The following is a 101,036-nucleotide window of genomic DNA, read 5'->3' on the forward strand; positions in this document are numbered from 1 at the left end:
CTTATAAGTTAAAAAGATGTGTTTTGTGTACAGAGCCTTGAAACGAAAAAAAATTGTTTACTTACAGTATTCACAAAACAGAATATATTGAGTATGATTTTTTCAATCAAAATATTTGTAAACTTTGTTCATTATTATGAGGATAGTATTTTGTTTTTCTCTCACTCTTCCTGTGATGAGCCTGGAGGGAAATCAATAATCAAGTCAGTAAGTTGGAGATCATGTTTATTGACATCTTCCCGAGGCAAGAGAGTTAACTGACTATAAAAGTCCAGTTCCTACCCTTGCCGAACTAGGCTGGTATTATGGAGTTACATTTTGGCCGGATGAATGAGTCTATGCATAGTCCAATCAAAATCACGCAACGAAATTGAAATCTGGTGCATAAACTTTTCGTGCAGATTTCCGTCGATTGCAGGATTTGCAAAGCATTTGCACCACCAACTCGTCAACAGATATTTTCCAAATCTTTTCATGCTTTTAATCAAGGTGCTCACATGTTTTGATACATTTTGCGATGTAAGACCTGTTTTATCACAATACAGATATTGATAATCGATCAGATCATCCTGACCCGGGCACCACCATTTTGCTTGAAGCAAATGCAAGTGATGCTGGAGGATGAATCTGATTGGTCCATAGGAGAGGCTTAGAAGGGACATAACTAGTAATAGACACTGGTGGCGCTACAATCGAGCCCAGTAATTCCAGCCTAGTTTGGTAAGGGTGGAAACTGTACTTTTACAGTCAGTTAAGTCTTTTGCCTGGGGAAGATAGTTTATTGAGTAAGCACAGGTAGACTTAACTGTAAGTAACGTCTATAAGAAGCGCTCAACTCATTCCCGAGGTAATCAAACTATTCCTTTAACTGTATCGACTTACAGCATCGGTCAAATGGTGGATGCTTCTGTCGATCAAGTGAGCTGAACGAGCAGGGCTAGTCTAAATACATCATTGTGAGATTTTGTCAGGATTTTAGAAGATGAATTGAATCTACCATTTGACTTGTTCAGCGCAGTTGGTTCTCATGCTTTGACTTTGTGTGGGATTATGTACCCTTGTCCTTGTAGGGTGAATAAGCTCATTGATGTACAGCACTTGACATTTATAACATAAAACGATAAGAACCACTTCAATGCATATTGTTGCCTCCCTTAGACATGCTAGGATCCGCCGAATGAGGTTTGAATCCCTGATGTTCCCTGATTATGATCCTTGGTGTGTCAGGCCATGCCCTTGTGACCTGCATCACCTAGTGCTCTGATCTAACATGAAACTGACACGCACTGAAAGGAGTGAAAAATCGTTCAAGCAGGGTAAAACTCACTCACTCACTCACTCACTCACACGGATATTATCAGAGCCTGAGAACCAACAGTCTTCTTTTCGCCTTGAAGATCTTATTCCAACCTCTACCTTGTTATTTGTGGCGTGCCCATGTCCATTCACCATTGAACATCTGGATTGTGAACCAAGCCTACTGATTGTTCTAGCTGATAAGACTGGCCTCTTTTTCAAATGAAGATTTTCTCTACTGTAAAGTGTCTCAGCCCACTAATGTACAGTGAACTTGTAAACTCCAACTCCTTTGACTTGTCATGATTGTGTAACCTGTCTGACCTGTCATTCCTTTCATTCTGGTATGGGCAGTCGGGTAGCCTAGTGGTTAAAGCGTTCGCTCGTCACGCCAAAGACCCGGGTTCGATTCCCGACATGGGTACAATGTGTGAAGCCCATTTCTGGTGTCCCCCGCCGTGATATTGCTGGGATATTGCTAAAAGCGGCGTAAAACCATACTCAGTCAGTCAGTCATTCTGAACTTCAGAAAACGGTTATTATGGCCCTGGGTTTTTTGAGTTATCAGGATTTTGCTTTATTTCTTTCCAGTAACTCTGTCCCTCAAAAAAGGCAAATTGATTGTTTTTTCTCAAGATATTGAAGACATGGGGAACAACTAAATAAATATTATTTTTGGAAAGGCCACAATGTGACAATTGTTTTTGAAGTCTGAAGATTTTGATATGTATCCATGGCAGATTTAAATTTCTCATAAACTGACTGAAGACAAATAATGAGATATTTTGATGTAAAATAGACTTGTATGTACAAATTATTAATTTGGTGTGGCCTGATTGGGTACAGCAGCATTAAGCTTTGACCGGGCATTCTTGTGTGCCCATGCCAGGCTTTATTGCTTGCTGTAGTCCATTCAGATAGCCATGTCAAATGTATTACCAAACGGGCTTTAACGCTTGATCCCTCACTCGCATGAATAAAAATCTTCATTTGGAAACGTGTGAGAATGTGGACAGGTGTTTCGGTGATCCACATCATTATAACATTGTGTATACCGTATTCGATGTAATAAACGCCCAGGGCGCTCTCAAAATTAGAAATAGGGGGTTCTTATTAGAATATTATTTTGGTGGAAAAAAAACAGAGTTGAAAGATAAATTTCGTGGTTTATGCTGACAGCCTGAAATGTTTATGTACGACAGATATATGTTTCCAGAATTTAATTGCCAATAATAAAATATTCGCGTATTATACGCGAATAGGGGAAGGAAGCGGTGCGTATTATATGCTAATAGGGGTCAGAAGGGGTGCTAATGTGGGATTGTTCACTAGCTAATATATCAGGAAATCTCGCCATGGGCGCTTATTAGAGCGGGGCGCTTGTTACGTAGAATACGGTACATCTGGTTTGTTTTGTTACGATTGTAGAAAGGTTTGACTAGGATTAACCGTTGTATTGATCCTACTAACTAGATTGTAACACCCTGCTGTTTGATTGACCTGTGTGTACACCAGCCACTTGTTACATGGTCTGGTCAAATGTTTGACAAGTTGTGGCATGACCAGGTTCTGTGTTTGACATTAATAAGTGAAGTATGATCAAATGTTTGACAAATTGTGTCATGCACAATTCCAAATGTTTGACAGTTGTAATTGAAGTATGATCAGATGTTTGACAAATTGTGTCATGAATAGTTGTGAATGTTTGACAAACTATGTAATGCACAATTCTGAATGTAAAATTGTTTGATAATTGTATGACTAATTGTGTCATTACTAGGTCCAAAATGTTTGACAGTATTAACTTTTGAATGATAAATTGTTTGACAAGGAGTGTGATAGGCAACAACTCAGATATTTATGTAATGTTTGAGGATGCTGAAACGTTTGATGGAATATGACAAGGAGTGTGATAGGCAACAACTCAGATATTTATGTAATGTTTGAGGGTGCTGAAACGTTTGATGGAATATGACAAGGAGTGTGATAGGCAACAACTCAGATACTTATGTAATGTTTGAGGGTGCTGAAACGTTTGATGGAATATGACAAGGAGTGTGATAGGCAACAACTCAGATACTTATGTAATGTTTGAGGGTGCTGAAACGTTTGATGGAATATGACAAGGAGTGTGATAGGCAACAACTCAGATATTTATGTAATGTTTGAGGGTGCTGAAACGTTTGATGGAATATGAAAAGGAGTGTGATAGGCAACAACTCAGATATTTATGTAATGTTTGAGGGTGCTGAAACATTTGATGGAATATGACAAGGAGTGTGATAGGCAACAACTCAGATACTTATGTAATGTTTGAGGGTGCTGAAACGTTTGATGGAATATGACAAGGAGTGTGATAGGCAACAACTCAGATACTTATGTAATGTTTGAGGGTGCTGAAACGTTTGATGGAATATGACAAGGAGTGTGATAGGCAACAACTCAGATACTTATGTAATGTTTGAGGGTGCTGAAACGTTTGATGGAATATGACAAGGAGTGTGATAGGCAACAACTCAGATACTTATGTAATGTTTGAGGGTGCTGAAATGTTTGATGGAATATGACAAGGAGTGTGATAGGCAACAACTCAGATATTTATGTAATGTTTGAGGGTGCTGAAACGTTTGATGGAATATGACAAGGAGTGTGATAGGCAACAACTCAGATATTTATGTAATGTTTGAGGATGCTGAAACGTTTGATGGAATATGACAAGGAGTGTGATAGGCAACAACTCAGATATTTATGTAATGTTTGAGGGTGCTGAAACATTTGATGGAATATGACATGGAGTGTGATAGGCAACAACTCAGATATTTATGTAATGTTTGAGGGTGCTGAAACATTTGATGGAATATGACAAGGAGTGTGATAGGCAACAACTCAGATATTTATGTAATGTTTGAGGATGCTGAAACGTTTGATGGAATATGACAAGGAGTGTGATAGGCAACAACTCAGATATTTATGTAATGTTTGAGGGTGCTGAAACGTTTGATGGAATATGACAAGGAGTGTGATAGGCAACAACTCAGATACTTATGTAATGTTTGAGGGTGCTGAAACATTTGATGGAATATGACAAGGAGTGTGATAGGCAACAACTCAGATATTTATGTAATGTTTGAGGATGCTGAAACATTTGATGGAATATGACAAGGAGTGTGATAGGCAGCAACTCAGATATTTATGTAATGTTTGAGGTTGCTGTAATGTTTGATGGAATATGACATGGAGACATAGTTTGCAGCTTGGGTAAGTAGAACTAATAAATAGTCAAAAATGTCTTAAGATGTGATAGAAACATTGTTTTAAATGATTAGAGGACACCCTATTTGAATTTTCTTTTTATTTGATGGCTACTGTTATGCAGGATGCAGAGCCATATCATTCTAATGTCAAGCATTTGCTTGAATTCTTGCAACCTGTTTGAAATAAGGACAATGGGGGTGGGGTGGGGCTTCAAGTTGACTAAAACCGTACTTGTAGCTTGGGATCCCGTAAATATGTAACATAGGGTTATGACAGCGCCAAGAGGGTTCAGACACTGGCGAAGTTTTCTTCATGTCCTTGTGCATTATATTATTCAATGAAGTATGTTACTATGAAACTTTTTTATTTGAACACGATATAGAAGAATGTAAATGTGGAAAGCATGATTTGGGTGGATGATGTTTCAGATGAGCCCAGTTTAAAAAAGTGGACACAATTTTTCAAACATTTGACATACATTTAACTTATCATTCGCTGCTGTGAAACCTCATGCGTTCAAGACTTGGAAACTTTTGGCCAAGGCTATCAGTGAGGTCGTGCATTATTTGACCTGATATTGAAATGGCCAAGTTTGAAGTTTTTAGATGCCTGATGTAAAGGTGCAGCCAAATCAGTGTGATGGTCTGTCCAGACAGGATATATATTTATTCGCTGACATTAAACATACAGAGAAGCCTGGTAATGATATGCTGGTACATTTTGTGGACCTCACCGGGATGGCTTGTTGCAATAAAATGAATTAATGAATGACCGATGACTTTGTTTCACTTATCTCCACTCATGCTTGCCGTAAAAGGCGCTATGCTTGTCGTAAGAGGTGACTAACGGGATCAGGTGGTCGGGCTTGCTGACTTGGTTGATGCATGGCATCGTATCCCAATTGCGTGGATCGATGCTTATAATGTCAATCACTGGATTGTCTTGTCCAGACTCGATTATTTACAGTCCGCCATCAGGTAGCTGGAATATTGTTGAGTGCGGTGTTAAACAACAAACAAAACCTTTACTCCATCACCACATGGGGAGTTTGAGTCAAGTAGGTCCCCGGCAACCAGTGCTGGTCGTAAGTGGGGAGTCTGGGTCGAGTAGGTCCGGCAACCAGTGCTGGTCGTAAGTGGGGAGTCTGGGTCAAGTAGGTCCCCGGCAACCAGTTCTGGTCGTAAGTGGGTAGTCTGGGTCGAGTAGGTCCCCGGCAACCAGTGCTGGTCGTAAGTGGGTAGTCTGGGTCGAGTAGGTCCCCGGCAACCAGTGCTGGTCGTAAGTGGGGAGTCTGGGTCAAGTAGGTCCCCGGCAACCAGTGCTGGTCGTAAGTGGGTAGTCTGGGTCGAGTAGGTCCCCGGCAACCAGTGCTGCTCGTAAGTGGGGAGTCTGGGTCGAGTAGGTCCCCAGCAACCTGTGCTGGTCGTAAGTGGGGAGTCTGGGTCGAGTAGGTCCCCGGCAACCAGTGCTGGTCGTAAGTGGGGAGTCTGGGTCGAGTAGGTCCCGGCAACCAGTGCTGGTCGTAAGTGGGGAGTCTGGGTCGAGTAGGTCCCCAGCAACCTGTGCTGGGTTGCCTTGTGGTTAAAGCGTTCGCTCGTCAAGCCAAAGAACCGTGTTTGATTCCCGTCATGGGTACAATGTGTGAAGCCCATTTCTGGTGTCCCCCGGCGTGATATTGCTGGAATATTGCTAAAAGTGGCGTAAAACCATACTCACTCACTCGGCCCCAGGGCATGGGGGTGATAGGGTTATAGCGAAAAACGGCACCGATCACTGATAAATCTCATTAAAATCAATTCTTTTATGCTGATGCAATACCTCTCTTCATCCTTTGAGTGCCATATTTGAACAGTCTAATTTTATGGAGACTTAGCCGCTCGTCTGCCTGTCTAAGCCTCAAATGGAGTATAAATGGGCGGAATATTGCCCTAGATGTTGCCTAAGACCACAAGCAACATCACACATACCTTATCTGTTGATTCCGGGAAGAAATCAGTGAGGGGCTGTTGATTCCACTTCCAGATTCACCACCTCCGTGGCCCAGTGGTAGAGTTTCCGCCCAGAGGGCGGAAGGTCCAGAGTTCGATCCCGCATGTTTTTAAGAGACTTGCTACACTCTACACTTTGTGTTCAAAAAAGCAAGTTATGCAACCATTACGCCTGTCATCTATGCAATGCTGGTGATTGTTGAAAGTTTATCAAATGACATCATTTACGAAGTGTTTGCAATTTATTAAACTGAAAAATAAAATTAACAAGAATATATCTGATGACAAGCCACTCAGTGTTTAGTGCCAGGTATCAATAATGACTCTTACAATCACAATCTCTTGAGACACGTTTTTTCTCAAGTATTTTCTATAAACAACAAAATTAAATGCAGATTCAATAAATCAAGTGATTTCTCTCACTCAAACCATGTTATGGTTGATGTCTAATTTCTCTATTATTTTGAGGGGGCAGAGTTGCGTCCCTTGGGCTAGCCAGAAACCTATGATCGTGGGTTCGAATCCCGGCTCGCCCCGATTATGTTTCTAGGTTTGTCAGCACCATACCCGTGCTCGTAAGTTTCACCGAAGTAGTAAACGTCTGAGACCTGCATCACTTCGGGCTTTCCTCCCACATTAAGCAGACAGTCCGGAACTGTAATACTGTTAAAAGCGGCGTTGAACCTAACTCACTCACTCACATTATTCTGAAAAAGCACAACGGAGCGTTATAATAGAAAGAAACGTACGTAAAATGTCAGAAAACTTGCATTGAAGACTGTCAGACTCACGTTTTGGACAACTTCGTAACATGTTTGAACTGGAGACACCAGCGGTGATTTACTTTCATATATAATTGTGTGTCAATTGACAGGATTGTGGGAATATATTAAGATTTATAACATGTTATTGATATGCAGGCGGATTACGTAAAGGAGTGAAACTAGGTTTGTATAGACCTGCACATGTATGTTGGTCCACTGACTTACCCGGGCAAGAAGCAGCCCTGAAAAGGCGAAGCAAACAAAGAAGCATCTTCCCGAGGCAAGAGAGTTAACTGACTGTAAAAGTCCAGTTTCCACCCTTGCCGAACTGGGCTAGTATTCATGGGCTCGATCGTAGCGCCACCAGTGGTTATTACGAGTTACGTCCCTTCTTAGCCTCTCCAATGGACCAATCCGATTCAATCACTTGCATTTGTTTCAAACACAATGGCGGCGCCCAGTCAAGACGCTCTGATCGATAATCAAGATCTATATTGTGGTGAAACGGGTCTTACATCGCGAAGTGCACCAAATCACGCGAACACCTTGATAAAAAAAATGAAAAGATAAGGAAAATATCTGTTGACAACGAGTTTGCGGTGCACATGCTTTGCAAATCCTGCAATCGACCGAAATCTGCACGACAATTTACGAACCTGATTTCGATTTCGTTGCGCATTTTGGTTGGACTATGCATAGTCTCGTTAGTCCAGCCAAAATGTAACTCCATAATACCATCCTCGTTCGGCAAGGGTGGAAACATGACTTTTATAGTCAGTTAACGCTCTTGCCTCGGGAAGATGACAAAGAAGTTGTTACCCAAATTATGATTTCATCTAACTTGAACAGAAAACTACATATGCCAGTCAAATCGGTGGTTGACGAATCATCCCAAGCCGAATGTTCAACACTCAGCTGGGTCCCGCGTTGTAGGCATCCCGATCACCATTCTGACCAGCTTGTTTAACACCGCAGTCAGCAATATTCCAGCTAAAGAAAGTACACACTTAAAAACTGGAATTTACAACAAAATTACGAAAGATATCAAAACGTTACTAGACTGAAAACGGTCGTCGAAACACTGCAAACTTAAAGGGGTGGTCGGGTAGCCTAGTGGTTAAAGCGTTCGCTCGTCACGCCGAAGACCCGGGTTCGATTCCCGACATGGGTACAATGTGTGAAGCCTATTTCTGGTGTCCTCCGCCGTGATATTGCTGAATAATTGCTAAAAGCGGCGAAAAACCATACTCACTGACACTGCAAACTTAAGGTCCTGAACACAACCATGACATCCGTATGAAATACCCGTACACCACCAGCGAACAAGCATTCCTCTTTGTTCCATTTTTAGCCATCATCCAACATAGGTGTATACTTTCTTTTGCCTTTCAGTTTATATGGCGTTGATTTTTAAAACCCCAGAATAAACACGGGAACGGCAGTTATACTGTCAACTACGCCTTTGTATACGACGTGTCTCTCTGCGACCTAACTCGTCAAGTGTAAATGAGTGAGTTGGGTTTAACGTCGCTTTAAACAGTATTTCTGTTATATCACTACCCGTGAAGATGCGGGGTAGAATAGGTCTTTAGCAACCCATGCTTGTCGTAAAAGGCGACTATGCTTGTCGTAAGAGGCGACTAACAGGATCGGGTTGTAAGGCTCGCTGACTTGGTTCATGCATGTCATCGTATCCCAATTTCATGGATTCGTTATTCGCTGTACTGAGTTGCACGCCAGAAACCTATGATCGTGGGTTCGAATCCCAGTTCGGGCTTTCCTCCCACATTAAGCTGACACGCCGTGATACAACTGGAATACTGTTAAAAGCGGCGTTACACCCAACTCACTCACTCATGTCCTTCCCAGATGGCGATTGTATTTAACGATGACAAGCATGCGGCACAATCGTCTTGAAATAGAATTACTATTTCAGAAGAGGGCTGCATGTGTGCTAATATATATACAGCCGATAAGGTATATTACTTACGGAAATTACAAAAAATGCAAAGTAAGCTTTTCAAGTGATCTTCCTGGCGATAAACACAACAACTGAGCTTTGATCACGTGGTTACAATCGGGTGAGGATCGGGAATCCGGTAACTGTTGGGCTGTCCCAGCGGTAATACCCCGCAAAGGCTTGTTTTCACTTTATAAGTATTAGCACACGTGCACCTATCATCGTTAATCAATAATCGAGGTATTTCGTGATTCCATTTCAAGGGCGAGGACAAAAGCAATTAAACAAGTCTAAAGAAATAGAATCGGGAAGATTATCGACCTCAATACAGGTTACGTCAGCTTATATTGGCAGGTCTGCCAATCCGTTTTCACCAAGATAAATCAGATGTGCTAAAGCAATATATTGTTTGTCAGCAGTTAATATAGCACACGTGAGGACCGTGTAGTAAGATATAAAATGTCTATCATTAATCTCAGAAAAATCCAGTTGCCATATAAGATCCGTTTTTTGTCCCATTTCGTGTTTTCATGTACGTTTTAATCAAAGTGGGATTGAGATCGCACTATGAGTAGTAATCGGCGAAATAATGTGATCTAGTAGGTTCGGAGAAAAGATCGATTGTTCCAATATGGCTAAACATCCTCCATTTCCCAGTGTATAACATCTCCATTGTATTTATTATTAATACCCTAGATCCATTCCCTGGAACTCGTTCCTGGGTCCGATTCGAAGTACGCGACGTCAAAATTGCCGTCCAATCAAACTGCGTTCATTTGTAAGATATTGGTGGGGTCAAATGGGGTTTAACGTCGCGTCCAAGATTATTGCACTTATTAAGCAACGTGCGTGCACGTGTATGTGTGTGTGGCTGCTTGTACTAGTCCGGATTTTATAGAACTTGTCTACTGAGATACCATGTCGCAGTTTAACATGAATACCCCACTCAGACACAGTATACTGACTCCGAGCCGACCAGACCTTGTTTTAGCCCCTTAATGCCGAGCGCCAGACAGGGTAACAACAAGTACCATCTTTTAACGTCTTTTAATATCACGCGGCCGGGGATCGAACCCCGAACCTTGCGTTCCCCGGGAAGACGCTCTGCCACTAGACCACGGAGGCGGTCTTGTAAGATGTAGAACGGATGTATATGGGACAGATGGGGGAGGTGACGTCACTTCTTATTGTTCTCTCATTGTTCAGATATTTTACCAGAGGCATACCTCGGCGGTGGCGAACTGAAAGTATCGGGATTCGAACCTAGGTCTTCCGCATACCGTTTAAAACGTGTAATGCTGCTGTACGTCATAGTCAGAAATATTCCAGCAACCGTATTGCCTCTACTAGACGCTGGACCACCAAGACACGCAGACCTCTAATTTGACGCCGAGTCATCCTATCTTTCCAAATTAATTAGTCTTGGCCTGTATTAGACGCCGGGAATATCCCTTGTTACATTAATCTCATATCAGCGCATCACATTGCGATAAGTTACGTCAGGCAATGATTACTCATCTCACTTAATTATGACCGTTTCCTGCAAATGAATCCTTGGTATGTCTGTGGAATTATGGATTCTGTAAGGCACTGAGTTGCCACTGTACCAGCGGTAAACAACACACGCCGGTCAAAAGACGCCGGGTCAGCCGCTTGCGCGTAAAATATAGTGAGTGAGTGAGTATGGTTTTACGCCGCTTTTAGCAATATTCCAGCAATATCACGGCGGGGGACACCAGAAATGGGTTTCACACATTGTACCCATGTCGGGAATCGAACCCGGGTCTTCGGCGTGACGAGCGAACGCTTTAACCACTAGGCTACCCGACCGACCCGTAAAATATAGACTTCCGTACGTCTAAGACAGGAAAGACGGTATATCACAGGGCAGGGGAGGTGAAACGGGGTTTAACGTCGCGTCCGAGATTATTGCACTTATGTAGCGACGTGCATGCACGTGTGTGTGTGTGTGGCTTCTTATACTAGTCCGGACTGATGCTGATTTTATAGCCCTAGACCACTGAGATACCATGACGCAGTTTATCATGAATACCCCACTCAGACACAGTTTACTGACTCCTATCTGACCAGTCCTTGTTTAGCCCCTTAATGCCGAGCGCCAGACAGGGTAACAACTTGTTTAGCCCCTTAATGCCGAGCGCCAGACAGGGTAACAACAAGTACTATCTTTTAACGTTTTTTGGTATGACGCGGCCGGGGATCGAATCCCGGACCTTCCTTTCTCCGGTCGGACGCTCTACCACAAGACCGATCCGTGAAGATCCGGGGTATAGAATAGGTCTTCAGCAACCAATGTTTGTCGTAAGAGGCGACTAACGGGATCGGGTGGTCAGGTTTGCTGACTTGGTTGATGCATGTCATCGTTTCCTAATTGCATGTATCGATGCTCATGATATCAATCACTGGATTGTCTGGTCCAGACTCGATTATTTACAGACCACCATCATATAACTGAAATATTGCTGAGTGTGACGATAACCAATCAACAAGCACATACTAACTGGTGAGAAACACGAAGTTTTTGGGTGGTGTTAACGACTGTTTTGTATGATTGTAAGGCATCAGTGATATGAAAACGAAAGAATAATCCTCCAGACAGTGCATTAACGCGACCAGAATTGACAAATGCTTTTACACAAACTGCTCAGTATATTCACGTTTAAATGACAATTTCCCGTGGTGCCAATGGCTATTAATGCTAGTATCATCATCGAAAATCGATGCCAATCTATTTAATTGCAACACTGTCCATTCCTTTTTCTGATGCATCAATTCACGGCTGACTTCCAACCGCCATAGCTGCGACCAACCATATCAACTTATGAAACATCTGTACGGTTGTAACACATCGTCATGGCAACAAATTTCATACCGTAAATTTTGACCAATCAGAACGTTCGCCTAATTCCGACCGCATCTCCGGAAGCAATCTCCGCCAACCTTGATCGTGCCGACTGATATTGACAATAAAAGGTAGACAACGATATGACAGCAAACGGGACTTTACCTTTTCGGAAACAAAGAGGTACGTAATACTAGATAATACAATTAAACATTAACGAGATAAGCAATTATTTTCCTTTCAGAAAGCTCGTACTTTGTGTCGTTGACCCCTCACAACATTTTTGTGATCTTTTTTCGAACATATGCCGTTGAGAGGATTGTCACAGTTAGAGAGTGAGCGCCGACTCGCAGCGAGAATTTACCGTGACAATTGTAAATCACAATATATGTACCAAGCGTTGTGACATAAGTACACAGTTGTTGGAATCCATGCTGGGCGTCATATTTCTGTGAAAACTTTATCTTGCTTCCTACGAAAGTTTTCGTGGTGTCACTGTAATTTTGGTGACAATATTTCAAGATTTTTACTTTCAATGGAAAGTTGTTTATTTCTTCGCGTATATTTCTGTCTGTGAGATGATGGATGGAGGTGATAATATGTCGAATACAAGTCACGAATTTTGTTTAGAATACGTACACCCTTTATTTTATTTATGGTTTGTGCATTTGAGTATATTTTATTTTTAAATTTACTTTGAATCAGAAGAAATGATATCATCTATTTAAGTTTGTAGGTATGTAGAAAGGATATGTTTATAGATCTAGTATGACAGTGCGTTGTCAGTAGAAGCAGGAGATATGTAGTTTATCACATCTTTCTTTTGAAAATGTGTGTATTTTAACATTGTCATACAATTTATTTCATTGTTTAACAAACTTAATAATCTTTTTGATAGTAATGTTGGGTACAGTGGTGTAAATAATATATTTTTTGGTTCAAATTACACCCCATCTTCTGCAGAAATGGGGTGTATTAACTTTCTTGAAAAGTACTTCTTACAGTACTTGTTTTACAAACTTTAATGATTGTTAATAAATTTATAAGTCTACATGTGGAAGTAATTTTTATTAATATAGACATAATCAAATGAGGAGCCCCGCTACTTGTATTAAGTGTTTGATGGTTGATAATGAGAGTATTCTAAGCACCCTATAAATTCAAGTCCACTCGGCCATGTAGGCCACACATTTTCTATTTTCATTTCATGGGCCCACCACCCCCACTGGAAATAAATTGAACAGAAAAATATTGATGTTTATTATGTCTCCCACAAGTCATATAGACCATCTTATACAATAGGACGTTATAAATATATTCCATGTCTACATCACGATCAGATTCAAGAAGGCAGCTGCAGCTTTATTTCCACTGCATCAGAGCTCAAGATAAGCTGCGTATCTGCGTGAAATACGCATCAGAAATGCAGAAATACGCAGTAAAATATAATCCAAGCGTATCAAATACGCAACGAACATTACAGATACGCTACAAAATTTTTTTTTGTGCATATCATCAAAATATTGTGAAGTAACTCCGCGTATTCGATTAGCAAATCAGCAACTTATTTTGAAATTATAAACGGGCATTCCGTCAACCTTACCAAACTCCATGATGACAGTCACATCATGATCATTTGCCATCACACTTTCGTGTGGAAGTATCGTGGTATTTTTGAGTCCTATAAAGCTCTCAAACCCACACGACACCAGTTTGCAGGGACTAGATGAATAGTGTTTTTAAATATTTAACTTAAATACCCACATGTGTAAAAACTAGTGGGTAACAGAAATTTGAATACACAGATAGAATTACTGATACCCAATGATTTTAAAATGCATGGGTAATATACCCACAACACCAAAAGCTTATCTGGAGCTCTGCTGCATGTTTCTGTATAGGTCCTTATACCACTGTCAAGCATGATCTATACTGAAACGTCGCCTTAACAGTAATTAAAGAAGTCATCCATAAATGTGTCTACTTTGTCATCCTTTTACGTCTAAGTAATGCCTATCAAACAGTTGTGTGGAAAAGCTGGAATAAGTCTGTGAAACCTAAAATTAATAAAGCGTGACCCTTGTATAAATGCATTGATTGAAGTGCTAATTGAGGGCTGTAATTCCCAGCCAGTTCCCAATGTTTCAATTTTGCTGCATATTGGAACTGAGTGAGTTTTACACCAGGAATGTGCTTCACACATTGTACCCATGTTGGAAATCGAATCCGGGTCTTTGGCATGACGAGCGAACGCTTTAAGCACTAGGCTACCCGACCGCCCAAATTAGAATTGAATAAAACTGAGAAAATGTAAACATGGTAAACTTTGTTGTCTCTTCCACACAGACTACATACTATTGACTGGGCATGCATAAAAGTAATGTCATTGTTGATGACTTGTAATCTCAGCTTCATTTTCAGAGCTGAGTTAGTTTAAGAAGTAATATTTTTTTATCACATATTGTATGTGTACAGTAAATAATGTTTATAATGAGCATGCTGATAACGAACTGACAGATTTAACACACTATTTCTTCTGTCCCGGCCATTGGCTTTATATTTTATCATATAAAATTAATGGCTATAACGAGCACGCTTATAACAGATATAGAGAACCCATTTTGTGGTCCGAAATGTACTCTGTCAACAGGGAATAATATATTGAATACTCCCAAGAAAACTATCAATACCCAACAGGAGTGAATAATATATTGAATACTCCAAGAAAACTATCAATACCCAACAGGAGTGAATAGTATATTGAATACTTCAAGAAAACTATCAATACCCAACAGGAGTGAATAGTATATTGAATACTTCAAGAAAACTATCAATACCCAACAGGAGTGAATAATATATTGAATACTTCAAGAAAACTATCAATACCCAACAGGAGTGAATAATATATTGAATACTCCAAGAAAACTATCAATACCCAACAGGAGTGAATAATATATTGAATACTTCAAGAAAACTATCAATACCCAACAGGAGTGAATAGTATATTGAATACTTCAAGAAAACTATCAATACCCAACAAGAGTGAATAATATATTGAATACTCCAAGAAAACTATCAATACCCAACACGAGTGAATAATATATTGAATACTCCAAAAAAACTATCAATACCCAACAGGAGTGAATAATATATTGAATACTCCAAGAAAACTATCAATACCCAACAGGAGTGAATAATATATTGAATACTCCAAGAAAACTATCAATACCCAACAGGAGTGAATAATATATTGAATACTCCAAGAAAACTATCAATACCCAACAGGAGTGAATAATATATTGAATACTCCAAGAAAACTATCAAAATCCCAACAGGAGTGAATAATATATTGAATACTCCAAGAAAACTATCAAAATCCCAACAGGAGTGAATAATATATTGAATACTCCAAGAAAACTATCAATACCCAACAGGAGTGAATAATATATTGAATACTCCAAGAAAACTATCAATACCCAACAGGAGTGAATAATATATTGAATACTCCAAGAAAACTATCAATACCCAACAGGAGTGAATAATATATTGAATACTCCAAGAAAACTATCAATACCCAACAGGAGTGAATAATATATTGAATACTCCAAGAAAACTATCAATACCCAACAGGAGTGAAAAAATGTATTCAATACTCCAAGAAAACTATCAAAATCCCAACAGGAGTGAATAATATATTGAATACTCCAAGAAAACTATCAATACCCAACAGGAGTGAATAATATATTGAATACTCCAAGAAAACTATCAATACCCAACAGGAGTTAAAAAATGTATTGAATACTCCAAGAAAACTATCAGTGCCTAACAGACTGGATCATATGGCCCGAAGGAGTAAAAGTATAGTGAATACTCCAAGAAAACTTTCAATACCCAATTTGAATGACGGCTTGAGGAAATATCTGTCACTCATGAGTGAGTGCTGTAATTCATTCGCCAAAGGCTACTTCACCAGGGGACATGATCCGTAATGCCTTCATTGCCTGGGTATTTTCTACGTATTGTACTGACCACATCTCACATAATACATGTTGTATCCCTGATATGTGATATTTAAACATACAGACACGAGGCTGATAATCTCTGCTAATGTTCACAGCACAGTGGCCATCCCTGGATCCCTGTAATTAGTGTCTGAATGACATTGTTTATATACTTGTTACAAGTGCTGCTCATTTAACAGTGATTTGGAATACATAGTTGTTTGTTTCCAGCGTATGTCTAAGTTGGTATTTCTGCTATCCAAATGTCTTATTGTTGATATGAATGCGATGTTTAATAATGCGAGCCCAGACCACTCGCATTTTTCGCATTTAATTCACGCTCGCATTAATTTCAAGATTTACAGTAGCTGGAATATTGCTGAGTGTTGCATTAAACAACAAACAAACAAATAATATTGTGGAGAAAAGTTGGATGGGAAAAATAAGTAGACGTAGAGAGTTGTTTGGTGGGTGACAGCTTCTCCTGAGGGTTGCAGGGGTTCGGTCCTGCCCCACACTGAAGCATGTGGTGTCTCCTTAGGCAAGGGGGGCGGACGGGTAGCCTTGTGGTTAAAGCGTTCGCTCGTCACGCCGAAGACCCGGGTTCGATTCCCGACATGGGTACAATGTGTGAAGCCCATTTCTGGTGTCCCCCGCCGTGATATTGCTGGAATATTGCTAAAAGCGGCGTAAAACCAAACTCACTCACTCACTCCTTAGGCAAGTGAATTGTTCCAAGTATGTCTCCATTCACCCATGAATGGGTACCCGGTAGGATGATATGGTAATGTACCTGTTAACCTGGTAGCACCAAGGTATTCAGAGGAGGGTCATCAATAAATATAACAGTCATTTGGGGACGGTTATGAAAAAAGTGGTGCAAGGACATGGAGAGGGTCATACTAACATATGGCAAGCATTAGGCAGGTAGAGGGAAAATATTTTATATACACTGGTGCGTCAAAAACATTTGGACACCACCCCCTTAGACGTCTGAACTGTCACAGTCCCTGCTGGTATAGGTACCATGGTTACATGACGTTATGTCTTCCTGAAGCAGGTGTTGTGTATCGTTAGTCAGATTAATGAGAGATTTGTCAATACAATGCTTTATGGAAATGTTATGTGTCAGCTAAATGCTTTATTGAAATGTTTCTTGGTAAACTTATTGCTTTATTATGTTTATAGAAATGTTTCTTGGTAAACTAATTGCTTAACAGAAATGTTTCTTGGTTAACTAATTGCATTGTGGAAATGCTTCTTGGTTAACTAATTGCTTTGTGGAAATGTTTCTTGGTTAAATAATTGCTTTGTGGAAATGTTTCTTGATTAACTAATTGCATTGTGGAAATGCTTCTTCGTTAACTAATTGCTTTGTAGAAATGTTGGTTAACTGATTGCTTTGTGGAAATGCTTTTTTGTTAACTAATTGCATTGTGGAAATGCTTCTTGGTTAAATAATTGCTTTGTGGAAATGTTTCTTGGTTAAATAATTGCTTTGTGGAAATGTTTCTTGGTTAAATAATTGCTTTGTGGAAATGTTTCTTGATTAACTAATTGCATTGTGGAAATGCTTCTTGGTTAACTAATTGCTTTGTAGAAATGTTGGTTAACTGATTGCTTTGTGGAAATGCTTTTTTGTTAACTAATTGCATTGTGGAAATGCTTCTTGGTTAAATAATTGCTTTGTGGAAATGTTTCTTGGTTAAATAATTGCTTTGTGGAAATGTTTCTTTCCCAATTGTGTGGATCGATGCTCATGATGTCAATCACTGGATTGTCTTGTCCAGACTCGATTTCTAAAAGACCAGGAATATTGATCAGATTGTCTTGACTTAGCACCGCCATTTTGTTTGAAGCAAATGCATGTTATGCGAGAGGTGGAATCTGATTGGTCCATAGGAGAGGCTTAGAAGGGATGTAACTCGTAATAGCCACTGGTGGTGCTACGATAGAGCCCATGAATTCCAGCCCAGTTCGGCAAGGGTGGAAACTGGACTTTTAAAGTCAGTTAACCCTCTTGCCTAGGGGAGATGAATTTACTGTGTCTCTGCTGGTGTCTGCTTGTTTAGACAAGTTTGTAAAGCAGGAACAATACATGACACTTTATTTTATAGATAGCAACTTCTTTTATCATGTTTTTTCTTTGTACCACATTTCAGAGCTACTTCCTGCTCCTTCATCAGGTAGATACTTAGTAAGAGTTTATATATATATAACATGATGTTCACACCACACAACATAATGACAGGGCCGATGGGATAGGATTAATGTACTGGGATAACAACATAATGTCGGGGCCGATGGGATAGGATTAATGTATAGGATTAATGTACTGGGATAACAACATAATGACGGGGCCGATGGGATAGGATTAATGTATAGGATTAATGTACTGGGATAACAACATAATGTCGGGGCCGATGGGATAGGATTAATGTACTGGGATAACAACATAATGACGGGGCCGATGGGATAGGATTAATGTACTGGGATAACAACATAATGTCGAGGCCGATGGGATAGGATTAATGTACTGGGATAACAACATAATGTCGAGGCCGATGGGATAGGATTAATGTACTGAGATAACAACATAATGTCGAGGCCGATGGGATAGGATTAATGTACTGGGATAACAACATAATGTCGTGGCCGATGGGATAGGATTAATGTACTGGGATAACATCATAATGTCGAGGCCGATGGGATAGGATTAATGTACTGGGATAACAACATAATGACGAGGCCGATGGGATAGGATTAATGTACTGTGATAACAACATAATGACGAGGTCGATGGGATAGGATTAATGTACTGGGATAACAACATAATGACGAGGCCGATGGGATAGGATTAATGTACTGGGATAACAACATAATGACAGGGCCGATGGGATAGGATTAATGTACTGGGATAACAACATAATGTCGGGCCGATGGGATAGGATTAATGTACTGGGATAACAACATAATGACGGGGCCGATGGGATAGGATTAATGTATAGGATTAATGTACTGGGATAACAACATAATGACGGGGCCGATGGGATAGGATTAATGTACTGGGATAACAACATAATGACAGGGCCGATGGGATAGGATTAATGTATAGGATTAATGTACTGGGATAACAACATAATGTTGAGGCCGATGGGATAGGATTAATGTATAGGATTAATGTACTGGGATAACAACATAATGACGGGGCCGATGGGATAGGATTAATGTACTGGGATAACAACATAATGACGGGGCCGATGGGATAGGATTAATGTACTGGGATAACAACATAATGTTGAGGCCGATGGGATAGGATTAATGTATAGGATTAATGTACTGGGATAACAACATAATGACAGGGCCGATGGGATAGGATTAATGTACTGGGATAACAACATAATGACGAGGCCGATGGGATAGGATTAATGTACAATGATAATAAAATGACTAGGCAGATGGGATAGGATTAACCTGCAATGTTAACAACATAATGGCATGACAGTTGAAATCTGCATGACAGTTTACAAACCTGATTTCGATTTCGTTGCATGATTTTGATTGGACTATGTATAGACTCATAGTCCAGCCAAAATAAAACTCATAACTTTAATACCGGCCTAGTTCTGCAAGGGTGGAAACTGGACTTTTAGAGTCAGTTAGCTCCCTTGCCTTGGGATATGGCATCTATAGGGAGCAGTAGTGTGGCCTAGTGGTTAAGGCAGTTGCTTGTGTTGCCAAAGGTCTGGGTTTGATTCCCAACATGGTCCAATGTGGGAATCCCGACCTTGGTGTAACAATGAGATGTGAGAGAAAGGCTATTGGTGATGCAGGTCTTAGGTGTTACCATGGTTACCACTGTGGTAACACCCACAAGGACACGGATAGTTCTGACCAACATGGAAACATTATCAGGTTGAACAGTTCCCCAAACCCCACACTCACTGGATTCTGGAACAAGTAACATGACCAAGGGATGCCCTGTTAACAATGAAAGATTGTTACATTGTCGTTTTACACATTTGAAAATAAGTTGTCAATTTTGAAGGTGACCATTGCTGGTATTCTGCTATTGTAACATTGTGAAGTAGTCTTCACCTAATGGGAGGAGTAGTGTGGCCTAGTGGAGGGTCCTGATGGGTTTTAATGCTTAACGGAAAACACACTTCAAACACTATCGTAAACGTAAAATTCATCTTTTTTATCGTAAATGCTTATCGTAAAATACCAAAAAATAACTGCTTAACGTAAATAAATAATTTACTGCTTATCATAAAACGATTAAAATGGTCAAAAACAGTCCGTCTTCAACATGTTCAAGACCCAAATGCTTCGCCACAGAAAGTAGGCTGCGCAACTGACGCAGGGGACCAGTCTAGAATGTTTAGCGACTTGAGATTTTACCCGGTATTAAAAATATGAATTGTCAGGATGAAACAAAAGCAGAATTAAAAGTCCCATGTCCCTCCATGGGCGATTTTGGAATTATTCGTGATGATTTTATTGAAAAAGAAGAAAAATTACTGCTTAACGAAAAAAGTACCCTACATTTTACTGCTTACTGCTTATGGGACCCCTACATCAGGACCCTCCTAGTGGCTAGGGCATTTGCTTGTGTTGCCAAAGGTCTGGGTTTGATTCCCAACATGGTCCCATGTGAGAAGTCCATCCTTGGTGTCACATCGATAGAAGATTGCTGCACTCACTCACTAACTCTTTGCCCGGCCCAAGTAGGACGAAATATTAAGACAATTTAAGAAAATACAAACATAGTATTTAAATAAGCATCGTAAACTTTTGTCATGTACATTGATATTAAGGCCACTCTTTTAAGAAATATACCTCTGAGAAAGTGTAAAAGAAACAAATCAGAATTTTTAACTTTCTCAAAAAAACTTCTCATATTTTCTACACGAAAATCTTGTTTTGTTTGTTTATCAAACATTGATGCAATATAAATAATAGTGGGTCCTTGTTTAGAAAGTATTTTTTGTGTGAAATATGCTATCATGATCGGCTTATTGGCAGGATAAAAAGAGGGGCAAATTCAGATTGTACACTCTGCAGATCCGTTCCGTAATGCAGGTGCAAGAACAGTGTGGCCTAATCATGATTTGGAAGATTGGTAGTAGAATATAATGGACTCAGGGGGCACAGGCTGCCCAGTCGTCTAAGGCGCCATGATTCGCTGTGCAGAGTTGTGTCCCTTGGGCACGCCAGAAACCTATGATTGTCGGTTTGAATCCCGGTTTCCCCCGATTATGTTTCTAGGTTTGTCAGCACCATCCCTGTGCTCGTGGGTTTCATCGAAGTTGTAAACATCTGAGACCTGCATCACTTCAGGCTTTCCTCACATATTAAGCTGACAGGTTGGATATAACTGGAATACTGTTGAAAGCAGTGTTAAAGCCAACTCACTCACTCTTTATTTTTTAGATTGGATATTGACATAGACACTCATTCACACTCACATTCACACTTACATTCACACTCACATTCACACTTACATTCACACTCACATTCACATTCAAACACATTCACACTCACATTAACACTTCCCTTCACACTCACATTCACACTCACATTCACACTCACATTCACACTCACATTAACACTTCCCTTCACACTCACATTCACACTCACATTCACACTTACATTCACATTCACATTCACACTCACATACACATTCAAACACATTCACACTCACATTCACACTTACATTCACATTCACATTCACACTCACATACACATTCACACTCACATTCACACTTACATTCACACTCACATTCACATTCAAACACATTCACACTCACATTAACACTTCCCTTCACACTCACATTCACACTCACATTCACACTTACATTCAAATTCACATTCACACTCACATACACATTCAAACACATTCACACTCACATTCACACTTACATTCACACTCACATTCACATTCAAACACATTCACACTCACATTAACACTTCCCTTCACACTCACATTCACACTCACATTCACACTTACATTCACATTCACACTTGCACTCACATTCACACTCACATTCAACTGGGCTGAGGATGTCCACATGGATACAACTGGGCTGAGGATGTCCTCATGGATACAGCTCGGCTGAGGATGTCCTCATAGATAAGACTGGGATGAGGATGTCCTCATGGATGAGACTGGGCTGAGAATGTCCTCATGGATGAGACTGGGCTGAGGATGTCCTCATGGATGAGACTGGGATGAGGATGTCCTCATGGATGAGACTGGGCTGAGGATGTCCTCATGGATGAGACTGGGATGAGGATGTCCTCATGGATGAGACTGGGATGAGGATGTCCTCATGGATGAGACTGGGACGAGGATGTCCTTATGGATGAAACTGGGCTGAGAATGTCCTCATGGATGAGACTGGGCTGAGGATGTCCTCATGGATACAACTTGGCTGAGGATGTCCTCATTGATAAGACTGGGCTGAGAATGTCCTCATGGATGAGACTGGGCTGAGAATGTCCTCATGGATGAGACTGGGACGAGGATGTCCTCATGGATGAGACTGGGCTGAGAATGTCCTCATGGATGAGACTGGGCTGAGGATGTCCTCATGGATAAGACTGGGCTGAGGATGTCCTCATGGATAAGACTGGGATGAGGATGTCCTCATGGATGAGACTGGGATGACGATTTCCTCATGGATACAACTTGGCTGAGGATGTCCTCATGGATAAGACTGGGATGAGGATGTCCTCATGGATACAACTGGGATGAGGATGTCCTCATGGATGAGACTGGGATGAGGATGTCCTCATGGATACAACTGGGATGAGGATGTCCTCATGGATGAGACGGGGATGAGGATGTCCTCATGGATACAACTGGGATGAGGATGTCCTCATGGATGAGACGGGGATGAGGATGTCCTCATGGATACAACTGGGCTGAGGATGTCCTCATGGATAAGACTGGGATGAGGATGTCCTCATGGATAAGACTGGGATGAGGATGTCCTCATGGATGAGACGGGGATGAGGATGTCCTCATGGATACAACGGGGATGAGGATGCTGCTATGTGTGTTAGTGTTATGTGATTACAGCGATCACATGGAGATCTGCACCAGCTGGTGTGTATTGATGACATTGAGTAGTTTGCTGTGTTCATATACCACAGTGCTGTGTGTCATCCCGCCGTGATTGATGGGTATTTACACACCGTGTGGCAGTATGTATATTACATATGTCACTGTCTCGTGTCTCGTCAGCAGTGAGTGCACACATTAAAGGTGTTGGGTTAAAATCAGTGATGCTTATGTAACACTGCACAGATTTATCTAGACATGCTCAGAGGCAAGTCTGCAGCAAATTGAAAAATATCCAAAATTGAAAATTGGTGTTGCTGGGGACCTATTTTCTTACCCAGAACTCCACGGGGAGACAAGCATAGGTCTCACTCACTCACTCACTCACTCACTCACTCACTCACTCACTCACTCACTGATTCTGTGACACTCACTCACTCACTCACTCACTCACTCACTGATTCTGTGACAGACCTGTTCCGTGTGAACAGGTGAGGCAGGCTGTGGTCGCCAGTGGCAACACTGCTTCGTGGATACAGTGGAGGTGAATAGCATTGTTGCAGATATTGATCATGTTGATTTGTGGAAGTGCACGCTGCAGTGACAAGATGGACACCATGTACAGGACACAGAATGGGGGGGTCGGGGGTCGATACGAGCAAGGTCCCCACCACACCAACACAAGGTGTGTGTTAGCTAATGGGTTTGCGGGGGTGGTGAGCAGGTTTGTTGGGTAATATGGTGAGAAGACAGTTTTGGTCACTCCAGCTTGATAATGGTGCAAGAATCGGCATCAAATCATTGCTGTATGCAATAAATCAGAAGTTGTTATCAATAAAGTTGTATGTGTTTCTTATTTACTCACCAACTAGAATGCTAATCAAACAGATGATGTGGTGTTTGGTTACTACTCGGTAAGGGGCTGTCGGGTAGCCAAGTGGTTTCAGCGTTTGCTCGTCATGCCGAAGACCCAGGTTCTATTCCCGACATGGGTACAATGTGTGCAGACCATTTCTGGTGTCCCTTGCCATGATGTTGCTGGAATATTGCTAAAAGCGGCGTAATCACACTCACTCACTCACTCACTCACTCACTCACTCACTCACTCACTCACTCACTCACTCACTCACTCCAGAGTGAAAAAGTGACACAACAGCTCCTGTGATATGAGAGAGGCATGGTCTTGCCCCTTGTCTAGAACGTTCCCTACCATGCTGGATTAGTCGAGCGGTTCTAGAAGATTCCAGGTTGCACTGGACTCCAAAAGCATCTAGATATTTTAACTTCCACACCACTGCTTACAATAGATGGTGATATATTCCTGACCACTAATTATTGTTTAAACACAATGCTATGAACTCCTACTGAATCTCAGCAGAAACAGTGGTATACAGTTACCATGGTTACAACATTGTTTAACAATAAATCTCACTGCCCTATAACAACATACAGTTTCAGGTTGTATTCAGGCCCTAGGCGCCACATGGTACTAGTGTTCGGTACTTCTAGGTACATGCAATGTGCCCCTTGAGAATGTCAAGCGTCGGACATGTGTCCTGTTGCTACAGCTTTCCACACTGACCTCATATATTTAGTCTCGTAAAACAGACGTTAAGACTATGACGGGTTCTATTTTAGTCTAGGCTATATTAATGGTCAGAGTTGGAGTGTATTTGTGAGTGTGTTGTTTTTGTTTTGTTTGTGTGTGTGTGTGTGTGAGAGAGATTGTGTGTGTGTGTGTGACTGTGTTTTTGTGTGTGTGTGTGTGTGAGAGATGGTGTGTGTGTGTGACTGTGTATGTGTGACTGTGTTTTTGTGTGTGTGTGTCTGTGTGTGTGTGTGAGAGAGATGGTGTGTGTGTGTGTGTTACTGTGTTTGTGTATGTGTGTGTGTGTGTGTGTGTGTGAGAGAGACAGTGTGTGTGTGTGTGCGTGACTGTATGTGTGACTGTGTGTGTGAGAGAGAGATGGTGTGTGTGTGAGAGAGAGATGGTGTGTGTGTGTGTGATGGTGTGTGTGAGTGAGAGCAGGTGTGTGTGATGGTGTGTGTGTGTGTGTGTGTGTGAGTGAGACGGTGTGTGTGTGTGTGTGATGGTGTGTGTGAGTGAGAGACGGTGTGTGTATGTGTGTGTGATGGTGTGTGTGTGTGTTACTGTGTGTGTGTGTGTGTGAGAGATGGTGTGTGTGTGTTACTGTGTTTGTGTATGTGTGTGTGTGTGAGAGACAGTGTGTGTGTGTGTGCTTGACTGTATGTGTGACTGTGTGTGTGAGAGAGAGAGATGGTGTGTGTGTGAGAGAGAGATGGTGTGTGTGTGTGTGTGTGTGTGTGAGAGAGTGAGATGGTGTGTGTGTGATGGTGTGTGTGAGAGATGGTGTGTTTGTGTGTGTGTGTGTGTTTGTGTGTGTGTGTGTGAGAGTGAGAGACGGTGTGTGTATGTGTGTGTGATGGTGTGTGTGAGTGAGAGACGGTGTGTGTGTGTGTTTGTGTGAGAGAGAGATGGTGTGTGTGTGTGAGAGACGGTGTGTGTGTGTGCGTGACTGTGTTTGTGTGTGTGTGTGTGTGTGTGTGAGAGATGGTGTGTGTGTGTGCGTGACTATGTGTATGTGTGACTGTGTTTGTGTGTGTGTGAGAGAGAGACTGTGTGTGCGTGACTATGTGTATGTGTGACTGTTTGTGTGTGTGTGAGAGAGAGAGAGAGAGACTGTGTGTGTGTGCGTGACTATGTGTATGTGTGACTGTGTTTGTGTGTGTGTGTGTGACTGTGTTTGTGTGTGTGAGAGAGATGGTGTGTGTGTGTGAGAGACGGTGTGTGTGTGTGAGACGGTGTGTGTGTGTGCGTGACTGTTTGTGTGTGTGTGTGTGTGTGTGAGAGATGGTGTGTGTGTGTGTGTGCGTGACTATGTGTATGTGTGACTGTGTTTGTGTGTGTGTGAGAGAGAGACTGTGTGTGTGCGTAACTATGTGTATGTGTGACTGTTTGTGTGTGTGTGAGAGAGAGAGAGACTGTGTGTGTGTGCGTGACTATGTGTATGTGTGACTGTGTTTGTGTGTGTGTGTGTGACTGTGTTTGTGTGTGTGTGTGAGATGGTGTGTGTGTGCCTGACTATAAGTATGTGTGTGTTTGACAGAGACAGAGACGGTGTGTGTGTGTGTGTGTGCGTGACTATGTGTTTGTGTGTATGTGTGAATGTGTTTGTGTGTATATGTCACCGTGTGTATTGTCAGACTGTTAGGGCATTGTCAGACAGGCTCTTAAGGCATTGTCAGACTGTTAAGGCATTGTCAGACTTTTGTTAAGGCATTGTCAGACTGTTAAGGCATTGTCAGGTTCTTAAGGCATTGTCAGACAGGTCGTTAAGGCATTGTCAGACTTTTATTAAGGCATTGTCAGACTGTTAAGGCATTGTCAGGTTCTTAAGGCATTGTCAGACAGGTTGTTAAGGCATTGTCAGACTGGTTGTTAAGGCATTGTCAGACAGGCTGATAAGGCATTGGTCAGACTGGTTGTAAGGTATTGTCTGACAGGTTGTTAAAGGATTGTCAGACTGGTTGTAACATGTGTAAGGTATTGTCTGACAGATTGTTAAAGGATTTTCAGACTGGTTGTAAGGTATTGTCTGACAGGTTGTTAAAGGATTGTCAGACTGGTTGTAAGGTATTGTCTGACAGGTTGTTAAAGGATTGTCAGACTGGTTGTAACATGTGTAAGGTATTGTCTGACAGATTGTTAAAGGATTTTCAGACTGGTTGTAAGGTATTGTCTGACAGGTTGTTAAAGGATTGTCAGACTGGTTGTAAGGTATTGTCTGACAGGTTGTTAAAGGATTGTCAGACAGGTTGTTAAGGCATTGTCAGACTGGTTGAAAGGTATTGTCTGACTGGTTAACACATTGTCAGACTGGTTTTGTGCTTTTCGTTATCTTACCCCAATTATTGCAAAAAAAACACTATCATTTTAAACCAATATATACTGAGTCAAATTAAAAACTTCACATTTTAAAAAGTAATCCCATATATGATCTATACAATGGACAAATGTATCAGAGAAGGTAATTTTTAATCATTAATGTCCAAAGAAGGATTTTAATTAACTGTGGTAACCATAATTTGTTCCAAGCACCTACGGTATTCGGTAATAACATCAACAGTTTATATCATAAGTCCCAAGCACGAGAATCTGATGGCACACAAGTTCAGTAGCGTGTATGGCCACCATGTGCGTTGACAACTGCCACACAACGCCTCCGCATGGACCTTGTTATGCTTGTGAACACATGATTTGGAAGACGACGCCATTGTTCCTGCAAAATGGTGCCAAGATCTTGCAAATTCTGTGGTTTGTTCTTGAGAGTGCGCAGACTTCTGCCAAGAGCATCCCAGACGTGTTCGATGGGATTGAGGTCGGGAGACCTTGACGACCAGTCCAGGACATTGACTCCCGCATTCTGAAGGAAATTCCTTGTCAAAATTGCTGTGTGGGGTCTGGCATTGTTGTGTTGGAAGATCAAACCGGGTCCATGTGCTGCCATAAAAGGCAGAAGTTCTGGTGCCAGTACCTGGTCACGGTAAGCAGCAGCGTTGAGGTTGCCATGGATAACAAGAAGCCTGGAACGTGCATTGCCACAGAAAGCACCCCACACCATGACACTTCCGCCTCGAAATCTGTCAACTTCTTGTACACAACACTGGGCGTAACGTTCATGACGGCGCCTCCACACCCTCGCCCTACCATCAGCAAATGAAAGGCTTGAAGGTGAGCAGTTCTCAGATGGTTTCGAACAGTTTGGGCACTCATTCTACCCCTAAAAGTTCGCCGTCATATAGCTGCAATACTGCTGAGTGCGGCGTTAAACAACAAACCAACCTAATAGTTCTTTTCTGGTTGATGTAGCCGTCAAAAATCGGTTACGGAGGTGACGTAAGACAATCTGACGATCCTCTGCATGTGACGTCACACGTGGTCGACCTGGCCGAGGGCGATCAGCGGTGGTAACCGTTTGCTGTAGACGCGTCTGTAAATCATAAACAGTCCGTCGATTACAACCCATCGTCCTTGCGACTTCAGCTACGGGCATTCCCGTCTGCAACATGCTGATGGCACGTTCACGTTGCACATTTGAAAGGCGTGGCATGACAAATGGCCGTTAAGACTTTTTAAAAAATCTTTTTAACTTTTTTTGTTAATGACTGCTAACAAGTATGGCTGAAAACACGTGCGGTATTATGGCCACGTGTCCAGTTGCACGTGAAAAACCACTTTTGCCACTATAGTGCTGTGCACATGATTTTGATCGATTCACCTGCACTTAAACGGGTGTTAATTGAAGACGATACTGTTTAAATACACAATAAGGGCCCACAACGATAACTGGTCAAAATGTTAAAATTTTAGGATTGTGAAATTTTTAATTTGGTTCAGTATATATCAACCTTGACCATGCTGACAACATGTATCTTAGTTTTTGTTCTCTCACCCCACCCCACCCCACCCCACCCCACCCCGGGGCGGTGAGGTAGCCTAGTGGTTAAAGCGTTCACTCGTCACGCCGAAGATCCGGGTTCGATTCCCGACATGGGTACAATGTGTGAAGCCCATTTCTGGTGTCCCCCGCCGCGATATTGCTGGAATATTGCTAAAAGCGGCGTATAATCAAACTCACTCACTCACTCCCCACCCCACCCCACCCCACCCCACCCCACCCCACCCCACCCCACCAACAAATATACACACAAATACACTCACCACAGACCCATTTTAGTAGGTATTAGTACGAGGTGTACGTGCTGTTTAGTAACCATGGTAGCATAATTCTGTTATTAAAGCTGTTGAAATGTTTGTTACCTGTTCTGAAAAAAGGTAATTGTGATCTGTAAGAGTAATGATTTACTAGATAAACCTATTCAGTCCTCACGCCATGACTGAGCATCTGGTGTCGGATGTTTCTCGCACCTGCATGGTTCTTGACCTGGGCTTGCAAGTAACAATGGTCAATATGTTTCTTAATTACCACCATCCTAAGTGTGGAAATATACAATTAGCAGTGATTAGCCTGACACCTGGTTTTCATTATTGATTACTGCAAGGTGCGTGTAGATGTCTCCTTAGTAATTGTCCTTAAACTTTATCATCCAGTCAATGTGATTAAGGCTGGTTAAGAGTCGCTATCAATATATTGGCCAGATTTGCTTTTTTCTTGATTTTCTAATGTCCTTGATAGACAGTCTTGCTTGACAATGGTATAAGGATCTATACCAAGACGTTGCTCTAAGAGTACATTAAAGAAAGTGTTATCCATAAATGTCTACTTTGCCATCCATCAAACAATAGATATTTGTGATCTACGTTTGGGAAATAAACAGTGACATTTTGTCCGAATTGTTTTTTGGACGACCAACCTAATTAATCATCTTGTTTTCTGTGTCGTTACTTTAGTTTGCCAGGATGCAGGAGGAAGCATGCTTTAAATGCAACAGCATTTGTATGATTATTTAATTTATTATTTTTCTAAATTTATGCATGTTAAGACACTAACTGTTTGATTGGCATTCTGGAAGATGGGGAGTAAATAAGAAAAACATATAACTTTATGGATAACAACTTCTGGTTAGTTGCCCAAAGCAACATTTCACCGTAGACTCTTACACCATTAGAATCGTATCACAACACATCTACACATTTGGGGGCACGGGTGGCCCAGTCGTCTAAGGCCCCGCTATTCGCTGTGCAGAGTTGCGTCCCTTGGGCACGCCAGAAACCTATGATTGTGGGTTCCAATCCCAGTTCGCCCCGATTATGTTTCTAGGTTTGTCAGCACCATACCCGTGCTCGTGGGTTTCACCGAAGTGGTAAACGTCTTAGACCTGCATCACTTCGGGATTTCCTCCCACATTAAGCTGACTCGCTTTGATATAACTGGAATAATGTTAAAAGCGGCGTTAAACCCAACTCACTCACCCATCTACACATTTACCTCTCATCACTTGGTTGTGGTCACTCCAGCTTGATAACGGTGTAAGAATCTACATCAAAACGTCACTATATGCAATAAACCAGAAGTTGTTATCAATAAAATTGTAGTTTTTCTAAGGATAGACACATCCATGAAACTTAGGAATACATTTGTGTGGCCTGACAACAGGTACAGAGAAGAACACTAAGCTAGGCTGAGTTACGAAGGGTAAATGTGTTCATAATGGATGGGAATGATAAAACTAATGATAAAAGGTTTAGCTAATGGTTGGGCTCACGGCTTTCTTTGTTATTCATGTTTCTTGATAGGTTGTCAATCATTTGATGGGATGTGTATAGGACAGCTGATGAGTTGCTGATGGGCTTTTGTCAGAACAGATCGTTCCATTTGTCTTCCTCCGACATTGTGACATGGAGGTGACATCAAGGTGACATGGAGGTAACATCTAGGTGAAATTAAGGTGAAATTAAGGTGACATCAAGGTGACATCAAGGTGACATTAAGGTGACATGGAGGTGACATCTAGGTGAAATTAAGGTGACATCAAGGTGACATCAAGGTGACATTAAGGTGACATTGAGGTGACATCGAGGATACATCAAGGTGACATCGAGGAGACATCAAAGTGACATTGAGGTGACATCGAGGAGACATCAAGGTGACATCTAGGTGAAATTAAGGTGACATTAAGGTAACATCGAGCAGACATTTAGGTGACATCTAGGTGACATTAAGGTGACATCAAGGTGACATCAAGGAGACATCAAAGTGACATTGAGGTGACATCAAGGTTACATCAAGGTGAAATTAAGGTGAAATTAAGGTGACATTAAGGTGACATCGAGGTGACATTAAGGTGTCATCTAGGTGACATTAACGTGAAATTAAGGTGACATTGAGGTGACATCGAGGTGACATCTAGGTGACATTAAGGTGAAATCGAGGTGACATCAAGGTGACATCTAGGTGACATCAAGGTGACATCAAGGTGAAATTAAGGTGACATCAAGTTGACATTAAGGTGACATCTAGGTTACATTAAGGTGACATCAAGGTGACATCAAGGTGACATTAAGGTGACATCAAGGTGACATCTAGGTGACATCAAAGTGACATCGAGGAGACATCAAGGTGACATCTAGGTGAAATTAAGGTGACATTAAGGTGACATTAAGGTGACATCGAGGAGACATCTAGGTGACATTAAGGTGAAATTAAGGTGACATCAAGGTGACATCGAGGAGACATCAAAGTGACATTGAGGTGACATCAAGGTTACATCAAGGTGAAATTAAGGTGAAATTAAGGTGACATTAAGGTGACATCGAGGTGACATTAAGGTGTCATCTAGGTGACATTAACGTGAAATTAAGGTGACATCGAGATGACTTAGAGGTGACATCTAGGTGACATCAAGGTGACATCTAGGTGACATCAAGATGACATTAAGGTGACATCTAGGTGACATCAAGGTGAAATTAAGGTGACATCAAGGTTACATCAAGGTGACATCGAGGTGACATCAAGGTGACATCTAGGTGACATCAAGGTGACATCAAGGCAAGGTGACATCAAGGTGACATCCAGGTGACATCCAGGTGACATCGAGGTGACATCTAGGTGACATCAAGGTGACATCCAGGTGACATCGAGGTGACATCAAGGTGACATCGAGGTGACATGGAGGTGAATATCAAGGTGACATCGAGGTGACATGGAGGTGAATATCAAGGTGACATCAAGGTGACATCAAGGTGACATCCAGGTGACATCCAGGTGACATCCAGGTGACATCCAGGTGACATCTAGGTGACATCAAGGTGACATCAAGGTGACATCTAGGTGACATCAAGGTGACATCTAGGTGACATCAAGGTGAAATTAAGGTGACTTCAAGGTGACATCAAGGTGACATGGAGGTGAATATCAAGGTGACATCAAGGTGACATCTAGGTGACATTTAGGTGACATCGAGGTGACATCGAGGTGACATCTAGGTGACATCTAGGTGACATCAAGGTGACATCAAGCTGACATTAAGGTGACATCTAGGTGACATTAAGGTGACATTAAGGTGACATCAAGGTGACATCTAGGTGACATTAAGATGAAATTAAGGTGACATCGAGGACACATCAAAGTTTATTATTATTTTTTTGGGAGGGGTGGCAGATCAAGTGTTTTTTACACTCTACAGATGAGACTTATGCAAAAGGAAAACTTGGAAATATCTATAAACATCTTGTTTTATTTGGGTTTCAGGGTTGAAAGGGGGACAGTCTGAGTAAGGTCATAGAAATATTTCTTAAAATAAATTAATTTTGGGTAAAATATTGAAATTGTGATACTACTTTCCTACAGCTCCGACACCACTCTGTTTTCCTTTCAGTAAAAGATTAATTTGATGTATTACACTTAAGTTTATGTTTCACCAGCTGATATTTGTTTTATCCTGGAGCAATATTTATATAAATAATGGTTTGCTTTTGTACCAATACAGATTTCTGTTATGAAATAAGACTATGATTAAGATCTTTACAGCAGCTAACCATCACTCGAATTACATATTCCATTTTCAGGATATCATGCAAGATGCAAATGATTGACTGGGCACTGAATCATATAGTTTATTTTAAGCTGTAGAAGTTTTGAGGTGTAGAAGTTTTTTGAGAATACTATCGTTATACAGCAAGGTCACGATACGATACGTATGATGATACATGGGTCACAATCCATACCTATCGCAATACGCATATATTTCCGTCAAATCGCGTGGAAATTGCTTATTTTAAATATTTCAGAGCAGGTTCAAAATAGAAACTTGCTGTAGGGACATGTTCGTAGCACAGACCACTGGGAAGACTCACACTTACTTCAGCACCCCGACCTCCAGAGGCACACCGCACAGACCACTGGGAAGACTCACCCTCACTTCAGCACCCTGACCTCCAGAGGCACACTGCACAGACCACTAGGAAGACTCACCCTCACTTCAGAACCCCGACCTCAAGAGGCGCACCGCACAGACCACTGGGAAGACTCACCCTCACTTCAGAACCCCGACCTCAAGAGGCGCACCGCACAGACCACTAGGAAGACTCACCCTCACTTCAGAACCCCGACCTCAAGAGGCACACCACCCAGACCACTAGGAAGACTCACCCTCACTTCAGCACCCAGACCTCCAGAGGCACACCGCACAGACCACTGGGAAGACTCACCCCCACTTCAGCACCCCGACCTCCAGAGGCACACCACACAGACCACTGGGAAGACTCACCCTCACTTCAGCACCCCGACCTCCAGAGGCACACCGCACAGACCACTGGGAAGACTCACCCTCACTTCAGCACCCGGACCTCCAGAGGCACACCGCACAGACCACTGGGAAGACTCACCCCCAATTCAGCACCCCGACCTCCAGAGGCACACCACACAGACCATTGAGAAGACTCACCCTTACTTCAGCACCCCGACCTCAAGAGGCGCACCGCACAGACCACTAGGAAGACTCACCCTCACTTCAGCACCCCGACCTCAAGAGGCACACCTCACAGACCACTAGGAAGACTCACCCTCACTTCAGCACCCCGACCTCAAGAGGCGCACCGCACAGACCACTGGGAAGACTCACCCTTACTTCAACACCCCGACCTCCAGAGGCGCACCGAACAGACCACTGGGAAGACTCACCCTCACTTCAGCACCCCGACCTCCAGAGGCACACCGCACAGACCACTGGGAAGACTCACCCTCACTTCAGCACCCCGACCTCCAGAGGCACTACGCACAGACCACTAGGAAGACTCACCCTCACTTCAGCACCCCGACCTCCATAGGCACACCGCACAGACCAGTGGGAAGACTCACCCTAACTTCAACACCCCGACCTCAAGAGGCACACAGCACAGACCAGTGAGAAGACTCACCCTCACTTCAGCACCCCGACCTCCAGAGGCACACCGCACAGACCACTGGGAAGACTCACCCTCACTTCAGCACCCGACCTCCAGAGGCACACCGCACAGACCACTGGGAAGACTCACCCCCAATTCAGCACCCCGACCTCCAGAGGCACACCACACAGACCATTGAGAAGACTCACCCTTACTTCAGCACCCCGACCTCAAGAGGCGCACCGCACAGACCACTAGGAAGACTCACCCTCACTTCAGCACCCCGACCTCTAGGCACACCGCACAGACCACTAGGAAGACTCACCCTCACTTCAGCACCCCGACCTCAAGAGGCGCACCGCACAGACCACTGGGAAGACTCACCCTTACTTCAACACCCCGACCTCCAGAGGCGCACCGCACAGACCACTGGGAAGACTCACCCTCACTTCAGCACCCCGACCTCCAGAGGCACACCGCACAGACCACTGGGAAGACTCACCCTCACTTCAGCACCCCGACCTCCAGAGGCACTATGCACAGACCACTAGGAAGACTCACCCTCACTTCAGCACCCCGACCTCCATAGGCACACCGCACAGACCAGTGGGAAGACTCACCCTAACTTCAACACCCCGACCTCAAGAGGCACACAGCACAGACCAGTGAGAAGACTCACCCTCACTTCAGCACCCCGACCTCCAGAGGCACACCGCACAGACCACTGGGAAGACTCACCCTCACTTCAGCACCCGACCTCCAGAGGCACACCGCACAGACCACTGGGAAGACTCACCCCCAATTCAGCACCCCGACCTCCAGAGGCACACCACACAGACCATTGAGAAGACTCACCCTTACTTCAGCACCCCGACCTCAAGAGGCGCACCGCACAGACCACTAGGAAGACTCACCCTCACTTCAGCACCCCGACCTCTAGGCACACCGCACAGACCACTAGGAAGACTCACCCTCACTTCAGCACCCCGACCTCAAGAGGCGCACCGCACAGACCACTGGGAAGACTCACCCTTACTTCAACACCCCGACCTCCAGAGGCGCACCGCACAGACCACTGGGAAGACTCACCCTCACTTCAGCACCCCGACCTCCAGAGGCACACCGCACAGACCACTGGGAAGACTCACCCTCACTTCAGCACCCCGACCTCCAGAGGCACTATGCACAGACCACTAGGAAGACTCACCCTCACTTCAGCACCCCGACCTCCATAGGCACACCGCACAGACCAGTGGGAAGACTCACCCTAACTTCAACACCCCGACCTCAAGAGGCACACAGCACAGACCAGTGAGAAGACTCACCCTCACTTCAACACCCCGACCTCAAGAGGCGCCCGCACAGACCACTGGGAAGTTTCACCCTCATTTCTAATAATCATTCATAACAATTTTTTCTGCCTCTTCACATATTGACTTTGTACATTTTTTTCCTTTTGCAAAATTTATGGTATAAACCAAGACAATAAAGTGATCCAGCTTAAAGTTGAGGAAAGAACACTGCCAGACCTGCTCCACTTTTGCCCACTTAAGCAGACATATTGTGGAGAGACTAATTAGAACATTCATGCTGAGTTGCTCTCAGTGAGCAATTAGCGCATTCGTCCACCAACAATATATACTACCAGCACACAACTACTGTTATTGATTGGGAGCGTGAAAAACTGGATATCCCTGAAAGCCAGGTACCAGTGGTAATCTCCAGACCAGGTAATCTCATTAATGACCCCCCTTGGGCTGGTGGCTGGTGGGCGTGGCAGGTGGGTTTGACTGCCAAGTTTGTGTATTGTACTTACACAATGGATTAGGAAAGCTCAAGGACCGGGATATTTGTTCATGTGTTTCAATCCTTCACCTGTGATCATGATTAAGAACCGGTAGGAGGACTCAGTGTAGGGGGAGACTAGTTGAGTGTGGGTGTTACAATATAGAGATGGTGACATGGATAGCAGTCTGCCAAAGCCATGATCTTGCATTCATCACATTATCACAAGGTAAGGCCATTACAGAATAATTCTTAGATTTTCATCTTTTTGCCTCAGTATCAAACTCCTGCCTTCATTGTATTGCTCCCAAGTACCTACAGACACAAAAAATGAAATTTTAATTATTTTTTTTATCAAACTCCTGCCTTCATTGTATTGCTCCCAAGTACCTACAGACACAAAAAATGAAATTTTAATTATTTTTTTTATTTGATGAAATACTAGATATTAGTACATGTAGTATTCATAACACATTCATGAGTTGTGTGAATTATATCTGAGTTTCTAGGGTTGCTTACTTAATTTGGAGACCAAATTTGGAATTGTGAAATATGTCATACAAAAGGTGTGTGTGTCTGTGTGTCTGTGTGTCTGTGTGTGTTATGGACTAAATGGAGTTTTTGTGAGTTTTTAGTGTTTTTATAGGTTTATAATTTTAGGGTTTATTGACAGCTTGTTTGTTGTACTTTTTAAGATGCGCCCGAGTTGGCCGCTTTTGATCAGATAGATGCCTAGTGCTTTAAAGGTTTGTAAGTCATTAAGTTTGTAAGTTTCATTGCATTTGGAATGAACCATTTTCTACCCACATTGACAGTTACTTGTCCTGCATTTCGCGTGCATGGGCTAAATCGCTGGTTGTGTTCAGGCATGTGTTTTGGGGAGCTGTTTCTAACACCTTTAGTCTTGTAGTTTTCATTGGTTTTTTTAGTCATGGTCTCTTTTACAGTTTCATCAAAGCATCCAATCAGTGTGACATGATCTTCATCTGTTAATCACATCGTCAACATACTCCAGTGTATTGATGTGTGTTGTCGTATGTTCATGTTTGACACCCTCCATACCAGGTGACCCTTCAGTAATGACTTCACCATACCCGTGCCCGTGGGTTTCACCGAAGTGGTTAACGTTTGAGACCTGCATGACTTCAGGCTTTCCTCCCACATTAAGCTGACATGTCATGATATAGCTGGAATACTATCCAAAGTGGCATTAAACCACTCACTCACTCACCATGAGTGTGGAATTTATGTATTTTATGTATTATTTTTTTTACTAAAAGCCTAGGCAAGTCTAGATCAAACTAACCAAGTCTAGTTTGCTTGATTCCACATATGAAAACAGCAGAAGAGGAAAGGTTCTTGAAAAAATATATAATTATTTGAAAGACATGTTTTCATTGATTCAGTGTTAGTCTAGATAGTTGGCAATGAGCTATCTGTAAGCATGACCAACGCCATGCGTTTTAATCAAACTGAACTTGTACAGTATTGCAGTGGTGGTCGACCAATCCCAATAAATCACAGTTCCCCACACAACTGTGTCCCCTCATAGTCTATAAATACATGAAGGACAGTTTAGCTTGATTGTGTCGGCCTCAACAGTTTATGGTTTGGAGTTTATGTGTTTACAATATTGTGTCTTTGTGTCGACACTGCGGCCTTGCACGTGTTGCGTCAAGCTCTTCATTAGGATTCTCGGAAGGGCACACAACTGGCCTAAGGTATAATTGAGTGAGATGTTGAAGTGTGGTACGGTTTTTGTGAGATGTTTTGTCATGGTTGAAAATAATAGTCACTTGAACAGTGTTCTAAATTGAGACTGAATTTCGTAATGTGAAAAAGTATATAATGTAGAGGGGATTAAATTAAGTTACTAAAACCCGCGAGGATCTGAAGATCCCACTTAAGGTCTAACACTGTCAAAGGACAGATCAAGTTATAATTAATATTTTGTTCTGTATGTTTTATTGAGGGTAAAATTGACATGATTTGATAAAATGGGCTGGGGCTGTGCAGGGTTGGTCTCCCCTTTACCCCTCATTGACATTTTGATCATTGTCGTCTTCTAACACTTGACTGTTGCACCTCTGTTACACCTCTGTTACACCTGTCCATTAGACCTGTTTGTTACACCTCCCTGTTACATCTGTCTGTTACACCTCTGTTACACCTGTCCATTAGACCTGTTTGTTACACCTCCCTGTTACATCTGTCTGTTACACCTGTCTGTTACACCTGTCCATTAGACCTGTTTGTTACACCTCCCTGTTACATCTGTCTGTTACACCTGTCTGTTACACCTCTGTTACACCTGTCCATTAGACCTGTTTGTTACACCTCCCTGTTACATCTGTCTGTTACACCTGTCTGTTACACCTCTGTTACACCTGTCCATTAGACCTGTTTGTTACACCTCCCTGTTACATCTGTCTGTTACACCTGTCTGTTACACCTCTGTTACACCTGTCCATTAGACCTGTTTGTTACACCTCCCTGTTACATCTGTCTGTTACACCTGTCTGTTACACCTCTGTTACACCTGTCCATTAGACCTGTTTCTTACAACACCTGTCCGTTACACCTCCCTGTTACAGTGTACTTACACCTGTCCATTTCACCGGTCTGTTACACCTGTCCGTTAGACTTGTTTTCTTACAACACCTGTCCATTACACCTCCCTGTTACAGTGTACTTACACCTGTCCATTACACCTGTCTGTTACACCTGTCAGTTAGACTTGTTTCTTACAACACCTGTCCGTTACACCTCCCTGTTACAGTGTACTTACACCTGTCCATTTCACCGGTCTGTTACACCTGTCCGTTAGACTTGTTTTCTTACAACACCTGTCCATTACACCTCCCTGTTACAGTGTACTTACACCTGTCCATTACACCTGTCTGTTACACCTGTCAGTTAGACTTGTTTCTTACAACACCTGTCCGTTACACCTCCCTGTTACACCTGTCCGTCACATCTGCCTGTTACACCTCCCTGTTACACCTGTCTGTTACATCTGTCCATTGCCCCTGTTTGTTACAACACCTGTCCATTACACCTCCCTGTTACAGTGTACTTACACCTGTCCATTACACCTCCCTGTTACACCTGTCTGTTACATCTGCCCATTGCCCCTGTTTGTTACATCTGTCCATTGCCCCTGTTTGTTACAACACCTGTCCATTACACCTCCCTGTTACACCTGTTTGTTACATCTGCCCATTGCCCCTGTTTGTTACAACACCTGTCCATTACACCTCCCTGTACACCTGTTTGTTACATCTGTCCATTGCCCCTGTTTGTTACAACACCTGTCCATTACACCTCCCTGTACACCTGTCTGTTACATCTGTCCATTGCCCCTGTTTGTTACAACACCTGTCCATTACACCTCCCTGTTACACCTGTTTGTTACATCTGTCCATTGCCCCTGTTTGTTACAACACCTGTCCATTACACCTCCCTGTACACCTGTCTGTTACATCTGTCCATTGCCCCTGTTTGTTACAACACCTGTCCATTACACCTCCCTGTACACCTGTCTGTTACATCTGTCCATTGCCCCTGTTTGTTACAACACCTGTCCATTACACCTCCCTGTACACCTGTCTGTTACATCTGTCCATTGCCCCTGTTTGTTACAACACCTGTCCATTACACCTCCCTGTTACACCTGTTTGTTACATCTGTCCATTGCCCCTGTTTGTTACAACACCTGTCCATTACACCTCCCTGTACACCTGTCTGTTACATCTGTCCATTGCCCCTGTTTGTTACAACACCTGTCCATTACACCTCCCTGTTACACCTGTTTGTTACATCTGTCCATTGCCCCTGTTTGTTACAACAACTGTCCATTACACCTCCCTGTACACCTGTCTGTTACATCTGTCCATTGCCCCTGTTTGTTACAACACCTGTCCATTACACCTCCCTGTACACCTGTCTGTTACATCTGTCCATTGCCCCTGTTTGTTACAACACCTGTCCATTACACCTCCCTGTTACACCTGTTTGTTACATCTGTCCATTGCCCCTGTTTGTTACAACACCTGTCCATTACACCTCCCTGTACACCTGTCTGTTACATCTGTCCATTGCCCCTGTTTGTTACAACACCTGTCCATTACACCTCCCTGTTACACCTGTTTGTTACATGTGTCCATTGCCCCTGTTTGTTACAACACCTGTCCATTACACCTCCCTGTACACCTGTCTGTTACATCTGTCCATTGCCCCTGTTTGTTACAACACCTGTCCATTACACCTCCCTGTACACCTGTCTGTTACATCTGTCCATTGCCCCTGTTTGTTACAACACCTGTCCATTACACCTCCCTGTACACCTGTCTGTTACATCTGTCGATTGCCCCTGTTTGTTACAACACCTGTCCATTACACCTCCCTGTTACACCTGTTTGTTACATCTGTCCATTGCCCCTGTTTGTTACAACACCTGTCCATTACACCTCCCTGTACACCTGTCTGTTACATCATTCCATTGCCCCTGTTTGTTACAACACCTGTCCATTACACCTCCCTGTTACACCTCTCTGTTATGCCTGTCCGTTACACCTTTATAAAACATGCACCAGTGCAGCTTATTATTGAAAGATGCAACCTAATATTTATGTCTTCATGCACCGAGTGGAAACAAATCATTTTAATTTATTATAGGGACCTAAGTGGCCCCCCAGGAATAAATACAGGTTGCAGAATGGTAATTTAGGTTGCAAATGTTACCAAATTAGTGGCACACACGCAAGAGGCTTGGGAAGGGAGATACTATTAGTAACGCAACTAATTATGAACAGTTGACAGTGAAGATGACTTCTGTGGAAAACATGAAGATTTTATAGTGTGATGAAGTCCTTAATACAGGATTTACAGCACTGATGGGATAGAGGTTTTATGTTCCTGAGAATTTGGGTCCTTGATGACCGTTGCAGGGCTGGATTTAGCTTTATAATACATGCACCAATGCAACCTATTGTTGAAAAAGGCAACCTTATATTTATAACTTGGTGGGTTGAACAGGCCATGCATACGAAGAGTTTCTCCAGATCTTTAATCGCCGAAGAAAGACTGAAGTTTTCAAGCAACTTTCGCTGAATGAAGATGCTGAGCTGATCCCTTTCTTGTGTGCCTCAGGGCTTACATTGCATGAGGATGTATAAGTGGATTGTTGTTGTTGTTGTTGTTGTTGTTGTTGTTGTTGTTGTTGTTGTTGACTCTCTCACTTATAAACTTTTTTGAATTTGCTGATAGCCAATATTTCTGTTCCAGGCTACTGAAGGTGTTGTTCATCAGTTTCCATGGCCAACTCACTCCACGCCACACACGATGTGACTGATTCTGTCACATCATCATGAGCACCAATCAAAATGAAGGAAACAAGGGAACCGGCAATGGCCTGGCCAGTCATTTTGGCCTCAAGAGTGGTAAGGTGTCGCCGCTGGACGCTCGACCAGCAACTGGTGGGTCCCATGCGCGAGTGTCGGCTTGGGACCGCGCCCAACTGCGATACGAGGAGCAGGAAAAGCGAGCCAAGCAGACAAAAGTCAAGCCGTTTAGTGTGGAAGGGGACGTGGTCATCAGCAGCAGCGTCTGCTGCAACTCGCTCTCCATCATCAAAGTCTTCAGCTCCAAGAAGTTCAAGAACATCAAGCTGGAATTGCTGTATCAGCGTTATTTCTTCAAGCTCAACCAAAATAACCTCACCATTCTCATGGCCATATTCTGTGTCATAAGTCTCATGCTGTTGATTTTCTACTACCTAGGGGGAGCCACATTGCCGGCAAGGGGAGTAACTCTTGGGATCATCATGATTGTGTTGATTGTCCTGGAGGTGGTGTGCAATAGGACGTCCTGTAATGAGCAACAGCTGTTTATTTTGTGTTACATCGTCATCTTCTTGTTATGTGGGATTGTTTTGACCGTCACCCTTGACTGTGACCCCCGGGATGCGTCGGAGGGTGTCTGGTGCACCATATTCTTCATCTACATGGTGTATGCGTTGATGCCGATACGAATGAGACTGGCTGTCGCTAGCGGCCTGGGGTTAGCTGTTATACATACAATCTGTGCCGTAGGGATAAACCATGCACAGCCATACATGTGGAAACAGGTGAGGAAAACAGTATCTGGAGGGATGGTTGGAAGGAGGGAGGGATGGTTGGATGGTTGGAGGGAGGGAGGGACGGGGGAATGGTTGGATTGTTGGAAGGAGGGAGGGATGGTTGGAGGGACGGGGAATGGATGGAGGGATGGATGGTTGAAGAGAGGGATGGATGGTTGAAGAGAGGGAGGGAAGGTTGGAGGGAGGGATGGTTGGAGGGAGGGATGGTTAGAGGAGGGATGGATGGTTAGAGGGAGGGATGGATGGTTGAAGAGAGGGAGGGATGGTTGGAGGGAGGGAGGAAGGGAGGGATGGTTGGAGGGAGGGAGGAAGAGAGGGATGGATGGTTGGAGGGAGGGAGGAAGGGAGGGATGGATGGTTGGAGGGAGGACGGGAGTATGGGAGGGATGGAGGGAGGATGGGAGAGAGGGATGGTCGGAGGGAGGGATGGTTAGAGGAGGGATGGATGGTTAGAGGGAGGGATGGATGGTTGAAGAGAGGGAGGGATGGTTGGAGGGAGGGAGGAAGGGAGGGATGGTTGGTTGGAGGGAGGACGGGAGAGAGGGATGGTTGGAGGGATGGAGGGAGGATGGGAGAGAGGGATGGTCGGAGGGAGGGATGGTTGGAGGGAGGGATGGTTAGAGGAGGGATGGATGGTTAGAGGAGGGATGGATGGTTGAAGAGAGGTAGGGATGGTTAGAGGGAGGGATGGATGGTTGAAGAGAGGGAGGGATGGTTGGAGGGAGGGAGGAAGGGAGGGATGGTTGGTTAGAGGGAGGGAGGAAGAGAGGGATGGATGGTTGGAGGGAGGGAGGAAGGGAGGGATGGATGGTTGGAGGGAGGACGGGAGAGAGGGATGGTTGGAGGAGGGATGGAGGGATGGATGGTTAGAGGAGGGATGGATGGTTGAAGAGAGGGAGGGATGGTTGGAGGGAGGGAGGAAGGGAGGGATGGTTGGTTGGAGGGAGGGAGGAAGGGAGGGATGGATGGTTGGAGGGAGGGAGGAAGGGAGGGATGGATGGTTGAAGAGAGGGAGGGATGGTTAGAGGGAGGGATGGATGGTTGAAGAGAGGGAGGGATGGTTAAAGGGAGGGAGGAAGGGAGGGATGGGTGGAGGGAGGGAGGAAGGGATGGTTGGAGGAAGGGAAGGATGGTTGGAGGGAGGGAGGAAGGGAGGGATGGTTAGAGGGAGGGAGGAAGAGAGGGATGGATGGTTAGAGGAAGGGAGGGATGGTAAGAGGGAGGGAGGAAGAGAGGGATGGATGGTTGGAGGAAGGGAGGGATGGTTGGAGGAAGGGAGGGATGGTTGGAGGGAGGGAGGAAGAGAGGGATGGTTGGAGGGAGGGATGGATGGAGGGAGGGAGGAAGGGAGGGATGGTTAGAGGGAGGGAGGAAGAGCGGGATGGATGGTTGGAGGGAGGGAGGAAGAGAGGGATGGTTGGAGGGAGGGAGGGATGGAGGGAGGGAGGAAGGGAGGGATGGTTAGAGGGAGGGAGGAAGAGAGGGATGGATGGTTGGAGGGAGGGAGGAAGGGAGGGATGGTTAGAGGGAGGGAGGAAGGGAGGGATGGTTAGAGGGAGGGAGGAAGGGAGGGATGGATGGTTGGAGGGAGGGAGGAAGGGAGGGATGGTTAGAGGGAGGGAGGAAGGGAGGGATGGATGGTTAGAGGGAGGGAGGAAGGGAGGGATGGTTAGAGGAGGGAGGAAGAGAGGGATGGATGGTTGGAGGGAGGGAGGAAGGGAGGGATGGTTGGAGGAAGGGAGGGATGGTTAGAGGGAGGGAGGAAGAGAGGGATGGTTGGAGGGAGGGAGGAAAGGGAGGGATGGTTAGAGGGAGGGAGGAAGAGAGGGAGGGATGGTTGGAGGGAGGGAGGGATGGTTGGAGGGAGGACGGGAGAGAGGGATGGTTGGAGGGATGGAGGTAGGATGGGAGAGAGGGATGGTCGGAGGGAGGGAGGGAGGATGGGAGAGAGGGATGGTCGGAGGGAGGACGGGAGGGAGGGATGGTTGGAGGGAGGACGGGAGAGAGGGATGGTCGGAGGGAGGGAGGGAGGATGGGAGAGAGGGATGGTCGGAGGGAGGATGGGAGAGAGGGATGGTTGGAGGGAGGGAGGGAGGATGGGAGAGAGGGATGGTCGGAGGGAGGATGGGAGAGAGGGATGGTTGGAGGGAGGACGGGAGAGAGGGATGGTTGGAGGGAGGGAGGGAGGATGGGAGAGAGGGATGGTCGGAGGGAGGATGGGAGAGAGGGATGGTTGGAGGGAGGACGGGAGAGAGGGATGGTCGGAGGATGGGAGAGAGGGATGGTCGGAGGGAGGACGGGAGAGAGGGATGGTCGGAGGGAGGACGGGAGGGAGGGATGGTCGGAGGGAGGACGGGAGAGAGGGATGGTCGGAGGGAGGACGGGAGAGAGGGATGGTTGGAGGGAGGACGGGAGAGAGGGATGGTTGGAGGGAGGACGGGAGAGAGGGATGGTCGGAGGGAGGATGGGAGAGAGGGATGGTTGGAGGGAGGACGGGAGAGAGGGATGGTTGGAGGGAGGATGGGAGAGAGGGATGGTTGGAGGGAGGACGGGAGAGAGGGATGGTTGGAGGGAGGATGGGAGAGAGGGATGGTTGGAGGGAGGACGGGAGAGAGGGATGGTTGGAGGGAGGACGGGAGAGAGGGATGGTCGGAGGGAGGATGGGAGAGAGGGATGGTCGGAGGGAGGACGGGAGAGAGGGATGGTTGGAGGGAGGACGGGAGAGAGGGATGGTCGGAGGGAGGACGGGAGGGAGGGATGGTCGGAGGGAGGACGGGAGAGAGGGATGGTCGGAGGGAGGACGGGAGAGAGGGATGGTTGGAGGGAGGACGGGAGGGAGGGATGGTTGGAGGGAGGGATGGTTAGAGGGAGGGATGGTTAGAGGGAGGGATGGATGTTTGGATGCTTTGTAGATGTTGGATAGGTGTATGGATGCTCAGAGAGAAAGAAAAGTAAACCACAAGGAACAAAGCTGGTTTCATCGACTGACAAAGTTCTAATTTGTTTTCTGTACCAATTTACTCTTTTACTGACAATTTTTTTCAAAAACATTGAAGGAGAAAAGTGATTGTAAGAAATACAAAGTTATTCGACATTTGAGATATTTGTTTTGTTTTGTTGATCCGAAAAAGTGCGGAATGAAAAAACAAAAGCCTTAAGGTCAGACAGACCTGTCACAGCTCTGTTAGGATGGAGAGGGCTAAATGTGGAAAGTACTTCCACATTCGGATCAGTTGTAGTGCCCTGGCAGCCACTTGTCGTCGTCGTCATGGGTTCCCGCAGGCCGTCTCACCAGGAACAGACATTGTGTTTACACTGACTGAAATAAACTCCTCGATGTCCGACATAGGTCAGAGGGGGGTGTTTTGGTGACTTAGCACCAGTGCTTAGTACTCAATACGCCTGCGAGTAAGGACACTATAACTTAATTATTAGATTTTCCTCAAATTTCAAGAAACATTTTGGCATGAGGCTGTTTATAATGTTGAGATGATGTTCCACTTGTTCAGTACCCATGGTAACGGATCTGAAGCCAGATTAGTTAGTTTGGTCCGGTTCAAGAGTGAATGACCACTATGTTGTGACGACAACTCGCTGTGTGTTTGTCATGGTTGATGGTCTTGCCTCAGAACCTAGACCCGATCAAAGCAACCAGAAACAAAGCTGATTGTGCCCACAGCTAATTGTGCCAAAGCTGATTGTGCCCACAGCTAATTGTGCCAAAGCTGATTGTGCCCACAGCTAATTGTGCCAAAGCTGATAGTGCCCACAGCTAATTGTGCCAAAGCTGATAGTGCCCACAGCTAATTGTGCCAAAGCTGATAGTGCCCACAGCTAATTGTGCCAAAGCTGATAGTGCCCACAGCTAATTGTGCCAAAGCTGATAATGCCGACAGCTAATTGTGCCAAAGCTGATAGTGCCCACAGCTGATTGTGCCGACAGCCGACATGGGGGGTACCCATGAAGATCTTCAGCAACCCATGCTTGTCGTGCAAGGTGACAAACGGGACCGGGTGGTCAGGCTCTGTTACTTGATGCATGTCATCGTATCTCAATTGCGTGGATCAATGCTCATGACGTCAATCACTAGATTGTCTGGTCCAGACTCGATTATTTACAGACCGCCATCATATAGCTGGAATATTTCTGAGTGTGGCGTTAAACAACAAACAAACAAAATATCTGGAGAGGGAATAAGGGAGGGAGGGGATTGTGGGATGGGCAGTTTTTTATTCAATTTAGAATTATCTTTTTTATAAGGACTTAGTGTAGATTTAATAAGGAATCGGCTTCGGCAACCCAGCTGTAGTTGCGTGAGTTTGGATTTATTCATTTTGTTTTCCAGGCTGTCTCCAACATTCTACTGTTCACGTGCGTCAACATCGCGGGCGTCTTCACACACTACCCCACAGAGTATGCACAGAGACAGGCCTTCTTGGAGACGCGGCGCTGCATCGAGGCCCGCCTCACCACGCAGCGGGAAAACCAACAACAGGTACGCTGAGGCTGGGAGGGGGGGAGGAAATGGGTTGTGGCATAAGTGAGTGAGTACGGTTTTATGCCACTTTTAGCAATATTCCAGCAAATCACGGTGGACAGCGGAAAATGGGCTTCACACATTGTACCCATGTGTGGAATTGAACCCGGGTCTCCAGTGTGATCAACCGACGCTTTAACCACGAGGCTACTACTAAAGCATGTTAAGGCCAGTATACACTGGGGCAATAGGGTAGCATTGTGGGTAAAGCGTTGACTTGTAGCGTCCATGATTCAGGTTCAATTAATCACATGGGTAGTGGGTGAAGCCTGTTTCTATAGTTCCCTGCCATGAAGAAATGTTCCTGAGGGCAGCGTTGAACCATACTGACTCCCCCCACCAGTATACACTGAAGACACTGCACAGCATGTCGAAATGAAGACATAGCAATGTCAGTCCAGATGGACACTGCTTGTCATGAGAGACAACTGAATTGGATGGGTTGACAGGCTTTGGGGACCTGTGGAAAGTGGCCTTGGATACCTTTTCAGTACTGACACTGTGATGTTATGTAAACACTGTGATGTTGTCTGTACTTGACACTGTGATGTTGTCAGTACTTGACACTGTGTTATGTTGTCAGTACTTGACACTGTGATGTTGTCTGTACTTGACACTGTGATGTTGTCTGTACTTGACACTGTGATGTTGTCTGTACTTGACACTGTGTGATGTTGTCAGTACTTGACACTGTGTGATGTTGTCAGTACTTGACACTGTGTTATGTTGTCAGTACTTGACACTGTGATGTTGTCAGTACTTGACACTGTGATGTTGTCTGTACTTGACACTGTGATGTTGTCTGTATTTGACACTGTGATGTTGTCAGTACTTGACACTGTGTGATGTTGTCTGTACTTGACACTGTGATGTTGTCAGTACTTGACACTGTGATGTTGTCTGTACTTGACACTGTGATGTTGTCTGTACTTGACACTGTGATGTTGTCTGTACTTGACACTGTGTGATGTTGTCAGTACTTGACACTGTTATGTTGTCTGTACTTGACACTGTTATGTTGTCTGTACTTGACACTGTGATGTTGTCTGTACTTGACACTGTGTGATGTTGTCAGTACTTGACACTGTGTGATGTTGTCAGTACTTGACACTGTGTTATGTTGTCAGTACTTGACACTGTGATGTTGTCAGTACTTGACACTGTGATGTTGTCTGTACTTGAGACTGTGATGTTGTCTGTATTTGACACTGTGATGTTGTCATTACTTGACACTGTGTGATGTTGTCTGTACTTGACACTGTGATGTTGTCAGTACTTGACACTGTGATGTTGTCTGTACTTGACACTGTGATGTTGTCTGTACTTGACACTGTGATGTTGTCTGTACTTGACACTGTGTGATGTTGTCAGTACTTGACACTGTGATGTTGTCAGTACTTGACACTGTGATGTTGTCTGTACTTGACACTGTGATGTTGTCTGTATTTGACACTGTGATGTTGTCAGTACTTGACACTGTGTGATGTTGTCTGTACTTGACACTGTGATGTTGTCAGTACTTGACACTGTGATGTTGTCTGTACTTGACACTGTGATGTTGTCTGTACTTGACACTGTGATGTTGTCTGTACTTGACACTGTGTGATGTTGTCAGTACTTGACACTGTTATGTTGTCTGTACTTGACACTGTTATGTTGTCTGTACTTGACACTGTGATGTTGTCTGTACTTGACACTGTGTGATGTTGTCAGTACTTGACACTGTGTGATGTTGTCAGTACTTGACACTGTGTTATGTTGTCAGTACTTGACACTGTGATGTTGTCAGTACTTGACACTGTGATGTTGTCTGTACTTGAGACTGTGATGTTGTCTGTATTTGACACTGTGATGTTGTCAGTACTTGACACTGTGTGATGTTGTCTGTACTTGACACTGTGATGTTGTCAGTACTTGACACTGTGATGTTGTCTGTACTTGACACTGTGATGTTGTCTGTACTTGACACTGTGATGTTGTCTGTACTTGACACTGTGTGATGTTGTCAGTACTTGACACTGTTATGTTGTCAGTACTTGACACTGTTATGTTGTCTACTTGACACTGTGATGTTGTCTGTACTTGACACTGTGATGTTGTCAGTACTTGACACTGTGATGTTGTCTGTACTTGACGCTGTGATGTTGTCAGTACTTGACACTGTGTTATGTTGTCAGTACTTGACACTGATGTTGTCAGTACTTGACACTGTGATGTTGTCAGTACTTGACACTGTGATGTTGTCAGTACTTGACACTGTGTGATGTTGTCAGTACTTGACACTGTGATGTTGTCTGTACTTGACACTGTGTGATGTTGTCAGTACTTGACACTGTGTTATGTTGTCAGTACTTGACACTGTGATGTTGTCAGTACTTGACACTGTGTTATGTTGTCAGTACTTGACACTGTGATGTTGTCAGTACTTGACACTGTGATGTTGTCAGTACTTGACACTGTGTGATGTTGTCAGTACTTGACACTGTGATGTTGTCAGTACTTGACACTGTGATGTTGTCTGTACTTGACACTGTGATGTTGTCAGTACTTGACACTGTGTGATGTTGTCTGTACTTGACACTGTGATGTTGTCTGTACTTGACACTGTGATGTTGTCTGTACTTGACACTGTGTTGTTGTCTGTACTTGACACCTTGTTCTTGTGTTGTAGGAACGTTTACTGCTGTCTGTGTTGCCACGTCATGTTGCCATGGAGATGAAGGCAGACATCGCAGGGAAGCCAAAGGACTCCATGTTCCATAAGATCTACATTCAACGCCACGAGAATGTCAGGTAGGAACTGCATACCAAATTGTTGCATAATGTGTTCATTTTAAGAATATCATTTAAATATTGATTATTTTGTGAGTCAGATACCAGAACTATTCACAAGTTTCATAAAATTGGTTTTACACGGGAGAGTTTAGTGCTTCTTTTTTTCTGGCTATTTACGACTTTTTAAAAAACTGATTCACTGTTGTGTGTGAATAGGCAGACATCTAGGCAATTCACAGCACTATCCAACTGAGTTTAACAGAATATTACTTCAAACATTATAAGTTGACACATATATATAATTAATACCATACATCAGCCTAATTTTAGTATTTAAGGGGTCTGTTCCACAAAGCTATCGTAGCGCTAAGGTGATTGTAACTCCAATACTTTACCATAGACTTGTGATTGTCGTTGTGCTACAGTCGCTTTGTGTAACGGTGACACTGCATCACAAAGTTTATAACATGTCATAATACCCTATGGTGTAATTTGTTACGATTTTGTTGCAAGATCCACTGGCAAAACAATGCCAGGTGACGTCAGCCTAGCAACAGGGTTGCTGGGGTCATTGGGTGTGCATAAACTCATCTCGGTGATCTATCATCTCCATACACAATGTCATTAAATAAGCCTAGGGATATTGGGAGTTTACATTATTTGTCAGTGACATTAGTTCCCGCAGTACATATTAGCACGTGCTTTGGTATTAAACACTGTGTAATCAGTGTTCGAAATACCTGCCTGCCCGACCGTCCGGGACCCGGGACGGGTTGATTTCAACTTGGGCTGCCAGATTTTCAAATCCCCCTGCCCGACGGTCGGGTGATATTTCATATGTGAAAATATTCTAAATATTTCCTGATGATAAGCATTAATTCACATGTAAAGATGAATGATAAAATGTAACCCAAAAGAAACCCCGTAAGCTTATCCTGAGAAACATATGATTATAGTGGGCAGGCAGGTTTTGGTCAGGGCTGGCAAGTATTTCAGCTAGCCAGTCCTGTGGTCTGGCTGACATTTTTGGGAGTTTCATACCCTGGTGTAATACCAGCTTGTTGTTATTAAACAGTGGTATCTTCAGCAGGCATATAATAAATCAAGTTCTTAACTGATGAATTAATATTACTTCTTATTTGAAACGAAATACAGTAGGTATCTGTGCACAGTTGTTTTTTAAAATTGGCATAGTTCACTGTCTGTTTTACGATGGGCACCAAATTATTTCCACCACAAGCATGACAGAAATATACTTGTTGCATTATAGGTAAAAAATATCGAGCAGATGGCCCGAATGGCCAGACAAAAGGCTAATGACCTTGGTCAGTCAATGTCACTTAAGACTAATCTGTTAAAACTGTATGTCAAATCAACACAGCAATACAAAAAAAATTTCATCTCGTACCAGGAGATGTTGCCATGTCTTACTGCCTTAGAGAAGGGACAGGTATTCATTCATAGTAACGCGTGTGAGGTTGATTTCACCTGCTTGCATGGTAGAAAATAATGACTACAGACAAATAGCTGACACTACAGACAGATTATTAGTGAACAACTCGTGCGGTAAGTTCAGGATAGACGGGTCTGGGCTGGTCCATTAAACACAGTGCTAAGATCACTTAGCATGCTTAGTGCAAGGAGACTGCACTGACCATCCCTGGTTAATACAGTGGATGACTGTGCAGTGATACCTCCCTTATCTGTGCCATGATCTGGTAGTGAGTTTGAATTCCATATTGAGCCTTTCCATTGATATGTGCACGTTATTATTGGTGGTTACAGCTCTCATCCAACATTATGCTGCTAAAAGTGGTGTGAAACATCTCTCACTCACTCACTCACTCCTCCAACATCACAGAGACTGTTCGGCCTCAAACAAAACCCAACTCACTCACTCTCTCACTCACTCATCCAACATTACATAGACTGTTCGGCCTCAAACAAAACCCAACTCACTCACTCTCTCACTCACTCCTCCAACATCACAGAGGCTGTTCGGCCTCAAACGAAACCCAACTCACTCACTCACTTGTGAAGATCCAGGTTAGAAAAGGTCTTCAGCAACCCATGCTTGTCGTAAGAGATCTCTAAAGGGATCGGGTGGTCAGGCTCACTGACTTGGTTGATGCATGTCATCATATCCCAATTGCATAGATCGATACTCATAATATCAATCACAGGACTGTCCGGTCCAGACTTGATTATTTACAGACCGCCGTCATATAGCTAGAATATTGCTGAGTGTGGCATTAAACAACAAACAAACAAACAAACAAACAAACAAACAAGCATACAAACACTCACTGTAAAGGACAATTCTATAGCTTGCAGGTGAGCTTCAGAGCCCCATGTGTTTAGGTTTAGCCTGGGGGAAATTTTTTTATTGTTTGGGTGTTTCCACGATCACGGTGCGTCACAAGTGATGATAAAGTTGAGTTACGATTGTCATGCACACGTCTCATGAGCTACGTCTTCGAACTAAGAGTTGGCAGTCAGCCAGAAAATATTGCCACTCCTTGTGTGACCTTGTAAGTGTTGGGTTGTCATAAATTCATGTTTATTTTTACAAGCTAGATCTATCAATAGTTTCCAAGAGCATTTTCATCACAGTCTCTATCAATTGTACTTTGATGCTACTTTCAATACAACCAATTCATAGTTATTTTTACATGCTATGAACAGGACTGAAGCTAAATCTTTTCTATAATTTCAAAGAGTATTTTCATCACAACTAATAATATTTTGTTTTGATACTTCTTTCAATACAACTAATCAATACATTTTCTGAAATGTTCTAAGTAAATATGTCATATCTGTTGCTTTAGAAATGTAATTCTTCATTGTTCTGACTTCCGATAATCTGTTTAATCTGTAGCCCTAGAGGCAGTCTTGAAGGGAAGCTATTAATATCGCTATGCACACAGGATGCCATTGTTGCTATGGAGGTGACTCGGTGATGGATTGAGTCCGTTACTCAGATTTTCTTGAATGAGCAGGTTGTGGTTAAATGGATCATACGTAAAGCCACAGTACAACGCGTGGTCGATATCATCGGAGGCCAGACATTCTTTGAAACTTTGTTTGCAAAATTTGCCAACTCCCAAAATTTGAAATGGGATGTTTTTAAAAGCAGTGGGTTTATATTTTGCTAACCAGAAATAAGTAAAGTCTTTAAAAAAGACACTTTACTGTCACTATCAATTTATATAACTTGAACAGTCAAGCCCATATATTTAAACCAATTATATACATATAAAACCTTATTTCTTTTTTTTTAAATCTTTATTTTTGAATGGTCACTAATTTTGAGAAAACCCAATAGAGTGATGAATAGATGAGTGAAAAAATATTGGTTACCCAATGAAAAATGTAATACCGTATTCGACGTAATGAGCGCCCCGCTCTAATAAGTGCCCACGGCGATATTTGACAATATATATTTTATATATATAAGTGAACAATCCCAATTAGCACCCCTTCCGATTGATCAATGTACACAAGACTTATATATTCGTGTTTAATGCGCACGCGTGTGTTATATGCACCCTAAATTATAGGCAATCAAATTCTGGAAAAATATATCTGTCGTATATAAACAGTTCAGACCGTCAGCATAAACCACAAAATTTATCTTTCAACTCTGTTTTTTCCACCAAAATAATATTCTAATAAGAGCCCCCTGTTTCTAATTTTGAGAGCGCCCTGGGCGCTTATTACCTCGAATACGGTAACCAAAATTAAAATAGAAACCCTCGAGTAAAAACTCAATTCCTAAAAAAGTCATCTGGAGCTCTGTATATCTGTCACACACACGTTCTGTCTTTAGTCCCTGATGGATGAACAGCTCATTATGGTTACTGTGCACACAGATATATATATATATGTACTTTGATAGCTAATCTAATTTCAAAACTAGCACACATTATAAAAACAAGGCAGGAATAGGCAGTAAACAAGTATAAAATCCCTTGGTTCATTTCAGTGATTATGTCTAATTACTGAAGATTTCAGTAATTAGACATGACCACCGAGTGAATCAGTTATTAGACATAATCACTGAAATTTTCAGTCATTAGACTTAATCACTGATTATACTTGTTTCCTGTAACATATATATGCCTAAGCTATCGATTAGTAGTTTTCTCAAATTAGTATGATGGTAATTTGTAAGTAATGATTAAGGCTTTGGTGATGTGTTTGTTTTGAAATGCTATAGGATTTATCAGATGGCATATTCCCAATCTCATCTTCGTGTTATATTATCACGTTCACTCTGGTTGTTTGTGTCGATGATCTTTCTTTGCCACTGATTATCATTAGTGGTGAGATGATACACCAATGCATCGGTGGGTCATGATTGTTTTACTTCTCGGTACAAGAATAGATCACAGTCTCACGCTTAGTTAAAAGAATTGATTCTTACCTTAAATATTTTCTTGAATAAGTGTTACACCAAACACTCATTACTAGTGAAAATGAGTAGTGAAAATGTAAATAATTTCATCCATTGCGCCATACCTGACACTGCCAACTGTTAATCGTTAGTGTGCCAGGTATTTGGCAATCCTGTCTATGAAAAAGATGGCTTACGCACCACAGATAAGTGCACATGCAAGTATCGTGATACGTATCGGATCGCACAGTTTTTGTATCGTCCCAGCCCTAATTATCATCCCCCTCCATGAAGTCAGGGCTTGTCGGGGGATATAAGAGCTATTTTTTGTCGGTCGGTCTGTCCGCTGTCCGTCCTTCCACAGTTACAACCCTACATCCATGTAATTGTACTTCATGCATAGTGTCCGCAATGGGGATACGATTTCTCTGAAACTACTGAAGTCACATGATTTAAACTTTGCAACTTTGCAAGTAGATTACAAGGGAAGTGTTGGTTCTTCTGTAAACCACAGTTTTGGCTGTCAGTCACCACTTTGAGTTCTTCCTAGCTTGGGCCTCTTGGAGAAAAGCAAGACCTAAGACATGGAAGTTTGACGACAGCCTACTGAGATGATTGAAACCTAGGCCTCCCACTGCTCAGTTAATGGATAACCTTTTCATCTAGGTTATAACTGTGCATGCTTTGTTCCTAGGCTCACTTGCCCCAGATAACATCACAACTTAGTGTGGCTCATATTTTTAGTTCTTGTGACTGTCTTTCCTGAACTTGTAGATGTTCTAATTGACTGGAACCATTCCTTGACTTTGTAATTTTTGTTTTAAGCTGTTCTTGCCTCACCAATCATGTCCCATAACAGTTCCAATTTAAAACCGTTGGAGTGATGACACCTGTATGATATTTTTGGAACAAAAATTACAGAAACCATAAAGCCATTGCATTATTGTTACCAAGACAAATGCACCAATTTTGGAGTAACACTAGCACCAGCACCAGAATCAGCATCAGAACCAGTATCAGAACCGGCACCAGCATCAACAGACACTCCATCAGACATCCCAGAACAAGAACAGACACTCCATCAGACACCCCAGAACAATAACAGACACTCCATCAGACACCCCAGAACAAGAACAGACACTCCATCAGACACCCCAGAACAATAACAGACACTCCATCAGACACCCCAGAACAAGAACAGACACTCCATCAGATGCACCAGAACAATAACAGACACTCCATCAGACATCCCAGAACAAGAACAGACACTCCATCAGACATCCCAGAACAAGAACAGACACTCCATCAGACATCCCAGAACAAGAACAGACACTCCATCAGACACCCCAGAACAATAACAGACACTCCATCAGACATCCCAGAACAAGAACAGACACTCCATCAGACACCCCAGAACAAGAACAGACACTCCATCAGACATCCCAGAACAATAACAGACTCTCCATCAAAAACCCCAGAACAATAACAGACACTCCATCAGACACCCCAGAACAAGAACAGACACTCCATCAGACATCCCAGAACAATAACAGACACTCCATCAGATGCACCAGAACAAGAACAGACACTCCATCAGACACCCCAGAACAATAACAGACCCTCCATCAGACATCCCAGAACAAGAACAGACACTCCATCAGACACCCCAGAACAAGAACAGACACTCCATCAGACACCCCAGAACAATAACAGACACTCCATCAGACACCCCAGAACAATAACAGACACTTCATCAGACACCCCAGAACAAGAACAGACACTCCATCAGACACCCCAGAACAAGAACAGACACTCCATCAGATGCCCCAGAACAAGAACAGACACTCCATCAGACACCCCAGAACAAGAACAGACACTCCATCAGACATCCCAGAACAAGAACAGACACTCCATCAGACATCCCAGAACAAGAACAGACACTCCATCAGACACCCCAGAACAATAACAGACACTCCATCAGACATCCGAGAACAATAACAGACACTCCATCAGACACCCCAGAACAATAACAGACACTCCATCAGACACCCCAGAACAAGAACAGACACTCCATCAGATGCACCAGAACAATAACAGACACTCCATCAGACATCCCAGAACAATAACAGACACTCCATCAGACATCCCAGAACAAGAACAGACACTCCATCAATCATCCCAGAACAAGAACAGACACTCCATCAGACATCCCAGAACAATAACAGACACTCCATCAGACACCCCAGAACAAGAACAGACACTCCATCAGACATCCCAGAACAATAACAGACACTCCATCAGACATCCCAGAACAAGAACAGACACTCCATCAGACACCCCAGAACAAGAACAGACACTCCATCAGATGCACCAGAACAAGAACAGACACTCCATCAGACACCCCAGAACAAGAACAGACACTCCATCAGACACCCCAGAACAAGAACAGACACTCCATCAGACACCCCAGAACAAGAACAGACACTCCATCAGACGCCCCAGAACAAGAACAGACACTCCATCAGACGCACCAATACCACAACCACAACCACCAACACAAACAACACCAACACCAGCAAATCCAGCACCACCTGCAACACCACCACCACCAACAACAACACCACCAGCAACACCACCACCACCTGCAGCAACACCACCAACACCAACACCAACACCCCCGCCACCACCACCACCACCACCAACACCAACACAGCATGCAAGGAAGTTTCTTGAGCTGGTAGATCTTTCTGGTATTTATCGTGTTCAGTTGCAGAGTAAACATATGGTGATACACATGGTAATAGTCTTTAATCATTGGCTTGAAAAATGTCTGACAAGTTAATTTTGGAACACTTGCAGACCCAGTAACCCTTTCATCCCCAAACCTCTGAAATTCAGCTTTTTAACTTACATCAAACAGTTGAACTCCCCCTACTTGTCAGTGGCCTGCATACCAGAATCTTTCTGATTAGGAGAGGTGGTTGGGTAGCTTAGGGGTTGAAGTGTTTGCTCATCACTCCGAAGGCCTGGGTTTGATTCCCAACATGGGTACCATATTAGGTGATATTGCTGGAATAATGCAAAGAGCAGTGTAAAGTGCAACTCAATCACTCATGAATAATAGGCTCATCGCTCATGCGTTCATGTCACCTACAGTTCAATTCTCTCACCACTTACTTAACTACATGGATTCCCAGGAATTGTTATTGTCTCAATGGCCTGATATTTGTTCCTGAAAACCTATGGCATTTTTAAGCCCTCAGTTTTGTACACATTAACTGACTTTTCCACTGCCTGTAAATACAGCTTGTTGACATAAACTGTGGTCTCCCCTTAGAAACATGTTGTTGGCGTGGACGCGTAGCAACCATCCAGACAACGACATCGAATCACAGATAATATATTGATTTCAAAAGGTATTGTTTGCCAGGTCAACTCCTGGTATCAGTCTTGAGGAAGACAGCATATCATAATTGCTCATTAACGACATAATAATAGCTGTACACAGTTGAAAACAGACATGCTCGGCAGTAACGGAAATTGTTATTTCTGTTAAAAAGTTGAGACAAGTTTTGATGGGTGATTTCTTTTTACCTTCATTTTCAGTTCAGTGAGAATACAGATCGGCAATCAGCTAGTCCATGGTGATGGGTTGTTATATAAATCTGGAAATATTTAATCATTATCACGCCGAAGACCTGGGTTTGATTCCCGACATGGGTACAATGTGTGAAGCCCATTTCTGGTGTCCCCTGCCGTGATATTGCTGGGATATTGCTAAAAGCGGCGTAAAACCATACTCACTCAGTCACTCACCTTTGGATGAGTGAGTGAGTTGGGTTTTATTCTGTTTTAAGAAGTAATCCAGCGTTATCTTAGTTGGGGATATTTGGTATGGGTTGTGTTGTACCTATAGGGAACTGAACCTGGCTCTTCAGTGTGATGAACAAAAGCTTACACCACTCGGCCATCCTTTTCATATGATGACACACAATTTAGACAAAACTTTTGTTGAAACATTGCCAGATGTTAATGTTGGTTGAAAGAAATTATTTATGAAAATAAGATTCAGGTTGTCAAACTGGCCACTATGTCTGTTGTCACAAGTGTCTCAAACTACTGATGGTCAAAGTGTTGTTCATCACTGCGAGGGTCCAGGTTTGATTCCCAACATGAGCACCATAAGTGAAACACACTGGAATTTTGCTAAAAACAGCAGGAAAAAGACAGCCTCACAGAAAAAGAAAATTAAAATTTCAATGATTGTGAGAATACTTTAAACTTGTCTGCAAAGGAGGACTCCTTCAGGATTTTGATAACAGATGGGCCAGCTATAGAGCTGTATTACTGTCTTAAGATGAAGGAGAGCAGATGGATGGATCGATTGCTGGCCACATAATACCAAATGATGTTAAAAGATGGTACTTGTTGTTACCTTGCCTGTGCTCGGCATATTGGGATAAATCAAGGACTGGTCAGTTTGGAGTCAGCATACTGTATCTGAGTCCATGTTAAACTGGCATGATATCTCTGTGGGCTAGCACTATAAAACCAGTATTACTCTGGGCGAGAACAAACACACTCACACATGCATGCACGTCACTATGTAAGTGCGATCTTATCTTACAAGCGACATTAAACCCCATTTCACTTTACCTCACCTCACCTCACCTCACCTCACCTCACCTCACCTCACCTCACCTCACCTGCAGTGAAGAATTACCGGTGAGTACCACTGGCACAATATCTGAATTACATGGGAGTAGGTCAAAATGGCTTCATGTCAGAATGGCCTCAAAAGGTCAAGTCAAAACGGCCACAGAAAGAGGTCAAAACAGCCACAACCCATAGTCAAAACGGCCACAAGAGAAAGTCATAACGTCTACAGCAAAAAAGTCATGACGGCCACACAGAAAATAAAGAAGACAAACTCAAGTAATGTGTCACATTAATGGTATATAACAGTTCATAACACCACATGCACACAGATCTACATTCAGCACTAAATTACAGGTAATGATCATGGGCCCCATGTCTGAATTATTGGTAAATACCATAGGCGCCATGTCTTAATTAGTCCATACAGGTGATCCAGGTGATCCAGGCGATACGTGTTATCAAGTAATTTGTCACGATGCAGCACATGGAGTCTACAGCTTGACATCCGAACTTGTTGATCAATCACATGGTAGATTATTCCTGACAAAATGAAAGAACCTATTTGTTCCTCTGGGCTTCCTCACTGATTATCAGCTCATCTGGAAGGTATCGTTGTCATTAGCAACACGCCAGGAACAAACATTTTGTTTGAAAATAAACTTGCCGAGGAGGTTCTGTTCAGTTCAGTGTGGTCACCGGCATGCTTGGTAATTAATTTGTGTCAGGAAATCACGTTTGTCCATGACCTTTGCGACTGTGGTTGTGACGTCATGGAGTCTTGGAAAATAGATAGCACGTTAAAAGATGAAGAGGCATTATCATTTTCCAGCAACACAATCGTCTTGGTCACAGAAATAACGATCCAATTAATGTAACTCTAATTCTTTACAAATTGGTCATATTAAGTGTAAATCCAGTTGGCGTATACATCCAACTTTTGGTTCCTGCTGCCCAAACTCTGCAAATACAGTCCAGTTGATCCGACACTCGTTATTATTCCGATACTAATGATGGGAACCGATGGCATCAGTGCTATTTAGACCCATTAATCCGACAGTCTCACACCTAATTTGCAACAGATTGCTGAAATCCCTTATTAATCAGTCTATTCATCCGACACAGTGACCAGTTTGAACACACAATGCCATTTAGAAAGTTGTCAAATGTAACAAATGTAATATTTGGGATCTCATTTTCTTCGTAAGGTACAGATTCTCGTACTTTTTGGTGTTTAGTCCCGGTGTTGACTCTATGGCTTATCATCACACAAGCTGTAACTGTCGTTTAGAATACCCTGTGTTAACCTTTTCGAGGTAGCATAATTAGAAAACACATTCAACTAATGATACTAATTATTTCATTACAACGTTTATGTGTCATTGGTATCTGTTGTGTAGGTGTCGGATTTTCGATAACGAACATCGATAATACTCAATTTTATTTATCCGTCATACTCGTTATTTCAACATAATCTTATGCAACTAACAATGTGGGATTGACAGGACTTGACTGAACTATGAGGGATTGACGGGACTTGACTGAACTATGAGGGATTGACAGGACTTGACTGAACTATGTGGGATTGACAGGACTTGACTGAACTATGTGGGATTGACAGGACTTGACTGAACTATGTGGGATTGACAGGACTTGACTGAACTATGAGGGATTGACAGGACTTGACTGAACTATGAGGGATTGACAGGACTTGACTGAACTATGAGGGATTGACAGGACTTGACTGAACTATGAGGGATTGACAGGACTTGTCTGAACCATATGGGATTGACGGGACTTGACTGAACCATGTGGGATTGACAGGACTTGACTGAACTATGAGGGATTGACAGGACTTGACTGAACTATGAGGGATTGACAGGACTTGACTGAACTATGAAGGATTGACAGGACTTGACTGAACTATGTGGGATTGTCAGGACTTGACTGAACTATGTGGGATTGACAGGACTTGACTGAACTATGAGGGATTGACAGGACTTGACTGAACTATGTGGGATTGACAGGACTTGACTGAACTATGTGGGATTGACAGGACTTGACTGAACTATGAGGGATTGACAGGACTTGACTGAACTATGAGGGATTGACAGGACTTGACTGAACTATGTGGGATTGACAGGACTTGACTGAACTATGTGGGATTGACAGGACTTGTCTGAACCATATGGGATTGACAGGACTTGACTGAACTATGTGGGATTGACAGGACTTGACTGAACTATGAGGGATTGACAGGACTTGACTGAACTATGAGGGATTGACAGGACTTGACTGAACTATGTGGGATTGACGGGACTTGTCTGAACTATGTGGGATTGACGGGACTTGTCTGAACTATGTGGGATTGACGGGACTTGACTGAACTATGTGGGATTGACAGGACTTGACTGAACTATGTGGGATTGACAGGACTTGACTGAACTATGAGGGATTGACAGGACTTGTCTGAACCATATGGGATTGACAGGACTTGACTGAACTATGTGGGATTGACAGGACTTGACTGAACTATGAGGGATTGACAGGACTTGACTGAACTATGAGGGATTGACAGGACTTGACTGAACTATGTGGGATTGACGGGACTTGACTGAACTATGTGGGATTGACAGGACTTAAATTGACTGAACTATGTGGGATTGACGGGACTTGACTGAACTATGTCTTGTTTGTATGATCAGCCATCTTAGGATCCAGAATTGGCTGGAAGCTTTGCTGGCTGAGTGGGTTAGATTGTTGACTGCGTGTGCTGGTCATTAGGTGCCTCACTCTGGGAGTGTGGGTTCGAATCCCGGATGGGACTCAACCCCAAAAAGTACGAGAATCTGTACTTTACTAAGAAAGTGTTATCCCAAATATAACAATTGTAACAGAATTGACTACTTCCATCGGGTGGTCAGGCTCGCTGACTTGGTTGATGCATGTCATCGTATCCCAATTGCGTGGATTGATGCTTATGATGTCAATCACTGGATTGTCTGGTCCAGACTCGATTATATACAGACCCCCGTCATATAGCTGGAATATTGCTGAGTGCAGTGTTGAACAAACAAACCAACAAACAAATTACACGATCACGTTAGTCGGCTTTTATGGCAAGCATGGGTTGCTGAAGACCTATTCTAACTCGGATCTTTACAGGTCGCAACACACTGTGAAATGGCGAACCATGGGAGGTAGGGTTTATGTGTATGATGTGGACAGCAAGAGAACGTGTTTTGAAAGTGGCTACTTTGCCAGGGTGCCATTGTACAAAACAACCTCAGCGCTACGAGTGTCGTATGTTTGTGCTAAGTTATGGGAGTTGTGATCTCTCAGAACGAAGATATAGAGAATCTCACCCGAGTGTCTTTTGATATCAAATATATCAACACGAGTTGATAAAAGTGGAAAAATTCCAAGGCTTGCCGAGGATTTTTGCCACTTTTATCAACGAGTGTTGATATATTTGATGTCAAAAGACACGAGAGTGAGATTTTATTTATCATCCAACATCATTCTTCCAACTTTTTCAATTTGTGAACAGTAATTAGCAGTGTCTTCAGTGTAAAAAGTACTGCTAACAGCTTCAGTAGCAGGGCCATTAGTGATGTCATTTGATTGTGATGTCATGGTAACCAGTGACGTCACAATAGTCTGCAAAGCATTGTGATGTAATTTCATTGCAGCGATATCTAGTGTAGATATCGCTTGATCTCATCCAAGCGATATCTCCTGTGGGAGCCAGTTTTGGATGATAAAGTCTTGTTCAATGACAACCAGATATGTAACCATTTTAATGTAATAATGCGAACGAAGGCCCTAGACCAAGTTGGACTACATCACTTTATTTCAAGGTTGAGAAAACCACCTGCGCATAAATTGGTAATTTAACACGGTTAGGTGTTTGTCAGTGTAGGCATTAGCGGATGCCACTCATTGCTTTGTTGACACAACAAACACACCTGCATTCACAACATGAGGAGCAATTTACAGATCAATTAACATTGTCTTGATCAATTAACTACCTATGAATATTGATGCGCCTGAGAAAAGTTTTTGATCAGCACACTGGTACCTCTTTGATATGTCTTTGATATCTCTTGTTTAGTCTTGCATATGTCTTTGATGTGTCTTGATGGTTTCACAAACACAGTTATCAGTGTGTGGAAATCGACCCAATACAGGCACCTTCAGGTGGGATGTTCTTGAGAAATGCAATCATGTCTGGAATTGATTTTTATATCAATCTGGAACTGATGTCATGAAAAAGGATGAGGCACAGAACTGTATCAGGATATATACGATAGCTACACGATAAATCGCAAAGAAGAACGAGGTGTGGTATAAAACTTTGTTCTGTCATGACGTCATTTCTGGAGATTGGAACATGTGCTCGCAACTTGATGACGTCATATGTTTGGTAACTAGGGCTGGGACGGGTCCAAATTTACTACCCGGGTACCCACTGTAGGTCTCAAGAGATAGGTACAAAATGTCCATTAGGAAACCTTTGACCATACTCCTGTCAAAATGTATTTAGATACAGGTATAAAATGATCTGGTCATGCATCACTGAAGTTGACTTAAGTTTTATCTTTATGCAAACATATAAAGTCAGAAGGAAAGAAATGTGAACATTTGTCCCTTATAGTGTAACCATAGAGTTCTAGATAATTTTTGCCATTAAACAATATAATCAGGTGACTAACCTCGGGTCCGGGTAGTCCTGTGGGTACCCAGGTCCTACTCGGTACTAGTCCCAGCCCAATTGACAATGTTACTTTTTTAGAAGGGAGTGTCTAGTGAGTTGTTCCCCACAGATGTAGCAGGGCCAGGCAGATAAAGGCGATGGCTGAACGATCGCATCCAAAAGTGGGAGAGATATGACAATTGGTATTGGGAGAAAATGTACAGGTAATCGACGTGAGGATTGTGAGAATATTTCAGGAAATACCCACCTGTGCCCCTCGTTGTTTATTCTCCCAGCAGTGTTTAATTGTACGACAAACAACTCCTAGTTGTCGTTTATTTCTAAAATAACAGTGTGGTGGAGAATAATGGGCAAGATGGATCAGCAGTATAATTGATATTGATGCTCCTGAGAAAAGTTTTTGATGCGTCTTTGATGGATCCATAAACATTTCCATGATCATAAGAAACCTCTACTAAAAGCAGAGTCCATTGTACGATTCCGACTGTATTATCATGAGAATAAGCATTTGTTTATAAATCACTATCAAATAGTGATGACACATGGTGTTCGCAAAAAGGTGAACATATCCTGCCCCACCAGGGCCGAGTTGCCACTGTGTTTCCAGTTTGTCTTGTGTCTTCACTTTGGAAGACAACTCGATGTGCAGAGTTTCCTCCCTTTGGTGCCAGGATCTGCTGCTTGTGATATGTGTCCTGCCTTGATTTGGTATGGCTATTGTACCATCTCTTTTTGCAGTCCTCTGTCTACCTAATCACATTCAGAAATGCAGCATTGATGTTAAAGAAATGCTGCGACCTCCCCCTATGCCTCCTTTTTCATCTGTGACGTAACTCCTGGCCCACACTTGCCCTTGCTGATTGCCTTCCGCTCATCAACAAGCTGGACCAGAGCCCGGCATGCTGGGTAATTAATTTGTGTCGGGAAATCACGTTTGTCCATGACCTTTGCGACTGTGGTTGTGACGTCATGGAGTCTTGGAAAATAGATAGCACGTTAAAAGATGAAGAGGCATTTTCATTTTCCAGCAACACAATCATCTTGGTCACAGAAATAACGATCCAATTAATATAACTCTAATTCTTTACAAATTGGACGTATTAAGTGTAAATCCAGTTAGCGTATACATCCAACTTTTGGTTCCTGCTGCCCAAACTCCTGACACTCGTTATTATGCAGATACTAATGATGGGAACCGATGGCATCAGTGGTATTTAGACCCATTAATCCGACAATCTCACATCTAATTTGCAACAGATTGCTGAAATCACTTATTAATCAGTCTATTAATCTGACACAAGCTGGACCAGGAGCAAGGTCTGGTCAGATTCTACAGAATCCATTGTGCGAGGTAGGGCTGGGACGAGTCCAAATTTACTACCCGGGTACCCGCTGTTGGTGTCAAGAGATAGGTACAAAATGTCCGATTTGGAATAGTTTGACAGTAGCCCTGGCAGAATGTTTTTAGATACACGTATAAAACGATGTGGTCACACTGAAGTTGACTTAAGTTTTAGCTTTGTTCAAACATATTTAAGTCAGAAGGAACAGGTTCATAGTCATAAAGAAAAGCGAACATTAGAGACTTTAAATTGTCGTTTAAATTGTCAATGTAGTTTTATAGTGATTTTTTGTCATGAAACAATACATCACGTCACTAACCACGGGGCTGGGTAGTCCTGTGGGTACCCGGGTCCTTACAGTACCCACTCGATCTGGGTACCAGAGTTACCCAACCCAGCCCTAGTGCGAGGTGTTGACAGCTGTCAGATGCATGTCTGCGTGTTGATATCACATGACAGTCACATGATACAAAATCATGCCTCTAAAACTGAAGAGTGTTCGGAATTCTAAATATAGCACAGGGATTTCCCTGGTTATGACCCACGTCTGAACTAAGAGTTACTCTACTGTCATTTATGCAAACATCTACATGCATGGCAGTCAAACAAGGAAGTACTCGTCATGGGTTTAAATCCTGTTCATTTTAACATGTGTCCTCGGCCTCTCCCTCAACTTGCAAATCATGATGACAGGAGACCCTCATCCTTCCTGCTTGAGGTGTAGGACGTCCTCTGTCTTGAAGTGTAGGGACGTCCTCTGTCTTGAAGTGTTGGATGTCCTCTGTCTTGAAGTGGGCGGTCGGGTAGCCTAGTGGTTAAAGCGTTCGCTGTCACGCCGAAGACCCGGGTTTGAATCCCGACATGGGTACAATGTGTGAAGCCCATTTCTGGTGTCCCCCGCCGTGATATTGCTGGAATATTGCTAAAAGCGGCGTAAAACCAAACTCACTCACTCACTCACTGTCTTGAAGTGTAGGGACGTCCTCTGTCTTGAAGTGTTGGACGTCCTCTGTCTTGAAGTGTAGGGACGTCCTCTGTCTTGAAGTGTTGGATGTCCTCTGTCTTGAAGTGTAGGGACGTCCTCTGTCTTGAAGTGTTGGACGTCCTCTGTCTTGAAGTGTAGGGACGTCCTCTGTCTTGAAGACTATTTGGTTGCTCCGTGGTCTAGTGGTAGAGATCCGTCTGGAGAGAGGAAGGTCCGGGGTTCGATCCCTGGCAGCGTCATACCAAAAGAATGTTAAAAGATGGTGCTTGGTGCTCGGCATTAAGGGGCTAATACAAGGACAGGTCAGCTCGGAGTCAGTATACTGTGTCTGAGTGGGGTATTCATGTTAAACTGCGGCATGGTATCTCACTGGGCTAGCACTATAAAATCGGCATCAGTCCGGACTAGTACCAGCAGCCACACCCACACGTACATGCACATCGCTATATAAGTACAATAATCTTGGACGCGACGTTAAACCTCATTTCACCTCACCTGAAGGCAAGCGTACACAGAGTTTTCAAGTGATTTGATAGTTTGTTACACCTTTAGGATTGGAAAGAACTATTGATGGATGGAATCACCAGAATTTAAGATTCTACTGTCAACTACACTGACAGGGCCTCCTATGTTTCTGGTGTATTCTGGCAATGATGTAATGGAGGTATTGAACTTGCAAGGATCATAGAAACAATAGATATCATTGTAATGATACACAAAACGCTACCTCTTTACATCAGAAGTACTCAACCCTCCTCCCATCTGCCCGCGGCAGGGGCGGTCGGGTAGCCTAGTGGTTAAAGCGTTCGCTCGTCACGCCGAAGACCCGGGTTCGAATCCCGACATGGGTACAATGTGTGAAGCCCATTTCTGGTGTCCCCCGCCGTGATATTGCTGTAATATTGCTAAAAGCGGCGTAAAACCATATTCACTCACTCACTCTTCCCGCGGCAAAGGTGGGAACTGACTTATGAACTGGACTTTTATTAAGTCAGTTAACACCTTTGCCGCAGGAAGATGCCCACCTCCCCATTCATTCACCAAAGTGGTAAACGTCTTAGACCTGCATCACTTCATGCCACGATATAACTGGAATACTGTTAAATAGAGAATCTCACCCGAGTGTCTTTTGATATCAAATATATCAACACGAGTTGATAAAAGCGGAAAAATTCCGAGGCTTGCCGAGGAATTTTGCCACTTTTATCAACGAGTGTTGATATATTTGATATCAAAAGACACGAGAGTGAGATTTTATTTATCATCCAACATCATTCTTCCAACTTTTTCAAATTGTAGACAGCAATTAGCAGTGTCTTCAGTGTTAAAAGTACTGCTAACGGCTTCAGTAGCAGAGCCATTAGTGATGTCATTTGATTGTGATGTCATGGTAACCAGTGACGTCACAATGGTCTGCAAAGCATTGTGATGTAATTTCATTGCAGCGATATCTACAGTGTAGATATCGCTTGATCTACTCCAAGCGATATCTCCTGTGGGAGCCAGTTTTGGATGATAAAAGAGGCGTTAACCCCAACTCACTCACTCACTCACCTCCCCATTCATCTGTCTCTTGTTGCTTTACTTTTGGGAAAGAATTTAGGATTTTCCCACCTAATGAAGCTGAAGAGCTATATGCTCATTGGTGGTACTAATGTGGTGACAACTAGTTGTGTGTAGTGGACAGTGAAGAAGACTTAAGATTAGTTGTAGTGTGATTGCAGCCAAAATACAGGAACTTGGCAATGATGCGATAGAGTTAGCATGCTTAGAATTATTACCAATGATAATTATTGCCCCTATGATCATGGGTTCGTATCCCAGTTCGCCCTGATTATGTTTCTAAATTTGTTAGCACCATAGCCTGCTCATGGGTTTCACCCACAAGGTAAATGTCTGAGACCAGCATCACTTCGGGCTTTCCTCCCACATTACGTTGACATGCCAGATATGCCCTTGACAAACTGACACTAGTCCTGTAGCCCTTGACAAACTGGCACTAGTCCTGTAGCCCTTGACAAACTGGCACTAGTCCTGTAGCCCTTGACAAACTGGCACCAGTCCTGTAGCCCTTGACAAACTGGCACTAGTCCTGTAGCCCTTGACAAACTGGCACTAGTCCTGTAGCCCTTGACAAACTGGCACTAGTCCTGTAGCCCCTGACAAACTGGCACTAGTCCTGTAGCCCTTGACAAACTGGCACTAGTCCTGTAGCCCTTGACAAACTGACACTAGTCCTGTAGCCCCTGACAAACTGGCACTAGTCCTGTAGCCCTTGACAAACTGGCACTAGTCCTGTAGCCCTTGACAACCTGGCACTAGTCCTGTAGCCCTTGACAAACTGGCACTAGTCCTGTAGCCCCTGACAAACTGGCACTAGTCCTGTAGCCCTTGACAAACTGGCACTAGTCCTGTAGCCCTTGACAAACTGCCCAATACTTCTTGTATCATAAGGACTAGTAGAAATTTGTCCTTTTTAAGGGTTTTGCTATATGTTATCATTATGATGACCAGTGGATGAAAACTGTCAGTTTCTACCACTGATATGACTCCAATACTGTTCAAAGCAGTGTTAAACCCAACGCGGTCACTCACTCAATACCTTGACTGATAGGCTGTCTACACAAGACATTGCTGAGGGCTTTACATAACGTACATGTGACGTAAAAATACTTCTCAGGTATCGGGAATGATTATACAGTACACACTATTACAAATGGAGCAATTAGTACACTAAACATGTAGTTTGTGTACAGATTTATGACTGCACACAATTCCCTGGCTAATGTGTTCTCACTTTGGGAAACACAATTGATTTGGATATCAAACTGAAAAATAAAACATATATTGTATTCGTTATGATCAATAATGATTGCTTTGTGAAGTCAGGACCATTATGACAGAGTAGTAATATTCTGTGAACTACACTGCATCTTAATGATTGCTCTGTGTCACACTGTAATTCTAACATCTGACATCTATAGGAGTGCTCTGTGTCACACTGTAATTCTAACATCTGACATCTATAGGAGTGCTCTGTGGCACTCTGTAATTCTAACATCTGACATCTATAGGAGTGCTCTGTGTCACACTGTAATTCTAACATCTGACATCTATAGGAGTGCTATGTGGCACACTGTAATTCTAACATCTGACATCTATAGGAGTGCTATGTGGCACACTGTAATTCTAACATCTGACATCTATAGGAGTGCTCTGTGATACTCTGTAATTCTGACATCTATAGGAGTGCTCTGTGGCACTCTGTAATTCTAACATCTGACATCTATAGGAGTGCTCTGTGGCACTCTGTAGTTCTAACATTTATAGGAGTGCTCTGTGGCACTCTGTAATTCTAACATCTGACATCTATAGGAGTGCTCTGTGTCACTCTGTAATTCTAACATCTGACATCTATAGGAGTGCTATGTGGCACACTGTAATTCTAACATCTATAGGAGTGCTCTGTGTCACTCTGTAATTCTAACATCTGACATCTATAGGAGTGCTCTGTGTCACTCTGTAATTCTAACATCTGACATCTATAGGAGTGCTCTGTGGCACTCTGTAGTTCTAACATCTACAGGAGTGCTCTGTGGCACTCTGTAATTCTAACATCTGACATCTATAGGAGTGCTATGTGGCACACTGTAATTCTAACATCTGACATCTATAGGAGTGCTCTGTGGCACTCTGTAATTCTAACATCTGACATCTATAGGAGTGCTCTGTGGCACACTAATTCTAACATCTGACATCTATAGGAGTGCTCTGTGTCACTCTGTAATTCTAACATCTATAGGAGTGCTCTGTGTCACTCTGTAGTTCTAACATCTGACATCTATAGGAGTGCTATGTGGCACACTGTAATTCTAACATCTGACATCTATAGGAGTGCTCTGTGTCACTCTGTAATTCTAACATCTGACATCTATAGGAGTGCTCTGTGACACACTGTAATTCTAACATCTGACATCTACAGGAGTGCTCTGTGTCACACTGTAATTCTAACATCTGACATCTATAGGAGTGCTCTGTGTCACACTGTAATTCTAACATCTGACATCTATAGGAGTGCTCTGTGGCACTCTGTAATTCTAACATCTGACATCTATAGGAGTGCTCTGTGTCACTCTGTAATTCTAACATCTGACATCTATAGGAGTGCTCTGTGTCACTCTGTAGTTCTAACATCTGACATCTATAGGAGTGCTCTGTGGCACTCTGTAATTCTAACATCTGACATCTATAGGAGTGCTCTGTGTCACTCTGTAATTCTAACATCTAACATCTATAGGAGTGCTCTGTGGCACTCTAGTTCTAACATCTGACATCTATAGGAGTGCTCTGTGGCACTCTGTAATTCTAACATCTGACATCTATAGGAGTGCTCTGTGACACTCTGTAATTCTAACATCTGACATCTATAGGAGTGCTCTGTGTCACTCTGTAATTCTAACATCTAACATCTATAGGAGTGCTCTGTGGCACTCTAGTTCTAACATCTGACATCTATAGGAGTGCTCTGTGGCACTCTGTAATTCTAACATCTGACATCTATAGGAGTGCTCTGTGACACTCTGTAGTTCTAACATCTGACATCTATAGGAGTGCTCTGTGTCACACTGTAATTCTAACATCTGACATCTATAGGAGTGCTCTGTGGCACACTGTAATTCTAACATCTGACATCTATAGGAGTGCTCTGTGTCACACTGTAATTCTAACATCTGACATCTATAGAAGTGCTCTGTGTCACACTGTAATTCTAACATCTGACATCTATAGGGGTGCTCTGTGTCACACTGTAATTCTAACATCTGACATCTACAGGAGTGCTCTGTGTCACTCTGTAATTCTAACATCTGACATCTACAGGAGTGCTCTGTGGCACACATTATTTACATTTCTTTCCCTTTATTCTCCTTTTCAAACAGAAAGTGTTTAATCTTACATCCAGTACGAACTCTCCTATAACCCGGTATATTCATCTTTCATGTATTTAGAAGCACTCTATACACAAGTACAGTTTTGCCATATTGTTAAATGTCAATCAGCACCATTTGTGGAACTATTTTACTGCAGTTTTCCATTAAGTATATAAATAATGTTGAACATTACGAGATATTATTACGCGGATGAAGGTTACGTTGTCACATTGTTGTTAAAGTGATTCCACTGTTTGCGTTACTGTTGATGTTGAATAGGATTAGAATCAATACACCAGGTGATGCTGATGAGAGAAGGTGTCGTCTCTGTAGTGTAGGGGTTGGTCATGAAGGGGTTTTAGATGGAGACGGGCAACACCTATACATGGATTATATACTTGATTAGCATTTGTCAGGGCAGGGGCGGTCAGGTAGCCCAGTGGTTAAAGCATTCGCTCGTCATGCCGAAGACCTGGGTTCGATTCCCGACATGGGTACAATGTGTGAAGCCCATGTATGGTTTCCCTGCCGTGATATTGCTGGAATATTGCTAAAAGCGGCATAAAACTTCACTCACTCACTCACTCACTCATGTCACAGCCCAGTGGGAAAGGCATGTGTTATCACGGCTGAGCCTTGTTCCACACGGCAATCTAAGCACTACGGCTCTCGTATCCCCATACTTAACATGGATGTATAAAAGTGGAAGTTGGCCAGGCAATCCGGACACTCATGGCACTTGGCACTCTCAACAATCTCGGCACTCTCAGCACTCTGGGCACTCGCAACACTCTCAACATCCCGGGCACTTTTAACTCTCTTGGCACCCTGGGAACACGCAACCCCCTTGGCACCCTGGGCACTCGCAACCCTCTTGGCACCCTGGGCACTTTTAACTCTCTCGGCACCTGGTCACTTTTAACTCTCTCGGCACCCTGGGCCCTCCTAACACTCTCGGCACTCGCAACGCTCTCGGCACCCTGGGCACTTTTAACTCTCTTGGCACCCTGGGCACTAGCAACATTCTCGACACCCTGGGCGCTCCTAACACTCTCGGCACTCGCAACACTCTCAGCAGGCACTCACAACACTCTCTGCCGGCACTCGCAACACTCTCTGCACTCGCAACACTCTAGAGCTCTCACAACACACTGAGCACTCCATGCACTCTTGACTCTCTGCAGGCACTCGCAACACTCTCTGCACTCGCAACACTCTAGAGCTCTCACAACACACTGAGCACTCCATGCACTCTTGACAGTTTGGGCACTGAATCATCCTATTTGTGGGAGTCATAGTAACCAACTAACATTTGGCCATTTCACTTGATGTGTTGTCTTGTGTGTCCTGGTACTGATAGCACACCTGTCCCCATGACAGCTCCAGGCAGGGATGTGAGGGATGGGTGTGTGGGTGGGGCCAGTGATTGATGGAGTCCTGACGAGACGCGGACACATGTACAAATCCATTTGACATAGGAGACGCTCCTGGAAGGAGTCCTTCGTAAATTCTTCAGATTCCATCTTACATTGTTGCCAGGTCGTGTAGAGTACTAGGTGTGGCTGTCACTACTGCCACAGTTGTGTTTCACGTAGCATGAAGCACCTACTGCGACACCTGCCTGATATGTACAGCCTTAGAGTGTTTGGTGCACAAGTCCTCATAGTCTGTAGTCCTGCGTGAACAAGACAAAAATGTTTACATTTTTTGTCAGTTTTATTCAGTTCGAATCTGTTACGAGGTTGGAGCATTGAGAACTGGTTCAGAATTATATAGTCCTCAAATGCTACTGGTCAATGGGGGCTACCTGCATTGGATTTTTGATCGTCCTCAGCTCAGTTTAGCAGTCTCGGGTGAGCAGAGATTACTACACGAGTGTCTGTCAGATGCAATTCATCTTAAAATAGGTTGTTTCAAAATGTATCTTGACAATCGAAACGTATCTAATGAGTTGTAAGACAAATGGTATCTAACACGAGGTGTAAGATAATGGTATCTTACAGGCACAAGTGCAATTATCTGTTTCTTACACACAATAAATTCGAACCTTTTTTTAGCATTGAATCGATGCATTGTTTGTCTATCCTCACGATTAATGCATAACACAATGACCCCGAGTGACGTTGTCCGGCTTACAGTTTATCACTCAGACTTAACCATCTCTAAAATGTTTCAGTCATCGGGAATATCAAGCTGATGAAAGTAAATTTATTAAACACTCTAACACCATAACGTTTTGACACAGTTGTTGGTGAATTCAAGCACGCGAAACAGCAATGAATTACAGTCAGGAAAGTAGTTTGTCATGATCTGATCTTTAGTTGTCGTCATGCTGTAGCCAATCACGGAAGTGTTGTTTCCTTGTGTGACAGTTCTGATTGACATTAACTGTCCCTCACACCTGGCATGAGAAGCACCAGATGAGGCGTCTGAGTGATCTGTTGTCAACTCAATTGTATCTCAGATGGAGGTGTTTGTTTGTTTGTTGTTTAATGCCGCACTCAGCAATATTCAAGCTATATGACACCGGTCTGTAGATAATCGAGTCTGGACCAGACAATCCAGTGATTGATATCATGAGCATTGATCCATGCAATTGGGATCGATGACATGCATCAACCAAGTCAGCGAGCCTGACCTCCCAATCCCGCTAGTCGCCTTTTACGGCAAGCATGGTTTTATAGCCTTGAAGAAAAAAAGCCATCCATATTTCAATACTTCAAAGTTGCAGTGTTGACCTTTAACTCGAAGGTGTCTATAAAAAGGGGGATGAGGACGCCTGCACTCTCCCTCGGGATCCATCACAACATAAGTCTTATCAAAGTAAATGTTGGTCTAAAAAGACAACTGTCCTAGTCTTTGATCTTTCTTCCTAATTAGTAACCAGCAATAAAAGAAACTGGATTATTATGATTGACACTCAATTACCATTATCAGTCTGTCAGTACGTTTGTACATGTACGCTTCTTGAAATATACACCGGTGACCTTGTGTTGTCGCTGTCAGGGCCATGCTAATAATGGCGTCGATATCACGACGGATATGGATTGACCACAAGGCTTTTAGTCAGGAAAAATTCCACAAGAGAACATGAAGCTTTGTAAGTGTTTATTCATGTGTAGGTAATTGTTTTTTCAAAAGAGAACGATATCGGATTTCTGTTTGATGCAGAGTTTTACATGACGCAGAAATGTATAGAATGGATGCAGGAAAATAATACATTACATCCAGGGGTTGCACAATACTAGTCATTGTACCCAATTCTAGACAAGAAATATATAGGTTCTCTAATGAACGTTATCACTAAGTCTTACAGTACAGTACACTACACTATTCCATTGTTTTACAGACCGTCATATTTCCTGTAAGGACCTTGAAATTAATTATTGGGGGCCCCCTGAACCCCTAGAAAACGCTGCCGATGATTTATGTTTTCTCTGTTGATGGAGAAGTGAAGTATTGTGTTTATGGTTAGGTCTGTTGGGAAATGTACCATACCATTTAAAGCTACGTCCTTACTATAAATTACATAATAGTGATCACATTATAATTCATACAAGTCATTACTAGCGCCAGAGATGTATATCACATCGGGTGTTTTAGATAAAGACTTGATCTGTGTATTAGCTAAGTTCCGCACACTTTCGCATAGTTTGAAAATACAAAAACTGCGTTATAGTAAAAATAATGCGAACACAAATGTTGACCAGCTGATGCTATACTGTGACCAGTGTGATGAATTAGTTGTTGAGGACGAGTACCATTTTGTACTAGTCTGTTCATACTATAAGCAAAGTAGAAATACATTTATTCCACAATATTACCATAAACATCCTTCTCGTCAAAAATTAATTGAACTAATGTCCTCTACAACACATTCAACAATCAAAGGTCTTGCTTTGTACCTAAAGAGAAATTTGAAAAACACAAGAAACAAACAAACATAATTTTTGTATGTATTATGTATTACGTCACATATCATGGAAACATTGTATGTCAGCTGTGTGAGATCCACAAATAAATTAGATGTAAATGTATTGTACTCTGGGCCACGAGGTCTCCAATACTGAAATAAAGAATCTCGAATCTCATAATAGTGATTACATTGAAGACATATTTTATGTTTTCTGTATTTGTGAGGCCTACGTTGCTGTGAGAAGCAAATAATCATGTAACTACGTAATGTATCCTGATGTACATCTGGCTCTTATAGAGTTAATGAAGTTAGAGAATTTTTTAAATTATTCATGATATAAGCTTGCATTAATACTGTGTTAGAAATATAAGAAATTGTGATAATTGTCTCTTTGAGAATTAAGTATTGTAATTTGTTCCTGCAGATAAACTTTTGTATCATTGTTTATCATCCAAAACTGGCTACCTCAGGAGATATCACTAGGGTGAGATCAAGCATATCTACATTGTAGATATCGCTGCTATGAAATTGCATCACAATGCTTTGTAGATCATTGTGATGTCATTGGTTTCCATGAAGTCACAATGAAATGACATCACTAATGGCTCTGGTACTTTTTACACTTAAGACACTGCTTATTACTGTCTACAAACTGAAAAAGTTGGAAGAATGATGTTGGATGATAAATATATCAAAAGACACTTGGGTGAGATTCTCTGTATGTTGGCCCGGTGACATTACACGGAATCTGTTTAGTTGCAAAAATGACATCCCTCCCTCTCGGGAATCAGATTGTAAGGACATGGGTTTAATGCGTTTTTGGATTTGATACCTATTTTTGTCAACTGTCGTTGAGACTCGTATCAATTGGTCTTGTTGCTATAGTAACACTCCCGTGTGTGAGCTATGCTTTCTGTTGTGGGTTGCTAATCATTGATTGCAGGACAGGTAGCATGTGGTCTGTGCACAGACCACTAATCAGGAATGGATGCAAGGCGACAGGTGCACAGACCACTAATCAGGAATGAATGCAAGGCGACAGGTGGACGTTTTTGTCCAACTATATGCCGAACGAAATATCTGAAACAACATTATCAACAGTTTTGTGTTTTAAACATTATGTTCCTTCAAAACGGACATAATACATCTTGCTGGCGTACATGCAAACTAAAAAGAGATTCTTAAAGACATTGTGTTTTTTCAGTGCCTCTCACTAGTTTACTTTGACTGCTCCCACTAACATATAAATAACTTCAAGTTGGCATCATGAATGTTCTGAAAAGGGTAAAACACTGCATGAGATTCATTACCAAGGGGTCGGTCGGGTAGCCTAGTGGTTAAAGCGTTCGCTCGTCACGCCGAAGACCTAGGTTCGAATCCCGACATGGGTACAATGTGTGAAGCCCATTTCTGGTGTCCCCCGCCGTGATATTGCTGGAATATTGCTAAAAGTGGCGTAAAACCAAACTCACTCACTCACTCATTACCCAGGGGTGAGGGTTTTAAATTTCATAAAAACCAAGGGCAACTGTTTTATCTGACTTATCAACCAAAAAAAGAAATTTGAAACATTTGTCTACATTTGCCTGTTTCAAACATACTTTGCATTAACCTTAGGAAACAGACGTAAACATCTCTTGCTGGCGTACAGGTACTTGAAAAAGAGATTCTAATTAGCATTGTGAATTAATCAATTCACTCACTGGGCTACAGATACGAAGTTTAATCATTGGAAATATTAGAGAACTTTTGTCATTTCATTTTACATCATTTCATAACATTGTGTTCAAATGCAAAAGCATTTTCCAGGGAGAGACATTCACAAGTCATAGTATCAATGGAAGTCGTATTAATACAAAAATATTGGATATTGTATAATGTCAGAGGGGTATTATGACATCACTGTTTATGAGATTTAACCCAATTGGAAAACAATAGGATGATGTCACTGGAGGTGTACCAGTATAAGTAAATAGGGACACGGAACACGGGACACAGGACACGGAACACGGGACACGGGATACAGGACACGGGATACAGGACACGGAACACAGGACACGGAACACGGGACACAGGACACGGAACACGGGACACGGGACACGGGATACAGGACACGGAACACGGGACACGGGATACGGGACACGGGACACAGGACACGGGACACAGGACACGGAACACGGGATACAGGACACGGGACACAGGACACAGAACACGGGATACAGGACACAGAACACGGGACACGGGATACGGGACACGGAACACAGAACACGGGACACAGGACACGGAACACGGGACACAGGACACGGAACACGGGATACAGGACACGGGACACAGGACACAGGACACAGAACACGGGATACAGGACACGGAACACGGGACACGGGATACAGGACACGGAACACGGGACACGGAACACGGGACACAGGACACGGAACACGGGACACAGGACACGGAACACAGGACACGGGACACGGGATACAGGACACGGAACACAGGACACGGGACACGGAACACGGGATACAGGACACACAACACGGGACACGGGACACGGAACACAGGACACAGAACACGGGACACAGGACACAGGACACGGAACACGGAACACGGGACACAGAACACGGGACACGGAACACGGGACACAGGACACAGAACACGGGACACAGGACACGGAACACAGGACACGGAACACGGGACACAGGACACGGAACACGGGATACAGGACACGGAACACGGGACACGGAACACAGGACACAGAACACGGGACACGGGACACGGGATACAGGACACGGAACACAGGACACAGAACACGGAACACAGGACACGGAACACGGGACACGGGATACAGGACACGGAACACAGGACACGGGACACAGGACACGGAACACGGGACACGGGATACAGGACACGGAACACAGGACACAGAACACGGGACACAGGACACGGAACACGGGACACGGGATACAGGACACGGAACACGGGACACGGGACACGGGACACGGAACACGGGATACAGGACACGGAACACGGGACACGGGATACAGGACACGGAACACGGAACACGGGACACAGGACACGGAACACGGGACACGGGACACGGGACACAGGACACAGGACACAGAACACGGGACACAGGACACGGGATACAGGACCAGAACACGGGACACGGAACACGGGACACAGGACACAGGACACGGAACACGGGATACAGGACACGGAACACGGGACACAGGACACAGAACACGGGACACGGAACACGGGACACAGGACACAGAACACGGGACACAGGACACGGGATACAGGACACGGAACACGGGACACGGAACACGGGACACAGGACACGGAACACGGGACACGGGATACAGGACACGGAACACAGGACACGGAACACGGGATACAGGACACAGAACACGGGACACAGGACACGGAACACAGGACACAGAACACGGCACACAGGACACGGAACACGGAACACGGGACACAGGACACAGAACACGGGACACGGAACACGGGACACAGGACACAGAACACGGGACACAGGACACGGAACACAGGACACGGAACACGGGACACAGGACACGGGATACAGGACACGGAACACGGGACACGGAACACAGGACACGGAACACAGGACACGGGACACGGGATACAGGACACGGAACACAGGACACAGAACACGGGACACAGGACACGGAACACAGAACACGGGACACAGGACACGGAACACAGGACACGGAACACGGAACACGGGACACAGGACACAGAACACGGAACACGGGACACAGGACACAGAACACGGGACACAGGACACGGAACACAGGACACGGAACACGGGACACAGGACACGGAACACGGGATACAGGACACGGAACACGGGACACGGAACACGGGACACAGGACACGGAACACAGGATACAGGACACGGAACACAGGACACTGAACACAGGATACAGGACACAGAACACGGGATACAGGACACGGAACACAGGACACTGAACACGGGACACGGAACACGGGACACAGGACACGGAACACGGGACACAGGACACAGAACACGGGATACAGGACACGGAACACGGGACACGGGATACAGGACACGGAACACGGAACACAGGACACGGGACACGGAACACAGGACACAGGACACGGGACACGGGATACGGGACACGGGACACAGGACACAGAACACGGGATACAGGACACGGAACACGGGACACAGAACACGGGACACAGGACACGGAACACGGGACACAGAACACGGGACACGGGATACAGGACACGGAACACGGGACACAGGACACAGAACACGGGACACGGGACACAGGACACGGGATACAGGACACGGAACACGGGACACGGGACACAGAACACGGGACACAGGACACAGAACACGGGACACAGGATACAGGACACGGAACACGGGACACAGGACACAGAACACGGGACACAGGACACAGAACACAGGACACAGAACACGGGATACAGGACACGGGATACAGGACACGGAACACGGGACACAGGACACAGAACACGGGATACGGGACACAGGACACAGAACACGGGATACGGGACACAGGACACGGAACACGGAACACGGGACACAGAACACGGGACACGGGACACAGAACACGGGATACGGGACACAGGACACGGAACACGGAACACGGGACACGGAACACGGGACACGGGACACGGGACACAGAACACGGGATACGGGACACAGGACACGGAACACGGGACACAGAACACGGGACACGGGACACGGGACACAGAACACGGGATACAGAACACGGGATACAGGACACGGAACACGGGACACAGGACACGGAACACGGGACACAGGACACAGAACACGGGACACAGGACACGGGACACAGGATACAGGACACGGAACACGGGACACAGGACACAGAACACGGGATACAGGACACAGAACACGGAACACGGGACACAGGACACAGGACACGGAACACGGGACACAGGACACAGAACACGGGACACAGGACACGGAACACAGGACACGGAACACGGGACACAGGACACGGAACACGGGATACAGGACACGGAACACGGGACACAGGACACGGGACACGGAACACGGGACACGGGACAGAGGGACTTTCTTTTGAATATTCCTGGGACAGAGGGACTTTCTTTTGAATATTCCTGGCACAGAGGGACTTTCTTTTGAATATTCCTGGCACAGAGGGACTTTGTTTTGAATATTCCTGGCACAGAAGTACTTTCTTTTGAATATTCCTGGGACAGAGGGACTTTCTTTTGAATATTCCTGGCACAGAGGGACTTTGTTTTGAATATTCCTGGCACAGAAGGACTTTCTTTTGAATATTCCTGGCACAAAGAGATCTCCTGTCGGCAGTCCCTGCTATTAGAGGTTATTCTGTGGAAAGAAGGCCCCCGTAAGAACAATAGGATGACATCACCAGAGGGGACTAGTCATCCATGTAACGTGAAGTTAGGCAACATTGGTGGCAGAGAGTAGGTGGATGGGCACAGGTTACATGTACACCCAAATTCTGGGGTTGATTCTATTGGCCATGATGTGAAGCCCATTCTTGGAGTTTCTGACTGAGGGACAGATTTCAGTTAGATACAGAATGTTTTCAGTATCTCTTCAGAGGAGAAGACAAACAGAGAGTTTTCAGGACATACATTCAGTAAGCAAATGAAAAAGGAATTCTGTATAATTTAGTTGTTTATATTTGCAGCATCCTGTTCGCGGACATCTGCGGCTTCACGTCACTCTCGTCTCAGTGCACGGCGCAGGAACTGGTGCAGCTGCTCAATGAACTCTTCGCTCGCTTCGACCGCCTCGCCGCGGACAACCACTGTCTGAGAATCAAGATCCTGGGGGACTGCTACTACTGCGTCAGTGGCCTACAAGAGGCTCGCACTGACCATGCCCACTGCTGTGTCGAGATGGGGCTGGATATGATTGAAGCCATTGCGTAAGGGTTCTGTTATGATCGTTATCTTCATGATATTGGGTTAAAAAATGAATCATTCAAATTATAATCAGGTATGTAATGTTAGGAAGAAAGGAAGAAAGATTTGAGAGGCGAGAGGGGGCATTTTCCCGAGGCAAGGGAGGTAACTGACTATAAAAATCCAGTTTCCACCCTTTCCAAACTAGGCTGGAATTTCGTGGCTCGATCGTAACATGGATCAGATTCCATCTCTCATATCACTTGCATTTGCTCCAAACAAAATGTATGCGCCAAGTGATGACGATTTTATAAATAATCAGTTGTATATTGTTATAAAAGGGGCTTACTTCACAAAGTGCATCAAATTATGTGAGCAAGTTTCTTAAACACGAAAAGATTTGGAAAATAGCTGTCGACACCCAGTTCACTGGTACACGGTTTGCAAATCCTGCACAGCAATCGTCATGTAGTGTATGAACTAGATGTTGATTCCATTAAGCAGTTTTTATATTGGTCTGTGGTTTCAGGCTGGGATGGTATTACATTACAAGTATAGCTAATGTTCACAATTCTTTCTGACTATGCACTCATTCGTTCTGACTTTTGTATGTTTGAGTAAGGATTAAACGTCTAACAACTTCAGTGTATGAAGTAAGACGAGTTCTATGGATGAACAACTTCTTTATTACAATTATTGCGACATTTTGGTGTAGATCCTAACACCTTTATCAAGCAAGTGATCATCACACCGAAACGTCGCACTAATTGTAATATAGAAGTTGTTTATCCATAGAACTTGTCTTACTTCATCACACCAACTTATAAATGCCACTGAAAGAAATTAACTTCAGTGTATGCATGATCAGATCGTTTTATGCGTGTATTTAAATAGTTTATGCCAGGGCTGCGGTAAAACAATTTGTACCCAACTCTTGAGACTTATAGCGGGTACCCGGGTAGGACTGGGTAATAGGGTGTCAGGTACCCGGGTAGTAGTAAATTTGGTTTGACTTGTTAGGCCAGCCAAAATGTATCTCAGAAATTCCACCCTTTTAAAGTCAGTTAAGGTACTGGTAATTTATTATGGTAGGGAGGGAAGGAGAGGAGAGGTCAGATCAGCCTTAAGGCTGTATGATATTTTGCCTCTCTGTCATCGTGACCCCTCCCTGAATCTCACCTGCACCTGCTACCTTAAAAATATTATAATTTAACTACAATAAATTACCAGCTAATCTTGCCTCAGGAAGATGGGAGGGGGAGAGAAAACAAGACAATATTAACGTACTTTAATGTTTCAGGTAAAGCAGGTGTAGACGATAAATATACAGTTTCACTCAGAGCGGTATTTGTTGATAGAATATTTTAATTTTTTTGACGGAAAATATTATTCTACAATGTTGAGAGTGTTCATTTATTTTTTTCCTTCAGTATACAAAGGTCGTTTAATCCTTCATTAGTACTCTTTTGTCAAGTAACCATGGTTACAAATTAAATTCTTTATCACGGAACTTTGCTGGCATGAATACATTTGATGTCTAAGTTTCTTCTCTGTTTTAAAAGAAAAACATTGTTTGCCTCCAGCTTGGTGCGTGACGTGACCGGCGTGAACGTCAACATGCGCGTGGGGATCCATAGCGGGCGTGTGCACTGTGGGGTGCTGGGATTGAGGAAGTGGCAGTTTGACGTGTGGAGCAATGACGTCACCCTGGCCAACATGATGGAGGCGGGGGGCTTACCGGGGTGAGGAGGAGACATTAACCCTACGTATCTCAGTCCTCAGATTGACCCTACATATCTCTGTCTACAGATTAACCCTACGTATCTCTGTCTACAGATTAACCCTACTTATCTCTGTCTACAGATTAACTCTACGTATCTGTGTCTACAGATTAACCCTACGTATCTCTGTCTACAGATTAACCCTACTTATCTCTGTCTACAGATTAACCCTACGTATCTGTGTCTACAGATTAACCCTACTTATCTGTGTCTACAGATTAACCCTACGTATCTCAGTCCTCAGATTGACCCTACATATCTCTGTCTACAGATTAACCCTACGTATCTCTGTCTACAGAATAACCCTACGTATCTCAGTCCTCAGATTGACCCTACGTATCTCTGTCTACAGATTAACCCTACCTATCTTTGTCTACAGATTACCCCTATGTATCTCTGTCTACAGATTAACCCTACGTATCTCTGTCTACAGATTAACCCTACATATCTTTGTCTACAGATTAACCCTACGTATCTCTGTCTACAGATTAACCCTACGTATCTGTGTCTACAGATTAACCCTACATATCTGTGTCTACAGATTAACCCTACGTATCTCAGTCCTGAGATTGACCCTACGTATCTCTGTCTACAGACTAACCCTACCTATCTTTGTCTACAGATTAACCCTACTTATCTCTGTCTACAGATTAACCCTACGTATCTCTGTCTACAGATTAACCCTACGTATCTGTCTACAGAATATCCCTATGTATCTGTCTACAGATTAACCCTATGTAACTATCTACAGATTAACCCTACGTATCTTTGTCTACAGATTAACCCGACGTATCTGTCTACAGATTAACCCTACGTATCTGTGTCTACAGATTAACCCTACGTATCTGTCTACAGAATAATCCTATGTATCTGTCTACAGATTAACCCAATGTTACTATCTACAGATTGACCCTACGTATCTTTGTCTACAGATTAACCCGACGTATCTGTCTACAGATTAACCCTACGTATCTTTGTCTACACATTAACCCTATGTATCTTTGTCTACAGATTAACCCTATGTATCTGTCTACAGATTAACCCTACGTATCTTTGTCTACAGATTAACCCTATGTATCTCAGTCCTCAGATTGACCCTACATATCTCTGTCTACAGATTAACCCTACGTATCTCTGTCTACAGATTTACCCTACTTATCTCTGTCTACAGATTAACCCTACGTATCTGTGTCTACAGATTAACCCTACGTATCTGTGTCTACAGATTAACCCTACGTATCTGTCTACAGAATAACCCTATGTATCTGTCTACAGATTAACCCTATGTAACTATCTACAGATTAACCCTACAACCAGGAGATAACATGAAGATCCGCGTTAGAGTTCAACGTTAAACGCCAAACAATACAACCAGGAGATAACATGAAGATCCGCGTTAGAGTGCAACGTTAAACACCAAACAATACAACCAGGAGATAACATGAAGATCCGCGTTAGAGTGCAACGTTAAACACCAAACAATACAACCAGGAGATAACATGAAGATCCGTGTTAGAGTGCGACGTTAAACACCAAACAATACAACTAGGAGATAACATGAAGATCTGCGTTAGAGTGCAACGTTAAACACCAAACAATACAACCAGGAGATAACATGAAGATCCGCGTTACAGTGCAACGTTAAACACCAAACAATACAACCAGGAGATAACATGAAGATCCGCATTAGAGTGCAACGTTAAACACCAAACAATACAACCAGGAGATAACATGAAGATCCGCATTAGAGTGCAACGTTAAACACCAAACAATACAACCAGGAGATAACATGAAGATCCGCGTTAGAGTGCGACGTTAAACACCAAACAATACAACCAGGAGATAACATGAAGATCCGCGTTAGAGTGCGACGTTAAACACCAAACAATACAACTAGGAGATAACATGAAGATCCACGTTAGAGTGCAACGTTAAACACCAAACAATACAACTAGGAGATAACATGAAGATCCGCGTTAGAGTGCGACGTTAAACACCAGACAATACAACCAGGAGATAACATGAAGATCCGCGTTAGAGTGCGACGTTAAACACCAGACAATACAACCAGGAGATAACATGAAGATCCGCGTTAGAGTGCGACGTTAAACACCAAACAATACAACTAGGAGATAACATGAAGATCTGCGTTAGAGTGCAACGTTAAACACCAAACAATACAATTAGGAGAAAGCTACTGTATTTTCTGTTTAAAGGTTTTAAAAATATTTCACTGCAGTCATTATAAGGATGTAACTCACTCCCCTACTCTTGTTTGTCAGGCGAGTCCACATCACGGAGGACACGCTGAGCTCCCTCAACAGTTTCTACGAGGTGGAAGAGGGGCAGGGCGGGGAACGCAACAACTACCTCCTGGACCACGCCATCAAGACGTACCTCATCAAGGAGCATCACTCCAGGATACGGGTATGAACACAGGCTCTCTCACTGTCTTTGTTCACCAGTGATGCTGGTGGCCCAGTAGTCTAAGATGACGATAGTCATGGGTTTAAATCTCCATCTGCAAGGTCGTCACTTGGTTTGTCTGCACCATGCCTACACTCGTGGGTTTCACTTATGCGAATTCCACGGATGCATGACTTCAGACTTTCACTCACTCATTCAATAAATTGTTTAACAGTGTTATTCGTCATTTGTAGGTCTGTTCAGCGAACATCTTCCCGAGGCAAGGGAAACATGTTCAGTGAAACATTAGCTTAACTTTTGAACTTAACATTAGCTTATGTTTGAAATATAAATTCCATGTGAGTGTTTTCTCTGCAGAAGGTGGCAGCAGCGTCCAGTGGGAACAGCCCGGGGAACATGTCCAACTCCAATGTCGGCAAAGAGCTGAAGATGATGGGGTATAACGCCAACCCCAATGCTGGCATTCACCATAAGTAGGTCACCACCACTGCCATTAAGTCACCACCACCGCGAGGTCACCAATAGTGCCATTTAGTCACCAATAGCACTATTAAGTCACCAACACCGCCATGTCACCAATAGTGCCATTTTGTCACCAATAGGGCCTTTTAGTCACCATTAGTGCCTTTTAGTCATCAATAGTGCCATTTAGTCACCAATAGCGCCATTTAGTCACCAATACCTCTATTAAGTCCCCAACTCCGCCATTAAGTCACCAAGATGTAATGCCATTATCACACTTTGTTTGGGAACAGAGTCTCTCTAAATCTGACCCTTTTCATTATTGATCCGTGAAGATCCAGAGTAGAATAGGTCTTCAGCAACCAATTCTTACTGTAAAAGGCCATTTTGTTTGTCGTAAGAGGCAACTAAAGGGATCGGGTGGACAGACTTGCTGACTTAGTTGATGTATGTCTTTGTATTCCAATTGCGTGGATCGATCTCATGATGTCAGTCAGTGGATTGTCTGGTCCAGACTCGATTATATAAAGACTGCCTTCATGATCATATAGCTGGAATATTGCTGAGTGCGGTGTCAAACAATAAACAAACAACCAAACTTTTCATTATCACTCTGACTCACTCACTCACTCACTCACTCACTCACTCACTCACTCACTCACTCACTCACTCACTCACTCGCTCGCTCACTCACTCACTCACTCACTCACCCACAGACTCGGCATCGGAGACAACCATGAAGCAAAGACCCCGGAGGAGGAGGTCAACGAATATCTGGGTCGCGCCATTGATGCTCGGAGCATCGACCGTCTACGCTCTGATCATGTGAAGGGCTTCTTCTTCACATTCCGGAAAAAGGACCTTGAAGAAAAGGTGCGAAAACAGATTTCATATGAACATTCCGTTGTTATGAAGTGTACGGTTGATAATACCATCATATTGTCTGTATCATGTGAGAAGTAATGCAGAAATCATGAGAATCTGACGATTCTACTTCCTCAACCAACAGATTCGGGTGATTTCTCCGACTCAGTCCATGATATGGTGGATTTATGATTTCTCTATAATTTTGCATAATGACCCATAGTTGTGTCAGTTTTACTGGTTGAGAATGTACGTGCAGAATGGTCAGTGAATTCCTGGTGCGGAATCAACTTCAAGAGCAATAACATATGTCATCAACATCAATATTAACAGCAAAACAACGAAAAAGATTGTTTAGGTTTAGATTCAAAGCCAGTCTCCATGGAATAATTGTTTGAATATTGGAACTTGCTTATGTTGAAAGGATAAAAAAAAGTGCTGAGTTAGCCTAAGTCCTCTGTTGGTCGTTTGTTGTAATGTCATCTTGTTGTAAAGTCCAGATTGGTTTATTCATCTGCTGTTGCTAGTGCATGTGTTCACAGCAAACCACCCACACACTTCACCACTCAGTATGTACTGTGAATCATGCTGCATTCTCACTCTCACTCTGACGCACATCACAGCTGAGTTGGCAGTGTGTATTAACTGCACCTTGATAAGGATGCACTTGGAAATATATGTCTGTATTTGTTGCAGTACCGCAAAGTCCGAGACACCATGTTCACATCACATCTGGCCTGTGTGTTCCTCGTCCTCATCCTCATCTGTGCTGTACAGCTTACCATCATTCCAAGGTAGGGGATAACATCTTACCAGCATTCAAAGGTAGGGGATAACATCTTACCATCATTCCAAGGTAGGGGATAACATCTTACCAGCATGCCAAGGTAGATCATCTTACCATCATACCAAGGGAGGGGGTAACATCTTACCAGCATGCCAAGGTAGGGGATAACATCTTACCAGCATGCCAAGGTAGGGGATAACATCTTACCATCATTCCAAGGTAGGGGATAACATCTTACCATCATTCCAAGGTAGGGGATAACACCTTACCATCATTCCAAGGTAGGGGATAACATCTTACCATCATACCAAGGTAGGGGATCACAGCTTATCCTCATTCCAAGGTAGGGGATAACATCTTACCATCATTCCAAGGTAGGGGATAACATCTTACCAGCATGCCAAGGTAGGGGATAACATCTTACCAGCATGCCAAGGTAGATCATCTTACCATCATACCAAGGGAGGGGATAACATCTTACCAGCATGCAAAGGTAGGGGATAACAGCTTACCATCATTCCAAGGTAGGGGATAACATCTTACCAGCATGCCAAGGTAGGGGATAACATCTTACCATCATTCCAAGGTAGATCATCTTACCATCATACCAAGGGAGGGGATAACATCTTACCAGCATGCCAAGGTAGGGGATAACATCTTACCAGCATGCCAAGGTAGGGGATAACAGCTTACCGTTATTCGAAAGTAGGGGATAACAGCTTATCGTCATTCCAAGGTAGAACATCTTACCATCATACCAAGGGAGGGGATAACAGCTTACCATCATACCAAGGTAGGAGATAACAGCTAACCATCATACAAAGGTAGGGGATAAATCTTACCATCATTCCAAGGTAGGGGATAACATCTTACCATCATACCAAGGTAGGGGATAACATCTTACCATCATACCAAGGTAGGGGATCACAGCTTATCCTCATTCCAAGGTAGGGGATCACAGCTTATCCTCATTCCAAGGTAGGGGATAACATCTTACCATCATTCCAAGGTAGGGGATAACATCTTACCAGCATGCCAAGGTAGGGGATAACATCTTTCCAGCATGCCAAGGTAGGGGATAACATCTTACCATCATACCAAGGAAGGGGATAACAACTTACCATCATACCAAAGTAGGGGATAACAGCTTATCGTCATACCAAGGTAGAGGGTAATAGCTTTGATGACAACAAAAAAAGGCTGCTTGTCAGTTGATGTTTTCTGTTTGTTCCAGGACAGTGGTCATGCTTGGGGTGTATGTGTCTGGACTCCTGGTTGTCCTGGCTCTCTTCCTCCTGGTGCTCTGTGAAACCTGCTCGGTAAGTTGCTGGATCTATGTGTCAAGATTTGTGGCCCTCTCAGAAACCTCATTGGTAAGTTGCTGGCCCTCTCAGAAACCTGCTCGGTAAGTTGCTGGATCCAAGTGTCAAGATTTGTGGCCCTCTCAGAAACCTCCTCGGTAAGTTGCTGGATCTAAGTGTCAAGATTTGTGGCCCTCTCAGAAACCTCCTCGGTAAGTTGCTGGATCTAAGTGTCAAGATTTGAGGCCCTCTCTGAAACCTCCTCGGTAAGGTGCTGGATCTATGTGTCAAGATTTGAGGCCCTCTCTGAAACCTCCTCGGTAAGGTGCTGGATCTATGTGTCAAGATTTGTGGCCCTCTCAGAAACCTCATTGGTAAGTTGCTGGCCCTCTCAGAAACCTGCTTGGTAAGTTGCTGGATCTAAGTGTCAAGATTTGTGGCCCTCTCTGAAACCTCCTCGGTAAGTTGCTGGATTTCTGTGTCAAGATTTGTGGCCCTCTCAGAAACCTCCTCGGTAAGTTGTAGGATCTAAGTGTCAAGATTTGTGGCCCTCTCAGAAACCTCCTCGGTAAGTTGCTGGATCTAAGTGTCAAGATTTGTGGCCCTCTCTGAAACTTCCTTGGTAAGTTGCTGGATCTGAGTGTCAAGATTTGTGGCCCTCTGAAACCTCCTCGGTGAGTTGCTGGATCTATGTGTCAAGATTTGTGGCCCTCTCAGAAACTTCCTCGGTAAGTTGCTGGATCTATGTGTCAAGATTTGTGGCCTCCTCAGAAACCTCCTCGGTAAGTTGCTGGATCTGTGCATCAAACATTCCTGGCCCTGTCAGAAACCTTTACCAGCCTCCAGACTAGAATCTTCCACAAAAACATCTGTAAGCAAATGTTCCTTGTTTCCCCATGCTGCAGAGAAACAGTCAAGTTGGTCTCCACATCAACACCCTTATCTTTCAGTGCACCCCCAAGGGATTACGAGCTGTTGCCACCAAAATCGCCGTCAATCGCTGGCTGAACCAACTGGTTGCCATTGTGTCCGTCCTGATGGTCTATGCCTCGGCGTTCTGTGCCATGGTAAGAACACATCCCCGACTTCAAGTTTTCTGATGATGCAAATATAGGACATGTTTAGACAAAGGAAAGAAAGAAATATGTCTTTGCTGTGAATAACAATAAAACCCTTTTTGGGTATCGTTTGCTTGTCGCTTTTGGGATGCCTTTTCTTTTCGTAAGAGCTTTTTGACGACTAAATTGGGGATTCATTTCCAAGTTGTCTCGAGTCTCCAATCAACTTGTGATCTTCCTGGTGTTGTGACAGTACAAAAAGATAAAGAATTCTCTTTGATGTGTTTGTCTGAAATACATGAAATACCTTGGTTACAATGCCTTTTATACTGTGTAGTAACGTGGATTGTGAATGTTTTTCATTCTGTGTGTTTGCACCCAACATTCTGCATACCACCATGTCAGACATGTCTTTATTGTTGTGGACTTGTTCTGTCCAGTTGATGCTGAGCTCCCCACAGTTCCCGGAGTGTGTGGAGTCTTACCTTCACCTCAACAGCAGCAGCAACGGGAACCTGTCCATCATCTCCAAGGCAGCCATCACTCGCGAGTCTCACCTCTCCGTCTGCAACCCTGCTCAACCAACGTCTTTCTTCCCAGAGGTCAGTGACTGTGACAGGACATGAGATACCTGTGTCGGGAGACTGCAGGGGTAAAACGATACGCATAATGATATACAGGTCACGATTTGATTCATATCGTAACACACATATTTACGTCAATTCGCTTGGAAACTTCTTACTATAAATATTTCAGGGCAGGTTCATAAGGTTCATTGTTCGTAACAGCTATTTGTAGTTAATTACAACACATTTGTGAAATTTAACTGACGAAACGCTGTTTTTTTTAAACGAGTAGTAATTTATTTTAGCAAGTGTATCGTGTTGTATTGATACAGAAAAAAACGTACAGTGTGTCGTATTGTCACATGAAAACTCACGATGCACTGGTCTATCGTTTCACCCTAAGGGGACGGGATATAAGGTACCTGTGTCGGTAGATGATATCAACCGCTGGTTTGTCAAATTGAGAGTAGCGGCTGGGTGGCCTAATGGTTAAGGTCTTTGTTCATCACACCAAAAGCCCAGGTTCTATTCTCCGCCGTGTATTCCTGGGCTGATTCATGTACTATTGCTGGCTGGGGGGGGGGGGGGGGGGGGGACAATCAACATTGTCCTTATGAAAATTCTTTTGTTCAAATTGTTCAGTCACATTTGGCAAGGTGTGCTGCAGTTGTCAGGGTAATCTGTCCGCCTGATGTCATTATCTTCAAGATATGTAATCGAGGCTTTGCACTATTATTCCAGTACTTCACATTCTGCGTGATCATGTCGATGATCTCCATGGCGGTGTTTCTTCAAGCCACCAGTATTGTCAAGATGGTTCTCTTCATATCCATGACGGCCATCTACCTGCTGGTGGCACAACTCTTCTACGCCAACATTTTCGACAACCGTGACCTGCTGCTGAGGGCTTCATCAGGGTAGGTCATCCCCAGGGTTCTGTAGGTCGTCCCCAGGGTTCTGTAGGTCGTCCCCAGGGTTCTGTAGGTCATCCCCAGGGTTCTGTAGGTCATCCCCAGGGTTCTGTAGTTCATCCCCAGGGTTCTGTTGGTCATCCCCAGGGTTCTGTAGGTTGTCCCCAGGGTTCTGTAGGTCATCCCCAGGGTTCTGTAGGTCGTCCCCAGGGTTCTGTAGGTTGTCCCCAGGGTTCTGTAGGTCATCCCCAGGGTTCTGTAGGTCGTCCCCAGGGTTCTGTAGGTCATCCCCAGGGTTCTGTAGGTCGTCCCCAGGGTTCTGTAGGTCAGCTCCAGGGTTCTGTAGGTCGTCCCCAGGGTTCTGTAGGTCACCGCCAGGGTTCTGTAGGTCATCCCCAGGGTTCTGTAGGTGGTCCTAAAGGTTCTGTAGGTCACCGCCAGGGTTCTGTAGGTCGTCCCCAGGGTTCTGTAGGTCGTCCCCAGGGTTCTGCGGATCGTCCCCAGGGTTCTGTAGGTCGTCCCCAGGGTTCTGTAGGTCGTCCGCAGGGTTCTGTAGGTCGTCCCCAGGGTTCTGTAGGTTGTCCCCAGGGTTCTGTAGGTTGTCCCCAGGGTTCTGTAGGTCGTCCCCAGGGTTCTGTAGGTCATCCCCAGGGTTCTGTAGGTCGTCCCCAGGGTTCTGTAGGTTGTCCCCAGGGTTCTGTAGGTCGTCCCCAGGGTTCTGTAGGTCGTCCCCAGGGTTCTGTAGTTCATCCCCAGGGTTCTGTAGGTCGTCCCCAGGGTTCTGTAGGTTGTCCCCAGGGTACTGTAGGTCGTCCCCAGGGTTCTGTAGGTCGTCCCCAGGGTTCTGTAGGTAGTCCTCAGGCTTCTCTAGGTCGTCCCCAGGGTTCTCTAAGTAGTCCCCTGAGTGTGTCAGTGACCAAGAAGATGTATTGTTGATTAAATATATTTGTTTGCTGCTAACTGTACAGTACTGTTGCCATGGTGATGCCTATAGATGGCTAGGTTGCTGTGGCCAGGACAATATATAATTTATTTGATCTACTTGTTTGTCTCTAACTCTACTGTTGCCATGGTGATGCCTATAGATGGCTCTGTTTCTTTGGCCAGGAAGGACATGTCCTCCCCGACGTCGTCCATCTCGCTGCGTTGGGAGATGATCGTGATTCTGCTGGTGTTCTGCATCGTTCTGTTCGTCCATGCTCAGCAGGTGGAGTCTACTGCCAGGTTGGATTTCCTCTGGAAGGTTCAGGTACGTGTGCAGAATTGTGTCCCTTTGTCATGTCAGGATATGCTGATCCTTAACTTGAATCCCAGTCTTTCTTCCCCCTAAAGCTGACAAGTCATGGTGTAACTGAAATATTGTTCAGTGCAAAGCAGGGTTATGACTAACTCACTCTCGCACTATTCTAATGCACAGGATGATGTTGCTCATGCCATCCATCACTGGTTTGTCTGGTTCAGACTCAAGGGTTTACACGTCATGTGATATAGGTGGAATATTGCTTACTGTGGTATAAAACATCATGCACATTCTGACACGTTTCCGCTGAATACCTAGAGTTACGGGGATGCACAGAATTAGTAATCATGTCCGTCCTGCAATCCTGAATGTTGTATCTCCTACAGTCAGCTATGTTATGATGGCCAGAGAAGCTCTCCAATGTTTCTCTTGATATATTAACATTTAGCAGTAATTCGCTAGATGGGTTTATAAGCAGCATTTATTTTACATCCCACCATTTATTCGCTCTATAAGTAAGTCTGCTTTACTTTAAACAGGCAAAACTCACCTCGCACATGTAATCCCCCATTTACTTCCGTATTCACCAGCAACCGGCAATTACACCACTTCCATCAATTCACGGGCCCTACGTCACTTTCTCTGCCCTACGTCACTTTCTCTGCCCTATGTCACTTTCTCTGCCCTACGTTACTTTCTCTGCCCTACGTCACTTTCTCTGCCCTACGTCACTTTCTCTGCCCTATGTCACTTTCTCTGCCCTACGTCTCTTTCCCTGCCCTACGTCACTTTCTCTGCCCTATGTCACTCTCTCTGCCCTACGTCTCTTTCTCTGCCCTACGTCACTTTCTCTGCCCTACGTCACTTTCTCTGCCCTACGTCACTTTCTCTGCCCTACGTCTCTTTCTCTGCCCTATGTCACTTTCTCTGCCCTACGTCTCTTTCTCTGCCCTACGTCTCTTTCTCTGCCCTATGTTACTTTCTCTGCCCTACGTTACTTTCTCTGCCCTACGTCACTTTCTCTGCCCTACGTCTCTTTCCCTGCCCTACGTCACTTTCTCTGCCCTATGTCACTCTCTCTGCCCTACGTCACTTTCTTTGCCCTATGTCACTTTCTCTGCCCTACGTCACTTTCTCTGCCCTACGTCACTTTCTCTGCCCTACGTCTCTTTCTCTGCGTCACTTATCTCGATGAGATATCGCTTGATCTCACCCAAGTGACACATCCTGTGGAAGTAGGTTTTGGATGAAAAAAATAAAACACTGTTCCAGACTCATTTATCCAAAGTTTGTGTTTGATGAAAAAATTCATAAACTGTTTCGCATTTACCATTAGAAAAAACCCTTTGTTGTACATCATTAAAAGGATGTATTATGACATTTAACTTTGTAAGGAAACCATGTTGAGGTGCATGCGGTAGAAGACGTGTGTGTGTGTTTGGTAACCCCACAAGAAAAGGCACTTGCTTATCCAGTAGGAGATTTGCATGGCAGACATCACCTTCCCATCATGCACCACCACAAGGGAGCATTAATTATTTAGATTCTGCCACACTGTGTCTAATATGATATGGACTTGTAGGTAATGGGAAGACATTCTAACCATGCCTCAATCATGACAGACATCACCTTCCCATCATGCACCACCACAAGGGAGCATTAATTATTTAGATTCTGCCACCCTGTGTCTAATATGATAAGGACTTGTAGGTAATGGGAAGACATTCTAACCATGCCTCAATCATGACAGACATCACTTTCCCATCATGCACCACCACAAGGGAGCATTAATTATTTAGATTCTGCCACCCTGTGTCTAATATGATAAGGACTTGTAGGTAATGGGAAGACATTCTAACCATGCCTCAATCATGGCAGACAACACTCCCATCATGCATGAACACGAGGGAGCATCAATTATCTAGAGACTCTTACACCATGTCTTCTCTGTCTTGAATCTATCATACCATGTCCTCAGATAATGAATGACAAGAATGTTAGGTTGTAGTTGATTGTCAGATGGCCAGATTTCATACTGTAATATTTTTTGTTGCTAGGCAACAGAAGAAATGGAGGAGATGGAAAGCCTCCGAGCGTACAACCTGCGCCTCTTGTCCAACATCCTGCCCCTGAACGTGGCCCAGCACTTCCTCAACAGTCAGTTCAAGAAGGACGAGGTACAGGAGAAATACCATAAGTTGATATCTCACCAGGACAGTATATGTTACTCCAAATAGAATTCCCCTGGGGAATCTGGATTAGAATAGGTCCCAAGCAACCTTTGCTTGTTGGATGGGGGGATTAGGGGATCAGACCCAGTGACTTGGTTGATTGCTTGTCTTCGTACTCCGATGGCGTGGATCGTTGCTCACAATATCAATCACTGGATTGTCTGGTCAAGACTTATTTACAGACCGCTGTCATAAAGCTGGAATATTGCTGAGTGCAGTGTTAAACAAACAAACAAACAAAAGTAATTGGAATAAGGCTGTTTCAGTTCCACTTCAAGGGATTTCTAAAGCTCTGTGTTCCCCATCATATGTATGTGAGATTGTGTGTCAGTGTACCGCTACGATATTTGGATCATTGCTCGTGTTATCAACCTCTGGTTTAAGTGGTCCAGCTTTATTGACCAGCAGATGTGATGTTATCTTCAATCACAAAGTCTCTCAAACATGGTTCAGAGGGACGAGGAGTTAAAGGATCAGATTCACTGTGCAGAGTTATGTCCCTTAGCTGCAGAGTTATGTCCCTTCTCTGATCATTGGTTCTTATGATCCTTGTTTTGTCAGTATCACTATGGATGTGCAGTGTTATACACTCCACTACTCACTGTCTTTCTCGTGGGGATTCTCGAGGAGAACCAGTCCACAGTAACAAATGCTTGTTGTAAGTTTTCACAAAAGATTTGTAGGGTGGTCAGATTTTCACATGGCTCTGTTATCAAGCCCTGATGATGTCGACATTTGGTTGTAAGGCCTTTTGACTTTGCTCCTTCACCATGCCCTGTTGGCATGGACGTTTGGTAGTAAGGCCTTTTGATTTGCCCGATGATGTGGATATTTTGTGGTCAGCCTTGTTGATCTGGTTCAGTGATTAGTTCATCAGACTTTCAGTGATTAGTTCATCAGACTTTCAGTCATTAGTTCATCAGACTTTCAGTGATTAATTCATCAGACTTTCAGTCATTAGTTCATCAGACATTCAGTGATAAGTTCATCAGACTTTCAGTCATTAGTTCATCAGACTTCCAGTCACTAGTTCATCAGACTTTCAGTCATTAGTTCATCAGACTTTCAGTCATTAGTTCATCAGACTTTCAGTCATTAGTTCATCAGACTTTCAGTCATTAGTTCATCAGACTTTAAGTGACAAGTTCATCAGACTTTCAGTTATTAGTTCATCACACTTGACTATTTACTGACAGCTGTGACGCAGCTGTAATAGTGCTGACTGTACGTCACATTCCCTCACTGTGTGTTGTGCTTCAGGAGCTGTACTACAAGGCCTGCGAGAACACGGGTGTGATGTTCGCTTCCATCACCAACTTCTCCGAGTTCTACATGGAGCTGGAAGGCAACAACGAGGGGGTGGAGTGTCTCCGCCTGCTCAACGAGATCATTGCTGACTTTGATGAGGTAAGCATCACATACGTTGCTAATGTGATGATGAGATATTACAAAAACGTTTTCTATTTAAGATACCAATAATGAGAGACCAGGCTTTGGTCAACTGAGCGTCTTAGACGTGGTTTTCAGTTTCCCACAATGCACTATTGCCAACATCAATACCTAGACTGGAAATGAACTCCAGAACACGGGGTCAGTAACTGGAGTAAGCACTACAAAGCAAATGTCACTCTCTGTTGTCATGCCAGCCTAAGTGCTGTTTAAATAGGAGTGTTTTGCCAGTCTAAGTGCTGTTTAAGTAGGAGTGTTTCGCCAGTCTAAGTTCTGTTTAAGTAGGAGTGTTTCGCCAGTATAAGTGCTGTTTAAGTATGTGTGTTTCGCCAGTCTACGCCAGTATGGCTTGTTATTGTGAATGTGCTGTTGGACAGCTTTCTATTGTTGACGTACTATGGGGCATTGAGTTGCCTCCCTTTGACTTGCCTCGTTTCGGTTTTGGGTCTGCCTGGTTCTGAATAAAAGTCAAGTCGTGTTAACGATCGTCTCGTGTCCTGGTTGGTTTGCTTGATACAGTCAATGCCTAACACTTGCACTAAGTGCTGTTTAAGTAGGAGTGTTTCGCCTGTCTAAGTGCTGTTTAAGTTGGAGTGTTTCGCCAGTCTAAATGCTGTTTAAGTAGGAGTGTTTCGCCAGTCTAACTGCTGTTTAAGTAGGAGTGTTTCGCCAGTCTAAGAACTGTTAAAGTAGGAGTGTTACACAAGTCGTAGTGTTATTTAAGTAGAGTGTTATGCAAGTCTAAGTGCTGTTAAAGTGTGGGTGTGGTCACTGGCCATGTGCTGTTTAAGTTGAAGTGCTGTTGTAGTCTACGTGCTTGATCATGATGCCAGATGATTCAGTCTTTCCTGAGTTACGATTGTCCGGTTTAGAACACGCACCCTGCCACCTATGATGGTTGTACCCCGATGGCGAGGATCATTGCTCTCAGTATCAATCACTGGATTGTCTGGTCCAGACTTGATTATTTACAGACTGCTGATATACAGGTTACACACAACCAAATGTTTTCCCATAGACTTCTATAGTAATGTTATATATTTTTTTAAAAATAACTAAGCATTCAACAGCTATTACCTGTACGTGTGTGCACAGTTTGGCCTTAGAGCAGCAATAAAAAAATAAATAATGACTAGCTTAGCCAGCTCCTTTTCCGAGTACCGGAAGCTAAACACACCACCCCAAGTTTCGCGCCAAATGTCACCTACTTGAAAATAGCTGTGGTCACATTCAGCATAAGTCATCATGTTGAAAAAGACAGTACAAAATATAGAAAAACATGGTCAGTTTTAATAACTGGATGGATGTACATTTGAAAGACATAAAAATCTTACAGAATATCCTCTAATCACAGCCTGCAGATGTCTCTCGATCTGCACTGAAGGCTCCCTACGAAAACCGCACTGTCCAAACTGGTTCTGATTTGGTGTAGTAGAACCTACAGCTGGAATATTGCTTGATGTGGCATTAAACCACAAACAGACAAACACCACCGCTAGGGTCTGGCTGTTGTGGGAACATGTCAGTCTTAAATCCCCTGTGGTCATTTCATTTCATGCTCTTACAGATTCTGGGTCAGTGGGGTAGCCTTGTGGTTAGAGCGTTCGCTCGTCATGACGAAGAACCGGGTTCAATTCCCCACTTGTGTACAATGTGTGAAGCCCTTTTCTAGTGTCCCCCGCCGTGATATTCCTGAAATATTCCTAAAAGCAGCGTAAAACCATACTCACTCACTTCCTCACTTGCAGATTCTGGAGGAGGAGCGTTTCCACTGTATTGAGAAGATCAAGACCATCGGTCAGACGTACATGGCTGCGTCAGGCCTCACACCTGAGACACAGTTCCCCGACATGAGACACGTGATCGCCATATCGGACTATGCCATTGCTATCAGGTCACAGCTGCAGTACGTCAATCAACATTCCTTCAACAACTTCAAGATGAGAGTTGGTGAGAAACTACTGATTATTATTATTATTATTAAATAATGCAAAGATTTCCGCCATTTTCATTGGCCCGAGAAGCGGTCACATTTCATCTGACAGAAGCACATATCAACGGAGGTCTGATGATACATATTTTTCAGGGAATTATCATTTTCAGAAGCTTGTGCCAGGGTCACAGGAGGTCAAGTTGTCTAAGGCGTCGCAATTTGCTGGCAGAGTTGCATCTTGGCAACATGCCAGAAACCTCTGATTGTGGGTTCTAATCCTAGTTCCCCTAATGTTGTTTCTAGGTTTGTTAGCAACATACCCGTGGCGGTAGGTTTCACCGAAGTGGTAAACGTCTGAGACCTGTATCACTTCGGGCTTTCCTCCCACATCAAGCTGCAACACAGTGATATAACTAGAATACTGTTGGAAGCCCGCGGAAGGAGAGTAGTGGAACAGACTGAAGGTTTCTGTAACTGGGGGCTTCTGTAACTGAGGGCTTCTGTAACTAAGGGCTTCTGTAACTAAGGGCTTCTGTAACTGAGGGCTTCTGTAACTGATAATGCCCTGAAATATACCATTACTGTTATTATAGCTAAAATACCCGTGAAGATCCGGTGTAGAATAGGTCTTCAGCAACCCATATTTGCCGTAAAAGGCGGCAATGCTTGTTGTAAAAGGCGACTAACGGGATCGGGTGGTCAGGCTCGCTGACTTCTTTGATACATGTCATCGATCCCAACTGCGTGGATCGATGCTCATGATGTCTATCACTGGATTGTCTGGTCCAAACTCGATTATTTTACAGACCGCCGTCATATAGCTGGAATATTGCTGAGTGCGGCGTTAAACAACAAACAATATTATAGCTAAGGTGGATAGCGAACATGAACAAGACAACAAACAGCAGCATACGTTAAGTGGCTGTATTAATAAACGGAGGTCACTATTTACAAATAGAAATGCATCGAACATAATATAGCATGACATCACAAGAATCAAGAAAGGTGACACCAATGACGTTACAAAACAGAAGAATAGATAGCAGCCTGTCGTTAGGGAATGCGCGGGCCGCTATCACATTTCACTGGCCCACAGATTTATGATCACAAGCTGGCATTTCTAGGATAAATCTGATCATTTTAGCTGTAATTTACGGTATTGACTTTTGTTACTGAAAATAGTGAAGTGGTATCACACAAAGCCACTCAGATCTCTCCTTTTCTTAGAACCTCCTGACAATATTGTAGCTAACATTGTTTTATATGTTAATCTACTTTTGTCTCTTTTTTATGTTATAAAACAATTATAGGCTTTATATGAGGTCAGTACCTGGTTTTGTGGACCCGAGTTCAAAGTCAGTAATACATTGGTTTTGTAGAAAATGTAAATGGCTCTTATCTGTGTGATTTTGCAGCTTTCTTCGCACATAGCGTTGCCAGGCTGTAAAAGACCCTACTTTATCCCTGTAAATTCACTGTGTTAAACCTTCTGCCCAGGTATCAACATGGGACCTGTGGTGTCTGGCGTGATCGGCGCTCGCAAACCTCACTACGACATCTGGGGCAACTCCGTCAACATCGCTAGTAGGATGGACAGCACGGGCGTCCCAGATAAGATACAGGTCAGTCTACATCAGTGATAAGTAGGGCCATCTTAGTGACCCTCATGTGGTAGGTTCCTCGGTAGAAAAGGTTTTGAAAGTTTGGTGGCAGCAAGTGGTGGCTTTATTGAGTGAGGTGAGATTGGGACTGATGGGATGGCATCGTACCCAGGTGAAATGCAAGTCTGCTCATAGTATATACTTCTGGTTTGTATGACCCAAACAAGACTCACTCACTCACTCACTCACTCACTCCTAGTTAGCCTAGTGGTTTAAGCATTTGCTCGTCATGCTGAAGACCCGGGTTCGATTCCCAACTTGGGTACAATGTGTGAAGCTCAATTGTGGTGTCTCCTGCCGTGATATTGCTGGAATATTGCGAAAAGCGGCGTAAAACCATACTCACTCACCCATGTCTCTCATGAAAAATTAAGAATCAATGTCACGCATCTGGCTCCTTGTTCATAGATTTCTTCCAGCACAGTTGCTACGCAGAGTTGCCTCCCTTAGGTGTGTCATGCCAGTTCAAATCCCTGATTATGATCTTTGGTTTACCCATACCTGTGGGTTTCACTGTTGTGGTAAAACCTCGGGGAGTTTTCATGTCATTGCTGTTATTTCCAATCAGTGATTAACGCACATTAACTTCTGACTCAGAACAACTATCATTATTACATATTTACAGAACTGTTGTTCAAACTGCGGTTATGTCTGCTATTTGTACTTGTTAGGATAATATTTTCTTGTTCCAGTTTTTCTTGTTCTGTTCCAATGAAATATCCACTTCTCATAACTTGCATTCATGTCTCTGTGCTGCTGCAGGTAACGCAAGATGTCTTCACGTTGCTGTCAGAAAGAGGCTACTCTCTGGAGTGCCGTGGTATTGTCAAGGTCAAGGGCAAAGGGGACATGATGACCTACTTCTTGATGGCCCCGCCCAACCAGAAAACAGAAGACACGAAAGTTTGAATACATTTATACAAGGGGACTGTTACAACTGTTACCATGGAAACAAGGGAAAGTTAGAAAAGACTGGTCTGGAAAAGTTTCGACTGAGAACAAGGGAACAATTTGTGATCAACAAACTCAGGAGGCCATGTCTGGCTGTGGACTCTGGACAGGTTTGGGCTGCTCCAGTCCTCCTCAGCATGTCAGCAATGGCCACCTTGTGCCTCTTGAGTCTTCTCCCACTCTGTCAAATATCAACAACCCTACATGTCAAATAACTTGTCAAATATTGTCAAATACTGTCAAAAAGTGAATCAAAATCCTTGTCGAACAGGTTGAAGATAAATGTGTCAAAGACTTTACGTCAGTCACAGACCTTGCAAAGGAGTATGCTGAAAACCAATCAGAAGCTACCTTGACCGTGATGATGCGTTTATGAAAAAATATAGGTGCTTCTTGCAAAACGTGTTTGTATGAAGAAGAAAGATAACAGCATGACACTTGTGCCACATGCCAAGAAGTAAATCTGGTCTCTCGTACCACCCATGCCAAAAAAGAAGTCTTCAATGGTCATATCTGAATATTATTCAAGTCTCATTTCTTTTGGCCCTTGAGCAGGTTCTTCACAATAATCAAGCATGTTTTATGCTAAACTTTGTCAGTACAAATGAATGGACGGCACACTGTACACTGTACGGAAAACTGCCAATGTGAAGCCACCATTAGCCAGTAGATGCCAGTGCTGGTCCTATGTGGATATTGTTGAGCCAGTGCTATTGGAGTCTTTCTGTCTGAGAAACAAAAATTTATATACTGAAGTATGGGATATGCTGACATGGACAAAGCAGAGTCTCATGTCTACTGCTTCCTGTATTTTTAGTGGTTGTCAAGAGAGCTGTGACAGGGGTTACCGTCCTTGAAGTCACAATGGTGCCTTGTCATTGAATTCATTAGGTTTGTAAACACACACCAGGTCCAAGGTATGCATATATCTGACTGGTCACTGATTGTACATTGTGAAGAGAAGAGACAACATTCATACCTGTGTTAGTATCTCAGCAAATCAGATTGAAAATGTGGTGAAAAATCAGCAGAATATTTGTTGTTGTTTTTCAGGGGGTGGGGATTTGTGTGACAGTTGTGAAATGGGATGTGTCAATACAGTGTGAAGTTTATCATGAAGTGTATCATTCTGTTTTATATGTGAAACAGTGGGTATTGTTTCAGCCTTAGGCAGAAATGTAGATACAGTAAAAGTATGATACAATTTGTGGCCTTATAAAAATCTTAGTA

The 101,036-nt window shown here is 43.6% G+C and overlaps 1 protein-coding gene across 1 annotated transcript; it reads left to right on the top strand.

Moving 5' to 3' along the window:
- The first annotated feature begins 12,203 nt into the window (after nucleotides 1-12,203).
- On the top strand, nucleotides 12,204-99,909 carry LOC124151151 (adenylate cyclase type 5-like). Its single transcript, XM_048382978.1, has 20 exons — nucleotides 12,204-12,309; nucleotides 41,135-41,975; nucleotides 46,334-46,483; nucleotides 49,197-49,318; nucleotides 79,968-80,207; nucleotides 81,768-81,926; nucleotides 84,248-84,392; nucleotides 84,750-84,865; nucleotides 85,571-85,727; nucleotides 86,415-86,512; nucleotides 87,740-87,824; nucleotides 88,757-88,873; nucleotides 89,305-89,466; nucleotides 90,172-90,347; nucleotides 91,449-91,590; nucleotides 93,639-93,758; nucleotides 95,073-95,219; nucleotides 97,010-97,211; nucleotides 98,692-98,816; nucleotides 99,618-99,909. The coding sequence occupies exons 2-20, from the start codon at nucleotides 41,217-41,219 to the stop codon at nucleotides 99,762-99,764; spliced, it is 3,369 nt and encodes a 1,122-aa protein (XP_048238935.1). The 5' UTR covers nucleotides 12,204-12,309; nucleotides 41,135-41,216; the 3' UTR covers nucleotides 99,765-99,909.
- Nucleotides 99,910-101,036: the final 1,127 nt, after the last annotated feature.

The sequence above is a fragment of the Haliotis rufescens genome, unplaced genomic scaffold (assembly GCF_023055435.1).
Source record: "Haliotis rufescens isolate VD_foot unplaced genomic scaffold, xgHalRufe1.0.p SCAF_43, whole genome shotgun sequence".
Lineage (NCBI taxonomy): Eukaryota > Metazoa > Mollusca > Gastropoda > Lepetellida > Haliotidae > Haliotis > Haliotis rufescens.

Coding starts and splice junctions, on each gene's coding strand:
- LOC124151151 (XM_048382978.1), top strand. CDS start 41,217: ATGAGCACCAATCAAAATGAAGGAAACAAGGGAACCGGCAATGGCCTG. Junction 86,513..87,739: donor CAGCTTACCATCATTCCAAG/GTAGGGGATAAC, acceptor TGTTTGTTCCAG/GACAGTGGTCATGCTTGGGG. Junction 88,874..89,304: donor CCTCGGCGTTCTGTGCCATG/GTAAGAACACAT, acceptor TGTTCTGTCCAG/TTGATGCTGAGCTCCCCACA.